Source organism: Bufo gargarizans, chromosome 7 (genome assembly GCF_014858855.1).
Source record: "Bufo gargarizans isolate SCDJY-AF-19 chromosome 7, ASM1485885v1, whole genome shotgun sequence".
NCBI lineage: Eukaryota > Metazoa > Chordata > Amphibia > Anura > Bufonidae > Bufo > Bufo gargarizans.
In genome coordinates, this window is record NC_058086.1 from 44,791,965 (window position 1) to 44,936,143 (window position 144,179).

Consider the following 144,179-nt stretch of genomic DNA (forward strand, 5'->3'; position numbering starts at 1 on the left):
TGCCCATGAGGTCAGGACTTCAGGCAGTCATTGCCAACAGAGGGTTTTCAACCAAGTATTAGAAATTAACATTTTATTTACAATTATTTAATTTGTCCAATTACTTTTGAGCCCCTGAAATGAAGGGATTGAGTTTAAAGTTTAAAAAATGCTTTAGTTTATGCAATCATTTTGTTCAACCGACTGAATTAAAGCTGAAAGTCTGAACTTCACCGGCGTCTGAATCCATTGTGGTGATGGACAGAACAGAGATTGGAAAAATGTTGTGTCTGTCCGAATACATATGGACCTAACTGTCTTTTTTTCAACCGTATTAACTATGGAACAAGATTTCCTTGGGAAGGGACCCCCGCGTGCAGCTTTGGATGTGATTGGAGTACAGCATATGATAAACAATACTAATTTCTCAACATTACAGATTTTTTTTTTCCAGCTACTTTTTGTCATTGTGCGACCAGGTTTCCATTACAGCCCCCCATCCCCCCCCCCTTCCCATAACATCTGGATTGTCAGCGGCACAGTCAAGACACAGTGGTTGTAACGGTAGGAACAAAAAAACAAAAAAAGTCCAGTTAAACAGTGGTTAAAATTGTAAAAAAATAAAATAAAAAAAATATGAAAAACCAAAAACAGCTAATAAAATTGGGCTGCAAATACTACAAAGCGAGACAAGTACTCGAGTCACAGCATTCATCCCCCCCGATGCACGTCACACGTCAGCCACTTATCTCTCTCCATACACAGATTGTACAGCAACGCGTTTCTTGTTTAGTAAATTTTCTCCACCCCCCCGGGGGGCAGGAAGGCTAAAATGTACCCCCAGCATCCGGGGTGCGTAGTGTTCACAGGATAGGAGCAGTCTTCTATCCATATCGAGAAATGTGGCGGAGCATTTGACTGCAGCGTCCGCCTCTCAAGGCCCAAAACGCGTCGGGCTACGTAAGAAGTCCATGACACTTAAATAAATAGTAGAAAAATAATCCTTTCCTTAAAAATCGAGATGCATTTTTCTTTAGGAAACTATTCACACTTAGTTTAGTCTCTTTTTTTTCCCATTATTTAAAATATTTTTTTTATAAAAAGAAATGTCTTCCTGTTTTTTTTATTTTTCTTTTTCCAGGTCGGTTCTAAAAACGTGACCCCCTTTAGTGTCGCAGCCGACGTCCCATCTTCCAAGGCAAGAAGTTGTAACCGGAGAGGTCCTGGAACGGTTTGCATTGTTTGGCGCCACGTTGTGGTCCGGTTACAGTCGTGGAGTTGTAAACGTACGCAGCGGATTTGGCGTTGTACGGGGTACACAACCTCCTCAGCGTCCATCAGCACTCCGCGTCTACAGAATGCACGGTGACCACCGCCTGCAGGTGATGGCTGTGGTGTAACGTCGGGTGGTGGAGTCTATAGTGGTGGTGGAACTTATGGCTCAACAGAGCAGCAGTCTGGGGCGGGGTGTCGGGTTCTAGGTCCTCGTCGTGGTTGCCCACGTCCACCCCGGCGGATAATGGGTCATTGTTACAGGGAGGGTTTTCGCTGTCTTCCTGCGGACTCATTGTACTGTAGCCTAAAGGGAACAGAAACATCATAAGGAAGAACCCCAACACATACAGGTGTCTCTTCTCATCTCATAAAGCGGTCGCTAGGATATCCCATCACTTTACGGTCGTAAGGGTAAGAACTCCGAGACCCTACAGTCCAAAGAATGAAGGGGAAGCAGCGTCTACTCAGCTGCACTTACCTCCAGCCTAAATGAGCGCCGTGGCCCCTTCATTGTTAGGATCAGTGGGCGGCCCCGAGGTCGGGCCCCCGCGTTACATAAAGGACTGGTATATGCTGGCGATATATCGTCACATTATGAGATGGGAGTAGACCTTGGAAGGGGGTTTCCATCTTTGGGGGCCTTTCGGGCACAACTCCCATACCCCCTCCAATATGGCCGGACCTGCAGAGGGCAGCATACTTACCTGCTCCCCTCCTGCTGGGCTCTGGCTCCTTTCCTCCCCCACATGTCAACACCCGGTCTGACAGCTGCTGCCACTCACAAGCGGCAGCGGTATCCTCCTTGCGTCAATGGGTCATGTGACCCAAGAAAAACGTGTCACCACTGCCGGCAGCGATTTACTGCAGCAGCCGTCAAATTGGAGGTTGACACACTGGGATCGGGGCGCTGGGGGAGTGAAGGGGCCGGAACCGAGTGGACGGGAGCAGGTACGTGTACTTTCCTCTGCAGGCCCAGCCACGTGGAAGGCCCCCAAAGATGGAGAACCCCTTTAATTATGATTCTGCACATTTTTTTAATTTTTTTTTTTATATAACTTTGTATTGAAATTACTCTGCTTGCTGTCAGTGAAGAGAAACATTCCTGTGTGCAATCTAAATACTTCTACAGCAGGGTTCAGCAACCTCCTGCACTCCAGCTGTTGTGAAACTACAATTCCCAGCATGCTCCATTCATTTCAGTGGGAGTTCTGAAAAGAGCAGAGTAATTCTACATGCTGGGAGTTGTAGTTTTACAACAACTGGAGTGCCAGAGGTTGCCTACCCCTGTTCTACAGAATGAATACTTCTCACAGATGAAGGTTTGCTACATTTGTATCTTTACACCTATACGCAAAAGGGATTATTGTATCTAAATTCCTCTGCTTGCTGTCAGTGAAGAGGAACGTACATAGTGAATACAGAGGATACAAAGCCCAGACTAATGTATAGTATATCGACCACACCAGCTCCCGAGACCCCCAACGCCGTTTCACAATCGTTCTGCTATACATTATCTGGGCTTTGTATTATTCACATTCCCTTTCAGTCCATGTTAGGCTCCTTTCACACTAGCGTTCGCTGGTCCGCTCGTGAGCTCCGTTTGAAGGGGCTCACGAGCGGACCCGAACGCAGCCGTCCAGCCCTGATGCAGTCTGAATGGAGCGGATCCGCTCAGACTGCATCAGTCTGGCGGCGTTCAGCCTCCGCTCCGCTCGCCTCCGCACGGACAGGCGGACAGCTGAACGCTGCTTGCAGCGTACGGGTGTCCGCCTGGCCGTGCGGAGGCGTGCGGATCCGTCCAGACTTACAATGTAAGTCAATGGGGACGGATCCGTTTGAAGATGCCACAATATGTCTCAATCTTCAAGCGGATCCGTCCCCCATTGACTTTACATTGAAAGTCTGGACGGATCCGTCCGAGGCTATTTTCACACTTAGCTTTTTTTAGCTAATATAATGCAGACGGATCCGATCGAACGCTAGTGTGAAAGTAGCCTTAATTGTTTCTTGCGAGACGCCTCGCTCGCTGGTTGTTACACATTGGAGCTCCCCGTTGTATGCGATTATGGTGTCTTTCCCTTTTTATTGTCTTGATTTAGTTCTAATAGAGATTCTGGATTCTGTCCTTCGTGGCATCCACCTGTCTATACAACCCCCCCCGTGGCATCCACCTGTCTATACAGCCCCCCCCCCGTGGCAGCCACCTGTCTATACAGCCCCCCCCCGTGGCAGCCACCTGTCTATACAGCCCCCCCCCCGTGGCATCCACCTGTCTATACAGCCCCCCGTGGCATCCACCTGTCTATACAGCCCCCCCGTGGCATCCACCTGTCTATACAGCCCCCCCGTGGCATCCACCTGTCTATACAGCCCCCCCCCCCGTGGCATCCACCTGTCTATACAGCCCCCCCCCCGTGGCATCCACCTGTCTATACAGCCCCCCCCCCGTGGCATCCACCTGTCTATACAGCCCCCCCCGTGGCATCCACCTGTCTATACAGCCCCCCCGTGGCATCCACCTGTCTATACAGCCCCCCCGTGGCATCCACCTGTCTATACAGCCCCCCCGTGGCATCCACCTGTCTATACAGCCCCCCCGTGGCATCCACCTGTCTATACAGCCCCCCCGTGGCATCCACCTGTCTATACAGCCCCCCCGTGGCATCCACCTGTCTATACAGCCCCCCCGTGGCATCCACCTGTCTATACAGCCCCCCCGTGGCATCCACCTGTCTATACAGCCCCCCCGTGGCATCCACCTGTCTATACAGCCCCCCCGTGGCATCCACCTGTCTATACAGCCCCCCCGTGGCATCCACCGCACAGATCCCTCTGTCCTGATACAGTTGGTTATAACGTATCCACATCGGAGTTAGTTTTGCTTTATCCAAATTAATAATGTTGACAGCTCCTAGAGCCGCTCAAGTTGTCATGCCCCTGGACCCCCCTTCCCCCCGCAGGGAGGACCCAAGAGGACCCCAAAGCCGCAGATGAGAAGTTTTGCGGCAGGAGCCTCCGGATGGCTCAGTACCTGCGCGGCCTCTTTCTAATTGGCCGCATTACATCTGCAGAATAGGAAGCCTCCGTTTTGGATGACGTCCAGTAATTGGGTACAAAAAGAGGAAGAGAAGAAAATTTGGTTACTGCGGCGTCTTTGCATCGGTTACATCAGTGTTTTGCATGATCTGACCCATTGTTTCGATGACTGTGTCTTTATAATGTTACTTCTTTCTTTTTCCCCCTGGACAGTTAACCCCTTAAACAGACCTACAAGGGGTTCTCTGGGTTCAGGGCTGAACCCGCTCCATTTCACTCCTTTAGGGCTCATGCATTCAACTGTATGTATTTTGCATTCCGGGAAAAGAAGAAAAACGGATTACATCCGTGTGACGTGTCTGTGTTGCATCGTTTTTTTTTGCGGATCCATTGTAGCAATGCCTGTCCTTGTCCATGTGAAGAGGTGCAGATTATAAACAAGCGCTTGAAGGGGTTATCCAAACTATAAAACATACACCCCCAATGCCTGGGCCCCTCATACAGATTATACCTACCCCGCTTCCCGACACCCATGTCGCTCTTGGTCCCTGCACGGCCGCTGCTGCAGCCTCCCTAGCGTCACCCGCTGCGGCCTGTTATTGGCTGTCTTCCCCAATCGCTGGATCGTTTTCATCTGTGCGACAGAGAGATGCAGCGGCAGCCGTGCGGGTATCAGGAGTAACGCGGGTAAGTATAATCTATATGAGGGGCCCGAGCATTGGGGGTTATGTTTTATAGTTTGGATAACCCCTTTAAAGAAAAATAAGTATAGGTGATGAGGTGACAGCGCAGTCCCATTCCCGCTGTCTAACCAACCTAGAGTGTGGCATCTTGGGGGTTAATGGTGTAGCAGTGCTGTAGCACCAGGGTCTTCCCTGTGGCCACAGATGTCTAGTAACTACATGGTCACAAGGATCTGCACCTGCGCCACCTGCTGGCAGAAGTTAGGTAGTGCAGTCACAGTACTTACAGCAGCTCAACATTTGTTTTCAATACATATCTGTCGTCACTCAGCTTTCCTAAGGACAGATATAACCAAGAAATGCCTGAACAGAATTTTTTGAGAGCCAGGCATCATCTGTAAACACTGCGCAGCTTTCTAATACATACTTCAAGGGGGTGGATGTTTAACTTTTTTATTTTTTTCATTCACTGACAGCAAGCAGAGATCTTATAGCATGGACCTAAACAGACGATTGATCTTTCAGCACAAGTAACAACTTTCTTCTTACCGTGATCACTTTCTGTTCCCGACCGTCCCCAGTAACGCCGTCGCCGCTCCGGGCTGTGCGCGTGCCTTTCGATCACTGCCGCTATGAACCTGGTGTTACTGACTGGAGGAGTAAACGCAGCATTAGGGTCACCGCGCACCTGTCTGAGGCTGGTGTAACAGGACGGTGTTACTCACTGATTCCGCGGTCCTCGTGGCTGTCGTCGTCTCGCTCGTCGCGGTCGTTTTCCAGATTGGACATACGCACGGACATCTCTATGGAGAGAGCGCAGGAGTGAGGTTAAAGGGGGGTTTTGCTTTTAGCGCTCAGCTCTGTCAGTCACTCAGTGCAGGGGTCGGCAACCTCCAAAAATCCAGCTGTTGTGAATGTTGTGAAGCTACTCCCAGCATACCCCATTCACTGCTATGGAAGAACAGCTGAGCAAGTGTGCCTGCTGAGAGTTGTAGTTTCACAGAAGCTGGCTGATCCCTGGAGGTCGCACATGCACTGTACTGATCCAGCGGAACTTGGGGACCTCTGTCTTAGTGATCACAGGGGGTCGTAGCAGTGGACCCTAAGTGATTAGCGACCTGGGGTGCGTCAGGTATGTCCTTACGGCGCCTCCGACGCAGACGTGAACCTAGTCTGAATGCTTCTGCACGCCAAATCTGCTGTAACGCCAGCTAAATCACCTGTTCTACAGTGGCGTAAAAATGCTGCGCTCTAGAACAAGATCCCTTAGGGGACTTTTTGCCACAGGTTTATCTGAGCCGAAATCGCCATCCATTTTTTTCAACTGGACGCCGTGCCGCAGTTCATGCGTCCAAGGGTTCTTCGCGTGCGGTTTTCCATACCGTGCCAAGAATCTACGTGTCCATTCTTGGAGCGTTTACCGCGGGAGCCTGCTCACGGTTTAACTCCATTTAGCGCAACCGCAGCATTCGTGTGAACCTACCCTTAATTCCTTTCTTAAAAAGGCGTATTTTGGTAATTAAAGGGGACTTCTACTTCCATGTATCAGAATTGCCTAAAAACGAATGGGCGGAGGTCCACCTGCTCCCTTCCCCTCACTACGGATCCCCAGTCCACGAGGTCGGGGGTCCGTTAGATGGAATATCCCTTTAACAGTTTGACCCTCTGCCCTCCCGGGGGTCGCTTACCTTGTGCTGCCAGTGGTGACATGTGCTGGTGGCTTCTGCGGTGAATCTGATGTCGGTAAGCGTAGACGGCGAGGACCAGCACCATTATACAACCCATTATACCTCCAGCTACCGGACCAACTGGGGCGCTCTTGATCATATTCAGTGTGATCACCTCGTCACCTGCGGGAAGGGGGGGGAAGGGACACGGCGTCACCGTGATCAGTTCAGTCATTCTGGAATTTTTTGTATTTTTTGTGGGCAGAAGGACACACTTTACAAAAACACCATTTGACGAGGGCTGTCTAAACAGTCGCAAAACTCCGAATATACACCCTTGAGAGCAGAACTCCTTACCAATAGACCCCAAATCGTCGGCATAAGGGCTCTTGGCTCCGACAATGCCTCCAAAACATTCCTTTTGGTGGGCACAATACGGGCGGTCCAGGTGGGACTTTCCATCGCTGTCCACCACACACCACTCACAGTCCAGCACCCCGAAGCAATAGCTGCAGAAAACAGAAGGGGGCGTTAGTTCTGCCGGTCGAGGGAATAAATGGTCAGCCAATGCTTTCAGCAGATTATAATCTTCTTTTTCCATTTAGTTCAGGACTCTGGATGCAGCTTGCAGTGTAAAGAATGGAGGCTTTGATTCTGGTTGTCATGACTACATTCAATGGTTACATTGTTTCTTTACGGATACATTTTCATTTAATAACATAATAACAATCAAGTTTTTGAAAATTAGTACATCCTATATTCTAGTGGCATACATATAGAATGGCTAACAGAGTGAAAACCCCCCATTCTTTACACTGCAGCCAGCTTTCAGGAGAAAACTAGCAATTTATATAAAATAAAATAAAAAAATAATAAAAAGGTTTTAGACCCCATTTAAAATATCTACACACATATACAATGAGTATATATTCTGTATAGAAATGATGGGAGTACCCGCTCTCCGTCCTCTGAGAACACCCGGTGTTGACGCACTGGGACAGGGCCTCCTGGAGGTTGGGATCCAGCACTGTGAACGTCATGGGCTCCTGATGGACCTCACAGCTCGGGTTCCTGGAGGGTAAAGCAATAGTCAGACATCACAATATACTATATACCCGCCTGCCTAGAGACGCTATAACCTCCAACTATCTAGACATTGACCAGTGATGGATGGGAGGACCTGCCCTCACAGCACCCACCCGCCAGCGTGACTTATGACGATTATTAACCCCTTCTGGTACTGAGGTATAATAAGAGCTGATATTTCTGAAATAACCCAAAACACGTTAAACTTCAGCCATAAACGATCGGCTCCACTCTCGGCCTCAGATTGGGGCGTCCTCTGCTGGATACTAGGGCTTAGGTAGTAGCTGCACCCCTTTATTGCTCCCTCTGTTGGCCTCAGACTTCTCAAAGGCCTCCATATGAGTGACTTGTAAACATTGCGTATCACCCCCTGCTGGTAACGATGAGTTATAGCATGAAGAGAGGGGAGGCCAAATATACAGATGAAGAATTCTGTCACTACTGCCGGTGTAGTCTGTTGTATCCAGCAAAACAGATCGGCTCTAGGTGTTACTATGGGGACAACTATTACTGCATTGTCTAGTTACAGGGGCTCTTACCTGCTTTCAGCATTTGTTAGATTGCCGGTACACTCGTCGACCTCCAGGGGGCACTCACAGGGACATTCACATTCGTTCTGCTCCATCCTAACAGCCATAAAAGAACATGGATGACGACCAACTCCTATTAGTTACACTTCTGCATGTGCACAAAATATATACACAAACAGATACATACAGAGAGAGTGTGTCAGGATGGAGTGAGAGAAAAAGAGAAAGGAAATGAGAGAGCGAAAGTGAGAGATTTTATTATACAGAAAAAAAAAAAAAAAAAAGAGCAGGAAAGAAAAAAGGGAAAAAAAGAGCAGGAAAGAAAAAAGGGAAAAAAAGAGCAGGAAAGAAGAGAAACAGAAGAGAGGGGAACGAAAAGAAAAAAGAAAGAAGAGCAGGGAAAGAAGCAACAAAAGAAAGAACTAAAAGAAAAAACTCATGAACAAAAGATATAGAGAAAGAAAGAAGAGGAATTTGAGAAAGAAAGAAAAAAGCGAGGAATTCGAGAAAAAGCAAAAAGAGGAATTCAAGAAAGAAAGAAAGAAAGAAAGAAAGAAAGAAAGATCTATAGAGAGATTAGGAGTAAGAAAGAAATGAGAGGGGAGAGAGAGAGAAGGAAGAGATAGTTCTCATTCACATCTCTGTAAGGCTACATTCACACGACCGTATGAGTTTTGCGGTCCGCCCAAAAAATGGATGACGTCTGTATGGCATCCGTTTTTTTTTTTTGCGGATCCATTGTAACAATGCCTATAGGACATGTTCAATTTTTATTGCGGGGCTACAGAACAGACAGCACACGGTGTGCTGTCGGCATTTTTTCGGACCCAATGAACTGAATGGGTCTGCATCCTGGCCGCAAAAAACTAAACAAAAACGGAAAGGACATGGAAACAAAATACGTTCGTGTGAATGTAGCCTGAGGGAAATGGAGCAGGCTGTCCCGGCACAGGCAGCCCTGCCAGATCTCCCAGAATCCGGCGTTGCTGGATCCTCTACTTCACCGCTGGATCCCCATTAACTGTATCGAGGTCTGGCAATGATCCGGCCGCCTCTCTGGCATAACTGCTGGTTTTCTGCCAGACGAAACGGTGCATGCAATGGTTTCCGGTCCAGCCGGCAGATCGCATTTGCACCGCATCAGGCAGCCGGATCTCCTTGATGGAGATATAAGCGAAGCCATAGTGAGAGCTTCGTAACAACAAGGACCCCTGTACACGGACCCTCACACAGGATGGACAGGCTATTAGTCCTAAAGCTTGTTAACAGTCACATCAGCCTAATTAACGCTGCATCAATGTCAGGATATAAGGGACCATTCACATGGGGCCATCGCAGCGCGGCAGAAAGGGCGCCATGCTAAAACCACGGCAGACGTCATGTACTCACCGCCCCGTGTGAATTTCCTCTAAGGTTATATTGGTCTAATTTATCTGATTATTATCAGCTACTTTATCCTCTTTATAAATCAAACGTATTATTGTTAGCAATTTATAAAACTGCATCAGAGTTTAGCGTCAGATTAGGGACTCCCGCTTGGGACTGGTAACAAGCAGAGAAGAAAAAAAAAATCTACCGAAATGTACTTTCCGCTTCTTAAAGGAGCTTTCCACTCGTGTAAAGAGCAATAATTGTGTAATTAAAAATTATTAAGTGAAGACTCCTGCTAGCTGTCAGTGAACGGAAATCCTTAGAATTTTCCATCCATCCAGACGCGACAATGCTCCAGGCTGATACACTTCATCTGCACTGACACAATGTTGCAAATCATCAAGACAGGAGAAAGGTATGGTGCCCCCTGATGTGTTGAGCTTGCAGAAAACTGATTGTAACAAACTCTCAGCTGTGAGAAGTATTAGGGCTGTACAGGTTTTCAGCCATTTACAGACAGCAAGCAGAGATCTCAAGATGGCAAAAAAAACAACAACTGAGACGCAAAGTATATCAAAAAGTTGCAGAGCTGTCCATTCTGCTAGGACGTTCCCTAATCAGAAGCCCCTTCCATAGGCATGACGGTCGCTCAGACTCGCGGGGAGCAGTGCGGTCTTCTTACCTGTGACAGTTCAAGCACAGTCTGTCCACCATGCTGCACGCACAGAAAGCCAGGGAATCACACGTCTCATTCACAACCCCCACAAAAGCATTGGTTCCAGGGATCCTGGTCAGGCGGTATTTGGAGCAGTGGCTGCCGTGGACCAGATTGGTCAGATCCCCCTAGAGAAACAAAGGCGATACGGACCGGCTGCATCAATATACTATATATGTATTACTGAATCTCTGTAGTCACAGGTCAGAACAGAAGAAGGGAATTTCATGCCCCGTCCTGCTCCCATAGATTACGTATATTGGGCAATTGTTAGTTATGCAACTTCCTAATAGGGGCATGAAGACAAACACTAAGGATATAAAGTGAGGGTCATTATTGGTGGTTCCCCAGCTGCTGTAAAACTACAACTCCTAACATGCTCTAATGCACCATGGGAGCACTTTGCTAGTACTACTCCCCTGTTCAAAGGGTAACGCTCAGTACACGTCATGCTCAGTACAGATCTACAGCCTCGGCAACTTTACCCGACTCATGTCGTAAAAAAATAGGGCAGGCGCTTCATAAACAGGGCGCTCAGTCTAGACACCACACTTTTCAATGTGCAGAGTATATAATAAACCCGACTGCCTGCAGCCACCACTAGGGGGAGCTCAGTGCATGGAAATTTTTACAGCATCTACTGAACTCAATGGTGGCTGGAAAAACCTCGATTCACTGAACTCCCCCTAGTGGCGGCTGCCGGAAAATGTTGTAAGGAAACAGGAGAAACCGCGCCAGGCCCCTCTGAGCCCCAGGTAGCAGCATAAGCTGCCTCTGTGGGCGACTACGTTACGGAAGGTAACCTTTATTACAAATGACACATTGCAATGAGCTGAATACTCTTTTGCTTCCTGGATGCTTTTGAACCCTTTTTGGAAACGAGACGTGCGCGTAGTCTAAAGATTTTAGAAGAAAAAAATAATAAAAAGTAGGTCAGGAGAGGAGACATAAGACGAGCCAGAGATGCTCATTATCCTGGAAATCCTCCGCTTCCTGCACCCCGGGGACTCACCACGAGGCTCGTGTTAAACTTGTAGAACCTCTGGACGGTTCGGTCGCTGAAGCTGTTGCAGAGATTTTTCTTGACAAAGTTGGGGTGGTTGAGGATGTCGTTTGCAACAAGAGGTTCCTGGAGGAAAAAATAATAAAACATGGGAGCTCTTGGGTTATCTGATTACAGCGCCCCGATTTGTCAGGGTAGGGGGGCCGTGGTACCTTATGAGTGATGTGCTGCTGCTCCACTGGAGCATGGCCTTTCGGATCAATGAGCGTTGGGTGCGCCACCAGGTAACCTCTGTCCTCCATGATGAAACACCTATCAAAGCAACGGCCGACAGTCAGAACATGGGGAGAAGGCATTCACCGCAGGTCAAGATTACTAATGGTGTCCTGTGTATGGGTGACTGAGCCCGGGGAATGCAGAGGCCCGAGGGGAAACCACGCAGCCGGCAGAAGACAAAAAATACAGGACTAGAAATGTGAGTCACAGTTTTCCGCAGTGAATCTGATGCTAAAGCTACTTTCACACTTGCGGCAGAGTGATCCGGCAAGCAGAAAAACGTATGCCAACTGGATCCTGATCAGTCAGAAAAATGCATTGAAATGCCGGATCCGTCTTACCAGTGTCAGCTGGAAAAACGGATCTGGCATTTTTTTTTTTTTGGTCTGCGCATGACTAATCCGGCATTCAGGCAAGTCTTCAGTTTTTTCGGCCGGAGATAAAGCCGTAGCACGCTGCGGTATTATCTCCGTCCTGATCAGTCAAAAAGACTGAACGGAAGACATCCTGATGCATCCTGGATGGATTACTCTCCATTCAGAATGCATGGGGATAAAACTGATCAGTTCTTTTCCGGTATAGACCCTCTAGGACGGAACTCAATGCCGGAAAAGAAAAACGCAAGTGTGAAAGTAGCCTAAATTCGTTGATTTACAGGCAGATTTCACCTCTACTTTACTGAAAGTTGCGAAACGGCAATAAAAATTGGGCTTCAGATGTAAAATTGTCACCACAGTTCGCGCCGCAGTCTTAGGGTCTACTCACACGTCCGCGGATCTGCAATACACCCGGCCGGCACCCCCATAGAACTGCCTATTCTTGTCCGCAAATAGAACATGTTCTATTATTTTCCGGAGCCGCGGACCGGAAGATAGGGGGGCGCTCTCCGGAAATGCGGATGCAGACAGCACACTGTGTGCTGTCCACATCCATTCCTACCCCACAGAGAATGAATTTGTCCGCACCTGTTCCGCAATTTGCGGAAGGGATGTGGACGTGTGAATGGACCCTTAGCCCGGCCGATTCTCAGTCTATTTGCTGGGTTGCAGCCGGATCTCCGCCAGTCCCCATTATAGTTAATGAGGCCGTTGGGCTTCCAGGAATGTAGGATCCAGACAGCTCCGGTAGGATGCTCCATGCCAGAACAGCCTGCCCGAGATGTCACGTGCTAGTGTGAACTGAGCCTAACCCGCTGCAGAGTTGGGATAAAATCCACTGCATTTTCATCCCGTACCCGAACCATCCCATATATATATATATATATATATATATATAAAAATAATCTGCAATTTCTTTATTTTTTTAAAATTTACATTTCATTTCCTCGCCATTTTCAGGATCTCTGTTTGCTGCCTGCGGATGGAAACTTTTACACTGACATCCGGTTCTGATCATACACAGCCTTGTGAGGTCATCAGGACAGGTTTTCAGTCCCAAACCATCAACAATGAAGGATCGTATTGAATCAATGACAGCAGCAGAGATCTTGAAATCCCACCAAAAAAGTTACAAAGTAATGAAAAAATTGCATCACTTTTCATCACACAATGACTTTTTTTTTTGCTGAAAGAGGAATACCCCTTTAGAGAATGATACATTTTAAGTGACATTTTCTTTTTTCTGACTTAATTTTTCTTTTTGTATCACTAATTATATATGTACAGCTGGTAGAAGTTATACATCTTCTTGTATATAGTGCTATGGAGCATGCTGGTATAACCTGGGCATCTCCTGTATATAATTATATATGTACAGCTGGTATAACCTGGGTATCTCCTATATATAATTATATATGTACAGCTGGTATAAGTTATACATCTTCTTGTATATAGTGATACGGACCACGCTGGTATAACCTGGGCATCTACTGTGTATAATTATATATGTACAGCTGGTATAAGATATACATCTTCTTGTATATAGTGATATGGAGCATGCTGGTATAACCTGGGCATCTCCTGTGTATAATTATATATGTACAGCTGGTATAACCTGGGCATCTCCTTGTATATAATTATATATGTACAGCTGGTATAAGTTATACATCTTCCTGAATATAGTGATATGGAGCATGCTGGTATAACCTGGGCATCTCCTGCATATAATTATACTGTATATCTACAGCTGGTACAACCTGGGCATCTCCTGTATATAATTATATATGTACAGCTGGTATAACCTGGGCATCTCCTGTATATAATTCTATATGTACAGCTGGTATAACCTGGGCATCTCCTGTATATAATTCTATATGTACAGCTGGTATAACCTGGGCATCTCCTGCATATAATTATATATGTACAGCTGGTATAAGTTATACATCTTCTTGTATATAGTGATATGGAGCATGCTGGTATAACCTGGGTATCCTCTGTATATAATTATATATGCACAGCTGGTATAACCTGGGCATCTCCTGTATATAATTCTATATGTACAGCTGGTATAACCTGGGCATCTCCTGCATATAATTATATATGTACAGCTGGTATAAGTTATACATCTTCTTGTATATAGTGATATGGAGCATGCTGGTATAACCTGGGTATCCCCTGTATATAATTATATATGTACAGCTGGTATAACCTGGGTATCTCCTGTATATAATTATATATGTACAGGTGGTATCAGTTATACATCATCTTGTATATAGTGATATGGAGCATGCTGGTATAACCTGGGCATCTCCTGTATATAATTATATATGTACAGCTGGTATAACCTGGGTATCTCCTGTATATAATTATACATGTACAGGTGGTATCAGTTATACATCATCTTGTATATAGTGATATGGAGCATGCTGGTATAACCTGGACAAGTGGGTGTCTCCTGTATAATACAGGCGAATACCTAGGTTATACCAGCATCATGGTCCATATAACTGCAAGATGTATAACGTATACCAGCTATACATATATAACTATGTATAGGAGAGGGGACGCCCAGGTTATACCATCATAGCCCATATCACTATATACAATGAGGGGCCATCGTTCTCGGCCGGTGTAGTGCTGCCGAGTGCATTCTCTTATTGCTGACGCTTTCCCTCCTCGTACATTTACCCTGAGCTGAAGGGAGAAGAAAAACACTGCACTCATTAGAGACTCCCTCTAGCCTCTAAGATGGCGCCGCCGCCTTCATGTTACCTCGCCCCGCTGCTGACTGCTCAGTCCTCCTCTTCCGGTCGGAAAAAGAAGGAGGCGGCAGCAGTAGCGCGGCCATATGGGGTAGGCGGTGCCCCGCTGAGCCGCACACAGAACGTCCTGTGGGACGTAGGAGAAATACATGTGGTCATTTTGCCAGCAGGGCGAGCGCTGAGCGGACTTTACAAACTTGCAGCAGGGGCACTATCATTGCTGCGCGGCCGTGCACCCGCGCAGCTTAGAGGGAACACTGGGAGCCAGCCAAAAACAATAAAAGCAAAATGTCTACAGATCATGAGAACAGACATTCAGGAGAGCAGAACTGAGGATACTGAAATATATACCGCCGACCACACCCAGGATAAAAAGCGGGAAGACCGCGGTTTGAGACGTTACCTTATTTTGTTGCCACCATCTTGATTGCACACTGGAATCAACTCCATCAGAACTTTATAAAAGTATCGCAGGGTAAAGTCAATGCCCATTACCGCGACTGTGTGACCGGACGAGACCTGGGAACTGAAGAATCCAAGATGGCCGATTTACTCATTCAGAAAGAACATGCCTGGATTAACAGTCCATGAATAATAAGAAGGTTACAATGACGCTATCACTTTAAGGGGCTCCAAACATTTCTAACTTGCTCCACCTACCAATACTCTGAATGCAGCCTGCAGTGTAAAGTATGGAGGTTTTGATTCATGGCTACGCTGTCAGTAACCATCGGTACTGTACTGGTAAATAGTTTTCATAACTCTTTCCCAACTGACATTCTGTCTAGCTGTATATGAGACTATAATAGAAGGCGTATATCCACGTGTAGGGCCACGGATACAAATCTCAAGTAAGTGCATGTTGGGGGTTGCAGTTGTTGGTGAGATATTTGCATGGCCGGAGAGAAAGCCATTTTCTACATCATTGTAACCTGTACATCAGCGACTCACTTGGAGGACTGGACGGTGTGACTTATGGTGACCACGTAGCCGGCGCCTCCCACGTCCAGGTACGGTCCAGTGAAGGTGATTAGCCCTGGATTGGCCAATGCATGAAGATACCTGAAGAAGAAAACCGTAATCTTTACAACCATTGCAGAAAGAGAAGGGGGATGACGTCTGCTAAAAGTAATGGCGCCTGTGGAGATGACATCTTATTGGGAAATGTATGGCGCCAACAAGTCTTCTATGAACACCAAACCCTGCCATGGGGTTGCCGCTTTGCTACAAGACTTTGCAACACAGTCTACATTTCAGGAGCCTGCAGTGTAAAGAATAGTGGTGTCCATTGTGGCTGCAAGTGGCAACTGAGCTCTAATGTAAATGATAGAACAGTCACAGTCTACGGCAGAGGTCTGCAACTGGTGAGACTCCAGCTGTGGCCGTCAGGGGATGCTGGGAGTTGTAGTTTTGCCACAGCTGAGATCCACGGCTCTAGGGGGGTGGTGGTTTGTGTGCAAGTGTTACGAAGGCAACCTACCTGCACTGGGTACCAAAAATATGGTGCGGCATAGACCAAGCCATCTGACCAATGTACAGTATCATCGCCAGGGCATTCTGCTTCATTGTAGCAATTTTTGTTTTGATAAAAGTAACACCTCCCGACATCAGAGATAGAACGGTATAAGTTCCCTCTTATCCGCCGCAGAAGTGCTGAGCGCCGGGGCTTACCATTGTCTCCTAGTGGGATCAAACGCTTTGTCCATGAGCGACCCGGGGTATATTCGCAGCACGCCATTGGGCGTTGCTATGTAACGGCGCACAATGTAACTGTTCAGACTGCTCATGTCCATCTGTCTCATCCATTCATCGGTGACGTGACTGGTAGCCATGACTTCATTTCTGACAGAAAACTGGAAGATAAAGACCAGCATGGCAGGGGAGCGTTAAAGACGGCCATGAAAGGATACTAATCTGCCGCGAGCTTGCGGATAAGCTGGACAGACAATTCTCACTTTTTTTTATTTTTTTTTTAAAAATAACTTTTTATCCAGATCCAACATCAGGAGACAAAATAAAGAAGCTTTAAGCAGATAAACTGGGAGAAATATATGAAAAAAGCTCTAAAGGTGCAAAAAATAATAATGGGAAAACGGTTTTTAAAGGGCTATTACCATCTTGGAAATTGGGGGCTAGTACTGAGCTCTGTTCTAAGTACAGGTGTGGGTCCCATATCCTATGTCCAAGATGGGCCAACCCCTTTAATATTGCCTGAGGCTGCACTACTGAGAGGATCTGACGACAACATGCGCCCTTCTGATTTCGGTCCGATTTCTGATGTAAAATGTAGCAATCGACCACAGCAACCAATCATGTTACTTCTTCATATTTTGCTGGAATTTCTTTGGCTGATTCTAGTTTTGATAGATCTCCCCTGTTGAATGGATCCAAATCTGCACATATACATGTGCAACCCCCCCAAAGCTCATATTGCAATACAGACTATATTAGTAAAGCTACACTACATGGACTTTATTTTCCACTTAGTTCCACTTTAAAGGACATTTGTATAATACAAATCAGTCTCCTTCCCACTCTGGCAGCTCACAGTATAATCCTTTGTTACTTCCCCTACAGAAGGAGTCTTCTCAGCTCTACTCCTGATAAGCAGGGCAGAAGGAAACTCCTAATGAGTCCTGCAGTGAACTGAGGATCATTATGCAGAGACCTGGCTGTGAGTAACTGAGCATGTGCGTCCACCAGTGATCACTTCATTAGGTGGTCATGCACTTTGCTATACACTGCGAACACCAGGTGACTGCATAATGGCACTGTTCAGACAGAGTGTGCCAACGGTTTCCTGCACCAACCTTGAGACCGGGGTTTGCAATCAGACGGGTGTTATCGCTCAGGTACGCCGTGTAGTGCTCCACCATGCGCTTCGTCTCCGGCTGACTCAGATGCTCATACGGAGAAGAGAAACTTCCGGCTGCCAACATGACAGTAGGGCTCTCTGTAAAATCAAGCGAGCGGATATTTAGCGGGTGGGACGCGTCTTATAGAAGGAGGGAGGGGCTAATCGGCCGCGATCATCCGCCTTACCGAGCGTGGCCAGCTGCTTGAAGTGAAGGCAGGCGGTGGGCTGGCCCAGGAGATCCAGGCGATGGTACAGGAGCTTACTGCTGGGGACCGTGTTCAGGTTCTTCAACTGTTTGACAGGGATCTCTGGTTGTATCACCACAATGCACAAGATAAAGGAGGTGTCCTGGACCTAAAGGGCAAAGGATTACTCAACATAAGATCAATGGAGTCTAGGAGCTGAACTCTCCCAGCATTCCCTTCCGGCTCAGCGTCTGCACTGAGCTCTCTACAGCGATATGCAGTCTAAGAAGTGTCTTCTTTAGGACAGAAACTGTACAGTTATCTAACGTGGGAGAAGTGACCCCCTCCACTGCATTACAGAAGCTAAGCTCTGAGAACAGAAGCAATTAGCAGAATTGTGAATGCCGCTGTGGAGAATAATACAGGATGTAACTCAGGATCAGTACAGGATAAGTAATGTAATGTATGTACACAGTGACTGCACTAGCAGAATATCAACCACAAAAGATATGACGGCAGCATCTCCAATCCAATAAGGCTTCATTCACACACGGCGCATGAGACCGTACACACGGTCCGGTTACCGGACCATGTGTACTGTCTCATGCACCATGCGTGAAAAAAGCCTTATTGGATTGGAGATGCTGCAGTCATATCTTTTGTGGTTGATATCGTCATTACCCCTATGGATCAGAGGAATTGGACTGGCTGATGCATCCCTGACATTCCATATCTGAAGGTATTGAGTGCTGCTTAAAATATATTTTATCCACTAGCAGAATAGTGAGTGCAGCTCTTGAGTATAATACAGGATGTAACTCAGGATCAGTAATGTAATGTATGTACACAGTGACTGCACTAGTAGAATAGTGAGTGCAGCTCTGGAGTATAATACAGGATGTAACTCAGGATCAGTAGAGGATAAGTAATGTAATGTATTGTATCTACACAGTGACTCCACCAGCAGAATAGTGAGTGCAGCTCTGGAGTATAATACAGGATGTAACTCAGGATCAGTACAGGATAAGTAATGTATGTACACAGTGACTGCACCAGCAGAATAGTGATTGCAGCTCTGGAGTATAATACAGGATGTAACTCAGGATCAGTACAGGATAAGTAATGTATGTACACAGTGACTCCACCAGCAGAATAGGGAGTGCAGCTCTGGAGTATAATACAGGATGTAACTCAGGATCAGTACAGGATAAGTAATGTATGTACACAGTGACTGCACCAGCAGAATAGTGATTGCAGCTCTGGAGTATAATACAGGATGTAACTCAGGATCAGTACAGGATAGTGCGCACAGGTCCTATAACCAGTCTACAGTATATTTTGCAGGTAGGAACATCTACACAGGGTCTCCAATGTGATATCTTCGTAAATTAGAAGAAGAAATATCTTGCTGCTGGAAACTCTGTGTTGCACATCACAGTGATTCCCGCCACATGCATTTATTACAATAAAGAGGATTAGGGTTCAGGCGGTTAGCAGGGTCTTACCATTTTCCAGGCATAGCTGACATTGTACGCCTCCTTCCCAGGGTCTCGCAGCTTGTTGACGTGCCAAGACAGGGAGGAATTCACAGGCACCGTAATAATCTGACTGCCCAGGGGGAGGCTGAGGAGGAAACAGACAACGATACGTCTCATGCAAACTAATACACGAGTCAGAGACCTAACAACATCCATCTGCAGCTCTGAGAACTGTCATCATCTGTCAGATCAACTGCTGCACCGCGTTGACAGGACGCACCGAGCAAAAGACAAGCCGTACTCCCTATTCCAGGCACGGGACACAGACGTGGGGATTAGGGAATCTCGCACTGTAGAAACCATAGCACACCAGAAACTACCCATCATACAACCATCAGAGAAGCTGGGCACGAAATAGAAAACATTACACTGCATGTCCTGATGCTCAATAATACCGCCAAGTGGCATCATGATAGTACTTATATTGTACATAGGAGCCGTATTATAGTAGTTATATTCTTGTACATAGGAGCAGTATTATAGTAGTTATATTCTTGTACATAGGAGCAGTATTATAATAGTTATATTCTTGCACATAGGGGCAGTATTATAGTAGTTATATTCTTGCACATAAGAGGCAGTATTATAGTAGTTATATTCTTGTACATAGGAGCAGTATTATAGTAGTTATATTCTTGTACATAGGAACAGTATTATAGTAGTTATATTCTTGTACATAGGAGCAGTATTATAGTAGTTATATTCTTGTACATAGGAGCAGTATTATAGTAGTTATATTCTTGTACATAGGAGCAGTATTATAGTAGTTATTTTCTTGTACATAGGAGGCAGTATTATAGTAGTTATATTCTTGTACATAGGAGCAGTATTATAGTAGTTATTTTCTTGTACATAGGAGGTAGTATTATAGTAGTTATATTCTTGTACATAGGAGGCAGTATTATAGTAGTTATATTCTTGTACATAGGAGCAGTATTATAGTAGTTTTATTCTTGTACATAGGAGGCAGTATTATAGTAGTTATATTCTTGTACATAGGAGCAGTATTATAGTAGTTATATTCTTGTACATAGGAGCAGTATTATAGTAGTTATATTCCTGTACATAGGAGCAGTATTATAGTAGTTATATTCCTGTACATAGGAGCAGTATTATAGTAGTTATATTCTTGTACATAGGAGGCAGTATTATAGTAGTTATATTCTTGTACATAGGAGGCAGTATTATAGTAGTTATATTCTTGTACATAGGAGCAGTATTATAGTAGTTATATTCCTGTACATAGGAGCAGCATTATAGTAGTTATATTCTAGTAGTTATATTCTTGCACATAGGGGCAGTATTATAGTAGTTATATTCTAGTAGTTATATCTTTGCACATAGGGGCAGTATTATAGCAGTTTCAGTGTATAGGAGGCCCTTTTGTGAACCCTTATCCTTCCTTATTACCTTTTGGTAGCTCAAGGGGATGACAAAGTGCATAGGACAAATCATCTTGAAGGTTGACCATGCCTGTGCTGACAACTAAATATTCAGAACACAAATGTTTATTATTTTTTATATGCTTCTGTTATTTCTGCATCTTTGGAGCTAAGGTCGCCTGCGATTGGAATTAACCTTGAAGCATTGCTTACTTGCAGCACTAAAACGTTGGCCATTTCTCTGCTCTCGATCAGATAAGAACACAAGGAGCTTTAGCAAAACTTTGTGCTGAGGCTTTGAAGCCGCCGACCTCCGTGTTTATTGACTCTCGCTCAGTCTCTACATGACACGGGCATATGGAGAATTTCTCACTCTTGGCCATCAAAGTAACTTCAGGGACATGTGAAATTGCTTCAGTTTTATGTTTGCCGAGGAGTAATGGAATATATTTGTCATATTTGCCTTTGTCAAGTTTGTGCCATAAGAAAATTCCATATAATCTGTCCAAAATTCACACCAAATACAATATGCACTTCTCATGGACGATCCCATACCATCTGCAGACTATATGACGTCTGGGATCTAAGGTAAGGGGGGCTGACCGCTATTCCTTCAGACTCCCCCATAGACACGCATGCTCAGATCAGCCAAGTGTGCATGGATTTTCAATGGGGAGAGGGAAAAAGCTGCTGCCAAACCCCTCTGCCATAGGCTTATCTTCTGCGGAAACAAAGCGTCCCACACGCCTGATCCTTCAGAAAGCAACCGGATCTGTAGGACTTCCATCTAGTGTATATGGGCCCACTAACCTGAAGTTTACAGACCCCAGACATGATCATCCAGCACACACTATACTGGGTACAACCTATTACCCCGCAGATTAAAGAGTTAAATTTACCTGAGAATATTCTGCCGAACCAATGAAAACTTGGGGATGTTCTCATAGTGGATAATATCGGTGTGCAGCGGAGGCTCCACCAGCAGGTACGGCCGGGTCAGCGAGGGGTGCATCAACGTGTAACCTTGCAGGGAAAAGGAAAAGTATTTCTAAGGACCTTTAAGTATTTGGGGATCTTTCACAATTCGCATTTTTAGATTAATCAGAAGGGGACACCAAAGAGCATTGGAAAGTGGAGAATATTCTCATTAATATATATTTACAATTGCCATTTGTGCAAATACGATTGGGAGCTTCTGCCATTTTGAATGGATGTTTAAAGGGGTTCTGCAGTTTTTTTAAATTGATGATCTATCCTCTGGATAGCTTATCAGCATCTGAACGGCGGGGGTCCGACACCCGGGACCCCCGCCGATCAGCTGTTTGAGAAGGCAGCGGCACTGGCAGTAGCGCTGCGGCCTTCTTGCTGTTTACCGCAGGCCCAGTGACGTCACGACTAGTATCAATGGCGTGGGCGCGGCTAAGCTCTGTTCACTTGAATGGAGCTTAGCCTCGCCCAGGCCATTGATACTAGTCGTGACGTCACTGGGCCTGTGGGAAACCGAGAGAAGGCTGCGGTGCTCCTGGTGATTGGCAGGGGTCCCGGGTGTCGGATCCCCGCCGATTAGATGCTGATGATCTATCCAGAGAATAGATCATCAGTTTAAAAAAAACTGCAGAACCCCTTTAAATAAGAACATATACAACAGATATAATGCCTGCCCGGTCCTGTCAAACAAAGTGCAGAGGGCGCAGCAGTTGCAGAGAGGGCAGAGCCTCTAGGTGTAATGGTAACGCCCCCGTTGCTCCTAGATTCTCATCTGCATACTATAAAGCATGGATGTCAAACTCATGGCCCTCCAGATGTTGCAAAACTACAACTCCCATCATTCCCTGATAGCTGTAGTATGCCCAGGCATGATGGGAGTTGTAGTTTTGCAACAGCTGGAGGGCCACGAGTTTGACATCCCTGCTATAAAGAATCACTTTTCTCAGCAATGCGGACACATATGAACATGGGACCAACACAGATGCCTTCAGCTGCCAAGCGCACATGTACCAGGTCAGCCGGTGTCATAGGTCCAAAACTGCTGACAGATGCCCTACATTCATATCCAGTCTGTCTTCTGCCTTTGGAGGGTTAGAGGTCCATTTTCCCCGCAGCGCCAGCTCTGGTGAAAAGGCAGGAGAGGCCATCAATATCAGATCAGCGGGGTGCCACTTTACGCAGTTGGGCACCTGTGCAAAAGCTGCGCCCCTCCACTGTTTACCTCGGTACGCCCACCTGCATGTCGCCTACTTAGTTGCAGCAGTGCGGGGTGATGCCGCAGCGCGGTGCTGGTCCGGTGCATAGGACGAAGCTGCAACACATTGGTAAATAGATGACATGCAGGCAGATTGATGGAGGACAACAATGAAAGTGCTGCTGGCCCTTTTAACAGTTTAAGTCAGACGCCGACCAATATGACACTGGTGGCCTATCCTGTAGACCCTTTTAATAGACGTGGTTCCCCATGTACAAACCATAAGACTGGAGAGTGGCGGTAAAGAGTTTCTCCCGCTGTGGAGGACCCAGCACATCCATGCATTACAGCCAGGGATGCTCAACCTGCGGCCCTCCAGCTGTTCCAAAACTACAAGTCCCAGCATCCCTGGACAGCTAACAGCTATCAGCCTACAGCAGGGCATGGTGGGAGTTGTAGTTTTACAACAGCTGGAGGGCCGCAGTTTGAGCATCCCTGCAATTACACAAACACTTCATTGACTACAATAGGAACGGTGTAATGCTTCCTTTCTCCAGAGGGGGCACTGCAGGGAAACCCGACCACTACATGTGATTTTTTTCCCCCCCTCCTCAACCAAATTGCTAATCGACCTGCTGCTGCAAACGAGCCAAGGTTCAACAAAAACACCCGGGCCTGACAGCTGTAAAAGTGGTCTTAGATTTGAGCGCAGAAAGTAACCACATGTTCCCGTACCGCTCCCAGCAATGACTGACTGCGCTCGCAGCCAAGGTTGTAAAATCCTATTTCATGTGCCAAGCCCCTTGGCACCACAGGCGCCGACTTGTTTATCTTGCAGGTTGGTCCAAGTGCTATTTGATCTCGAATCACTTAATATTTATCTGTTTCGTGGCCAAAATGTGCAGTTGGGAGGCGACGTCGGGACAGCCCGCCATTCTCTGCAGATCACGTCAGGTCTGGAAAGAGGCAGGACGCGGAGCCTCGCGAGCATTTACGACACCCTAGTGGTATTTGGAGTGGCACATCCTGCGCGGCGGATCACAAAGATACCTTTGTTATCGATGAGAAACGTATATGAGGCCAGAGAGTCTTGGTAGTAGGTAACGTCCTCGAGGATGTACGCGAGGTTCACGTCTACACCCACGATTCCCAAGAGAAGGTTCCCAAAATAACACGGCTTGCTGACGGTCATAATCAGACCTGAAACACAGAGAACGCAGGTGTGACATAGAACCGGAAGGGAAAAATGATGGCAATTATCGTACAATGAAGACCCAGAAATCCAAAAAGGAACTTTCCAGCTTTAAGTTCCATCATTTTGTAGCGGGAAGTTTAGCAAATTTCTAATTACCCTCTGCTTGCTGTCAGTAAATGGAATCATTATTCTTTACATTCGGTGGCTGAAAACACGTTCAGAGACAGTGTTCTACTTGGACACAACTGCAGGTTGTTACAATGTATCAGCGCAGATGATCGCTATCAGATCTGGAGTGACACTTTTTGCTACTCTTGTGCAGACCCGACATACTGGGAGAATCAAACTGGGGGGAGAGGAGTTCTCCTGGAAGAAGCCGCATATCTCCCGGGTGCTCTAGCCTCTATTAAATGACACCCATTCCTGTCTGTTCCTACACGTCTACCCGTTACTGGGTACAGACAACATGCGCTGCCCAGAGAAGGTGCCAACCGGGAGAGACGGGGGCCCGGTTTGATCCTTGCTATGGGGCCCTTACTTCTTTATGTACACCACTGGTGTATATGAAGAGTGTCTGGACTGAGGTATGTATATAGTGGGGTCTGGGGTTTGTATATGGGAGTGTATAGTCTGGGGTGTGTATATGAAGAGTGTGCGGACTGAGGTATGTATATAGGGGGGTTTGTATCCTGTGGGGTCCATATAAAAATGAAGGGACTGGGACTTGTAGAAAAGTGGTGCTGATCTAATTATGGGGGTTGTCTGGGGTTTGTATAATGGTCTGGTATCTGTATAACGTGGTTTGGTTGGTGTGGGATGTGTATCCAGTGGGGTCCATATAAAAGTGGGGGGTCTGGGACATGTAGACAAGAGGTGTTGGGTCTGATTATTGGGGGGGTCTGGGGTTTGTATAAAGGCTGGTCTGTACCCCTCCTTGGAATCTCATTTTCTAAAGCAGGTAGGTATGACTAATGGACTTCCTACACCAATACACTGCAACCACCGGCAGTTGTGTGAAAGACAGCATCTATAGGCATAAAAATATGTCTGATGCCAAGGCCATAATGAGTGACCATGACACAATTTCCTGGAAACCAGAATGAAAACTTCCATTCTTTACACTGCAGGTTGCATTCAGAAAACTGGGAAATGATGCCCAACCATTAAGAAAAATGAACATATATCTAGAAGTGCCATACTGCGATGTTTAGGACTTACCGTCGCCCATCTCGTCAGAGTACGGCAGGCTGAACACGGCCTCGTCAATCATGCGGTTAGGAAGGTTGGTGTAAAACCTCCCCACCGTCGTCTCCAGGTTGCTGAGCTGATTTAGGACCATCATGCTCCCCTTGGTAATGGGAAGTCCGCTCTTGTCCGAGAAGCCATATTTTGCTGAATTCTGCTCCGCTAGGTCACGGAGGAACGCCAACTCCTTCAGACCGGTCACTCCCTCTAACACGGAAAAAAAGCGTGAACTTGTCAGTAAAAAAAAAAAAAAAAAAAAGGGCAATGAAACGGGCACTGCACTGGGCCAAAGTGGGGCCTCCGACGCCTGTATTCTATCACACTCCGACTCCAGATCCTTCATAAATGGCCAATAATTTAATAACACATTTACTGTAGTAAAATGCAAAAATCAGGCCCTCTCACCATCATGTAAGTAATCAGAAGACTTGGATAGAACATAAATCATATTTATTGGGACACGATTTCTGAAATTCCTGAAATTTTTTAAATGCCTGTAAGTAAATCTGTAATGCAATGTTCATTTAATAACCAGAAGACAGTGTTATACACTGAATAATTGTCAGAAACCTATGAACTTGTCTTCAGAAAAACTTAGGCAAGCTCTATATGTACGTCCTGGAAATGCAGAGAATCGTGTGCAAGTTGCGCTTGCTAGGAAGAAAAAAAAAAGTATTGTCTGGGAATAAATAATTTTTCACAGGTCCCCGCTATGGAAAGTATCACTATCCACAGATCCGGTTCATTGAGCTGGCTCCGGTGTGTTCATCTTCTGGTCCAAGACTTGTTTACTTCCTCTCCGGCATGATCATCCACAAGAGACACACCACCACTGAAGCCGGACAAGAAGAAAGATACACAGGAGCCAGCGCACAGGACTGCAGCGTCAGTGAGCCGGTAAGTAGGAATCTTTCCATAGCAGAGGCAGGGTGTGGGTAGGTGAGAACTGATTATCTATCACCCCTAGAACACCCTGTTTATCACTGTTTATAGTATTAGGACAGAAGAGAAGACAGGAGAGGTGAGAACTGATTATCTATCACCTCTAGAACGCCCTGCTTGTCACTTTTTATAGTATAAGGACAGGAAAGAACACAGGAGAGGTGAGAACTGATTATCTATCACCACTAGAAAACCCTGCTTGTCACCGTTTATAGTATAAGGACAGAAGAGAACACAGAAGAGGCGAGAACTGATAATCACCACTAGAACACCCTGCATATCACTGTGTATAGTAAAAGTACGGGAGAAGACAGGAGAGGTGAGAACTGATTATCTTTCACCTCTAGAACGCCCTGCTTGTCACTGTTTATTGTATAAGGACAGGAAAGAACACAGGAGAGGAGAGAACTGATTTTCTATCACCTCTAGAACACCCTGCTTGTCGTGGTTTTTGTTGCTGGCTTTTCTAAATTCTTATGAAAGTTAATAAATTAATTACACAATCTTACTAACAGAAATGTGTTAAGCTGGAGTCTATATATATTTACTGAACCTGACTTCATGACTTCGACTCCACAGCTCTGTATAGACCACCGTTCTTGGAATCAGTAGCGCCCAAAAAGATAGACTTCCACCAATAAGATCATTTAGAGCATATCCAATCCATATATTGCAATATATAGCAAGATCTAAGCTTCCCTTTAACCCCTGGCACTGTAGGAGCACTGGCCTTCACCCCTCCACCACCACAGTAACAATGGCCGCGCAGTCTCACCGTTCATAATGGCATAAGTAAGGATCATGACCGAATTGTTCAGCGGACTGTTCTCTTCGTTAATGACTCTCAGTGTGGACTTCTTATCATCTTCGGAGGAATCCTTTGAGGTGATTCCAGCGGATAAATAGATAATCACCAAGTCAGTATCTGGGAAAGAAGAAGACAGAGAATGAGCCTCACAACGTGATCACACAGATTGGTGGATTTCTTAAATAACCCCAAAAAGAATAAAAACAAGATAGAAAAAAACAAAAAAAAAAACATCATTGCAAAATTGACACAATGTAACAGAACGTTTCGTTTCACCCGTGCTGTGCATTTATCCTAAACATCCACCAATCACAACAAAGCTTATATTTTCTAGAAAACCTCTGGCAAAATTAATTTTTTCAGTCCTTAAGTAATAGGGGATGAAAATGGGATAATAAAATGGTTGTCGGGATGCTGCTTTCAGTATAATTTGCGAAACGAAGTTGAAATGCAGGATGCTGCAAAAAATAGATCTGCCCTAAGAACAATAGAAGCGCTGCATGCAACATCCGTTCTGGTTGGTAACATGAGAGGGTGCAACAAGGGCTCCAAAACACAGATATACACTAAATACATATAATACAGACATATGCAAAAAATTAGGCCGATCACCACACCCGATAAGGATATGTAGGGGCAATGGTGATATGTAACACAGCCGGATATCACACAATATCTGTTTTATAGGCAGCCTACAAACAGTCCCGGCATTGTCTGTATTGTATAGTTGGCCTGTAACATGCACATTGCTTTATTGTGAGGTTTTATTACAAACCCAATGGGGAGCATCTGGAGTCACATAAATATAATGTATTTCAAGTAATAAACATCTGCTCCATTATTAGGAGAACGAGCGGTTTCGGGTTCATACATTAGGGACTAGTTTAGGGGTAATATCATATTGGTGAGTTTTGTAGCTGTGGTTTATATCTACCAGAAACCAGAGACTTTCCTCAGTGTCTCCAAAATCCGATTCTTACATAAACTATTTTCCCTTAAAGTAAAGGCAACATCACTGCGCAACTATTTTGAGAACAAATCATCTCACAAAACCAAGGAATATAACTACTATAATACTGCCTCCTATGTACAAGAATATAACTACTATAATACTGCCTCCTATGTACAAGAATATAACTACTATAATACTGCCTCCTATGTACAAGAATATAACTACTATAATACTGCTCCCTATGTACAAGAATATAACTACTATAATACTGCCTCCTATGTACAAAAATATAACTACTATAATACTGCCTCCTATGTACAAGAATATAACTACTATAATACTGCCTCCTATGTACAAGAATATAACTACTATAATACTGCCTCCTATGTACAAGAATATAACTACTATAATACTGCCTCCTATGTACAAGAATATAACTACTATAATACTGCCTCCTATGTACAAGAATATAACTACTATAATACTGCCTCCTATGTACAAGAATATAACTACTATAATACTGCTCCTATGTACAAGAATATAACTACTATAATATTCTTGTACATAGGAGGCAGTATTATAATAGTTATATTCTTGTACATAGGAGGCAGTATTATAGTAGTTATACTGCCTCCTATGTACAAGAATATAACTACTATAATACTGCCTCCTATGTACAAGAATATAACTACTATAATACTGCCTTCTATGTACAAGAATATAACTACTATAATACTGCCTCCTATGTACAAGAATATAACTACTATAATACTGCCTCCTATGTACAAGAATATAACTACTATAATACTGCCTCCTATGTACAAGAAAATAACTACTATAATACTGCCTCCTATGTACAAGAATATAACTACTATAATACTGCCTCCTATGTACAAGAATATAACTACTATAATACTGCCTCCTATGTACAAGAATATAACTACTATAATACTGCCTCCTATGTACAAGAATATAACTACTATAATACTGCTCCTATGTACAAGAATATAACTACTATAATACTGCCTCCTATGTACAAGAATATAACTACTATAATACTGCTCCTATGTACAAGAATATAACTTATAATACTGCTCCTATGTACAAGAATATAACTACTATAATACTGCTCCTATGTACAAGAATATAACTACTATAATACTGCTCCTATGTACAAGAATATAACTACTATAATACTGCCTATGTACAAAATATAACTACTATAATACTGCTCCTATGTACAAGAAATAACTACTATAATACTGCTCCTATGTACAAGAATATAACTACTATAATACTGCTCCTATGTACAAGAATATAACTACTATAATACTGCTCCTATGTACAAGAATATAACTACTATAATACTGCTCCTATGTACAAGAATATAACTACTATAATACTGCTCCTATGTACAAGAATATAACTACTATAATACTTGTACATGAATATATAATATATATTCTTGTACAAGAATATATATATATACTGCCTCCTATGTACAAGAATATAACTACTATAATACTGCCTCCTATGTACAAGAATATAACTACTATAATACTGCTCCTATGTACAAGAATATAACTGCTATAATACTGCTCCTATGTACAAGAATATAACTACTATAATACTGCTCCCTATGTACAAGAATATAACTACTATAATACTGCTCCCTATGTACAAGAATATAACTACTATAATACTGCTCCCTATGTACAAGAATATAACTACTATAATACTGCCTCCTATGTACAAGAATATAACTACTATAATACTGCCTATGTACAAGAATATAACTACTATAATACTGCCTCCTATGTACAAGAATATAACTACTATAATACTGCCTCCTATGTACAAGAATATAACTACTATAATACTGCCTCCTATGTACAAGAATATAACTACTATAATACTGCCTCCTATGTACAAGAATATAACTACTATAATACTGCTCCTATGTACAAGAATATAACTACTATAATATTCTTGTACATAGGAGGCAGTATTATAATAGTTATATTCTTGTACATAGGAGGCAGTATTATAGTAGTTATACTGCCTCCTATGTACAAGAATATAACTACTATAATACTGCCTCCTATGTACAAGAATATAACTACTATAATACTGCCTTCTATGTACAAGAATATAACTACTATAATACTGCCTCCTATGTGCAAGAATATAACTACTATAATACTGCCTCCTATGTACAAGAATATAACTACTATAATACTGCCTCCTATGTACAAGAATATAACTACTATAATACTGCTCCTGTGTACAAGAATATAACTACTATAATACTGCCTCCTATGTACAAGAATATAACTACTATAATACTGCCCCTATGTACAAGAATATAATTACTATAATACTGCTCCTATGTACAGGAATATAACTACTATAATACTGCTCCTATGTACAAGAATATAACTACTATAATACTGCCTCCTATGTACAAGAATATAACTACTATAATACTGCCTCCTATGTACAAGAATATAACTACTATAATACTGCCTCCTATGTACAAGAATATAACTACTATAATACTGCTCCTGTGTACAAGAATATAATTACTATAATACTGCCTCCTATGTACAAGAATATAACTACTATAATACTGCTCCTATGTACAGGAATATAACTACTATAATACTGCTCCTATGTACAAGAATATAACTACTATAATACTGCTCCTGTGTACAACAATATAACTACTATAATACTGCCTCCTATGTACAAGAATATAACTACTATAATACTGCTCCTATGTACAAGAATATAACTGCTATAATACTGCTCCTATGTACAAGAATATAACTACTATAATACTGCCTCCTATGTACAAGAATATAACTACTATAATACTGCTCCTATGTACACGAATATAACTACTATAATATTCTTGTACATAGGAGGCAGTATTATAATAGTTATATTCTTGTACATAGGAGGCAGTATTATAGTAGTTATACTGCCTATGTACAAGAATATAACTACTATAATACTGCCTCCTATGTACAAGAATATAACTACTATAATACTGCCTTCTATGTACAAGAATATAACTACTATAATACTGCCTCCTATGCCTCCTATGTGCAAGAATATAACTACTATAATACTGCCTCCTATGTACAAGAATATAACTACTATAATACTGCCTCCTATGTACAAGAATATAACTACTATAATACTGCTCCTGTGTACAAGAATATAACTACTATAATACTGCCTCCTATGTACAAGAATATAACTACTATAATACTGCCCCTATGTACAAGAATATAATTACTATAATACTGCTCCTATGTACAGGAATATAACTACTATAATACTGCTCCTATGTACAAGAATATAACTACTATAATACTGCCTCCTATGTACAAGAATATAACTACTATAATACTGCCTCCTATGTACAAGAATATAACTACTATAATACTGCCTCCTGTGTACAAGAATATAACTACTATAATACTGCTCCTATGTACAAGAATATAACTACTATAATACTGCCTCCTATGTACAAGAATATAACTACTATAATACTGCTCCTATGTACAAGAATATAACTACTATAATACTGCTCCTATGTACAAGAATATAACTACTATAATACTGCCTCCTATGTACAAGAATATAATTACTATAATACTGCCCCCTATGTACAAGAATATAACTACTATAATACTGCTCCTATGTACAGGAATATAACTACTATAATACTGCTCCTATGTACAAGAATATAACTACTATAATACTGCTCCTATGTACAAGAATATAACTACTATAATACTGCTCCTATGTACAGGAATATAACTACTATAATACTGCTCCTATGTACAAGAATATAACTACTATAATACTGCCTCCTATGTACAAGAATATAACTACTATAATACTGCCTACTATGTACAAGAATATAACTACTATAATACTGCTCCTGTGTACAACAATATAACTACTATAATACTGCCCCTATGTACAACAATATAACTACTATAATACTGCCCCTATGTACAAGAATATAATTACTATAATACTGCCTCCTATGTACAAGAATATAACTACTATAATACTGCTCATATGTAGAAGAATATGGCCGAATGCACACGGCCCTGTTCCGCTTCATGCCGCCGCACTACAGTAATACACTCGTATAGATCATACGAGTGTATTACTGTAGTGCAGCGGCAACATGAAGCGTACGGCGTCATAGCAACCAATGACGCCGTGCGCTCTTGCTGTCAGCAGGAACCCAGGCCGGCATATTACGGACCGTTCACGGCCGCGGAACAGGGCCGTGTGCATTCGGCCTATAACTACTATAATACTGCTCATATGTAGAAGAATATAACTGCTATATTACTGAGTAAGTACAAAAGTAAGGATTGATCAGCAGCCATCATCTGAGGCGAGTTATAAGTCACAGGAAAGTCTAAGGCTACTTTCACTCTCGCGTTTTGTGCGGATCAGTCTTGTAAATGCACAGACGGATGCGCACCAATAATGCGAAAGCTTGTATCCGTTAATAACGGATCCGTTTGCATTATTCATTCAAAAGAAAAGTCTAAGTCAAAACGGATCCGTCTTGACTTACATTGAAAGTCAATGGGGGACGAATCCATTTTCAATTGCACCATATTGTGTCACTGAAAACGGACCCGTCCCCATCGACTTAGGCTACTTTCACACTTGCGTTCGGGGTTCCGCTTGTGAGTTCCGTTTGAAGGCTCTCACAAGCGGCCCCCAAACGGATCCGTACAGCCCCAATGCATTCTGAGTGGCTAAGTATCCGCTCAGAATGCATTAGTATGGCTCCGTTTGGCCTCCGTTCTGCTCAGCAGGCGGACAATGTAAGTCAATGGGGACGGATTTGTTTGACGTTGACACAATATGGTGATCCGTCCCCCATTGACTTTCAATGTAAAGTCTGGACGGATCCGTCTGACTGCAAATTGGACTTAGACTTTTTTCTGAAATATAATGCAGACGGATCCGTTCTGAACGGATACCATTGTTTGCATTATAGAAGCGGATCCGTCTGTGCAGATACCAGACGGATCCGCTCCGAACGCAAGTGTGAAAGTAGCCTTACATTGTAAGTCTAGACGGATCCGTTAGGCTCAGCATCGTCAGATGGTCACAAAAACGCGGCAAGCTGTGTTTTAGTGACCATCTAAAAAACGTAACGGACACCAAACTGATGCATTTTGAACGGATCCTTATCCATTCAGAATGCATTGGGGCTTAACTGATCCGTTTCGGGCCGCTTGTGAGATCCCTGAAACAGATCTCACAAGCAGACCCAGAAACGCCAGTGTGAAAGTAGCCCAAGTCTCCAATGAGTGCGTCTGTCAATCAGAAAACGAAGTATGCAAAAGAAACGAAGGACCATATCAAAAAGCAGCAGATTCCCAAGGATATAAAATGTAACAAATTATAGCCACAGCCCTATGAGGGACCCCACATTCGTCTCTACATATGTGCACCCCTAATTCTCAATAGCACAAATAGAAAGGTATAATCCAGTGAAATGGCGCACATGATATCCAATACCAAAGACAAATAACAGACAACATAATAAAGGTGGCCGGACGTGCACATTGTCTGCCCCACGTGTATCACTGGTGGACAGCAGCTTCCTCAGGGGTCTTAAACTAAACACAATAGCTGAAGCAGTACACCGCTATATACATGCATAAATAATGAAAAAGTAACACACGTATAACACAGGAGGTGCGGGTCAAATGCAAGCAACTTAAATCAGGAAGTCAATCAGAATCCGAGGACCTACAAGCTTCCTATGACCGGACGCATCTTCTCTTCACAGGTGGAATCTTCTGCACGTTCTTGGGAAAAGTCATAACTCCGTGCAATTAATCCGTTTTAGATTTGCTAAAACTGACACTGAGTTTACAAACTGCAAATCCTGGCAATTACAGCTGCCCTCTACGAGGAGGGTAAATAGAGCCCGTCCGCCCGGCGCTGGCACAGGATGAAAGGCTGGCGCACTGCATTGTGTGAAGACGTTTTCTTCTGCAAACATTTGGATTCCTACCTGGTGCTCTCATTAAAGAGAGGCATTGTTATACAGGAGCGCAATAGGAGCCAAATAGGAACGTCAGCGTGGAGAAATCGGGAGGATTATAAAGAGTGAAAAATAAGAGAAAACAGATAATATTGTAATTCTTCCCTGCGTTCCTTCCCGTATGACGACAGGACGGAGCCGCCCACTGGACACTTCTCTCCATGCCGGCACATTATACTGGCAGCCAACCAGTTGTACAGGGTGAACCACGAAAAAGTAGTAGTATGACAAGATCACCCACAAGTCACAAATGATGCTACAAGTGGTCCCCGTTCAGGACTCTGCATCTTTGGGCAGGTCGGCTGATAACTGCTTGTGATCCTGCAGAAGAAACAATGTCCTGCTTTTTCCAACAGTCCGCACCTCATGGGACTCACTGCACGGGTTTATTACGGAGGAGCGAACTGTGTTATAACCGCCACGTTCCCCAGACTTGTCCACATGCGATTTTTATCTGTGGGGAAATTTAAACCTAAAAGTGTCCTCCAACAATCCACGTCCCCTGGAGGAACTCAAGGAGAACATCACAAACACCATCCGCAGCGTGACGAGCCATATCAGCCGACATAACCCGAACTGCCCAGAGAGGCAGAGACCTGAGCGGGGACCACGTTCTGCATCTTCTGCGACTTATGGGTAATTAAAAAATAAACAACCCACTTGCTCGTTCATCTTGTTATACTATCGCTGAAGGCGGGCAACTTTTTCGTGAGCCACCCAGTATGAGGCATTTAAGGTAGTATTCTGGTTAGATGAAGTTATCCGCCATCTCACAATAGGGTGTTAACTATTCTATCGGAGGGGGTCTGACTGCTGGCACCACCATCAAGGACGAGACCGGAATGCCTCTCCATTCATTCTCTATAGAACTGGAATATCTAGATGAGCGCTGTATGGCCATGCCCTTCAGTCCACGGAATGGAGCAGCAGTGGGCATGCTCAACCCACTGTTCCATTCATTTCGGGGTACGTTGTTCTGGGCCTCAGTGATCTAATAATTATCCTATGACTTCATCTAACTAGAACACCCCTGTAAGGGCATGGCCACAGGAGGCGGCGGACCCTGCCATTCTGCGACAAAACAGACACGTGTTACATGCGAATTTCATTGTCGATTTCACCTATGCATTGCAAAATTTGGGGGAAATCTGCTAAATAAATTACGGAAGAATTGAAATTTGTAACGCAAGTCAATTTCCAATGCAGATTTTTGGGGAAAGAATTTGCAAACATCTCATCCACTTTTGCCGGTAGTTTTCTCCCGCAATTCCACAGCGGAAAACCTAGAGCGTACCAGCAGCCATCTTTGAACACGCCCTAAGGGTCCATTCACACGTCAGTATGTGTTTTGCAGATCCACAAAACACAGACAGCGGCAATGTGCGTTTCCGCATTTTGCTGACCGCACATCGCCGGCACTCTCACAGAAAACGCCTTTTTTGTCCGCAATTGCGGACAAGAATAGGACATGTTCTATTTTTTGCGGAACACAAATGCAGACGGCACATTCCGGCCCCATTGAAAATGAATGGGTCCGCACCTGTTTGGCAAAATTGCGGAACGGATGCGGACCCATTTAGCGGACGTGTGAATGGACCCTAAATGTGGGAGCTTACAATAGGTCATCAATATGAGACTGGCGGGTGGGGGTCCTACTCACGGCACCCCCGCCCATCAGCTGTTTGAGGCGGCCACTGCTGCTTACCGAGCACAGCACCGTCCATTGTATGGTGGCTTTGCTTGGTATTGTAGTTCGACCCCATTGACTTGTATGGGGCTGATCTGCACCTAGGCCATGAAAGTGACATCACATGACCTAGGAAGAGGCCTAAGTGCTCACTGAGAGCCGGGGCCTCTCCATACAGCCACCACCTTCTGAAACCTACCATATTAGAATCACATACAAAAAGAATAAAGGAGCTACCAAGGATTTGCAAAACACAGATGCTTTCTTCCAAGAAGAGCGCCACACCTGCCCACAGGTAGTGTGCGGTACTGCAGCTCGGCTCCATTCATGTCCAGAAGCTGAGCTGCGACACCAGACACAATGACTGGACTGGAGTTGTGTTTGAAGAAAGCAGCCGTGTTTACTAGAACAGAAGTTTACTACCAAGAAGGGCTACTGGGGAGCATGCTGGGAGTTGTAGTTTCACAAGCGTCACATGTATGTCGGATAGTCTTACTTGGTTGGATTCTGGTGCCGTTATTGGTATTCCTTATCAGCTGGAACGCCTTCTGGAAGCCGAGGGCGTGCTGCGTGGGGCCGTCAGAGGACTTGACGCTGCCCACAAAGCTGGCCATCTCCCTCTTGGTCTCGCTGGTGGCCGGGGACAGGAACGTCTTGTAGCACTGGTCCAGGGAGCATGTTCTCACCACGTCGGCCACGGTCAGGACTGAAATCTGGAAGAGAGAAGATTCCCATGTGTCCAGGACGGAAAGCTGCGGCCGCACGGCTGACCTTGTGAAAACATTTGTCTGCACCGAGATTCCTCTTCACACCCAAGTGTCCAGAGGAGCATTCCCGGAGACTCTCCCGACTATTTCTAGGACAGATTGAGGCCGCAGATGTGCGCCGCGCTCTCTGCTCCGCTGCCAAGGACTGAAATTATCTCCAAACATTTTACTTGACTGCAATCCCAAAATCACTAAAACGCGTTTCCCATCTCCACGCTTCTGCCACTCAATTAGACTGAGCCTCGCGCAGGAATCTTCTGGGGAGGCTTCTGCACCCGCACGTCATTACTTACAGGTTCCACTAGGTGGTGCAGTGTGAATTCTGCTCAAAATGAGCCTCAGCTCATCTTCTTTCTTGGCTACACCCCACCGCTTTAACTGACAGGGCCTGGCTGTGAAGACAAACTTTCTCCTGACCCTGAAGTCAAGCGGCGGCGCCTCTAGAGCATGCACAGTACATGGCTGGAGATTGAATTCTGTAAAAGTTAAATCCTCTTACATCTAATGACCAGGCTAAGAAAGGGTTGAAGGTGGTGGTACACCTAAGGGCCACACAAACTCAATTCACCCCTCCCCCCATCAATGCACATGGTCATTAATTATTGGCCCTAATCAAAAATATCCCTCCTGCGTAACTCATTGTTCCCATTCACTGACAGCAAGCAGAGATCATGCCGTTAGAATACACTATTCTAGACAGTCACCTTATCGTGTTCGTCGATCGAGTTCAGGATGACGTGTGCGGCGTCCTTGGCGATCTGCAGCTGCGTCTCTGTGGTCGATGCCCCGTGGTCCAAGATGACGACGATGTGCTTGGACTGCGGCCTCACCGTGGAGACATAGATGGGTCTGACGAGAGAGGAAATCATGTCAGCAATTTATATACATTGCATTTTTGCAAACTGACAGTCAGCAGGCGATGAAGCCTAGAGAAGAAATGTCGCGAACAGAAGAGTCCACAGTCTGAGGAAACTAGCGGCGCCGCTTATCTTGGGTGGAAACAAGGGGAAAATGTAAAGAGCGCACTGTTTTATTATAGTAAAGAATAAAGAACTTTCCAAGGTGTTTCGCGCCAGACCTGAGCAGCATTTTGCCTCTGGTCATGATGCATCTATGTATGGAATATCCTCTGCAAAATGTGACACTACAGCAACTTCAACTAACTGCTTGCAACTCTGCAGTTAATGTTGCCAGATGGTGGTACTCCAGTAGATGCAAGCCTGAGAGTCACCGGATGTTTGCTATTCACGCCTGTTAAAATTCCTGAACATGTTAAACAACTTACTTTGTACAACAAACACACTAACAGGGATGCCCAACCTGCGGCCCTCCAGCTGTTGCAAAACTACAACTCCCAGTATGCTTGGACAGCCAACAGCTATTAGGGCAGGAGAGTTGCAGTTTTGCAACAGCTGGAGGGCCGCATCCCTGCACTAGAACATCTGCAACTTTGCTGTCATTTGTTAAAGTTGCCACATGGTGGTACTCCAGTAAATGTAAACTTGACGGTAACTGGATATTTGTCATTCTCTCCAGTTCCAATTTCTCAAGTGGGGCAACAAAATTACACTAGAACATCCGAGCTGCCTCCAACTTTGCAGTGACTCGATAAAGTCGCCAGACGGTGGGTAGTCCACTAAATGCACACCTGACAGTCGCTGGATATTTGCCATTCACTCTTGCTACCATTTTTTAAATTGTTCAACAAATTGCACTACATCTGAACTTCTTGCCACTTTGTTGTGACTCGTTAAAGTTGCCAGACGGTGGAACTAAACAGAATGGAATCTTGAAAGTCACTGGATACTTACTATTCCCTCCTGATAAAACTCCTCACCCTCAACTTTTGCAACAAACGACATTGCAGCATCTTAGCTGTTTGCACCTTTGCTGGAACTCGTAAAAGGTTGCCAGACGGTGCTCCACACAAACCGCACAGCATTTGCCATTAACTTAGAAGGAGGATGAGTGGAGTGAACACGACGCCAGGCGGCTTTATTCCGGAATCCCAATAAGCCACGCTGGAAACCACGACCATCTCCAGCACCCAAGAAGCAACCTTGTCATCGACTCAAACCTCAAGGTCTGCAGATGGTGGAGAACCGGCAGCGAGACGTCTTCAGCGATTGCTCTGAGCCTCTTAGACACGGCGCGGTGTTTGGATTAGCGGAACGGGGGATTCGCGGCTGCTCAGAGTTTTGGAGGGGGGACAGATTGTAAGCCTTAATGACATCTTGCTCGATTGCTCTTTGTGTAAACTGCTCGGGCTGCACTCAGGCCGGGGATCTCAGTGCGGATGAGGGGGGGGCCCCCCCGACAGGGACGGGATGAGGGGGGGGCCCCCCCGACAGGGACGGGATGAGGGGGGGGCCCCCCCGACAGGGACGGGATGAGGGGGGGGCCCCCCCGACAGGGACGGGATGAGGGGGGGCCCCCCCGACAGGGACGGGATGAGGGGGGGCCCCCCCGACAGGGACGGGATGAGGGGGGGCCCCCCCGACAGGGACGGGATGAGGGGGGGCCCCCCCGACAGGGACGGGATGAGGGGGGGCCCCCCCGACAGGGACGGGATGAGGGGGGGCCCCCCCGACAGGGACGGGATGAGGGGGGGCCCCCCCGACAGGGACGGGATGAGGGGGCAGAAGAGGAATGCGCTTAAGACTAATCTCAGATGCCTGGTTACATAAACAGACTGTCAAGTCATCTTCAGTATGGAGGCCATGTGGCGATGTGTCTGACCCCCAGAGGACTGGACCAGAGGCGCCTGTACGCAGCGAGGAGCCGGGCCGGTCCCACATCTATTACTGTCCACTGGTAACAGATCACCGTCTATAAAGGGAAACTCCAAAACTGCATATCATAATATTTGAGATCTCTGCTTGCATTCTGTGAATGGAACTGGCCTGAAAACCCATCCTGATCATGTCCACCAGATTCAGCTGCACGGCTGAGGAGAAAGCTCTGATACACTAACTGACCTGTAACAAACAGGAACATTTCTATTCACTGACAGTAAGCAGTGATCATGTAATTCGTATGGAACTGAAACACAATGTCTATTATTTTTCTTATGCAATCTAGCAGGAATACCTCTTTAAAGGGGTAGTCATCATATAACATCATGGCAAATATTAGACTGGGTAGGGGAGGGGGTTCAAACATCTGGGATCCCAAGAATGAGGCAGAAGCGCCGATTTAACCACAGTCACCCACTGTGCGGGGGGGATGGCATCTGTCCCCGTTTAAAGGGGTATTCTCATTTGAAACTATAAGGGTATGCCACAAATATCTGACAGATGCAAGTCCCACCTCTAGGAAGGGGTTCCGCCAGCCGCCGCGCCCCGTCCTGCTGACCACTGTAACCGCCCCGTGCTCCGCTGTTTCCTAAACTCCCATTCACCTCTATGGGATCATAGTGGGTTTGGAGGTTTCTGCAAACCTGACCACCTCTCGCACCTGGGGTAAGGTGGAACCAGGTCAGAGGACCTCTGTCCTAGGGACAGGTGAGGGTATCGGGGGCCCAACTTGCATCTATTAGACATGTAAGGATCCTACAATTGTTTGAGATGAGAATACCCCTTTAGCTGGATGCAGCTTCCTACCCCCCTGGGTGGCTGGGGCTCCGTTGTGCAGGGAAATTACAGAAGGGGACGCAGTGCTGCACCGGAACGGTCTTTCCTTTATTTTCAGGACCGACCCCCCCCCCTCATATCCTACCATGTGCAATCACATTCCTTTCTAATGAATTCTTCTGGCCGCATTGCAGAGACAAAATGCCAGGACAGAGGTTTGCGGATATCGCTGCTACCCACCTGCTGCGGTGCTCGTAATTCCCTTTGCATCTGAACTTGTGCGCTGGAAAAACCGTAAAAACTCCTTCTTCCGAGCTGAAATACTGCCATTTAATACCAGGGTTAGACTTCAGGTTGTCTGCGAGAACTGCAAGAGAAGCGGAGGGAGAAGAAGATGCAATTAAAAACGTGGGGCGAAAATGACGAGCCCCTGATCTAAAAAGGTACAAGGTGTAATACCGCGGGAAATGACCCCCTGACTGCAGGATACCAGGGGCCACAACCCCTCAGAGCTCAGCCACCGCTCTGCTTTTCCAAGAAACCCATATAAACGGAGGTGACTGTGTTCACAGGAGCGCAGAGTGTTTCAGCACAAAGATCATGAAGTAATAAAGGGAATGGGCGCACGGGGGAGATTACTGTGGACAGAGCGTGCAGCACAGAGTATTTCAGGAGAGCAGCGTACCGATCATGGGAACGGTCTAGGATACGCCATCACTTTATCATCAGCTCTGAGAGGTTGACAATGAAGAGGTGCATTGCTGGTTTTCCCTGCAGAGAGGACCCCCCAACGCCAAGGAAACTGCGGCCGCCCTGACTTTAATGGAGCTTTGCTGCAGTTCCCCCGGGTGGATGTGGCACCGCTGTGCGGGAAAAGACTATGAGGGGGCTGCAACACCATGGGGTCGGGAGGGGGGGGAACATATACTTAAATCACCCCTTTTCTGAATATGGTATAAAAGGGATGTTTCAGCGTTTTGCTTTCTATTGCATCAATCCCTATATCAGGGATCCGCAACCTTCGGCACTCCAGCTGTTGTGAAACTACAATTCCCAGCATGCTCCATTCATTTCTATGGGAGTTATGAGAAGAGCAGAGCAAGTGTACATGCTGGGAGTTGTAGTTTCACAACACATGGAGTGCCGAAGGTTGCCTACCCCTGCCCTAAGGAATGGAGTCTTGATGCACGGACACTTTATGATAATGTAACGGTTACGACACCTGCCGTCCGGATGAGCAGAGTTCCTCCACAAACTCCAGTCTATTGTCCGCAGGGCGCCATGGAGATGACGGATCAGTCCTCCCTTGTTACAATGTAACTTTCTCCTTCTCCTTGTATCAGCCTCAGAATGTTAACAGTATAGCAAACCGCTAACATCTCCCCTCCCCCGCCATCAAACAACACCGCAATATATGAAAATCAAATAACGGGGACGGCGCATGATCTCCAACTTCAGAATAATACACAACTGGACGCCGCTGCGCATTTCAGAACTTTTCATTTCCAGGCTTCCTTCCTCCAGTTAAACCATAAGATAATAAAAACGGAAACACAGTGGCAAGCAACACGGCCGCCATTCCTGACAGAAGGGTCGATGGAACCGAAATCAATCTGATCGCCGAGCACAAACACATGCGGTCTGTGCGATAGGAGGCGCGCCTACTGGGGGAACTCTAAAGTCATGGCACATCTCTAGCTTAGGGGGGTCCTGACTTCTGGGCATGGCGCTACTCTTGGAAGAAAGCTGCAATATCATTGTCATATACCATCACTTTACAGGTCTGAAAACACCCGCTGAACATAATTTACCACCTAGTGGTGCTTCCGCTGAACATAATTTACCGCCTAGTGGTGCTTCCGCTGAACATTAACATTGTAAGACAAATGTCTGTATTTAGAAGTGGTGTAGAATGTGAACAGGGTCTAAGAGGAGATTGGCGGCAGTGGAGGGGGCATCACTCCGCACCAAACTACAGGGGTCCCTCAGGATACAATGTCTCAGACTCAGATCCAACCACTCAAGGTCACTTCTCTGGTAAGATATCTGGATTAGTTACTAGGTAGCAGCTATTCCTGCTGGTATATGTAAGGACTTGTTTTATCTGTCTTAGTTATCTGCTTATTTTCCTTAAAGCTTCATTTTCTCTTATCTTGGATGACATTTTGGGGCTTTGGAACCGATGACTCAACTTACAACGGTTGTCCTGGAACCAATTAATATTGTAACTTGAGGGACCGCTGTATCTCCGGAACAAGCCCCTCTATAAAAATACAGGGAGGGCCTCGCTGACGCCCATCTAGATCCCCTGACGCAGACACACGGCCAGACATGCTCCGTCAGACGATCCCCTTCCTGGGAACAGCTCATAAACCTGTTTAATAGGACAACGCACAAAAAGCCGATATCCTAAAACAATGCGGTAAAGTGTGAAATGCAGAACAGGTAATTACACCGCTACACGAGATAGATATATATATATATATATATATAATGTGAGAACGCTATAAAGAGGTCTCCTACATCAGGAGCTCAGGCACTGGTCTCACAAACCTCAGATCAAACCTCTTTCTGGCTGTAAGGCAACTGGCTGCAGCAGGTGGTTAATCTCTCCCATGTCCTAGGTGTAGTGTTGTAGGATAAGTAATGTATGTACACAGTGACTGCACCAGCAGAATAGTGAGTGCAGCTCTGGAGTATAATACAGGATATAACTCAGGATCAGTACAGGATAAGTAATGTATGTACACAGTGACTGCACCAGCAGAATAGTGAGTGCAGCTCTGGGGTATAATACAGGATGTAACTCAGGATCAGTACAGGATAAGTAATGTAATGTATGTACACAGTGACTGCACCAACAGAATAGTGAGTGCAGCTCTGGAGTATAATACAGGATGTAACTCAGGATCAGTACAGGATAAGTAATGTATGTACACAGTGACTGCACCAGCAGGATAGTGAGTGCAGCTCTGGAGGATAATACAGGATGCAACTCAGGATCAGTACAGGATAAGTAATGTATGTACACAGTGACTGCACCAGCAGAATAGTGAGTGCAGCTCTGGAGGATAATACAGGATGTAACTCAGGATCAGTACAGGATAAGTAATGTATGCACACAGTGACTGCACCAGCAGAATAGTGAGTGCAGCTCTGGAGTATAATACAGGATGTGACTCAGGATAAGTAATGTATGTACACAGTGACTGCACCAGCAGAATAGTGAGTGCAGCTCTGGAGTATAATACAGGATGTAACTCAGGATCAGTACAGGATAAGTAATGTATGCACACAGTGACTGCACCAGCAGAATAGTGAGTGCAGCTCTGGAGTATAATACAGGATGTGACTCAGGATAAGTAATGTATGTACACAGTGACTGCACCAGCAGAATAGTGAGTGCAGCTCTGGAGTATAATACAGGATGTAACTCAGGATCAGTACAGGATAAGTAATGTATGTACACAGTGACTGCACCAGCAGGATAGTGAGTGCAGCTCTGGAGGATAATGCAGGATGCAACTCAGGATCAGTACAGGATAAGTAATGTATGTACACAGTGACTGCACCAGCAGAATAGTGAGTGCAGCTCTGGAGGATAATACAGGATGTAACTCAGGATCAGTACAGGATAAGTAATGTATGCACACAGTGACTGCACCAGCAGAATAGTGAGTGCAGCTCTGGAGTATAATACAGGATGTGACTCAGGATAAGTAATGTATGTACACAGTGACTGCACCAGCAGAATAGTGAGTGCAGCTCTGGAGGATAATACAGGATGTAACTCAGGATCAGTACAGGATAAGTAATGTATGCACACAGTGACTGCACCAGCAGAATAGTGAGTGCAGCTCTGGAGTATAATACAGGATGTGACTCAGGATAAGTAATGTATGTACACAGTGACTGCACCAGCAGAATAGTGAGTGCAGCTCTGGAGTATAATACAGGATGTAACTCAGGATCAGTAATGCATGTACACATATGTAATATATATGATGGTGCTCGGAGGGCACTTTAGGCTGTAAGTCTCTTGCGCTCGTCTGTCACCCCTTTCCTCCGTTTCTGACCGCCAGCATTACATATTGTTAATCTGACTTCTCTTCATTAAAGTCGCTCTGTAAACATCGTCCGTCACATGTATTTACAGTGGTGAAGTGTTTACAGCGGAGATGAGGCCACTTTCTATCAGACTGAGAGACAGATTGAAATCGTGAACTTTGGATCTCGCAGTTCTATTATAAACAGCCTGTAAGTGCCTGGAGCAGCTCCTCCGCCATGGAAATACGCGGCCTGTAATGGCTTCTAGTAAATTAACTTAATCCCAGCTCGTGTCCATAACAGCAGTGCATGGAGCCGGAGCCAAAATGTTAGAAAAAAAATGGGATATTTCTCAGCTAACACAAAGGAGAGGGATGATATGTGTATGATACGTAATATTATGGGTTTATAGCACCGGTTTGGAGGATATCTTGTTATTAGGGATGGTGGGCACCTACCTCAGAGCAGGGCATGAATGTTAAGGTACACAGGCACTTAAACTGCATTTGTGATACTGATCAAACAGCTATTCTCTGCCACCACTAGGGGGAGCTCACTGCATACAGATTTATATAGCTCCCATTAGATTCAACAGGAGTTATATAAATCTAAATAGTTAGCTCCCCCTAGTGGCGGCTGTCAGAATTCTATCCTTTATCAAGTCAGAAAAACATTTTTTTAGATTTATAAAACTACCCTTCCAGCACTCCTAATCCTTATCCGTATTGCCAGCAGGTATTTTTTAGTGTTAAAGGGCTTGTCTACAGATATTGATCCTCAAGAAAGGTCATGAACAACAGGTTGGCGGGGTCCATCGCCCAGCACTCCCACGAGCCGCTGGTTTGGACAGCTGCAGCGCTGAAAATGATACTGTGTACGGAGCGGAAGCTTGAAAGCTGCAGAAATCTCTTCACCAGGACTGTACAGACACCGAGCCGCTGAAACCGCAGGAAAAAACTACAGCCGAGTCACCACTCACCTGAGTTGAGGTCTCTGCCGGGGTTGAACGCTCTACTGTTGACCGTCGTGGACAGTCGGTCACAACTGATCGTTTTCGAGACATTAGTGTTAAAATTCCCGTCAAAACTACAAATGAGAAAATAAAAACATGGAGTTAAAAGACCAGACGCAGCGCTCCCTGCAGGTGCACATTTTATAGGAGAAACCGGTTTGTCGTTCCATCTTTTAAGTTCAATTCTTATAAAATTCTTCACATTTTACCCTCATTAAATTCAATAGGGAAAACATGGTGCGGAAAATCCATTAAGTGAAAACCCGAACTGTGGCGCCGATACATTGGTTTTCTTTAAAAGCAGCTGTAAATACATTTTTATGTAAAAGCATGTTATATACATATTCAAAAAGTGGACGGGAAGAAAAGTTTCAATTATTATTATTATATTTTTTTTTACTATGAGAACCAAAAAAATATAATATTATAAAATGCAATCACCACTAGGGGGAGCTTGTGAGCGTACTGCATGGCAGTTATAATAACGTATGCAGTGAGCTCCCCCTAGTGGTAGCTGCAGACAGACCACATTTGATCAGGGGATTTGGAGCTCTGTGACTATATTAAATTGTCGCCCACGAGTTTAATAAATTGAACTGCAGAAAATGTTATAAACTACTACAAACAGCCAATACTCACCTGTTACATCTCCCCCCCCCCCCCCCACCGATCCAGGGCCGATGCCTCGGTGGTCCCTGTTGGTCTTAGTGTACAAAGTGTTGACATGAGCAGCGATGCCAGTATACTGCAGGCGACCAGGGAGGCCAGTCACTGCCTGCAAGCGCTTACATGGCGGTAAGAAAATGCGGATCTGTTTTTTTGCGGACAGTTCAGCATGTCTGCAAAAAAAAACGGATTGCATTCCGTTTTTTTGTTGACCCATAGACTTCATGTTTCATTTGTTTTACCGAGCCGTGCAATGAAAGAAAAAGGGCCCCATAGAAGTGAATAGGACAGCATCTAATCTGCATTTTTGCGGACAGCATACGGCCGTCTGAATGAGCCCCAAGTCATCAATATTTTACTCCTAGAAAAACCCCTTTCAGGAATATAATTGTATGCAGAATTCACAGGATTTTACATCCTCGACTCCCTCCAATATGACAGCATGTGACAGATTTTGCATCACTTTTTATTCTCATATTTGGGGTAAAACTTATTTTCTGAGAAGATACATTATCTATTGGTATAACAGTGCAGCGTGGCGTTTACTGGGCAGCATTTCACGCATCACCCTCCCTCCGCCATCTCCTTCTCACCGCAATACCAGAGAAGGATCCAATATCTTAATAAACGACTGCAATGGTGCAAATCATGGGCCAAAAAATAAATAAAAAATAACCTGCCAGATCTAGTCTATAGATCTATCAGGGGTGCAATAGGCGCTAGCAGCAGATAGTCTATACATCTATCCGAATCAGGGGAGCAATAGGCGCTAGCAGCAGATAGTCTATACATCTATCCGAATCAGGGGAGCAATAGGCGCTAGCAGCAGATAGTCTATAGATCTATCCGAATCAGGGGAGCAATAGGCGCTAGCAGCAGATAGTCTATACATCTATCCGAATCAGGGGAGCAATAGGCGCTAGCAGCAGATAGTCTATAGATCTATCCGAATCAGGGGAGCAATAGGCGCTAGCAGCAGATAGTCTTCATTATTTGAGGAAGCTACAAAACAATCGGCAGTTCTAACCCAGGATGGTCGCAGCATGACAAAAACCACACACAGGGAGAGCGGGCTTGTAGTACAAAACGCAGCCGAGCACCGCGATCAATTAGATGGCCAGGAAAGGAGAATGAATGGTTTTTGACAGGCCTGGTGTAGACACAATGTAAACCACACACTGACTGGAAAACAAGGAAATCTTCCGGCTTCAAAGCCTGCAAAAACAGCAGGGCTCTTCCCCAAAGAGTTAAAAAAATAAAAAATTTGCACAAGGTGGACTGCAGGAAACATACAAACAAAATGAGACGGCGCAGAAATCTGGGGCCTTAAAAAACAAGCGCAGAAGGAGGAAGAAGAAAAAATAAAAAAACACATTTATTTGACTGTAATTGGTTTCTTCGCCGACTTTCGGGAGATCAAAAAGCCGCCTGAAATTCATTTTCAAGGGAAGTTGCATTTAGAAAAAAAAAGAAAAAAAAAAAAAAAAAAGAGAGGAAAGTAATGGAAGAGAGAGAGAGAGAGAGAGAGAGAGAGAGAGAGCGTGCCTTCTGGATTCACTTTAATGAAAAAACTGATCGAAACTGCCTCCCAAGGGAGAAAACAGCGCGGCGACTCCCACTTTGATCTGCTCCCCACGGAGTTATCCGCTCCCCCTCTGTAGCTTGCAAGATGCTCGCTTGATTGACAGGTGCTCTGATGTGCTGCACGCTTTGAACTTCAGACACTCAATTCCCATCAGACTGCAGTCATTTTTATTCTTCCTCAACAGGATTTACAAGCTGGAGATCAGCAGTGGAGAGGATAAAGTGAGGTTTGCAGGAGCTTTGAATCTTACATCAAGCCCGGACCCACTTCAACCTCAGGCCGGCACTGAAATGGCTTTAATTCACAGGGAAAAGCGCATACTTCATTTTTGGGGAAAAATTAAAAATAGATATAAATAAGGAGGATGGGAAAGGGCAAACAAACCGGGCCAAAGACTGAACGCAAGCAAAGGGTGTGCTGGCTACAATGTCGATACAATGTTGCAAATTGTATCCATCTCTTCTGTTCCTCCATACTGAGGCTTCTGGGGAAGGCTTTGGGATCCTTGGCGTCTGCTGATATTCTTAGGCTCCTTTCAGAGTGATCCGGCAAGCAGTACCGTCAGGCAATCTGCAGGCAAACGGACAGCATTTGTAGACTGATCCGGATCCGTCTTACAAATGCATTGCAAGAACGGATCAGTCTCTCCATATGTCATCCAGAGAAACGGATCCGTTATATACTTTTTTTCACATTTTTACCGGTCTGCGCATGAACGAATCCGGCATTGCGGTATTTTTAATGCCGGATCTGGCACTAATACATTTCAATGTATCCAACATTCTGGCAACTGATCCACAATTCTGGATGGAGATAATACCGCAGCATGCTGTGGAATTTCCTCCGTCCAAAACGCCGTTCAGTGACTGAACTAAAGACATCCTGAAATACTTTTGTAATCGCACGTAATTAAAATTCATTGTAATCTATCTGTACAGCGCCACCTGCTGTTTGCTCTTTTTCTAATTTCTCTGTCCTGCTTACTGAGATGGAAGCGCATGCTCAGTTCTATTCTTCAACTGCCACCAGATGCAGTAGAAAGGACACGCTCCCTAAGTTGCCAGCCTGAAATATATCTAGCAGAGCAATTGGGGCAATGAATGGGGAGATCTCTGGATCCATGTGAGCTACAGGGCTGGCTCCAAGTTTGTTAGAAAGAGATTGTCGTGTACTATACATTAATTGTGGGACACCATAGTTCAAAATTGTGCCAGAATTTAGTGCAAAATTCTGGCACATAGTAAACCAAACAATAGGAAGTATAAACTTAGTGTGAAGATGCACTCAGTGCGATAAATATGGAGTATCTTTAGACAGTCCAGTCTAAATATTAGTAAATCTGCCCCAATGTGTGGAATGATGGAGCTCAATGAATATACAGTATGCAGTTGGCTCCCTCTGCAGAGGAATTATTTAAAGGGGTTACCCAGCTGCAGCCAATAGGTGGCGTCTGTGGTCCTGTGTTGTTGGCGTGATGTCATCGCTGCAGTTGGGTAAACAAAGCCCGGTGAGGATAGCGGGCGGCAGCACTGGATCTACTAGTGACCTACAGATGCCTTTTTTTTATTTATTTTTTACTTGCAGCCCTCCAGCTGTTGTAAAACTACAGCTCCCACCATGCCCTGCTGTATGCCGATAGCTTTAGGATGTCCGAGCATGCTGGGAGTTGTAGTTTTGCAACAGCTGGAGGGCCGCAGGTTGGGCATCCCTGCTTTAGGCCATTTATTAGCATTGTCCTGGTTCTTGCAGAAACCCCTTTAAGTTGAGAGCAAGATATTAAAGGGGATTTGTCCCGCGTTAAACAATTACCTCCCTATCCTCATGATGGGGGATAAGCGTTAAGGTCCGACTGTTGGGGCCCCCTCTGATCACTGGAATGGCAGTCACTTCATTCATCTCTATGGGACGCCGGAGATACCTGAGCACTTGCACATAACTAATCTTTCCTCTTGTAACTCTCCAAAGCGTCAGTAAAACAACTGAATGCAAGTAAAGAAGTAATGCAGGAACAAAGTGGCCCCTATGACCTCTGTGATTCATCAAAAACCTCGGGTCAACTTTTTCTAAATTTCCTGACACTGTGCCGTGCAACCTAGGAAGAGACGTCAGGAAAGAGGCCGAACAGACCAGGTGGTCCAAGTGTTTCTCATCTGCCATCAGCCTGGATCATTCTCATCAGCCACGGCGAGGGCAGACATATTGTTTAGATTAGCGAGAAGGTTCATACCGAGGTAACGCAGATCACTCAGCTTTAGAGATTTATCTAGAAACTTGAACTCTCCCTCTGATAAACCGTATAAAAACAAGAAAGAAGAAAAAGGATAAGAAAGAGAACTTTCCAGGGAGGAAGGGTAAAGCATGGGCTGCATGCATCTGGGCACATGACATCTCTTCTGGAAACCCGAGGAGTCAATGATGCCCAAAATTTTGATTTCTGGATAATGGGTCCATAATAGAGAGACTCCTAAGAAATCGGTGCCATAAAGTAGCAGTATCTGCAGACCAAGCCTTGGACATAAAGTATAAAGACATGGGCTCCTGGTGCGCCTGCAGTTGGCAATGACGTACAATCATTTCAGTGGGGCCCCTGTAATGACCCCAGAAATAAAAGCCAAACTGAAGGAAGGTAAGAGGTTAGATTGAGGTTTACATTTACAGCTAGATAGGGTTGCATTCCCATAGATTACTTATTATTTTTAAAGGGCTTTTCAAGGCTTTTAATATTGATGACCTGTCCTCGGCATAGGTCATCAATATCAGATTGGCCGGGGTCCGACACCCAGCGCCCCCCGTTCATCCAGCTGGGTGCTGGGGTTAGCCAATATCAGACAGCAAAAGGTACAAGCATCCCTAGTGTCACCCACGATGCTAGGGAGGCTCATTCCCGTCGCGGCCTGCTATTAGTTAACCCTCCACCACCACCCGACGTTTTCATCAGCGCAACATGGAGATGCAGCGGCGGCCGTGCGGGTGGCAGAAGACGTCGGGGAGCCAGGTATGTACAAACTCTGTGAGGGGCCCGGGCATATGGGAAGGCATTATAGGGGTTGGATAACCCCTTTAATACAAGGCACTTCCTAATGTCTTGAGATTGTCCATATTGCCTCCTTTGCTGGCTGGATTCCTTTTTCCATCACCTTATACACTGCTCGTTTCCATGGTTATGACCACCCTGTAATCCAGCAGCAGTGGCCGTGCTTGTACAGTATAGGACAAAGAGTTGGCCTGTGCGCACTCCAGTGATCTAGGCTGCCTGAGAGGCCAGTACTTTTTCCCATAGCGTGTAAGCACGGCCACTGCTGCTGGACTGCAAGGTGGTTGTAACCCTTGGATACGAGCAGTCTATAATGTGATGGAAAAATGAATCAAGAAAGCAAAGGAGGCAACATGGAGAATCACAGTACATTAGTAAGTGCCTTGTATTAACATGATAAATGCCATTTGAAGTGAGAAAACCCCTTTAAGGGTCAAATAACCAGTAATTAACTGCCTCTTTTAAGAAAATGTCGCTCAGGAATGTGCCTTGAATATGTCTTAACAATACTACCCATGGCCATACATAGAGAAACATTCAGACACCGCAGAACTATAGATAATATATCAATGCAAACTACAGAAAGCAGTGGGGCACACAATGGCAGCACGAGCCGACACATCAGGGTGTATAGACAGACAGGGCTAACCATTTGTTCATTTCAGTAGGAGAAAATGCTAAAAAAAAATTACAAGGATGCTACTTACTCCATCATGGACGGTGGGATGGTGCAGCAGTCCTGGATGGCAGTGAGTGGGGAGGTGAGATGGGCAGTGTATGACGCTTCCACCACCTGTTTATTCCGCGTCACAACATCCAAGTACCGATTAAACTTCTCCCGAATCTTCTTAGCCAACTGGTAAGACAGAAAAACAGTGTCATAGGACAAAACACGACAAATATAATACTCCTTCCTATGTACAAGAATATAACTACTATAATACTGCTCCTGTGTACAAGAATATAACTACTATAATACTGCCTCCTATGTACAAGAATTTAACTACTATAATACTGCTCCTATGTACAAGAATATAACTACTATAATACTGCCCTTATGTACAAGAATATAACTGCTATAATACTGCCCTTATGTACAAGAATATAACTACTATAATACTGCCCTTATGTACAAGAATATAACTACTATAATACTGCCCTTATGTACAAGAATATAACTACTATAATACTGCTCCTATGTACAAGAATATAACTACTATAATACTGCCCTTATGTACAAGAATATAACTACTATAATACTGCCCCTATGTACAAGAATATAACTACTATAAAACTGTTCCTATGTACAAGAATATAACTACTATAATGCTGCCTCCTATGTAAAAGAATATAACTACTATAATACTGCCTCCTATGTACAAGAATATAACTACTATAATACTGCCTCCTATGTAAAAGAATATAACTACTATAATACTGCCTCCTATGTACAAGAATATAACTACTATAATACTGCTCCTATATACAAGAATATAACTACTATAATACTGCCTCCTATGTACAAGAATATAACTACTATAATACTGCCTCCTATGTACAAGAATATAACTACTATAATGCTGCTCCTATGTACAAGAATATAACTACTATAATACTGCTCCTATGTACAAGAATATAACTACTATAATACTGCTCCTATATACAAGAATATAACTACTATAATACTGCCCCCTATGTACAAGAATATAACTACTATAATACTGCTCCTATGTACAAGAATATAACTACTATAATACTGCTCCTATGTACAAGAATATAACTACTATAATACTGCCTCCTATGTATAAGAATATAACTACTATAATACTGCTCCTATATACAAGAATATAACTACTATAATACTGCTCCTATGTACAAGAATATAACTACTATAATACTGCTCCTATATACAAGAATATAACTACTATAATACTGCCCCCTATGTACAAGAATATAACTACTATAATACTGCTCCTATGTACAAGAATATACCTACTATAATACTGCTCCTATGTACAAGAATATAACTACTATAATACTGCCCCCTATGTACAAGAATATAACTACTATAATACTGCCTCCTATGTACAAGAATATAACTACTATAATACTTCTCCTATGTACAAGAATATAACTACTATAATGCTGCTCCTATGTACAAGAATATAACTACTATAATACTGCTCCTATGTACAAGAATATAACTACTATAATACTGCCCCTATGTACAAGAATATAACTACTATAATACTACCTCCTATGTACAAGACTATAACTACTATAATACTGCCTCCTATGTACAAGAATATAACTACTATAATACTGCTCCTATATACAAGAATATAACTAATACTGCTCCTATGTACAAGAATATAACTACTATAATACTACATCCTATGTATAAGAATATAACTACTATAATACTGCTCCTATGTACAAGAATATAACTACTATAATACTGCTCCTATGTACAAGAATATAACTACTATAATACTGCTCCTATGTACAAGAATATAACTACTATAATACTGCTCCTATGTACAGGAATATAACTACTATAATACGGCTCCTGTATACAGAGGAATACACATGTGTACAGGTAGAAGTTTCTACCATATCCATCCCTATTCCCACAGTCCCGGGGTCTCTGGTGTAAACCACGATTAGAGATCCCACCCCTTCCCAGTTAATAATCCCCCACTGGATTGCTGAGAATTTATAGTAACAAATGAATTCTTTGACTGTTATTTACAGAACATGTGGGGCAGGAAAGTTTTATGTTGTGTGAATGAATAATGAGCGATCGCTTTGCAAATCCCAAATTCATTTGCATGAAAATCTTAGTGAAGCGGACGTCTCGGAGGAGTGAAACAATACCCCGACATAGAGAAGCCATAAATCTTTACCCGGTTCGGAGCAGTGACTGATTACATCCGTGCAGAATTGCTAATTTCATTATAATCTCCAGTGCAGAGGGCGCAGCAGTTGGAGAGCAGAGCCTCTAGATGTAAGGCCTCATTCACTCGACCGTTCAGTTTTTTTTGCGGTACGCAAACCACGGATCCGCAAAAAACGGAAGCCCCCCGTGTGCCTTCCACAATTTGCGAAACGGAACAGGCGACCCATTGTAGACATGCCTATTCTTGTCTGCAAAACAGAGAAGAATACGACATGTTATATATTTTTTTGCTTTGCGGGGCTACGGAACGGAGTGCTGTCCGCATCTTGAAGTGAATGGGTCCGCACCCGAGCTGCAAAAACTGCGGCTCGGATGCGGAACCAAAACAACGGTCGTGTGCATGAGGCCTAATAGTAACGCCCCCGTTGCTTCGAGGCGCTCGTTGGCATATATTAAAACATATTTCTCAGCAATGCGGGCACATAAGAACATGGGACCAACACAGATGCCTTCAGCTGCCAAGTGCAGCCGGTGTCATGGTAGGAATAAGTGGCAAAAATAGAGTGCGCCGCTGATCCGATGGAAATCAATACAATTCCACAGGTCAAAATCCAACTGGACAACTGTGCTGTGCCCAACAGTGAAGCGGTTCTTGGAGGACCCCGCTAAGAACTTCACCACGTAAAGACAAGGTCATATGACACGCCGCCACCCAAGAAACAAGCTACTGTGCGCTACAGGATTATTCCAAATTTACAATCAATGCATTTCATTTACCAATTTTTTTGCAAAAAATTAAAGGAGTCATCCATTTTTTTTCTTAGAAAGGTCCCTCAGTGATCAGCTGTGGTCAGTGGGCAATTTGGCAACAAATGATCAAATTCCTTGCAGCGCCACCACAGGGGAATATGGGGTATGACATGGTCTGGTCCTCCAGTGCAAAACGGTCATTTTTTTAAATTTATTTGCTAGTTTATTAGAGCTCGGCCCGTATACCTGAGTTAGTCTGTCAACGATTGTCAAAAGATCTGTAATTGCCTTATAATAACAGCTTTCATTAATGTCCTCTGTCCCTTTCCACTGCTCCCTTAAAAGACAGTTGCTAGGGCTCATCTGTCTCCGGCTAGGAAGACAGAGGGTCGGTCCTTCATACTGCATGTCTGCATTAGGCTTTAGAGTGAGGAGGCGTGTCTCTCAGTAAACCAATCTGATTGGCTGGCAGGGAGCTGCTGGCTACAGCAAGTGTGTATGCGACCTGAGGGAAAGCAGTTTTGGCCTCAGAGAACTGGCAGAGGAGCCAATTTGAGGCGTAATGTAGGATTCAAAACAGCCATAACTAAAAGGAAAAACTCAAGAAAAACTGTGGTAAGTGAAGAAACTAAAGTTTGCTTCATGCATAATGCTGCTGCAGTAACATATGCTAAATTTATTTTTATTTTTTTAATGAAAATATGACAGTTATCCTTTAACAGGGGCGGATTAACCATAGACCTTACAAGGAAATTTCCCGGTGGGCCGATGCCCAGGGGGCCGCCTGAGCCCCCCTCCCAGCCGACCAGTGGGAGTTTTGGGGGCAGTATTTTGTGAAGGACTGTGGTATTTGGCTCTGTTGGGGCGGTATAATGTGCAGCAATATGGTATTGCTGGCCCTGCCTTCCATCAAGGGGCCACTTTTAGTATTTTTTCCAGGACCACCAAGTTCCCAGTCTGCCCCTGCCCCTGAATGAGGGTCCTCGGCTCTAGTAACACAGAATTCCCTAGTTGGGTTCCTTGCAAAATGGGTTTCCTCCACCAGTACACCCCAGTAATGATCTGTCCGGTCACCTGTCCACCAAAGACTGAATGGTGCAGTTTATTGCTGCGTGTCCCTTTAATAAGTTTCCTAGAACTATCGGACAGACTGCCGGATGTCGCCCCGGCGGCGGCACTGCTGTGGCGTCAACAGCCGCTTGCAATGTTGCCATAGTGACAGGACAAGCCACCATTGTTCCAGATTGTAATAGAAACTTGTGGCAATGATGAGGCATGCCGCCGCCTCTGCCCTGCAAGGTTAGGAGGTCCATGGCTGCAGCCTGGGAGCCGCCCGTGTGGCCCTAACTAGAAGACTGCGGCAGCAGACGGCAGGAAACTAATATTGGTTGTGGGGGCCTATGGGGAGGCGGGGAGCGGCGATGCAATGGCGTTAAATATGTAAATATGTTTTGTAAGTGGATTTTATTTTTCTCTTACAAGGGAACCTCAAACGGCCCTTTGAATATCAACTCCTTTTGTGTTTTCAATGGGAGGCGTTCTTTTTCATCCGGCCTATCTGTTCCTTTTATCTGGCTTAATTTTCCCCAGGCGTCCTTTTTGTTTATCGGCGCAGATCCCCCGAGCCGCTCCGTAGCGTCGCTCCCTTAAACTCTGCATCTCAAAAGAAGCCCCTTTCAGATGAAAAAAATGACATCTCAAAAGGCAAAAAGGATTTCAATCTTATCAAGAGCGGATTGTGACTATGAATCCACAGCTGGCGAAAAAAGCTGGGAAGGGGGGGGGGGGGGACAGAGGAAATCTCCAGAATAGGGGACGACAACTGTTGACTACAACTCCCAGCATGCATCAACAGGGATCTGGGGGGGGGGGGGGGTGATCCCAGTAATAAAGTTTATATTCCAAAATGGTTTCTGTTGTAACATTTTCCAGTTCACTAAAGACGGACAGCAGTGTAAAGAATGGTAGCATTTTCCTTCCCCCTCTGCAGCATCTGTAAAGCCATTGTATTTCTCATGTCTTAAAAGCTGAATTTTGACTTTAGCTTTAGCCCAGAAGGGAAATGGAAAAAAAATTTAATAAAATAAAAATGTTAAAATGACTGCAAAAAATTACAAACTTAAAACCGCTGTTGCCCATAGCAACCAATTAGTGTTACTTTTTTCTCCACTGACTGGCATTGACAGCGTTTCCCTGGGACATATTCATCCGTGTGTCTCCCCCTTCACCACTGCTCATCTGTGCTATGATGGGCGGAGTCACATGACCTACTTCCGGTTTTGCCTACACCTCCCAAAACCCTTTGCATGCACTCTATTTGTATGCCTCCCCCCCGCCACTCATCCCCATCACTATTTCCCTAGTCATTCTCCTTCTCCCTCTGTTACCTGTAAACATAGTCCCCATCGAGATCCCCAACGAGTCCAATCCCTTCAGCAACTTTAAAGATAGTCCCATGTAAACTTCAAGTTAGATGCCTTCCACCTCTGGCAGCTGTAAATACAATCCCCAGTAAATTATGTAGTGAGTCTCCTCCTCTCATGGTAGCTGTAAAGCTACTCCCCAATAACTTCCCTGGTTAGTCTCCCTCTTCTGACAACTTTGAAGATAGTCCCCAGTAATTTCAAAGTCACATACCACCCCCCCTCTGGCAGCTGTAAATACAAACACAAGTAAATTGACTAGCGAGTCTCCTCCTCTCTATGGTAGCCCCCATTATAGGTTCCCTAGTCTGTCTCCTTCACCCTCTGTTAACTAGAAATATAATCCCAATCAAGTTTTCTTCTCGCAAATCTACAACCCCTTTGGAATCTTTAAAGATAGTCCCTGGTAAATTCCAAGTCAGACACGTACCATCTTGGGCAGCTGTAAATACAAAAATACAATCCCCAATAAGTTGCCTAGTGAGTACCCCCCCTTCCCCCTCTCCTGCAGAAGTAGTAAAGATAGTCCCCAGTAATTTCACAGTCAGATACATTTCTCTTCTGGCAGCCCCAAGCATACTCCCTATTAAGTTTCCTAGTCAGTCTCCTTCCCCCTCTGGCAGCTATAAAAAGGCTCCTAGTACTTTTGACTGTGGACAAATGATGAATGTAATCATGGAGTCTGGAGTAACAAAAAAAAGACAGTACTTTCATGCTTAGTCTTCACAGCTTTGGTGTATACTGCCATGCTACTACAGAGGTTCTGCTCCTTCCCTGACAGACTGCAGGAAATCAATTTGATCACAACATGGAGGACAGGAATAAAAACCCAGCAGTGGAGCGGGAGGGAGGGTAGCGACTGAGCATGTGTGTCCAGCAACACTCAGCTAAGTGGACGGACCTGCACATGCTATACAATCTGACCACCAGGTGGCGCCGTACTATGCTAGCTCTCCACTAGATCTTTTTTTAATGGCAAATTCTGTTCATTTTTCCATGATATGCACAATAAATGCAACTAGGACATACAACCCCTTCAGGGAAAGTTCCCCAGGGAAACCGCCCTCTGTGGTGAATGCTTAATGGCAACCGTTGATGAGGAACAAACAGGTTAAGAGACTCCCATAAATAACCTCCGGAGGGTGGGTGTAAAGCCCTAAAGATATCAACACTCCGACCCTAATCCTATAGTGAAGCGGAAACTAATTTAAATTAAATTGTAAGAATACAGGAGCAGATTTTGGCACGTGATAAATCAGAGCATTCACAAAACAGAGGGCGAGCTCAGTCACCGCCACGGCTGCCGTCCACGTACGCCGCATCGATACATTTCCTCCATCAAGGGGGGTCGTCCGAAAAACCTCTGAGAAGAAAGTTCTGTTGTCAAGGAAACCACAGATCGGACAGGCGACCCTTCCAACCTCGTGCATGCTCTGGAGATAAGCGGCGCCTGTCCGCCGCCTATGTTTCCTTTACGGAAATAACCATGGCTAAGCGAAAAAGGTACAAATGAGAAGAATCATGGTTTATAGAGGGGCAGGAGGCACTGACAAGAATCTGCCAAAATGTAACCAAAATGTAGCCGCGGTGCAAAAGAATGCAATTATGTTCCACTTGTAAAAGTAAACAAGTGTCGAGTGGCCTCAGTGTCCCAGGATCATCCAGATGTGGGGGGGAGAGAACGAGTCATTTCTTTTCCTCACCATTTTTTAAAAATCTCTGCTGGCTGTCAGTGAATGCAAACATTCTTTTTTATTTCCAGATACAGAAAACCCCAGATTGATAGTTTCCAGCTATACGGGTGCACGGCTTGCTGCCGTGTTCTGAAGCGCAACAAATCTACATACGATCAGGATGAGACGCAGCCAAAAGCTGCGCTCACACGAAGCTAAACCGCAAACTGGTGCGGATTTCTAGCAAAGTGCACGGCTATGCTCACACAGTGGAGTTAAAAGGTTCCTATACCGACGACCTATCCTCAGCACAAGTCATCAATGCCGGATCGAAAGTGAGGGCCCTTGCCGATCAGCTGTCTGAGGAGGGTGCGGCCCTCTGGCGAGTGCTCTGTCTTCCGTACAGCTAGGCAAGGACAGCGCCGTCCATTGGATAGAGGCTGTGCATGGTATTGCAACTAAGCCCCATTCACGCGAAAGGGAATCAGCCACCAGATATATGGTTATAAATCCATCTTACATGCGAGACGCGCGCTAGTCAGTACATTGTAACAATCTCGGCCCTCTTTGTTGAGAAATAAGCTTTTTTATTTTATGCTAATTAGCCCCTGGGTGCAATGAGGGTGGTGCTGTTGCGCCCCGACCACTTTGACTGACAGGGCCAGGCAATAAAAGACGCTGCGCCGGGCCACAAAGTCTCGAGGCTGCGCCGGGCCACAAAGTCTCGAGGCTGCGCCGGGCCACAAAGTCTCGAGGCTGCGCCGGGCCACAAAGTCTCGAGGCTGCGCCGGGCCACAAAGTCTCGAGGCTGCGCCGGGCCACAAAGTCTCGAGGCTGCGCCGGGCCACAAAGTCTCGAGGCTGCGCCGGGCCACAAAGTCTCGAGGCTGCGCCGGGCCACAAAGTCTCGAGGCTGCGCCGGGCCACAAAGTCTCGAGGCTGCGCCGGGCCACAAAGTCTCGAGGCTGCGCCGGGCCACAAAGTCTCGAGGCTGCGCCGGGCCACAAAGTCTCGAGGCTGCGCCGGGCCACAAAGTCTCGAGGCTGCGCCGGGCCACAAAGTCTCGAGGCTGCGCCGGGCCACAAAGTCTCGAGGCTGCGCCGGGCCACAAAGTCTCGAGGCTGCGCCGGGCCACAAAGTCTCGAGGCTGCGCCGGGCCACAAAGTCTCGAGGCTGCGCCTGGCCATAAAGTCTCGAGGCTGCGCCTGGCCATAAAGTCTCGAGGCTGCGCATTTAGCGCACGCACTGTATGTGACTGGAGATTACGGATGAGCATACCTTTACAGGTTCGGTGTTCGGGTGGTGTAGGAATTCCGTTATGGATTTCGGTATAACGGAATGCAAAATGGAAGCCTCCCTAAGAGGAATTCCATTTTGATCTGTCATACATAATAGAAGTCTATTCTACATACGATCAGGATGAGACGCAGCCAAAAGCTGCGCTCACACGAAGCTAAACCGCAAACTGGTGCGGATTTCTAGCAAAGTGCACGGCTATGCTCACACAGTGGAGTTAAAAGGTTCCTATACCGACGACCTATCCTCAGCACAAGTCATCAATGCCGGATCGAAAGTGAGGGCCCTTGCCGATCAGCTGTCTGAGGAGGGTGCGGCCCTCTGGCGAGTGCTCTGGCTTCCGTACAGCTAGGCAAGGACAGCGCCGTCCATTGGATAGAGGCTGTGCATGGTATTGCAACTAAGCCCCATTCACGCGAAAGGGAATCAGCCACCAGATATATGGTTATAAATCCATCTTACATGCGAGACGCGCGCTAGTCAGTACATTGTAACAATCTCGGCCCTCTTTGTTGAGAAATAAGCTTTTTTATTTTATGCTAATTAGCCCCTGGGTGCAATGAGGGTGGTGCTGTTGCGCCCCGACCACTTTGACTGACAGGGCCAGGCAATAAAAGACGCTGCGCCGGGCCACAAAGTCTCGAGGCTGCGCCGGGCCACAAAGTCTCGAGGCTGCGCCGGGCCACAAAGTCTCGAGGCTGCGCCGGGCCACAAAGTCTCGAGGCTGCGCCGGGCCACAAAGTCTCGAGGCTGCGCCGGGCCACAAAGTCTCGAGGCTAGTGATGGGTCAAAATCTGTGCGTGGATCTGTGTCATGTGCAACTGCAAATCCACAAAAAGTAAATCCAAGGGTCAGCTGTGGATTTCCGCCACGGATTCCGGAGCAGATTTTTCTGATGGAAAAATCTGCCAGAAAAAAAAGTACCCTCTGGCGCTTCTGGTAGATAAATATCTGTGTGCATTTATTATTATTTTTTAAGCATGTGAATGGGGTACAAAATAGCAGACTCACTATCACTGACTGTAGAAAGCAAGGGGCTCTGATGAGCGGCGGAATCTGCGTCTAAATCCTCATCAAATCCTGAACGTGTGAACACAGCCTTAGGTCACAATCACACAGCCAAAATGCACATCAGTAAAAGCTGCCGCCGCGTATTTGTCGTGACTTTTGCAGCAGAAACCTGAGGCAGACCCTGGGTCCCTGATTTGCACGCCATCTTTCAAGTGAATGGGTCCGCATACAGCGCTGCCCCGGCCTCTGCTGCAATCTTTCAAATTTTGAACTTCATGTTTCTTTAAGAGAACGCCCGCTCTTGTGCAACTTAATGCAGCAAGTTAGTAAAACTTACTGAGGCCTGACGGCTTTACACACTGCTCTGCAGCCATTAAACAGCCCCAAATGACAAACCTCGCCCTCCCTGTTTACTCCCCATCTGGCCAGAACAACCCCCGCTCTGGCCTTTCACTGCACTGAAAGATGGTCCTGCCATTTCTGGTGATGTCATCGGGCTCAGTTTACACAGTCTTACATTACGGGGCCTTGCTCAGGGAAACGAGAGTTTTTAGGACAAGTGCATTAACCCTTTCAGACGCACGGCAGCTCATTGGGCTCAAATTCTTGAGGTCAAGGGTCAAACTTTTCAGTAACAGGATCTTTCACAGCCTGGAGGAATGCCAACCGCGGATTGTAGATGAGCGTTTATTTATACACCCGCCAACTGCTCCAGCACAGAGACGGGGTGAAAACGTCAATATACACATTACTATAAAAAATACGTAACGAAACTTCCATAGAAAGAGAAAACAAATGAAAACAAAATTGCAATGTTATCAAGAAAGTTCATTTCTATTTCTGAAATCCATCCCCAGATTCCAGCTGCCCTGAAAGTATACCGCCAGTCCCATTATCTGCAAACATCTAGGTCACTTAACATACAAAAACTGATGATCTTGTACATAGGAGCAGTATTATAGTAGTTATACTCTTGTACATAGGAGGCAGTATTATAGTAGTTATATTCTTGTACATAGGAGCAGTATTATAGTAGTTATATTCTTGTACATAGGAGGCAGTATTATAGTAGTTATATTCCTGTACACAGGAGCAGTATTATAGTAGTTATATTCTTGTACATAGGAGCAGTATTATAGTAGTTATATTCTTGTACATAGGAGCAGTATTATAGTAGTTATATTCTTGTACATAGGAGCAGTATTATAGTAGTTATATGCTTGTACATAGGAGCAGTATTATAGTAGTTATATGCTTGTACATAGGAGCAGTATTATAGTAGTTATATGCTTGTACATAGGAGGCAGTATTATAGTAGTTATATTCTTGTACATAGGAGGCAGTATTATAGTAGTTATATTCTTGTACATAGGAGGCAGTATTATAGTAGTTATGTTCTTGTACATAGGAGCAGTATTATGGTAGTCATGTTCTTGTACATATGAGCAGTATTATAGTAGTTATATCCTTGTACATAGGAGGTAGTATTATAGTAGTTATATTCTTGTACATAGGAGCAGTATTATAGTAGTTATATCCTTGTACATAGGAGGTAGTATTATAGTAGTTATATTCTTGCACATAGGAGCAGTATTATAGTAGTTATATTCTTGCACATAGGAGCAGTATTATAGTAGTTATATTCTTGTACATAGGAGCAGTATTATAGTAGTTATATTCTTGTACATATGAACAGTATTATAGTAGTTATATTCTTGTACATATGAACAGTATTATAGTAGTTATATTCTTGTACATATGAACAGTATTATAGTAGTTATATTCTTGTACATATGAGCAGTATTATAGTAGTTATATCCTTGTACATAGGAGCAGTATTATAGTAGTTATATTCTTGTACATAGGAGCAGTATTATAGTAGTTATATTCGTGTACATAGGAGCAGTATTATAGTAGTTATATTCTTGTACATAGGAGCAGTATTATAGTAGTTATATTCTTGTACATAGGAGCAGTATTATAGTAGTTATATTCTTGTACATAGGAGCAGTATTATAGTAGTTATATTCTTGTACATAGGAGCAGTATTATAGTAGTTATATTCTTGTACATAGGAGGCAGTATTATAGTAGTTATATTCTTGTACATAGGAGCAGTATTATAGTAGTTATATTCTTGTACATAAGAGCAGTATTATAGTAGTAATATTCTTGTACATAGGAGGCAGTATTATAGTAGTTATATTCTTGTACATAGGAGCAGTATTATAGGAGTTATATTCAGGTGCCAGATACTGATGAACATCCATTCCCGTGGCTATGATTCATGAATAGGGCGGAGGCTTAGTATTTTAAATCTACAAAAATAAAGCTTGTACTAGGTGGCAGTCACAAGGTTTCTTTCAGTTCAATGTTGGCAAACAGCCTATCAGAGACGCCATATATCAGATGGGCCGACCAGCACCTCTTTATGTACACCTTAAAGGGAACCTTTCACCTGCAAAACGCATATTAAACCGACCACAGTACCTTACAGTATCCCCCAGTGTGTTGCTAATCATGTTTTTCTTTCCTCTTTGTGTTTCTTCATACTTGTTAAAATCACAGTTTTAAGGTCGGTTGGCGCTGTCTCCGAGTCAGGCTTGAAGTCAAGGGGGCAGCGGCCTCCGTGCTTCGAGTAAAGCTAAGCCCGCCCCTTACCCCTCCTCTCTACAATTAGATGGACATGCTGCCGGGATCACGCTCTTCTAGCGCATGCGCGGTACGCTGCCTGTCCGGCGCATCCGCAGTCAGCAAAATGCAGGCAGGTGAGTGAGGATCGCGCTTTAACAGGCAGCATACCGCGCATGCGCTAGAAGAGCACGATCCTGGCATCACGGCAGCACGACCATCTAATTGTAGAGAGGAGGGGGACAGCTTTAAGTGGATGACAGGTTCCCTTTAAGGCTACTTGCACATGCTGCCTGAATTCTCAGGATGCGGCACTGCCGGATGCAAATGGAATGCCCACCGGCCCTGTTAAGTATAATGGGGTCAGGCGGAGATCCAGACTCATTCCGGCAAAAATGCTGAGAATCGTCAGTTTGTGTGCGGCCGAGTCGCTGCATTCTCTGCGCCGCAGATGTGAAAGTAGTACTGGCACCCCACGTGTTCTTACATATGAGCAGACGAGTACAATGCAAAAACAAAAACGCAGGAAAAGCCAAAAGTCTGAGCGAAGCCAGGCTGAGAACTTACCTGTTGGACTTCCGTTTCACCATTTGAGATCTTCTCGGTATAGACGAATGAATTGAATATTCTCTGCAAACAAAATGACAAAAATAAAAAAACAAAGTTGTGAGAAACTGGGATGAAACAAATCAGCAAAAAATTAAAGTGTTAGGAACAGATCCAATGCATCCAGCCCAAGGATCAGCAACCGTCAGCACTCCAGCTGATGTGAAACTACAACTCCCAACATGCACACTTACTCAGTTTATATAAAACTTCCATAGAAATGAAAGGAGGATTCTGGGAGTTGTATTTTCTGAACAGCTGGAGTGCAAGAAGTTGCTGATCCAGTCCCTAAAAAACCACTACAACTCCCAATATGCTCTGCAACATCTGCTTAATAAGAGACGTTCCCCGATAGATGACATTCTGCTGTGATGAGACCAAAGCTTCCAACAAGGTGTGAAACTCCCGCCCCCCCCCCCCCCCCTTAAACCATTTTGTAAATCCAATGGATTCAATTTCCCCCCTTTCCACAACCGTCCCTTTCTCGGTTTCTCTGTGGCTGGGAATTGGAGAATTTAAGAAATGTGAACTTGCAGATCTAAAGGCAGCAATAAATCTCTTCCGTTTAGCGGCTCCTAGGGAATAGAAGCAGCCAAAAAAATAAATAAAAAAAAGGATTCAGGCTTTGTAAGGGTAGATAGATGGTTACCATGAGCCAGCAAGTGTCTGCTCAGATATAACAGTGGAAGAGCGCCCCCTCTGGCCACCATTACAATATAAGAGAGACTACAGGGGGCCTCCTCCTGCATTGCTGATGGATCTTGGCGTACCCTTATTTATTTTATGCACTTATATAGCGCTACTATATTCCGCAGCGCTTTACAGACATTAGCCTCCAACTGTCCCCAGGAGCTCACAATCTAAGGTCCCTATCGGTATGTCTTTGGCGTACCCTTCAGAAACATGGCAATAGTGAAAGGCGACTTTCCAAGACCCAAGTTTGGAACGCCATTTTAGTTGCTCAAATTGGCATAAAAAAAGTTACATGTTACCATTTATGTTTAAAAAATATATATATAATCCTGCAACGACCTGCCTGGAAAGCCGAAGTGCCCCCCCCCCCCCCCAATGTCTCTCAGTTGGGGTTGCTCCTGCTGACTAGTGCTCTTTAAACTACTCAGACTGGTTGCTATGGGAGTTACCATTAGAATATTCTCAAATGAAAAAAAAAAAAAAAAAAAAAAAAAAAAAAAAAAAGGATACCGAATGTTCCACAATTTGGCCTAAATATAAAAAAAAAAAAAGTCTTCAATGCTAACAATTGACTTCCTGCGCTAACCCCGAGAGCATTATTTCACCAGCACGCGCCCGCATCGCCCTCGCCAGCAAACACTTTGAACTTTCCCTTTCTGGTTTTCATTAAAATCAGTGCAGCAGAGGTTTAAAAAAAAAAAAAAAAAACACCTATTAGCAAATCTGCCATTTTCACAGACAACCAAAAAACCCGTAAATCCACATTAAATTAGGACTGTACCATTCGGTAAAAAAGGTATAGTCACCCGGCGGTTTGCAGATAACGTCTTCCGATTCTTCCCTGAGGCTATGAAATAATTGCTAGCAAAATGCCAGAAATATAACTTGCTGCATCCAACTCCCCCCCCCCCCCCCCCTCTTATTTACTGAGCGTCGTAGAAAAAAATAAATGGCAGAGCGGATTCGCCATTTCCATCCAGATACGAGACAAGAAGCTACATTCAAAAACAACCCAACACGTACGGATCTCCTGCAGTAGCATCAATACAATAGAACCTATACGCCATGTTTAGATGTCAGACGGGTCGTGGATTCTTCCTACCCACACGCAGCAGACCTTGAAACCTGCGGCACCGTCTTTCCTGTTAAAAAGGTTACAATCTCCGCAGACAACGTAAAAACTGGATTTGTCGTTGGATTTGCTGAAAATCTCCGCTGCGCATAGTTGTAGCTCTGGATGACGGCAGCAGCAGAAATGATCAGATTGTAGCAAATCTCATCTACTCCGCGCCGATAGCGACCCCGTGGTAGCGACCAGTTTAAATCCACAGCAGGTCGGTCCTTTTCACCAATCTCAGTGAAAATCCGCATGAAATCCAAGTGGAGGTTTTTTTTTGTTTTTTTTTGCAGAATTTGCACCCAATCTTTGCCAAAATCTGTCCCCTAAAAAACGCTCATCTTTCCATCCCCCGTCCCACCTAATGAGCCATGTGACCGCGATGTAGCTGGAACCTGGAGACAACGCAACATTTTTTTGCAGCTCACACGTGGACAGATTCATTCCTATAGGTCCGCGAAAAATGCGGACAGCACATGGATGTCGCCCGTGTTGCTGTGCACATCCAACATGTCCTATTCTTGTCCGTTTCAACGTGGCGGTGTGCACACAGGCCGCATCCGTATTTGGCAGACGGCCCAATAGTTGAGTGGATGCACCTTAAGCGCGGAGACGCGTGACGCAGCCGCCACCGTGGCAAGATCAGTTTTTTTACTCATCACATGGAAGGGGACCACCTAAAGCCGCGGCCCAGGCTGAACCGGCTGATAACCGAGAACTAGAACAATCAGCTGAACTGACGAGCCGGATAAGGCGCAAAATACATAAGAAACGGCGCAAAAGTCAACTTTGTTCTGCGCGGTCGTAAGGACAAGGAGGGGTGGGGGACGTGGCGAATTCCTGGGACCCACCCGAGGATAAATTCAAAGAGAATGTCAGTGAATGGAGCGATAGAGAAAGTAATCACATGAAGATCATAAGAAGCCGAGGATTATAACTCCAATCATTCTCACACTGTGGCATTCATCGCATACGCTAGGACGGAAGGGAAACAAGAGCAAGTAACGACTCCGCCCAGGCCTCGCCACAAAGAGGTTCTGCAGTAGCAGTGGAATCCCTAACCTACTAGGACGCCTTCATGCATGCTGGGACTTGTAGTGAAAGATAGAGGGGGCAGTTTTGTGGGATTTGTCCTCGCTGGGTGTCCGGCCGCGTGCCAGGCGCAGATGCAAGCGATCAGACCTCCCACGTGAAAAAACCTTCATAGCTAAAACAAAAAAAATCCTTGCGTGACAACCAATATGGGCGTCACTTTATTCCCCACAGAGGTAGTCAGCCCCGCCGTGTATATAACGAGCCTGGGAAATCTGGGAGGCCAGGCCCGTGGGACCAGTAATTGGGGCCATATTGGTTGGCATAAGCTGCAGTTTGAGAGTTTTTGGCGACAACCCCTCCGATTGTGGCTGCAATACGAGTTGTCACCCAGCTTTCACGGGAGCTGACGTCAGGAGGCAGCCGATCCGGTGAAGTATAGAGAGATGGGGAAAAATGTTCGAAAACAGGTCAGGAAATCGTTAAAGTCGGGGGGACCCCAACCAAGGCTCCCTCCACAATCAGCCATCTGAAAAATTGCCAGAAAGCAATCAGTGAAGCTGAAGGTTAGGACCGAGGCGAAGGGCCAGAAAAATCGGTACCACATGTTGGAGGCCGAGGATCTGGCTGTGTAATCTGACTACAGCTCAGCCCCCGACACCGCCAGCAGCGCCCGCCCGTACAAAAGCCGTAAAAGAAAACAGATGGCTGCAGTGCCCGGGGCCCCTGGCCACAGCATTGGAGCCTTCACTGCTGGGGACCCTGCCCAAAAGTATAAGCCGGGGAGGACGGGCCCTGCCAATGGCCACGGGCACAAAGTACCATCATTTCAAGGGAAAGGAAAACAGAACATTCTTTTCACCGGATCAATGTAAAGTAGCTGTGACATCGTTACATTGTATCAGTGCAGGTCACATGGTATCAGTCTGTCCTGTCCAGCTCAGAGGTGATACAACAGTAACAAACCCTCAGCTGTGAGAAGGATTAGGCCTGTACAGACCTCCGGATGAGAACAAGAATGGTGCCATTAATTGACAGCAAGTAGAGATTTTGAAAATGGTGAGGAACTGACAAAGTATAGTAGAAAGGACTTTTTACAAAGTAGAACTGGTCGGAAAACGGATACATTATATTATGCTTAGAGCAGGGCCTGGGGGCGGAGCATGACACAAAAGAGCTGTCATGACCCCGTTTTTTATTATTATTATTTTTTTTTATAGTTTTGAACTGGGTTTGGCCTCTGCTTACACAAAACCTACAGAATCCTTTAAATGAAGCCAAAAACGTACAGGTGACTCCACTCACACAACATGAGAAGAGCGTCTGGACGTCCAATAGAAATCTGCCGCATCGGAAGAGAATTCACTGCACGTGCTCAGAATCCTCTCGCTGCAGACGGCGGCCTCATTTACATTACAATGACCGGCGGAGGAGCTCAGTGTACGGAGCGTGTACCAGGCGGACAAGACAGAAACCACACACTGGTCTCTGGATATCACAAGACCTATACAAATGGACTCAACTCCAATCAGACTTCTCATTTATAGTCATCATCTTATCGATAGGAGCAGCATTATAGTAGTTATATTCTTGTACATAGGATCAGTATTATAGTAGTTATATTCTTGTACATAGGAGGCAGTATTATAGTAGTTATATTCTTGTACATAGGGTGCAGTATTATAGTAGTTATATTCTTGTACATAAGAGGCAGTATTATAGTAGTTATATTCTTGTACATAAGAGGCAGTATTATAGTAGTTATATTCTTGTACATAAGAGGCAGTATTATAGTAGTTATATTCTTGTACATAGGAGGCAGTATTATAGTAGTTCTATTCTTGTACATAGAGGAAGTATTATAGTAGTTATATTCTTGTACATAGGAGGCAGTATTATAGTAGTTATATTCTTGTACATAGGAGGCAGTATTATAGTAGTTATAGTCTTGTACTATAGGGGCAGTATTATAGTAGTTATATTCTTGTACATAGGAGGCAGTATTATAGTAGTTATATTCTTGTACATAGGAGGCAGTATTATAGTAGTTCTATTCTTGTACATAGGAGGAAGTATTTAGTAGTTATATTCTTGTACATAGGAGCAGTATTATAGTAGTTATATTCTTGTACATAGGAGCAGTATTATAATAGTTATAGTCTTGTACATAGGGGGCAGTATTATAGTAGTTATATTCTTGTACATAGGGGGCAGTATTATAGCAGTTATATTCTTGTACATAGGAGCAGTATTATAGTAGTTATATTCTTGTACATAGGAGCAGTATTATAGTAGTTATATTCTTGTACATATGAGATAGTATTATAGTAGTTATATTCTTGTACATAGGGGGCAGTATTATGGTAGTTATATAGGAGGCAGTATTATAGTAGTTATATTCTTGCACATATGAAGCTGTATTATAATAATTATATTCTTGTACATAATAGGCAGTATCCTCCACACCGCAGCTGTCTCACATCTGGTCTTGAGAAATGAACTGTAAGTGGTTTTCTTTTATTACGGTCGGCGCAGCCGTACAATGTCATACATGTGTAGCAATATTCAGCACAATTTAATGTTTATTTTCAACTTTTATTAAAGAGCTTTTTTCCGTTACTACAAAATACCAATTCACACAAGACCAATTAGGCCATTCTAACTTCCAGGACATGAGGCCTTTGCAAAACCTTGATTGGTAATGTGAAAATATTATTAAAGATTTTTTTTGCCCTGGGACACAAATTCCAGATTACATACTAGTTTTTATATCACATATAAAAAGCTGAATATATTTTGAATGACAAGTTTTGCTTTTTTTTAACCTGGTAGTAAGTGTTCTGCAACAGTCTGTAGAATCCATTGTTTTGCACACCCTATACAGTAGAATTCCATTAAACCGCCATTTGATCATCTAGAACATGTTGCGCTTTTCTGATAAGTCCCTGTACCGTGCCATCAATCAGCCTTCTCACGAGGACGTCTGCTTGTTCAGTTGAGGAGAGATGAGTGGCGTTTCATGGCGTCACACTGTGCGCATCTCAGATTTTTAATTAAAATGGCGTAAGTCGCTCCCTCCCTCCGCTGCGCTGGGGATCAGGAGATCATTATGAAACAATTGATATTGCTATTATGTGATTAACAAGACTTCACACACAGAAAGGCGCGACGTAATTATCAGGAGCTGGAACACAAAACGCGTGGCGGAACGATAGTCTCCGAATTTATATGCCATTGTGACTGTAAATGTGCGCAAAATAACTCAACTGGCTTCCCATTTACATGAATTAATATTTAGAGGAGTCTGCAGGGTCCCCAAGTATCGACATTAATCAGTACCAGAGGAAAATGAGGAAAGTTGTCCGCGGCAAACAGATTCCAGCTCTGAAGAAAACAAATGCATCAATCTGACTGGTCGCCACGGCCGACTTCTGCACGGTGCCCTGCGCCGATTCGGGTGGCCTTCTCCAAATGTCTTTTAGACGGGAAGACTTATCATTGCCTTTTCTAAAAGACTTTGTTCAATTCCTCAGAATTTTCAAGATCTGTGCTTGCTGTCAATGAATTGGAACGTTCAGACCTAATATTTCTGAGGGTTAGGGTCTGCCATCACTGAATCCAGTCTAGACAATCCTCTGAGCAAAACATAGCAGCAGCACAAATGTTTCATCACAATGTATCAGAGCAGGTAAAATGTATCAATCCATAGTAAAGAGTGTTGTGTGGACAGGACACAAACGTAACAGTCCTAGTAAAAGAGGACCTGTCCCCTTCTCCTGGCATGTCTGTTATAGTGACTACCTGCATCACCCATAGAACTATGTTGTGCCATTCCTCTATTATTCCTGCTAGAAGTTTATGACTGAATTGCCAGCAGTCTGCGATGAAGGTCCAGCTGGAGGTCACCAGTTGCACAGTCTGACACTGGTATATATTGGTAGGCAATTCTGCATTAGGGGCTACAATCTATGGGGCCTCCTGCATGAACGCTCAGGTAAGGGTACTTTCACACTAGCGGTTTTATTTTCCGGTATTGAGTTCCGTCCTAGGGGCTCAATACTGGAAAAAAATTTATCAGTTTTATCCCCATGCATTCTGAATGGAGAGCAATCCGTTCAGGATGCATCAGTTCAGTCACTGTACGGTTTAGGGACAGAGAAAATACCGCAGCATGAGGCGGTATTTTCTCTGTCCAAACTCCTGGAACACTTGCTGGAATGCCGGCATTATTTTCCGTTAAAATGCATTAATGCCCTAAGTGGTCCGGAAAAATGGATCCGGTTTTGCGGTCTGCACATGCGCAGAGCTTTAAAATTGTGAAAAAGATAAATACCGGATACATATTTTCGGATGACAACTAGAGAGACGGATCCGGTATTGCAATGGTATCCGTTTGCATGCAGATTGCCGGATCTGGCAGGCCGTTCCGGCGACAGAACTGCCTGCCGGAATCCAGCGACGCTAGTGTGAAAGTCCCCTAAGAAGAAGCCCTGCAATCTTCTTCCATGCACTATCAAATGAGCTGAGGCTCCCGAGAGATCCCTTTGAAGAAGTGTCCATTATGCCAAAGACATGGGAGAAAGTGGACAAGAAACTATTAGAGCTTCATTTAAAATAACCCAAGCGCACCCTGAAAGACTTCATTTTAAGGGCACGCTGGATTTGGCATGCAGTTCTTTGCTCCAGTGCCCCCAGCAACTGTCTGGGTCCCAATTTCTGCAACCATATTGTATATAATGTGCCTATGCAAACCTATGTGTCTCCATGGTTACAGACTGCAAACAAACCCTCTGTGTAGTCTGATCTTCCAGACCAGGCATGCTCAACCTGCGGCCCTCCAGCTGTTGTAAAACTACAACTCCCACCATGCTCTGCTGTAGGCTGTTCGGGCATGCTGGGAGTTGTAGTTTTGCAACAGCTGGAGGGCCGCAGGTTGAGCATGCCTGTTCCAGACCATTTCTGCTACTGTCTGAAGGAGAGCAGATTTTTTAACAGAAAAATCCACCGTGTCCACATACCCTAAGGCTCTGTCCACACCAAATCTGATGTATGTTGGCGCCCAGTGCACCCCACTGAGTAATATCAAGTGCACTGTGCTTATGCATCATTTCCAGCAGGCTGCATTATCTTCCTTTTCAACTATGATGGAATTTCTGCAGAAAGCTGCCATCAGAGCCTCTGCTGCAAATGTGAACAGCGCTGTACACGACTGCAGGATCACACGGCACTCGTCTTGCAATTATTATTATACCTATGGCTCTGCATAGGAGCTGTATACACAAAACGGCAGGGGATATGATGTCAACACTATTTGCACAGTTACTTTAGTGTTTTTTTTTGTTTTGTTTTTTTTCTCAGATGTGCTGGAGCGATGGCAAACGGTTGCAAAAGTCTACACGACCTTCAAAGCTTCTTTCCAAGACATGCCAGGTTTCAAAACAGGAAAGACAGAAATCAGGGAGCGTTCCTTTAACTCCTGAAGCCGCCGTGAAGTATGGAAAACATTTGGTGGCCCTGGTCCCTTGAAAGGAGCACATTCTCCAGCGGCCATTACCTTCCCTTCAGCGAGTGGGAAGCTCGCAGGAAACAGGACACCCAATTACCAGAGTTTACCAATGGCTATAAACACAGGGCGGCCAATTACTGGGGCCGTTAACCATTTCCCTGCTGCAAGGAGAAACTGTAAAATCTCATCATCAACTTCTCAGCACAGACAGAAAGGGTCTGTTCATAGCAAGTTTGGGAAAAGTAGGAAAAGGTTTTAAATAATTTTTAGGGAGCACTAATTGAAGTCTATGGGGCTCCGCTTTACCTAGGACCTCGCAAAACTGTAGGAGAATTAAAGCATTAAAGGGGTTGTCCAGGTTTTTGGCCATTTAACTTTCACTAGCAGCCCGCTCTATGTGTTGAAAAAAAAAAAAATTCCGCTTCATTCCTGCTCCCGGCCTGTAAACTTCTGGACACGGGGTCTCACGTCCTACTGCAACCAATGGCTGGCCTCAGCGGTGATGCTTCCCTGAGCGCCATGCCACTGCAGGTGGATGTCACCGCTGGGGCCAGCCATTGGCGGCAGCGGCACATGAGAACCCCATCCATCCAGGACGGAGCAGCGAGGAGCAGGAGAGTATGTTTTGTATTTTTTTGTCGTCCACAGGTAGAGCATGCTGCGAGCAAAAGTTAAAAATCTCCATAAGGCCTCCTGCACACGACCGTAGGTGTCCCGTTGCCGGATTGCGGACCGCATTTGCGGATACGCAATACACGGACGCCGTTCCGTGGGCATTCCGCAATACGGATACACGGAACGGAAACCCACAGAAGTCATACGGAGTGTTCTATTATCTTTTTGCAGAACGGGCGGATGGCGGACCTATTAAAGTGAATGGGTCCACGATCCACTGCGGCTGCCCCGCGGTCGGTGCTTGTGCATCGCGGCCCACAATTTGCACGGCCACGGGGCACACACAGGAGGCCTAAAGCTGGAAAACCTATTTAAGGAGAACCCACAGATTTTGTCTGGACCAGCCAACCACCTAAGGGTGCATTCACACAACCGTATCCATTTTGCGGTCCGCAAATTGTGGATTTGCAAAATAAGGATGTGGTCGGTGCGCATCCCGCGCTTTTTGGGAGCCCCATTGAAAAAAAAAAAATGCCCATTCTTGTCCACAAAAAGGACAGAAATGAGACAAGTTCTATCATTTGCAGCTCAGTAGAACGGATGCAGATGAAACACACTGAGGACCATCCATGTGTTGTCTGCATTTTTTGCGGCCCCATTGAAATTAATGGGTCCACATTCGAACCCAAAATATGGTCATGATTGTAAATGCACTCTTAGGCCTCATGCACACGACCGTATGTATTCTGCAGTCCGCAAAAAAAGGATCTGCAAAAAAAGCTGTATTTTGCGGAACAGCTGACCCCTAATAGAACAGTACTATCCATAGGACACGGAACGGACTGCACACAAAGTAACTTCCGTTCTTTTTTTGCGGACCCATTGAAATGAATAGTTCTGCATATGGTCCACAAAAAAAACAAAAAAAAACAAAAAAACGGAACGGACACAGAAAGAAAATACGTTTGTGTGCATGAGCCCTTATGTGTATGGGTGTTTTCCGATTGGGCGGAGGTGTGTAGCAGCAACTTACCCCCCTCTCTCCCTTCACAACACATGCATGCACACTCGGCCAGGCCCTGTGAGCGCGTACAGGGCTCCTTGCGTACAGCTCAGTACATAAGACCTAAAGCAGCCATGTAGTCTGAGCACGACGTGAACAGAGACGGACTCTGCGCGCCAGTAGCGTCTGTACATAAATCATTCAACGCTCGGGGAAGTATCAGCCGGCAATTAGCAGCAAATCATTAAAAGCGAGCGAGGCCGTCATCCACAGGGAGAATTTCAATCCAGAAGCAGCAAAACGTGAGAAAAATCAAAAATAATATTTTTCATTATTCAACCTGCACATGGTTTATTCCAGGCATGCCCAACCTGCGGCCCTCCAGCTGTTGCAAAACTACTACTCCCAGCATGCATGGGTAGCCTACAGCTATTAGGGCATGCCCGGAGTTGTAGTTTTGCAACAGCTGGAGGGCCGCAGGTTGACCATCCCTGGTTTATTCAATCCCAAAAATATTCTGAAGGTCGACTTTTGGCTTCAGCTGACCGTAGGTTTAGCCGAGTCGGCATAAACATTACGCAAATGATCATCTGCGACGCCCTGCCATCTGGCAAGTGAATGGTGGCATAGGGTATTGTGTGATACCTATGAAGTTGGTGTTGAGCACGGGCCATGCCAGGGCTAGGGGCATCATATCACACATGCATTTAATGTCTCGGTCATTACAACCTCGTACGCGCAGCGATTAATCACTACAATCCGGCATTCTTCTTCAGCCTGGACTTGTATTAGCAAGTGAACCCGGACGGACGAAGCTTCTCAAGGAAAGAAAAACAATGGTTTCAACCCAAAAGTCCCAAGTCCAGGCTCATAAAGCTGCAAACTCTTGAAGGGATCGTCCTCAAAAGCTGCAGTAATACAAGGAATTTTCCTAGACTCTCGCCATGGTATAAAGTCTAGGGCATACAGCGCCATACCCCAACGGCATCCAATTCCCAGCATGCAACTGTGTAAAAAAAAAAATGCTACTTTATTGATCCTATCCCATCTCATGTCTTTAAAAAACTCTCAAAAAATTTGCCAAATGTCCCAAGAGATTAGCCTCTCTGCTGCTGTAAGGCAACTGGGTGCAGCAGGAGCTCTCCCCCACCGCTTTGTCTGCTTTAGGAAAGCAGATATTATGGGCCTGGATCAAAAATGGTAGGGATCAGGAGGAAAGTCACCCCTGTGTTGTCTGCAAGAAAGTCAGGCTACTTTCACACCGGCAGGGTTCAGCAAAAACACTTCCGTTACTAATAATAGAACCGTCTGCGTCCGTTATAAACGGATCCGGTTGTATTATCTGTAACCTAGCCAAGACGGATCCGTCATGAACTCCATTGAAAGTCAATGGGGGACGGATCCGTTTTCTATTGTGTCAGAGAAAACTGATCCGTCCCCATTGACTTGCATTGTGGGTCATGACGGATTCGTTTTGCTCCGCATCCCAGGACGTGATGCTGCGGTTTGCTCTCCGGTAGGAGAACGGAACGGAATACATTTTGGAGCGATCCGTTCAGTTACGTTTTGTCCCCACTGACAATGAACGGGGACAAAACGGAAGCAGTTTTTTTTCCGGTATTGACACCCTATGACGGATCTCAATACCAGAAAATAGAAACGTAAGTGTGAAAGAAGCCTCACGAGGATCAGCAGAAGTTCGATCTTCTGTATTCTGTGTGCACAGTGGTCCAGGGACGGAGGCTGTAATGATGTGCTATCAGGGCTCGGCGGCTCCGGTTGGGGGGGGTTTATAAGTTTGGTCTCAACAAAAGCCTCTCGAGGCAAGCGGTTTCAATTAAACTGTTCCAGGAGGCCTCAGGACAGGGAGACAGTCTGTGACTGATTACCAGCCCTTCCCCCACCTCACAACCAGCAGAGCGCTCCTGCCATTGTGAAGACCCCTCCACAAGACTGGCCGGGAATGTGCAGACCGCCGTCTAGCCGGGAGCACGCGCTCACGGAGCTCGGAATGGGCTTCCGAATATAGAGATGACCCCCAGGAAAGTATGTAATCTCCCCCAGGACCAATGTATTTATAAGGCTCTGTTCACATCTGCATCGGATTCGTAGTGTGAAATCGCCCTTTATGGCAGGCATCCTCAAACTGCGGCCCTCCAGCTGTTGCAAAACTACAACTCCCAGCATGCCCGATCAGCCTACAGCAGGGCATTGTAGCAGTGGTAGTTTAAGGCCTCCAGAACACTACAGTATCTGGTTTTACGGATGCGGTCCGTGTGCATCCCGCAATTTTCAAGGGACCCGCTGTAAAAAAATAAATAAAATAAAAAAGCCTATTCTTGTCCGCAAAACCCAAGAGGAATAGAACAGGTTCTATCATTTGCGGCATGGCTGCATGGATTCGGACATCTACGCGATGTGTATATGGTTGTGCGCATGAGGCCTAAGGGTGCAGCCACTCCTGGCGTGTCTGCTGCGGATTTTCTGCGGCATGGCGCAGCAGCAAAATGCTCATCAAATGGTGCAGATTTTGTTGCAGACTTCTTTGATAAAAAAATCTATCCTTAAAAAAAAAAAAAAAATTCCAAAGTGTGACGGGCTCCGACGCTACTAAACTGGTATAGAACGCCGAGACAGTTAAAGGTATCGCAGTTTTCTAGATTTAGATCCGTCAGAGCTGCCCTAATAACCAGGGTACGGGTAGCGTCCAGTTGTCAAAAAAAAAAAAAAAAAAAAAAAAAAAAAGATTTTGAATTGTTATTTTACGGGGAGTGCAAAAATTAAGTAAAATAAACATTTCGGGGGATCTGAGAGGTCCTCACCAGGGTGGAGGCATGAGGCGCGCTGTGCCCCCCGCGGCTAACCCTAGCACAGTGAATTCCCAGGCTGCTCTGTGGATGATCCTTCTCCTCTGCTGAATAAAAACAACATGTCGCATGTCATCAGCCGCGGCGAGGCGTCCATATGGTTTGTGGCTGCTCCCATCAGCTGCGCCTCCGCTCTCATAACGCCAGGAGGCATTTCAAGGCCTAGAGAGCGAGGCCGGGCGCCCCGAGCCCAGGCAAGGATTGGCATGTTGGTTTCATTCTCACACAAGGACCCGTCACCCGGACCACCTGCATTCCCACAGTGTCAAATTGCAGACATCAATTTTACATGATCCCCTCTGACCGGCTTCCAGCGGCTGGTAATGTCCCCCCCCCCCAAACCGGCGAATACCAGAAGAGCCGTGAGCCAAATACAACCCACACCGAAAATCATCGACATAGAAAAAAAACAACACTAGAAATACACACTGAACCGGAAAATCTGATAATCCGGAAAATATGATCGTCCGACACAGGAATGCAATGTGGAAGACGACGAGACAATGAAGGAATAAAGTGACAGCAGCAGGTCGGACTCTTTATCCTGTCGGATCTCTATCAGGCTTTCTATGGCCTTCCACTAATCCGGAAGACGGCAAAGCAAAGGATTTTAACCATCTATAGACAGTCAAGGTGGGATTATAAAAAATGTCTGCTACAACGGCAGAGAGCCTGGCAAATATGGCCCTGTCAATCCCCAACAAAGACTCCTTCCACCTTGCGCCCCCCCCCCCCCCGCCGACAAGGGCGCCTTCCACCTTGGGCCCCCCTTCCCCGACAAAGGCGCCTTCCACCTTGGCCGCCCCTCTGACAAGGGCGCCTTCCACCTTGTCCCCCCCCCCCTCCGAAAAGGGCGCCTTCCACCTTGTCCCCCCCCCCCCCTCCGAAAAGGGCGCCTTCCACCTTGTCCCCCCCCCCCTCCGAAAAGGGCGCCTTCCACCTTGTCCCCCCCCCTCCAAAAAGGGCGCCTTCCACCTTGTCCCCCCCCCCTCCGAAAAGGGCGCCTTCCACCTTGTCCCCCCCCCTCCGAAAAGGGCGCCTTCCACCTTGTCCCCCCCCCCCTCCGAAAAGGGCGCCTTCCACCTTGTCCCCCCCCCCCTCCGAAAAGGGCGCCTTCCACCTTGTCCCCCCCCCCTCCGAAAAGGGCGCCTTCCACCTTGTCCCCCCCTCTCGAAAAGGGCGCCTTCCACCTTGTCACCACCCCCCTCGAAAAGGGCGCCTTCCACCTTGTCACCACCCCCCTCGAAAAGGGCGCCTTCCACCTTGTCACCACCCCCCTCGAAAAGGGCGCCTTCCACCTTGTCCCGTCCCCTCGAAAAGGGCGCCTTCCACCTTGTCCCGTCCCCCCCTCGAAAAGGGCGCCTTCCACCTTGTCCCATCCCCCGTCCGAAAAGGGCGCCTTCCACCTTGTCCCATCCCCCGTCCGAAAAGGGCGCCTTCCACCTTGTCCCATCCCCCGTCCGAAAAGGGCGCCTTCCACCTTGTCCCGTCCCCCGTCCGAAAAGGGCGCCTTCCACCTTGTCCCGTCCCCCGTCCGAAAAGGGCACCTTCCACCTTGTCCCGTCCCCCGTCCGAAAAGGGCGCCTTCCACCTTGTCCCGTCCCCCGTCCGAAAAGGGCACCTTCCACCTTGTCCCGTCCCCCGTCCGAAAAGGGCGCCTTCCACCTTGTCCCCACCTCTCCGAAAAGGGCACCTTCCACCTTGGACCCCCGACAAGGGCTTAATTCTACCTTGGCCACCCCCCGACAAGGGAACCTTTCCAACATGGTCTCCCACCTTGACAAGGGCACATTTCCAACAGCCCCCCCCCCCCCCGACAAGGGAACCATTCCAACATGGTCTCCTACCCCTGACAAGCTGCACCTTTCCGCCCTGCCCCCCTCCCCTTACACCCTGGCCACGCTGCCTGCCCCAGCGGCCCCAACATGACACCTGCCATGCACAAGAGACTTTTATTTAGGAACGTCACATGACAAGCTAAAATCTCAGAGGGCTTTTTCTCATCCACGGCCTCCATGACCACCCCCACCGCTCCATGACCACCGGGTATTTAATGCAGGTGAACAACGCCCGTCACGGGCAATTTAGAAGTGTTCACAAAAGGCAGCGATCTTTATCTGAGGGAGATGTGTGCGCTCGCTGGCAAGCAAACACTGAAAAACCTCCTTCAAAGCGATCGGAAGAATGCAGCTGATTAAATCCATAGAGCCGCGTCCAAAGGGAATTTTTTTTTTTTGCAAACGCCTCAGTTGAAATACCTTGAGCCGACAGCTTCCCCCCCCCCATTACTTAATGCAGAAATAACTCGCTATCGGGTTACGCGGTAAATACGCCTTGATTAGACGGTATTAGATGTCCTCGCCACGTTCTATCTGCAGCTGCACAATAGACAGACTACAGCTGTTTTTGTCCATTTTTCACATTTAAAAAAAAAAAGCCTCATGCCGCATAAGACGACGGCCCAATTAGTTGTCAGCTATCAAAAGCCGGAGCCGGGCTTTCATCTTCAGCTGAGAAGGCTACAAGTGGGCAAGTGTCATGGAAACGTAACCTCGGGAAAACTTCCTGCTGCATTCACTGAAAGTAAAAAAAAAATAAAAATTTTTAAGCATTTTTAAATAAAAAAAAAAAGACAATTCTGATTTTATCAGCTGAGAACAGATGACTTTGGTATTGTGCTCTCTGAATGCAACAAAAGGGACGCAATGAAATGAGTCCGTTTCATATTTTTAATTGCAAACACCTGGTGTCTTAAAAAAAAAAAAAAAAAAAAAAAAAAAAAAGAAGAAGAAGGGCGGGTATTAAGGTAGTACCGGGTGGAAAAAAACAAAAACAACTGTGTGCTTTGTGGTAACCCCCGAATGCTGTGCAACATTACAAACCTCTTAGCAACTGGTCGCAATGAAAAAAAAATATTTTTTTTTTTCCCTGCAATGGAAGAAGACTTCTGATTGGTTGCAAAGGGCAACTGTAATAAATGAGGCTGGGTGACACAAATTTGCCATGGTCTGCGTGTAACCACCATGGCCCAGTGTAAAGGAAGAGGCAAGAGATGTGCGTCAGGTATGGTATAAATAGTGCCAAATTATACTAAGCAGCGTCTGCGATCTTTATAAAAAAAAAAAAAAACTAATTCTAATAATTGGCTTCAGGATCAGACTACATACAGCGCTTGATTGTAGTCTGTAGCCATGGAAACGCACACAAAAGTCTTTCTAATCATTCACTATTCGCAAAGTTGAATTATTTATTTAGTTATTTTTTAATTTTGGAACAATTTAAAACGTGATTATAATAAGTATACACACCCTCTAAATCAGGCATGCTCAACCTGCGGCCCTCCAGCTGTTGTAAAACTACAACTCCCACAATGCCCTGTTGTAGGCTGTTCGGGCATGCTGGGAGTTGTAGTTTTGCAACAGTTGGAGGGCCGCAGGTTGAGCATCCCTGCTCTAGATTAACACATTTTAAACGGCCGGATAGAGCCCATATTCCCACAGCTGCTGAAATGTAGTCGTTCCACATTCCTCATGTAAGAATGAAGGATGGTGGGGGGGGGGAATATTGGAGGAATGTGCCCTGTATCCGTCACAGGAGAAAAGAGGCCTCGTCATATAGAAAATATATATGATATCTTCACCCAGCGGCCGCCATATTCCATCCTGCCCTCTATGCGGAGAGGAGTTGGTTCCTGCAGCCACAAAGTTCACCTCAACTAAACCCTCCCCAGCAGCAACTCGGAGAACGATCAAAAATATAAATAATTTGCTATTCAACGCAAGACAATGAGAAGGAAGAGCATGGCAGCAGGAGAGGAGATAGTATGATACTTCCGTCTGTGCATTGGATATAGATGTTACATTTTAGCAAATACTAAACATGCTAAACTTCTAATGGAAACAGTCAGCAAGCTTGTTGTCACAGGCGAGGCTACGTTCACATTAGCGTTTTTTGCGGATCTGTCATGGATCTGCAAAAACGCTTCCATTACCATAATAAAACCGCCTGCATCCGTCATGAACGGATCCGGTTGTATTATGTCCTATATACCCATGATGGATCAGTCGAACTCCATTGAAAGCCAATAGGGGGACGGATCCATTCTCTATTGTGTCAGAGAAAACAGATCCGTCTTGCTCCGCACCACATCGCGGACAGAAAAACCCTGCTTGCAGCGTTAGGGCTCATTCACACACACACACACACACACACGACTGTGCCGTGTTTTACGGATGCCGCCCGTGTGCCTTCCGCAATTTGCGGAATGGAACAGGCGCCCCATTACAGAAATGCCTATTCTTGTTCGCAAAACGGACAACAATAGGACATGCTTTATCATTTTTGCAGGGCCTCGGAACGGAGCAACGGATGCAGACACAACACGGAGTGCTGTCCGCATCTTTTGCGGCCCCATCGAAGTAAATGGGTCCGCACCCGAGCGCCGCAAAAAAAGCACCTCGGATGCAGAACCAAACCACAGTCATCATGTGCATGAGCCCTTATTCTGGCCACGATGGGAGCGCAACCAAACGGAACAGAATGCATTTTGGTGCGTTCCGTTTCGTTCACTTCAGTTTTGTCCCTATTGACAATGAATGGAGACAAAACTATAGCGGAAGAAAACGCTTTAGAGACCCTTTGACGAAACTCAATACCGGAATTGAAAACGCTAATGTGAAAGCAGCCTTATCCGACAATACAGTGTCCGGTGGGCAAAAGTTTTGCTGCTTTTTTTTATTTATTTTTTGCAGCAATTTTCATTAATTCTAAATTGTTATGAAAAGAGATCAGATGAATTGCAATTAATTACAAAGTACTTCCTTGCCGTGAAAACTAACGATCACAAAACCACCATTTCCACCGCATTTCAGCCACAATGTGACCTGTCAACATCCTTTCCCTGATCTTCTCGTTGGCTCAGGAGAAAGTGTTAACAAGGACAAGGCAGCTGATATCACTATCATGCTGATTAAATTAGGGCACATCCACGCAGCTGCGATGCGGCCACACTGCGTTTGAGTACTGCGCTGTCAAAAGGGCTGCAGCGGGTTCTAATGAAATTTTTGGAGAGAAGTGGCTTCTTTGCTGCCCTTCTTGACACCAGGCCATCTTCCAAAAGTCTTGGCCTCACTGTGCGTGCAGATGCGCTCACACCTGCCTGCTGCCATTCCTGAGCAAGCTCTGCACTGGGGGCACTCCGATCCCGCAGCTGAATCCTCTTTAGGAGACGATCCTGGCGCTTGCTGGACTTTCTTGGACGCCCTGAAGCCTTCTTAACAAGAATTGAACCTCCTTCCTTGAAGTTCTTGATGATCCTATAAATTGTTGATTGAGGTGCCATCTTAGTAGCCACAATATCCTTGCCTGTGAAGCCATTTTTATGCAACGCGATGATGGCTGCACGCGTTTCTTTGCAGGTCACCATGGTTAACAATGGAAGAACAATGATTTCAAGCCTCACCCTCCTTTTAACAGGTCAAGTCTGCAATTTTAACCCAATCAGCCTGACATAATGATCTCCAGCCTTGTGCTCGTCAATATTCTCACCTGAGTTAACAAGAGGATTTTTTGGGATTAAGTTAATTTTCATGGCAAAGAAGGACTATGCAATTCATCTGATCACTCTTCATAACATTCTGGAGTATATGCAAATTGCCATTATAAAAACTTAAGCAGCAACTATTCCAATTTCCAATATTTATGTAATTCTCAAAACCTTTGGCCACAACTGTACACAGTGACTACATCAGCAGAATAGTGAGTGCAGCTCTGGAGTATAATACAGGATGTAACTCAGGATCAGTACAGGATAAGTATTGTATGTACACAGTGACTGCACCAGCAGAATAGTGAGTGCAGCTCTGGAGTATAATACAGGATGTAACTCAGGATCAGTACAGGATAAGTAATGTATGTACACAGTGACTGCACCAGCAGAATAGTGAGTGCAGCTCTGGAGTATAATACAGGATGTGACTCACAATCAGTACAGGATAAGTAATGTAATGTACACAGTGACTGCACCAGCAGAATAGTGAGTGCAGCTCTGGAGTGTGTTAGGATAATGATTCCAGGATGAAACTAGAAGAATGAAATAAACTTTTTTAATCTCTTTGAATGCAGTCTATATAAGTTGAGATCACTTTAGCCCGCTGACTCTGAATGCCCGGGGCATATTCGCTCATGGTCACACCCCACAAGCGGTGACTGCACTCAGGACTGGAAGCCTTTGTTGCACCCATCAGATAATAAGGAGGTGCCAGCCGGGTAATTGCACCTTTCAGACTGTCCAGTACCTGCCAGCAAACCCCAAACTGAGCCCTGGAGCTAATCAATGTGGGAGAGTGGGCGAGGTGGACTGTCCCTCTAAGGACTGTCTGATACCATCAGGGAGACGGAGGGAAGCGCATCTACTATTCCGATTCAAGTGGCCAGTTGGTCTCAGCTATTAGATAACTGACTGCCAAAAGCTACGGGTCTAACTGGTTTTCCAGATAATCAGCCATTATTAGACTGCTGAACAAACGGATCCACCATGTTGGATCCGGTACCTGGGTCTGTTGCACCGTGTCAGTGATCTAACGCATAGGCAAAAAGGAATAAATAGGAGGGCGTGAATATTTATGCAAAAGCCTGGAGAGGCCAAACTATTTTGTTACAACTTATTGTTCCCTGGATTAAACAGAGGTTTCAATTGTCTTGGAGCACGTGATCAAATTCCTGGCACATTCACTTCCTTGTCTGGGTACATGCCAGATGAGTGGGAGTACCAGGTTATTGGGTGCTTTTTCACCCCCCCCCAAAAAATAAATAAAAGTTCTTGCATACAAACTATGTTCTCCTATCATTTCCTGCACCAGTGGAGTTCACAATCCAATTTCCCTAGTTCCAGCCAACTGGCAAACTTCATGTAAAGGAATCGGGTCAGTGACTGCAAGGCGTTAATGTGAACCGGAACCAAACAATATGGCTGCCATATGCCACTTGGGGGTTATCGTCCTGGGGGGGGGGGGGGGCTTTTAAAGGGGTAGTCGCATCACAACTAATAGGGTATGTATCGATATCCTTCGGGTACCTGTCCCCATACAAAATATTTCACAGTGCCAAAATCTGCATGAGTTACAAGCAGATTTGTTGCGGATTTTACCCTACGCGTTGCAAATCTGCACCATAAATTGACACCAAGTAAAATTTCATGCACTTTGCAGCTACTGAGGATTTCGCGGCAGAAAACCCTCAGCATTTCGGTCGTGCAGTAGTCTATTTCTGCAGTGGATTTCCGCCGCAGACTTGGAAGAGAACGAATCTGCAGCAAATTCCGCATGTGGACTTATTGCATTTCTTTTTTGTCTTGGATTGGATGCAGAATTCACCCCGTGCATTGCTGAGCATTCAAAATGTTTGCAGGGCATGCAGGAGATCTGCTAAACTCTCAGCCACTTTACTGCAAACGCTGCGGATCTCAGAAAGGCTGCAGCGGGCACGTGCTGTATGGCGTGATCGCCAGACCAGTATGAAGCCGGACTTGCATGAGACACCCTGCACACTCAGAAACTAGTAACGGGCTGACTTTTTGAAAGGGGGGGGGTGGCCTTTTTTTTTTTTGCAACTGAGAAAAAGTCGGGACAGTCTGGTCGCCCACTGGGTGATGGGTTTCCGAGCGCGGCATCGACCTGCTTGCTCATGCAAAGCCTCAGCTGGTGGAGTGGAGAATGAAAAGTGGAGCTCTTGTATAGCGGCCAATAACAATGTCGTGTGCATTCCCAAGTCGCCTCTTCTGCCCCCACAAGCGGCCCAGCTCCCACCATTATCCTCCATTCAGCCCCGAAACGTATAGGTTCCCTTCGTCACACACAAGTGAGAGCTCCAGAGCCGCACAATGGCTCCCCGGCTCTTTCACAGGAACAAAGCATTCTTTCATTTGGACAACATGCCTATTAAACGCAACCTAATAAAGTGCACAACATCCAATTGGGGAAGGGGGGGGGGGGTATTCAGTGCAAACCGGCTCGTAGTATCTACCGTCTGGAGAGGAGGGGGCTACGGCGGAAACTGTGCTCCTTTTTGTACTTTAGAGGCCTTCGATGCATCTTCTTGTAGCAAATGCACAAGTCCTTGAGTCTTCCAATTGGGTGCTTATATCTGCTCACGGGAAAGCTGGGTGACAACCCTCCTTTTCCCAGACTGCAGACACATCCCACTCCGCCACACCGATGCATTAGGCAGCAGACTCGCCATTCAGGGGTGCAAAAGGTGGGCACCGGTGATTTTCAGGCCCTAAATGTCATTACTTTGCAATTTATTTTGTGTGCGACTTGTACTCCCTACTGGGCACAAAATGAAGCGCTGGGGTCCATTGAGAACAGCCCTTTACTGGGATTTCAAAATCTGGGTGCAATTTAAGACCAGGGTCCTGTGACCAGAGTAGAAGCGTTACGTCTATTACCAAAATTACCCTTTTGGTGAAAAAAAAATTAAAATTAAAATCTCAGGGAATTCCTATGTATAAGAATGAGAGGGCGTGAATATTTATGCAAACAACTGCTACACACCCAAAATTCCTTTTTTTTTTTTTGTCTTTGCAGGGGCAGACTAAACAGGGGCCACAATGTGATCAGAAGCCGACCATCGCTCAGGTCTAAGCGCGGCCCCGGGCTCTGATGTGGTCACCATTCTACGCGATTGCGAGGCGAGCCCTTTAATCATTGTGCAAAACCAAATAACCTGTCTCTACTACAAAAGCGGTGAGAACAAGCAGAGCCCCCCCATCGAGGACGAAGAGGGAAACACACCCGGCCCAGGATCAGGTATAATTAGGAGTGAAGGAAACCTACGCCATGATGACAACACATCTGGAGGACATTTGTCTGGAGAATGCGCGGTCGGCCATGTTGAGCGCGGCTTATGGGACGCATTACGTGACTGTTCACGATACGTTTACCCCTGAGAGGGGCTCTGCTAGTACAGAGGGGGAGCCATGTAGGTATATAAAAATATATATATATTCTTAAACTTCTACTCCCTGTAGACAGGGCAGAGCCTGCCGACAAGCAAAAAGGAAACAGCATAAATAAGGGGGAACTCCACCTCATTGCTGCCATTAAAGGGCATCTGTCAGCAGTTTTCTACCCATGACACCGGCTGACCTGTTCCATGTGCACTTGGCAGCTGAAGACATCTGTGTTGGTCCCATGTTCATATGTGCCTGCATTGCTGAGAAAAGTTAAGTTTTAATATATGCAAATGAGCCTCTAGGAGCAACGGGGGCGTTACCATTACACCTAGAGGCTCCACTTTTACTGCAACTGCCGCGTCCTCTGCACTTTGATTGACAGGACCAGGCAGGGGTGATGACGTTTGACATTTTTATAGACCTCTTCTTATCTCTAGGGCTAGCCTGCATTTTGCAAAGTAAATGGGGAACGCCACCTTTATTTCTGCCATTAACATCTACAGGGCTAACTCAAGCTTTATATATTTAAAAGGGAACTCCATTTTTATTCCTGGAATGCCGTCAATCATACCTCATGTCTATAGCGCTAGCTCGAACTTTGCATATTTAAAAGGGAACTCCACCTTTATTTCTGACATGTCGCAGTTAACATCTCTCATGTCTATAGGGCTTGCCCAAATGTTGCAGATTTAAAAGGGGAACCCTACCTTTATTTCTGACACGTGGCCATTAACATCTCTCATGTCTATAGGGCTAGCCAAAAAGGTGCACATTTAAAGGGGAACTCCACCTCTACTTCTGGCACGCCGCCATTAACATATCTGATGCTCACAGGGCTGGCCTGGAGATTGCATAATTAAAGGGAGGCTTGTTTCCCTGGAGATAAGCGGCACCAGTGGGGGCATTCAGCCGCTTATCCCCTTTCATGTTCCTTTTTTTACTTGCGGGATATTAATAGGTGTTTATTTTACCGGAGTTTATGAACCGGACCCAGTGATCTTTCCAAGCGTTCGGTTGATCCGGTTTGTCACCTTTATCAGTCTTGTGTGACTGACACATTTGGATTTTGGGGCTGGTAATTCCCCCTGACGAGCTAGGATTTCTGAGCGGAGAACGGAGTGAAGGAGGACAGATAATTACCCGCCATTCCACCTTGCCGCAGCGGCGCTGGCGCAACTTTTATCTACACAGGACAGCTGCACGCCAGCGTTTGAAGTGAAAATGTCACTCTCAGCTAATGCAGCCCGGCTTACATCACTAATGATGGCTCCCACTTTGAAGACAGGGCTCAAAGCCTAATTAAAAATTCTAATTCCGTCTCCTAAGCGTCGCTCGTTTGAACTGCCTTTCCACTTGGAGCCCATTCAAAAAAAAAAAAAATATATATATATATATATATATATATATATATATATATATATATATATATATATATATAAAAAATGTATATATTTTAATTTTTTAATATTTTTTTGGTAATTTTTTTTTGGGTTGCTGCATGAAACATAAAAATGTCCGAACGGACTTAGAAAATAAATAAATAAAACAGCCGACCGTCTTTTGCTTTCACAGGGTCCCTCCGGAGAGTGTTGTGTTTGGAGCGCGCCCAGCAGACAAGAGCGCTGCCGAGCAGGAATCGCACTGGATTATTAATAGGATGCCGACTATCTGCACGAGAAACTGCCCTAGGACATGGCCGGGCACAATCACCGGCGAATCGGCCGGTAGGAAATACCACGCCGCGGTCTGCAATGATGGGAGGCACACATATAGACAGTTCTTGAAGTTTCCACATACAAAAAACACAGATACATATGTGCATTTTATCATACAAATGCCAGACAACACTAAGACTATGCTATCACTCAGTTCCAATTAATGCTGCCATATACTAATACCTTCATACGGTATTCAAATAATGCTGCCATATGTCTAAATAACACCGCAAGACAGTAAGCAAATACTGCAATATACTCCCTAAATACTATCATACAGTATTGAAATACTTCCATATACTGTCCAAATAACACAGCCATATACTCTCTAAGTACCACCATATACTTTAAATACCGCCATGCAGTACCCAAATACTGCCATATACTCGCTAAATACTGCCATATAGTATCCAAATATTGCCATATTCTCCATATAATACCGCCATACAGTATCCGAATACATATACATCATATAATCTCTAAATAATACTGCCATACAGTATCTAAACAATACTGCCATCAACTGTCTAAATAATACATCCACACAGTATCCAAATACTGCCATATAGAGCCCACACAACACCCCAATTTAATGGGCAAAAAATAAAACTGCCATTCAGTGTCCAAAGAATACCTGTATAAATGCCTGCAGGGTTTTAGGCGCTTAAAGTGTAATATAAACATTACGAGACGCCCCTAATCTCCGGATCAACTCGCATGTTTAGTTCATCCACTCCATTTCCACAACCAGTGTCAATCGCATTTACATAAACCAACCCAGTGCCGTCCCTGCAAACTGGTGCTCAGCTCCAAACTGGTGAATCTGATGCTGCACAAGATGGCGGCCCCCACAGCAGCGCGTGACGAGGTCCCTTCAATGTGGCCCCATGCTGTTAAAATCCTCTTTTGGGTCAGCTTCCACCAATCCACTAGGATCCCCTCATCTGCGCTGACTTGCTGTCAGTGAATGGTAACCTTGTCTACATCCAGAAGCTGAAAATACTTCTCACAGGGTTGTCTTGCAGAGGACCAGATGCATCAGCAGCACAGATTGATTTGTTACAGTGTATCAGTGCAGGTAAAATGTATCAGCCTGGAGTCCAGATGGTTGTGCTCACAGAGCGCTGTCTAAACTGGATAAAACTGTAACAAACCCCAAGCTGTGAGAAGTGTTGGGTCTTTTCACAGCCTTGAGATGTCACAAAATCCACAACATTTGACCGCGACCCAGGAATGCAGCCAAAAAGTGTCCCAACTGTTGAGACGTTTCCATTGACCAACGATTTGTCTCTCCAGCTACCACCTGGACCAGTCAACCTACGACGGGTCCAAAGCAGATCACACACTGTATCCAATGAGCCGACAATGCACATACTAAATATTTACAAACAAGAAACTGTTACATTGTATCAGCCTCACATTGATGTATCCACAACATTCCAAATATAAAAAAGGGAAGGTTTCCCACTTCTACAGTAATTCCATCTATACCGCAGAGTTCAGGATAAGGTGGGAAGGGGGGAATATTTTTGTTTGCCGGACAAAGGCAGATCGCAGGGGGGCGGTCAGCACAAGGGGGGGCGTGAAGAGGCTGAAAAGCTGACCAAAGATAAAAGGCCATTTGGGGACGACACCCTGCTGGCTGCATAGAAATGCAAGTCTACTAATCTCCACAGCCTTTAAAACTTCATTGACCTCAGTTTTCTACACAGTCCCTTTTATTCCATGGTGTGAGTAAATACGATATTATTGTGATGCCTGAGGATAGGGATGACGTACCGCCACAAGGCGCTGATATTATGTCATACAATGCAGGCTGATTAGAACTAGCCGTGTGAGCATTTCTATAGATCTTTTGGAAAGACTGGTGGAAATGTGCTCTCTAGCGAGCTGATATCTGTCATCTATATTAGAGAGGAGCTCATTTCAGGTTATGTAATTCGTTCACGCTTTGTTTACTGGTAAGGCTACTTTCACACTAGCGTTCGATCGGATCCGTTCTGAACGGATCCGATCATAATAATGCAGACGGAGGCTCCGTTCAGAACGGATCCGTCTGCATTATTTTGGCATATAAAAGCTAAGTGTGAAAATAGCCTCGGACGGATCCGTCCAGACTTTCAATGTAAAGTCAATGGGGGACGGATCCGCTTGAAGATTGAGCCATATTGTGGCATCTTCAAACGGATCCGTCCCCATTGACTTACATTGTAAGTCTGGACGGATCCGCACGCCTCCGCACGGCCAGGCGGACACCCGAACGCTGCAAGCAGCGTTCAGCTGTCCGCCTGTCCGTGCGGAGGCGAGCGGAGCGGAGGCTGAACGCCGCCAGACTGATGCAGTCTGAGCGGATCCGCATCCATTCAGACTGCATCAGGGCTGGACGGAAGCGTTCGGGTCCGCTCGTGAGCCCCTTCAAACGGAGCTCACGAGCGGACCGACGAACGCTAGTGTGAAAGTAGCCTAAAAGGTGAATTGCGTTATGGATTCCGTTACCACGGACCATAAACAAAATGGCTTTAGAGGCATTCTGTTATTTATTCCGTCATAATAGACGTTCTATGGGCTGCATAACGGATCCGTCCTGTTTCCGTTATGCAGGAGAGGACTCAGGATCAGGAGAGGACGCCCCTGCATAGCGGAAACGGGACGGATCCGTTTTGCAGCCCATAGACTTCTATTATGACGGAATGAATAACGGAATGCCTCTAAAGGCATTTTGTTTATGGTCCGTGGTAACGGAATCCATAACGCAATTTACCTTTTACCAGTAAACGAAGTGTGAATGAATTTCAAAATATGAAATTCGTTCATCTCTAATCTATATCTTTATTCATGTGACGTGATAGATATTGAGATAGAGAGAAGATACAGTAAGATATGACACAGAAACCAAGAGAGATAGAGATATGAGATAGAGAGGCAAGATGCAGAGAGATGATATCAGATGCAAGATACATATAGAAATATGATGTACAAGATACAGATAAGGTACGTAGAGAGCGAGATACCAAATATAGAGACCGATGGATGCAGTGTCGGACTGGGGTACCTAGGGCCCACCAGTAAAATTCATTTTGGGGGCCCACCGTATGGATACATTCAAATATAATAAATAATCTATCAGGTTTTTTATATGAACATAGACTGGTGGAGGTACATTGTATATATGTATGTAGTGCAGTAGGTCTAATGTGCTATGTGCCACTTCTGCAGGGGGTGGGAGACTAGGGGCCCACTTTGCCCAGGGGCCCACCGGGGGATTCCCCTGTACCCCTGTGGGCCAGTCCGAGCCTAAATGGATGAGATACATAGAAAGTTGAGATACACTGCAGGATGAGGTAGAGGACAGATCTGTCTGATACATGTCTCTATAGGACCAGTAAGGTGACGGAGCACAGCTGATAACAGGTGATGGGCAGATATGCGCCTGACATCTATTTATCCCCAGTGGCGGTCTGTAACCAGTAAAGCTGGAGGACTTGTCCCCCCCTCAGGGTGGGCTTCAGGTGAAGTATCCTGGCCGTGCACCTTCCTGACTTCCCCTCAAGCAAGTTCTGGACTATCAGATGGACTCCGACTTCCCGTCACGGGGACTATTTTTCTCCTGTCAGATTTCCAGGAACTGGAGACATCAGATAAGATTCAGACACAGATTCAGAACGTGCAATAAATGGTGCAAAAAGAGTAAAAGATTTCATTTTTACAGTTGGGATGACAAAAATACTTCGGACCCTTTCCCATTACGGATAGCAACGTGTCCCACACCAATACACCTCACTCTACAGATGTCGGGGTGTGCAAGTGAAAAGTCGGAAACCACCCATCTGTATTCAAGATGGCGGCAGAGGGGCCGGTACCAAACTTCTAGATATGGCCACCGGCCTGATATACAGCAGGGATATCGACGTCGGTGTAACACACGCGTGTCCTCCCGCCACGGAGGCGATGGGCGCACCACAGATAAATATTCATCTAGACACACAATGCCAAGACCTATATAAAGGTAAGCGGCGTCGGCGGCTGCAGAACCCGCGCTCTAGACCGTAAAACCCAAGGTTATTTCTTGGCTGCGGCGCGCTCCATTGATCTCCGAATCTCTTTCACTTCCCTCCGTATCCGCCTCGTGCGATGCGTTGCAGATACCGTGTAATATGGAGCAGACGGGGGAAAGAAACAGAATATTTCATCAGGTCAGACAAGCACAGCCCAAAAGCGTCGGCAACCTGGATCCAGAGATGAATGCTAAGCCGGGGATGCGTGTGGGGGAGGGGGAGGCGCGCAGCTTTTATTTTTGCCCTTTTCTTCCAAATAATATTAGATATAGGAAAAGTAAGAACGCCAAAATCACAGAGAACTGATGTACAGGAGGCTGCACAGGACACATGGAAGGGGCTCCTCACATCACGCCATGGCCCTATGCTACATGTATCACTGACAGACGAGTGGTTTTTGCCCGTTTTCGGCAGGTTTTTTTTGTCCTCCGTACTGGTAAAGACCAGTAGACTTTGCTTTGTTTCTTTTTAGGTCTATGGACAATGCACCCCTTGGTTACACCAATACAAGTGGAAACATTGCAGCCTTCGGTCGGCGGTTTACCCAGCACAAAACGAAATGTGAACAGCCCCCAATCGCAGACCTGCAGGGATCTGTCACTACAACTCTCAGCATGCAGAACCCGTGCAACAACATTCATCATGGCCCCAATACCTGCAACATGTGGCTTTCTGGCTGCTGTGTTACAATTCCCAGCTGTCACTACAACTCCCAGCATGCCCACATCCAGCTCTCCAGCTGCTGTATCACAACTCCTAGCATGCTCAGGCAACTATAACCTGTGGATCTACAGCTGCTGTAATTACGCCCTGGCAAACCACAATAGAGCAGCTGGAGAGCCACAGGTTATGGCCGTCTGGGCATGCTGGGAGTTGTAGTGATGAAGGAGCTGGCGAGACCCAGGTCATAGCTGTGGTTGTTTTGGTATGCTGGGAGTTGTAGTGATGAAGGAGCTGGCGAGACCCAGGTCATAGCTGTGGTTGTTTTGGTATGCTGGGAGTTGATCTCTGCATGCCCTGGCAACCCCAACCTGTGGCTCGTCAGCTGCTGTGTCACTACGACTCCCAGCATGTTCAATCACTATAATCTAGATTTTCCCGGTTGCTGCATGACTATAACTCCCAGCATTCTAGGGCAACCTAGAAGTCTGGAGAGCCGCAGTAGTGATAATAACGATCGCAGATATAACGACACAAAGCACAAAAAATCCAGTATCCACATCAAGAATGCTGGATATTATATACATGATGTAGACAGCGATCTGCAAGATGTTCTGCAGCAGCTGCATCATAGGGCGCTCACAACATTAATGTCCGGCAAACGGAAGCGACCAAAATCCCAGGCATCACAAGGGTTAACAATACCAACCAATAAAAATATACAATCTGCTCACGTGACCAGTGCAATAAATCAGCGATATTTCATATCTATGGGGGTCATTCGCAAAAGCAGCCGTCCCCCCAATCATGTGACACTGCGTCTATGAAACGGAAACGATCGGACCGATTTCCACGATTACTTAGGCTCATTAACTCACACAGAACATTCCCATCAGACTGCCACGTATAGCGCCATTTGACGACCGTCACCTGTAGCTGAGCCACACTGCAACTTTAGGGCACCTGCACACGGGTGAACTCGCAGAAAATCCGTTCAAATTTCTGCTTGTTTCTGCACCCAAACCGCACCAAAAAACGCAATGTCTAATAGCGCTTTTTGGATTTGATGCGGTTTTGCTGCAGAACTTGCCCTGGTGTGTACGAGGATTGTCCGATCTCATACACCCTGCAGGGGAAAAAACGTGCGGCGTGACAACGCTGATGAAAATAAACAAAGCCGCCTCCTTGTGTTGTCAGATTTGCAAATACACAATGAAACAGCCGCCAGCATCCGATGTCACAGACGCGGCGATCATCATGACTAGGGCTCCGGATCAGACAGAAAATCATGGCAGATATGGGGGAGCCTGTAAATAAGTGCCCCCCCCCCCTTATTTACAACAGAAGATACAATGTATCAATTACAGCAGGTGAAAAATACATTGCATCGGTGTTCTAGACAGAAGCTATACAGCGCCCCCCTGTAGACACGTCCCCAGTATATGCCGCCTCTATACACCCTGTGCACCCACATGTAGAACCCAGGGTCCTATCCCCATATCAACTCTGCACCTCCATACACAGTATGTTCCCCCCTTTACAGCTGGTGCCCCTCCATACACAGTCAGGGCTCACACCAAATACCCCCATACAAACTCTGCGCCACCATTTTATATCCCTGCATCCTTATATACAGCCAGTGTCTCAAATACACTATACCTTCACCCCAAACACCACCTGTGCCCCCCATTTATACTCCTGCACCCCCATATACAACCGGTAAGCCACTGCCCCACCACATCCACTCTAAGCCTTTAGCCACAATACCTTCTGTGCCACCTTCACACTGCTCCCCCATACACACTGCTCCCCCTAACTCCCCCCCATTCCCACTGCTCCCCCCATACACACTGCTCCCCCTCACACACTGCTCCCCCTCACACACTGCTCCCCCTCACACACTGCTCCCCCTCACTCCCCCCCCATACACACTGCTCCCCCTCACTCCCCCCCATACACACTGCTCCCCCTCACTCCCCCCCCATACACACTGCTCCCCCTCACTCCCCCCCCATACACACTGCTCCCCCTCACTCCCCCCCCCATACACACTGCTCCCCCTCACTCCCCCCCCATACACACTGCTCCCCCTCACTCCCCCCCCCATACACACTGCTCCCCCTCACTCCCCCCCCCATACACACTGCTCCCCCTCACTCCCCCCCCATACACACTGCTCCCCTCACTCCCCCCCATACACACTGCTCCCCCTCACTCCCCCCCATACACACTGCTCCCCCTCACTCCCCCCCCCATACACACTGCTCCCCCTCACTCCCCCCCCCATACACACTGCTCCCCCTCACTCCCCCCCCATACACACTGCTCCCCCTCACTCCCCCCCCATACACACTGCTCCCCCTCACTCCCCCCCCCCATACACACTGCTCCCCCTCACTCCCCCCCCCATACACACTGCTCCCCCTCACTCCCCCCCCCCCATACACACACTGCTCCCCCTCACTCCCCCCCCCCATACACACACTGCTCCCCCTCACTCCCCCCCCCATACACACACTGCTCCCCCTCACTCCCCCCCCCATACACACACTGCTCCCCCTCACTCCCCCCCCCCCCCCCATACACTGCTCCCCCTCACTCCCCCCCCCCCCCATACACACACTGCTCCCCCTCACTCCCCCCCCCCCCCCCATACACACACTGCTCCCCCTCACTCCCCCCCCCCCCCATACACACACTGCTCCCCCTCACTCCCCCCCCCCCCCATACACACACTGCTCCCCCTCACTCCCCCCCCCCCCCCCCCATACACACACTGCTCCCCCTCACTCCCCCCCCCCCCCCATACACACACTGCTCCCCCTCACTCCCCCCCCCCCCCCCATACACACACTGCTCCCCCTCACTCCCCCCCATGCACACTGCTCCCCCCCTTACTCCCCGCACCCCCGGCGCCCCCTCACCTGCATGGTGCGGACCCCCAGCTCCTCGGCCGCCAGCCTCCTCATGTGAACCGCCAGCAGCTGCGCCTCGTCCAGGATGGAGACGTCGGGCTCCGGCCGGGCAGGTGTCCAGAGCACGGCGGCCGCAGAGCAGAGGACGAGCAGGCAGCCAGCGCCCCCCGGCCCCATCCTCCGAGCTCCCGGGGCTGCTCCGAAACTTCTCCGCGCTCTCAGCACAAAGTTCCCAGCGGCGGCGGCCAGAGACCGGGGAAGGACATCCGAGCCTCGGCGGCTCCGGGGACCGCGCTCTACAGCGGGGAGTCACAGGCGGGGATCCCGGGAGCCTCGTACAGTCCAGATCTACCGGAGTCCCGGAGAAAGTGAGAGCCGAGGCGGAGGAGGGGGCGGGGAAATCACGGCCCGACACTGAGGAGGAGGACGGAGCCGGGAGGAAGGCTGCCCCCTGGCGGAGGAACAGGCGCCTGCAGCCCGGACATGGAGCGGTGGAAAAGAGGGGAGCACAGGGGGAAGGAAAAGAGGGGAGCACAGGGAGGGAGGAAAAGAGGGGAGCACAGGGAGGGAGGAAAAGAGGGGAGCACAGGGGGGGGAGGAAAAGAGGGGAGCACAGGGGGGGGGGGGGAGGAGAGCACGGGGGAGGAAAAGAGGAGAGCACGGGGGAGGAAAAGAGGGGAGCAGGGGGGGGGAGGAAAAGAGGGGAGCAGGGGGGGGGGAGGAAAAGAGGGGAGCAGGGGGGGGGAGGAAAAGAGGGGAGCAGGGGGGGGGAGGAAAAGAGGGGAGCAGGGGGGGGAGGAAAAGAGGGGAGCAGGGGGGGGGAGGAAAAGAGGGGAGCAGGGGGGGGAGGAAAAGAGGGGAGCAGGGGGGGGGAGGAAAAGAGGGGAGCAGGGGGGGGAGGAAAAGAGGGGAGCAGGGGGGGGAGGAAAGAGGGGAGCAGGGGGGGGAGGAAAAGAGGGGAGCAGGGGGGGGAGGAAAAGAGGGGAGCAGGGGGGGGGGAGGAAAAGAGGGGAGCAGGGGGGGGGGGAGGAAAAGAGGGGAGCAGGGGGGGGGGAGGAAAAGAGGGGAGCAGGGGGGGGAGGAAAAGAGGGGAGCACAGGGAGGGAGGAAAAGAGGGGAGCACAGGGAGGGAGGAAAGAGGGGAGCACAGGGAGGGAGGAAAAGAGGGGAGCACAGGGGGGGAGGAAAAGAGGGGAGCACAGGGGGGGGGAGGGGAGCACAGGGGGGGGGAAAGAGGGGAGCACAGGGGGGGGGGAAAGAGGGGAGCACAGGGGGGAGGAAAAGAGGGGAGCACAGGGGGGGGGAGGAGAGCACGGGGGAGGAAAAGAGGAGAGCACGGGGGAGGAAAAGAGGAGAGCACGGGGGAGGAAAAGAGGGGAGCAGGGGGGGGGAGGAAAAGAGGGGAGCAGGGGGGGGGAGGAAAAGAGGGGAGCAGGGGGGGGAGGAAAAGAGGGGAGCAGGGGGGGGGAGGAAAAGAGGGGAGCGGGGGGGGAGGAAAAGAGGGGAGCGGGGGGGGGAGGAAAAGAGGGGAGCACGGGGAGGGAGGAAAAGAGGGGAGCACGGGGAGGGAGGAAAAGAGGGGAGCACAGGGGGGAGCAAAAGAGGGGAGCACGGGGAGGGAGGAAAAGAGGGGAGCACAGGGGGGGGAGGAAAAGAGGGGAGCACAGGGGGGGAGGAAAAGAGGGGAGCACAGGGGGGAGGAAAAGAGGGGAGCACAGGGGGGAGGAAAAGAGGGGAGCACAGGGGGGAAGGAAAAGAGGGGAGCACAGAGGGGAGGAGCAGGGCACACTGATGGTAATAAGGGGGTACAGTTATAGTAATAAGGGGGTACAGGGCACAGTGATGGTAATAAGGGGGTACAGGGCACACTGATGGTAATAAGCGGGTACAGGGCACACTGATGGTAATAAGGGGGTACAGTGATAGTAGTAAGGGGGTACAGGGCACACTGATGGTAATAGGCGGGTACAGGGCACACTGATGGTAATAGGCAGGTACAGGGCACACTGATGGTAATAAGGGGGTACAGTGATAGTAATAAGGGGGTACAGGGCACACTGATGGTAATAAGCGGGTACAGGGCACACTGATGGTAATAAGGGGGTACAGTGATAGTAATAAGGGGGTACAGGGCACACTGATGGTAATAAGCGGGTACAGGGCACACTGATGGTAATAAGCGGGTACAGGGCACACTGATGGTAATAAGCGGGTACAGGGCACACTGATGGTAATAAGCGGGTACAGGGCACACTGATGGTAATAAGTGGGTACAGGGCACACTGATGGTAATAGGCGGGTACAGGGCACACTGATGGTAATAAGGGGGTACAGGGCACACTGATGGTAATAAGCGGGTACAGGGCACACTGATGGTAATAGGCGGGTACAGGGCACACTGATGGTAATAGGCGGGTACAGGGCACACTGATGGTAATAAGGGGGTACAGGGCACACTGATGGTAATAAGCGGGTACAGGGCACACTGATGGTAATAGGCGGGTACAGGGCACACTGATGGTAATAAGGGGGTACAGGGCACACTGATGGTAATAAGGGGGTACAGGGCACACTGATGGTAATAGGCGGGTACAGGGCACAGTGATGGTAATAGGTGGGTACAGGGCACACTGATGGTAATAAGTGGGTACAGGGCACACTGATGGTAATAAGTGGGTACAGGGCACACTGATGGTAATAAGGGGGTACACTGATGGTAATAAGCAGGTACAGGGCACACTGATGGTAATAAGAGGGTATAGTGATGGTAATAAGCGGGTACAGGGCACACTGATGGTAATAAGAGGGTATAGTGATGGTAATAAGCGGGTACAGGGCACAGTGAGGATCAGAGGGGCAGTAATAAAGTACAAGTGGCACAGAGGGGCCTTGGTGATGTGAGGGGTACCCACCGCCCTATAGCGCCCCCCGCTCCTCCTCACGCTGTTGGCAGAGATCACACTTTACACCTGAACCTCCGGCGCCTCTCAGGATTTCCCAGACCTCGCTACGGAGGAGGTCAGGCTGGGTCCTACCTGTACACGCCACAACCTTCTCATGTTCATGGTGTTTGCATTTCCCACTGTTCTCAGGGCCTCTGCTTGCTGTCAGTGAATGGAAATATTCTTGTTAACACCCGGAGGCTGAATACCTGTGATCGCACGCTACCGTGTGATTATCTGATGTGGCCACGACATGGCAGAGCATCACATGTGGCCAGATTTCCCCTTTACTGGGTGACTATACCAAAAATGTTCCCTAATTTTATGGAATCCATCACCATAGAAGGCTGGAGGGATGCATTCACTTCCAACCCGCTTTGGACTAGGTTCTTAAAGGGGTTATCCAACCCCCCAAATGCCCGGGCCCCTCACACAGATTGTACTTACCCTGCTTCCATATTGTCACCCGCAGTGCTAGGGAGGCTCATTCCCGTCACGGCCTGCTATTGGCTGAATCCCCCAATTCCCAGCAATCCCCCCGTCGCCGGGTAGTGAGGTACATTATATGTGTAAGGGGCCTCGGTATTTTAAAGTATTTCGGTAGCAGTCTTTTTTCTGATACAGAGCTCCAAATTCTCTGCATTGACAGAGTAAAATGATGAAACTCTGTCTTCCTGCAGCCACCACTAGAGGGAGCTCAGTACACACTGTATTATTATTGAGCTCAATGCATTAAGGCTATGCAGCAGGCTCCATCTAGTGGTCACTGCAGGCAACCACAGTCCATTTTATTATGTACTGTGTGTACGTAGAGGATTTGGAGCAATGTGTCAGATACTGTATTGGTTTCCGACATTATGATATTCGATGAGAATGGGGAGCTCTGGAGAATTCCTTGAAAGAGGAGGCCCTTCATTAACATAGGATGGGGGGGAGCATGATGATATTGTGGTCCGCCAGTGTTGAGCTTTTTAAGACTCCACGTGCAACAAAGCAGAATTTTCAGGATGTAATGATCCATGATTGGGCTCCAGGCTCAGACATGTCCGATGGAGTGAACGTTTATGCAGCTGCAAAGTGAATCTTCTCAAGCAGTAAATATGAGGTCAGATAGACGATCCTTCCTGACAAGTCGCTGCTTCATCTAGAAAATCATACAAATAACCCCTGTGAGCACGAAGAAGCTGCAGAGCTGATACTATCAGTACCAGGACAGCTGACACTAAGACGCCTGGGTATCTATATTCTCACTTCTCCCCGCTCTCCTCGTTGATTCCAGTTTCCATAGAGTAATATGATAAGATTCCCATTTCCTGACATCACCACTAGGGGGAGCTGAGTGAATACAAATTTATATAGAGATTCCATTGGGGGACATTTATCAAAAATGGTGTAATGTGCTCCAAAAAAATTCTGACATTACAAATCAAAAGTGGTGATTTATTTCAGCTCATACATCAAAAGGCACACGCCACTTTTAAATGTGACTTTTAAAAAAAATATATAAACTTGATTATCTGCCTATTTCTCTCGATTTGTGACATAGTAACACCAATAGCACTAAAATGTGACCTTTTTTAAGCCAAAATGCGCCATTTCAGGCAACCCCCTGCCAGACCGCACTTGCAACATTTGAAACATATTTTCAACATTTCCAGTGGTAAATTGCTACTTTTGTCTTACACTGGGGACGTTTTTGGTATTGTTTTCTTTTTGTTGAATGTCAATTTACTTACAAAACATTATTTCGATTTTTTTTTGATTTTTTTTTGGGCTTCCACTAGGGGGAACACAGTGCAAAAGAGGGTTTTACACCTTCCACTGAGTGCAATGGTAACTTAATTTTTATATAGGTTCTTATATAAAAGGCAGTTTTATTTAAAATTCTCAATTTTTCAGCTTAGATAAAAGGAGAATTATCAGCAGGCCATGCAGCCTGAGGGTAAATGTGTTATATGCTGCACAGTGAAGGTGATACTGGTCAGCCTAGCCTAACTGATGGTGAGCTGACAATGTGGACTCTTTACAGCAGCTGAAAACCAAGATGTCTCTGAGATATCTTCTCAGGGCTTTACATCTCTTGTGGCGACATCTGGTGGCCAGTATCAGCACTGCAGCGTGGTATCTTTAGTCACAAAATCGTGATGAAAAAATGTTCCAGGAAAAATTACAAAAGTATAACTTTTTCACCAAGAAATGTTTCTTGTATGCTAGTTTTCAATGGCAATGTCCCTTTAAGGTAATTCCATGATTTTTGGTGGTATTAATGTGGGCACCATAGACATCTCATTGCATGGCATGAAGGTTAAAACCTATTCTAAATAAAGACTCTAAGGTCACTCTGCAGATCACTGTACTCCATATACACAGGTACCTGAATCTGATTCCTAATGGGTTTGTGCCTAGAAACAGTAAACAATCTGAAAAAGCTGAACTGCAGTGTAAAGCATAGATGAAGGAAAACAGACTCTATAAGACAGAAAGTAACTGGATTTCTGACCACCTCACACTCCAAATGACAGTGCAGACAAGCTGGAGTCACTGATCCTATCTGTGTCCTGATGGAGTAGAGGGTAGAAGAAGCCAAGACTGAAGACAACATATAGCAGGTCCCCAGCCAGCTGTAATGAAGCTCATATATAAATGTAAACATTTCAGCGCGATGATTATAACCACATGAAGTGGGTGTAACTGAACATAAAGTCATAGCGACTGCAGGCTCCGCGTGTGAATGAAGCTCTGTGTATAGAAGACAAGTCACTGTCTACTTCATAGGGAGTGTCTGATGAGTGAGGCGTTCGTAGCTGGAGGCCATGATCCTCACAACACTCGTTCTGCTATTCCAATCTAGATATTCATCAGAGCGATGTACTTTGCAATTATCTACAGTATTATACTCCAGAGCTTCACTCACTATATTTCTGGTGGAGTCACTATGTACATTACATTACATATTCTGTACTGATCCTGAGTTACATCCTGTATTATACTCCAGAGCTGCACTCAGTATTCTGCTGGTGCAGTCACTGTGTACATACATTACTAATCCTGTACTGATCCTGAGTTACATCCTGTATTATACTCCAGAGCTGCACTCACTATTCTGCTGGTGCAGTCACTGTGTACATACATTACTTATCCTGTACTGATCCTGAGTTACATCCTGTATTATACTCCAGAGCTGCACTCACTATTCTACTGGTGCAGTCACTGTGTACATACATTACTTATCCTGTACTGATCCTGAGTTACATCCTGTATTATACTCCAGAGCTGCACTCACTATTCTACTGGTGCAGTCACTGTGTACATACATTACTTATCCTGTACTGATCCTGAGTTACATCCTGTATTATACTCCAGAGCTGCACTCACTATTCTGCTGGTGCAGTCACTGTGTACATACATTACTTATCCTGTACTGATCCTGAGTTACATCCTGTATTATACTCCAGAGCTGCACTCACTGTTCTGCTGGTGGAGTCATTGTGTATATACATTACTTATCCTGTACTGATCCTGAGTTACATCCTGTATTATACTCCAGAGCTGCACTCACTATTCTGCTGGTGCAGTCACTGTGTACATACATTACTTATCCTGTACTGATCCTGCGTTACATCCTGTATTATACTCCAGAGCTGCCCTCACTATTCTGCTGGTGCAGTCACTGTGTACATGCATTACTTATCCTCTACTGATCCTGAGTTACATCCTGCATTATACTCCAGAGCTGCACTCACTATTCTGCTGGTGCAGTCATTGTGTACATGCATTACATTACTTATCCTCTACTGATCCTGAGTTACATCCTGCATTATACTCCAGAACTGCACTCACTATTCTGCTGGTGCAGTCACTGTGTACATACATTACTTGTCCTGTACTGATCCTGAGTTACATCCTGTATTATACTCCAGAGCTGCACTCACTATTCTGCTGGTGCAGTCACTGTGTACATACATTACATTACTTATCCTGTACTGACACTGAGTTACATCCTGTATTATACTCCAGAGCTGCACTCACTATTCTGCTGGTGCAGTCACTGTGTACATACATTACATTACTTATCCTGTACTGATCCTGAGTTACATCCTGTATTATACTCCAGAGCTGCACTCACTATTCTGCTGGTGCAGTCACTGTGTACATACATTACTTATCCTGTACTGATCCTGAGTTACATCCTGTATTATACTCCAGAGCTGCACTCACTATTCTGCTGGTGCAGTCACTGTGTACATACATTACATTACTTATCCTGTACTGATCCTGAGTTACATTTGGCATTGTATTCCAGAGCATAATTTGCAATTTATCAGGCTGAAATCTTCCAGCATCCCCTGCTTATTCAGTATCTGCAGAGATTTGATCACAACAACAGAATTGTGAGTGCAGCTCTGGAGTGTGATAGAGGGTTTGGCTCCTTTGTTCCACTGCTGCTAGTTGTTTGGAAAGCTGCATCATGAAGGGTGGTCCGTCAGGTCTACACATCGAGTTGCCGGATCAGTTGATGCCATTCAGGATCCTGGGAAAGCTGGGTTACAATAAATGTCAAACAAACAAATTGTCGGTAATTGTAGGTAAAAACGCTGAAACTGCAAACAAATCATGAAAACCGAGTCTGTAATAAACAAGAGAAGAAAGCGGCAGCCGCGCTGGATGGAATCAATGGCTGGCAGATACGGCACCAGGGAGCGGCGGTGTATTCAGCTGGGGCGCTATCTGTGATAGACAGAAAACTATGGAGCGCAGGCGGCAGAGAAGTGAAGCCGGGGACAGCTCCTGCCACATGACAGCGCTAATGACGGCTTCTAACGGAGGAAATAATTAATGAATGCAGCCCAGGTATTAAATTTATATCCAACGCGGTCTGTCGGGACTCGCTGAGCAACCGCCAATGAAACTTTGTTGCGTTGTCGCCGCTTTCATCAGCGCTGGAAAAATAATCTTGATTTGCATTGTCAGTTTTATGGTGACATTTTGTGTAGAACAAACCTGAAGCCTCCGCAATAATAAATTCACCGCGTACAGCGAGGAACAGACGGAAACTTCTAGAGAATAAATTACTTATCGCTCCATGTATAACTGATACCAGCTGTACATATATAGTTATATACAGGAGATGCCCAGGTTATACCAGCTGTACATATATAATTATATACAGGAGATGCCCAGGTTATACCAGCTGTACATATATAATTATATACAGGAGATGCCCAGGTTATACCAGCTGTACATATATAATTATATACAGGACATGCCCAGGTTATACCAGCATGCTCCATATCACTATATACAAGAAGATGTATAACTTATACCAGCTGTACATGTATAATTATATACAGGAGATGCCCAGGTTATACCAGCGTGGTCCATATCACTATATACAAGAAGATATATAACTTATACCAGCTGTACATATATAATTATATACAGGAGATGCCCGGGTTATACCAGCATGCTCCATATCACTATATACAAGAAGATGTATAACTTATACCGGCTGTACATATATAATTATATACAGGAGATGCCCAGGTTATACCAGCATGCTCCATATCACTATATACAAGAAGATGTATAACTTATACCGGCTGTACATATATAATTATATACAGGACATGCCCAGGTTATACCAGCATGGTCCATATCACTGTATACAAGAAGATGTATAACTTATACCGGCTGTAGATATATAATTATACACAGGAGATACCCAGGTTATACCAGCATGGTCCATATCACTATATACAAGAAGATGTATAACTTATACCGGCTGTACATATATAATTATATACAGGAGATGCCCAGGTTATACCAGCTGTACATATATAATTATATACAGGAGATGCCCAGGTTATACCAGCATGCTCCATATCACTATATACAGGAAGATGTATAACTTATACTTATACCAGCCATACATATATAATTATATACAGGAGATGCCCAGGTTATACCAGCATGCTCCATATTACTATATACAAGAAGATGTATAACTTATACCGGCTGTACATATATAATTATATACAGGAGATACCCAGGTTATACCAGCATGGTCCATATCACTATATACAAGAAGATGTATAACTTATACCAGCTGTACATATATAATTATATACAGGCGATGTCCAGGTTATACCAGCTGTACATATATAATTATATACAGGAGATGCCCAGGTTATACCAGCATGCTCCATATTACTATATACAAGAAGATGTATAACTTATACCAGCTGTACATATATCATTATATACAGGAGATACCCAGGTTATACCAGCATGGTCCATATCACTACATACAAGAAGATGTATAACTTATACCAGCTGTACATATATAATTCTATACAGGAGATGCCCAGGTTATAGCAGCATGCTCCATATCACTATATACAAGAAGATGTATAACTTATACCAGCTGCACATATATAATTATATACAGGAGATGCCCAGGTTATACCAGCGTGGTCCATATCACTATATACAAGAAGATGTATAACTTATACCAGCTGTACATATATCATTATATACAGGAGATGCCCAGGTTATACCAGCTGTACATATATAATTATATACAGGAGATGCCCAGGTTATACCAGCGTGGTCCATATCACTATATACAAGAAGATGTATAACTTATACCAGCTGTACATATATAATTCTATACAGGAGATGCCCAGGTTATAGCAGCATGGTCGGTAGGTACAACTTGATTAGTACAGTGCATGGTATACAGCTTTGGTAATGATTGCACTAGTATGCATGTACTACAACTCTTATCATCACCACATGGCTGCAGTAAGTATTCGGCAGCTGTATGAACCATGAAAGTTGGCTTTTGTGTCCCGGCCGCAGACAATACACATTCTTTATCAGAGGATTTGCATATATTATAGCGGTGCCGCCTCATTTCCCCCCCTTTGTTTTCTTTCTGTAAATCTGGAAGAAATCCTGCAGACTGGATATCATCGGGTCCCGTAGATAATAAACCTTATAACGGTTCAGAATCAAACTCTCTGCTCCTGAATTTGGGGAATCATTTGCATTCATCGCCCGTTGTGTTTTCAATGAGCAATTACACCTATCATTGCGTCCTCAAAATCGTCCTCCCCTCCCCCCGCTCTGTAACAACTGAATATCGTTTAACCGAACCTGATCCTGCTTTCCTGCTGGGGAGATGCCAGGAGATCCCATCATCAGGTCATTTAGCTGCAATTTTATAAACACTTCGTCAGTCTTTCCCTACGTTGCACAATGACGGGTCCATGATGAGAGTTGTAGTTAGCCAGAGAATAAAGAGCCACCCCCCACCCCACTGTCTATAGGCGTGCAATAATTTCTTATACATCACTAGAACTCAACACCAGAGCATGGAGAAGTGGGTGCCCCAGTGCAAAAATATAACTATATAACTATCACCACTAGGGGGAGCTCACACCATACATCAGGTACATTGAAGCCAATGATCACACAGTCTGCAGTGAGCTCCCTCTAGTGGTGGCTGCAGGGAGAAAGAATTCTGTCTCCGCTGTCTCCTTGGAATCTGTGAGCAGTTTACGTGCACTGGGCAGACAGTCATGTGACCTAAGGGCCACGCCCTGACTATAAAGATGGCTGAACACGGGGTGGTCCCTAACAGTATCATCATAGACCAGTCCCATCACTGGTAACTGGAAACCTCCAAAATAATAGAGCAATCCAAAAACACAGAAGTGAGAATGGAGAACGGCTCGGTGCACGTGGCTCCAGTTATGGTGGACTTCACCCGCCTTGAATTACGTGGACAGTCAATAATCTGAATCAGCTGTGGCCGGGACGCAACCTGCGGAAATCCTCTGATCGCCCCATCGGCCTGAGATGTGAGAGCCCCTTTAAGACAAGTCCATCTTTCTGCTTCATGATTGTAATGTAAATACAGAATTTCCAAGAAATGTACAAAAAGGGAAAAATCTCCAATCCAGCAACATATGATAGAAATTACACTGTTCTTGTAAAAGGAATTTTGTTATTTTCGTGCGGCTAAGATTCCACTCAAAAATAAATAATGAGAACTAAAAAAAAGTCTTACAATGTGAAAAACAAGAAGAAGGTAACACAGAGAAGATGTGCGGCCCCTCATTACTGACAACTATTAGAGACATGTGTGACACTGACCCCTAACATTGGAAATAATTATAAACCACTCGAAGCAAAAGCCTTTACCAAGTCATTGTGTACCTCCTTATTATACTCCAGAGCTGCACTCACTATTCTGCTGGTGGAGTCACTGTGTACATACATTACATTACTTATCCTGTACTGATCCTGAGTTACATCCTGTATTATCCTCCAGAGCTGCACTCACTATTCTGCTGGTGCAGTCACTGTGTACATATATTACATTACTTATCCTGTACTGATCCTGAGTTACATCCTGTATTATACTCCAGAGCTGCACTCACTATTCTGCTGGTGCAGTCACTGTGTACATACATTACTTATCCTGTACTGATCCTGAGGTACATCCTGTATTATACTCCAGAGCTGCACTCACTATTCTGCTGGTGCAGTCACTGTGTACATATATTACATTACTTATCATGTACTGATCCTGAGGTACATCCTGTATTATACTCCAGAGCTGCACTCACTATTCTGCTGGTGCAGTCAATGTGTACATTACATTACTTATCCTGTACTGACCCTGAGTTACATCCTGTATTATACTCCAGAGCTGCACTCATTATTCTGCTGGTGCAGTCACTGTGTACATTACATTACTTATCCTGTACTGATCCTGAGTTACATCCTGTATTATCCTCCAGAGCTGCACTCACTATTCTGCTGGTGCAGTCACTGTGTACATATATTACATTACTTATCCTGTACTGATCCTGAGTTACATCCTGTATTATACTCCAGAGCTGCACTCACTATTCTGCTGGTGCAGTCACTGTGTACATACATTACTTATCCTGTACTGATCCTGAGGTACATCCTGTATTATACTCCAGAGCTGCACTCACTATTCTGCTGGTGGAGTCACTGTGTACATATATTACATTACTTATCATGTACTGATCCTGAGGTACATCCTGTATTATACTCCAGAGCTGCACTCACTATTCTGCTGGTGCAGTCACTGTGTACATACATTACTTATCCTGTACTGATCCTGAGGTACATCCTGTATTATACTCCAGAGCTGCACTCACTATTCTGCTGGTACAGTCACTGTGTACATACATTACCTATCCTGTACTGATCCTGAGTTACATCCTGTATTATACTCCAGAGCTGGACTCACTATTCTGCTGGTGCAGTCACTGTGTATGTACTGCTTGTTCAGTCTCTGCATAGTGTTTCTGGTGATTTGTGTCGGATACAGTTTTAGGGTTCTGCGGTATCAGTCCGATCTTCTTCCCTTATTGCTTCCTCCACCCATTTTAATAGTGATATGATCACTGGAATTAATCCAGAAAGTTATTTTCTGTCTGGCGTTCATACTTTTTGCGCCCTCTTGCCACTTTGCTCCTCAGTCTGACTTTATAAACTTCTGTCAGACGCAGAGAAATCCACACAACCCGATGGGAATGTGACTGAGGCCTTATGACAGCGCAGGGAATTTCACAGGCTCTTAACATGTCAAGACAGATCCGGCTGTTATCTGCAGGTTGTTGACACTGGACTGAGTAGCGAGGGGCACAGTCCTCCAAGCAGAGCCAGCGAGGGGCACAGTCCTCCAAGCAGAGCCAGCGAGGGGCACAGTCCTCCAAGCAGAGCCAGCGAGGGGCACAGTCCTCCAAGCAGAGCCAGCGAGGGGCACAGTCCTCCAAGCAGAGCCAGCGAGGGGCACAGTCCTCCAAGCAGAGCCAGCGAGGGGCACAGTCCTCCAAGCAGAGCCAGCGAGGGGCACAGTCCTCCAAGCAGAGCCAGCGAGGGGCACAGTCCTCCAAGCAGAGCCAGCGAGGGGCACAGTCCTCCAAGCAGAGCCAGCGAGGGGCACAGTCCTCCAAGCAGAGCCAGCGAGCGGCACAGTCCTCCATGCAGAGCCAGCGAGGGGCACAGTCCTCCAAGCAGAGCCAGCGAGGGGCACAGTCCTCCAAGCAGAGCCAGCGAGCGGCACAGTCCTCCAAGCAGAGCCAGCGAGGGGCACAGTCCTTCAAGCAGAGCCAGCGAGGGGCACAGTCCTCCAAGCAGAGCCAGCGAGGGGCACAGTCCTCCAAGCAGAGCCAGCGAGGGCACAGTCCTCCAAGCAGGGCCGGATCCACCAAGGTCAATGAGTTAATGATCAGACTTTGTAGTCCACATATTCCTGTCTCCGCACCAGTCAGCAGGGCACGCTCCCTATTGATTGGGGCTTCTGTAATACGTCCTATCAAAGCTGCATCTAGATATGCGACCCTGCGGCAGCCAAGTGCAGCCCTGTGTGACCGCCCAGATCAGAGCCATACGAGGGGAACGCCCTGGACCGTTATTTAATGGACGGTTCTATACATAACTGATATTGCCACAAGTGACGCAGGAAATATTACTTCTAACCTAATCTGACGTGTTCAAGAGTAACTTTAGTTAAATGCCTTTATGTTTATGGTGAATTTAAGTCTCATGATACCTGAGCATGGAACAAAGGTTTTAGGCCTCTTGCACACGAGCATATGCCCTCCGAGACATACGGTCCGTTAGTGCACGTGAGCGCACAGCATCATAGGTTACACCATAATATGATATGAGTGCAGGACAATAGTCCCACGGGCGGCCCAATGCGCAAAGCATTATAGTAACCTATGATGCTGTGCGCTCCCGTGCACATGATGTATACCGCTCCGAGACATACGGTCGTGTGCAAGAGGCCTTATTCATATTCTGTTTCTCCTGGGTGGAGCTTTGCCCTGTGCTCATTGTCGCCCTCTGCTGTGTACTGTAAGAATTGTCTCTGTTCAGGTCCTCTTGGCAATTTGCCTGAAATGGGTTTATAAAGAGTCAATAAGTGCAGGACTTTTTTGGGTTTACTTTTGCGCAATTTTATCTCGTCTCATACTGCAGAGCTGCACTCACTATTCTGCTGGTGCAGTCACTGTGTACATACATTACATTACTTATCCTGTACTGATACTGAGTTACATCCTGTATTATACTCCAGAGCTGCACTCACTATTCTGCTGGTGCAGTCACTGTGTACATACATTACATTACTTATCCTGTACTGATACTGAGTTACATTCTGTATTATACTCCAGAGCTGCACTCACTATTCTGCTGGTGCAGTCACTGTGTACATACATTACTTATCCTGTACTGATCCTCCTGAGTTACATCCTGTATTATACTCCAGAGCTGCACTCACTATTCTGCTGGTGGAGTCACTGTGTACATACATTACTTATCCTATACTGATCCTGAGTTACATCCTGTATTATACCCCAGAGCTGCACTCACTATAGTGCTGGTGCAGTCACTGTGTACATACATTACTTATCCTGTACTAATCCTGAGTTACATCCTGTATTATACTCCAGAGCTGCACTCACTATTCTGCTGGTGGAGTCACTGTGTACATACATTACTTATCCTATACTGATCCTGAGTTACATCCTGTATTATACTCCAGAGCTGCACTCACTATTTTGCTGGTGCAGTCACTGTGTACATACATTACTTATCCTGTACTGATCCTGAGTTACATCCTGTATTATACTCCAGAGCTGAACTCCCTATTCTGCTGGTGCAGTCACTGTGTACATACATTACTTATCCTGTACTGATCCTGAGTTACATCCTGTATTATACCCCAGAGCTGCACTCACTATTCTGCTGGTGCAGTCACTGTGTACATACATTACTTATCCTGTACTGATCCTGAGTTACATCCTGTATTATCCTCCAGAGCTGCGCTCACTATTTTGCTAGTGCAGTCACTGTGTACATACATTACTTACCCTGTACTGATCCTGAGTTACATCCTGTATTATCCTCCAGAGCTGCACTCACTATTCTGCTGGTGGAGTCACTGTGTATATACATTACTTATCCTGTACTGATCCTGAGTTACATCCTGTATTATCCTCCAGAGCTGCGCTCACTATTTTGCTAGTGCAGTCACTGTGTACATACATTACTTACCCTGTACTGATCCTGAGTTACATCCTGTATTATCCTCCAGAGCTGCACTCACTATTCTGCTGGTGGAGTCACTGTGTATATACATTACATTACTTATCCTGTACTGATCCTGTATTAGACTCCAGAGCTGTATTTAAAATTTTGCAGAAGTAAAAGCTGAAATGTCACTGATACCCTGTTTGTTCAGTGTTAGGCTATATTCACACGATAGTGAAAAAAAATGGCCTTTTCTGGCCGCCATTAAAAATTTCCTCCAGGTTCTCCGGTTTACTCCCACACTCAAAAAACATACTGATAGGGAACTTAGATTGTGAGCCCCAGTGATGATAATGTCTGTAAATCGCTGTGGAATATGTCAGCGCTCTATAAGCTCATAAAATAAATAAAAATTAAATGAATTTGGCTATTTATTTTTTATTAAATCCCAATAACTCCTGCAGTATACATAATGTCCCCATAGTTGTCCTCAGCTGTAATAATGTGTTATGTTTTGTTTTCTTTTTAAGCAAAAAAAATATAAATTAATTTAAATTTTTCTCTGTATAGGACGCACCTGCCCATAAGATGCACCTAGGTTTTAGAGGAGGAGAATAAGAAAAAAAATATTTTTCATTAGACCTCAGATCAGAGCTACAGTCAGACCCCCAATATTATAAATATTAAGACCCCCAATCAGCCCTCGAATCAGACCCTAATGTTAATAAGACCTCAGATCAGACCCCAATGTGAATGAACCCCATTCAGACCTCAGATAAGAGCCCTAATATGAATTAGACCCCCCACTCTCAGTCAAACCTCAGATCAGACCCTCAATGTTAATAAGACCTCAGATCAGATCGGGAATGACCCCCATACACACCTCAGATCAGACCCCAATGGGAATGACCCCCAGACCTCAGATCAGAACCCCAATGGGAATGACCCCCAGACCTCAGATCAGAACCCCAATGGGAATGACCCCCAGACCTCAGATCAGAACCCCATGCTCAGAGCAAAAAATAAAATAAAAAATCAACTTACCTCTTCAGCTCCAGACACCTTCGCCGCTCCCGTCATCCAGCTCTTCTTCTTCTTCCTGCGGTGTGCAGTGCTGTGATCCCATGTGCAGCTCGCGAGGTTGCACAGTGCCGATGCACTCACCCTTTGCTGCAGAGCCGCAGAGGACCAGGAGGAGGTGAGTACAGAGCCTGGGGAGCGCTGCATTTACCGCTTCCCGATCCTCCTGTACTATTGAGCACTCATTAGTATTCGCCCCATAAGACGCACTAACATTTCCCCCCACTTTTGGGGGGAAGGGGGGCGGGTGCGTCTTATAGGGCGAAAAAGATGATCCTCACCTCATCCAGTTTCACACACAGAGGCAGTCGCTTCTCTTTTGATGCTGAAGGACCTGCGCTCACCTGTGATGATGTCACCATGTGCTCCCAGGTCCTTCTGCTTTAAGAGAGGAGCGGCTGCCTCTGCGTGTGCAAGTGGATGAGGTGAGTAATTTATTTTTTATTTATGTTAACCCCTAAAAAGCCATTTTTCACTAGTGTACCCATAGTGCACAGCTGTAAGACGGATGCACTCCTGTTTAAACGGCCGTACGCTATGTGAATAGCCCTAACGACTTTCTTGTACAAAAATGCCATTTTCCCCCCTGTCTTGATTGTAGCCTTAGGGTGGAGTTCACATGACCGCCGCACAGACGTGTATCCGCCCCACTACGCAGCCTCATGGTAACGCGGCTTGTCGGACTAATAACACAAGACACTGAATGTTCTGCTTTTATTTTCTGATGATTGAATCAGCGGCAGCACATCTGACACATTCCAGATCATAAGAACCTAATTGTGGAGATCTGGTTTTGGGCGAAGGAAGTCATGTGACCGCGGTCTTGGAAGATGATGTGAGTTTTTCATTCTACATTTATTTCCAGAACAGAGCAATTTAATTACTTTGCATTTTTTCATTTAAAAGTATAGACACATCTAAAATGCTCTGCAGTAGAAGATCGAGCAGTTTCTATGGAATATGGACATCTGGGCAAAGAAAAAACCACTATCCCCAACATCCAATGATGCTATAATTACAGTAAATATATGTGAAAAGGGCCTCTTACTATTAACTCCATTACGTTGTTCTTCAATATATAAAAATTTGACTCACTTTTCTCAACTTTTATGTAACAGATGCCAGATCAGACCCATGAAATTCATTCAGACCATAGACCAGAACCCTAAATTCATTAAGAGCATAGACCAGACCCCTAAATTCAAACCATAGACCAGACCCCAAAATTCATTCAGACCATAGACCAGACCCCAAAATTCATTCAGACCATAGACCAGACCCTCTAAATTCAGACCATAGACCAGACCCCAAAATTATTCAGACCATAGACCAGACCCCCTAAAATCAGACCATAGACCAGACTCCTAAATTCATTCAGACCATAGACCAGACCCCAAAATTCATTCAGACCATAGACCAGACTCCTAAATTCATTCAGACCATAGACCAGACCCCAAAATTCATTCAGACCATAGACCAGACCCTCTAAATTCATTCAGACCATAGACCAGACCCCAAAATTCATTCAGACCATAGACCAGACCCCTAAAATCAGACCATAGACCAGACCCCTAAATTCATTCAGACCATAGACCAGACCCCAATATTCATTCAGACCATAGACCAGACCCTCTAAATTCATTCAGACCATAGACCAGACCCCAAAATTCATTCAGACCATAGACCAGACCCCTAAAATCAGACCATAGACCAGACCCCTAAATTCATTCAGACCATAGACCAGACCCCTAAATTCATTCAGACCATAGACCAGACCCCACAATTCATTCAGACTATAGACCGGACCCTAAAATTTATTCAGACCATAGACCAGACCCCTAAATTTATTCAGACCATAGACCAGACCCCTAAAATCAGACCATAGACCAGGCCCCTAAATTCAATCAGACCATAGACCAGACCCCTAAATTTTTTCAGACCATAGACCAGACCCCTAAATTTATTCAGACCATAGACCAGACCCCTAAAATCAGACCATAGACCAGACCCCTAAATTCATTCAGACCCCAGACCAGACCCCTTAAAGGGCATCTGTCAGCAGTTCTGTACCTATGACACTGGCTGACCTGTTCCATGTGCACTTGGCAGCTGAAGGCATCTGTGTTGGTCCCATGTTTATATGTGGCCGCATTGCTGAGAAAAATAATGTTATAATATATGCAAATTAACCAATAGGCGCATCGGGGGCGTTGCCGTTACACCTGGAGGCTCAGGTCTACCACGCCCTCTGCACTTTGATTGACAGGACCAGGCAGTGATGACGTTTATCATAAATATTAAATGTTTTTTGATGTGACAAATAACCTGTCAGGTTGAGCTGTAAGGTCAAGTACTTGGATTATACGTGGGCACTCTTCACGTATACTCATATAAACCTATGGGGAGGTGGAGACAGAATAAAAAAACTGCAGCCAAAAACACATTGCTAGACTGTGTGGGACGATCAGTGACTGCTGTCTGATGTCACCATCTAGTGGTAGAATGTGGAATGACCACTCTTTCTTAAAAGAGCTGGCTCAGGTTTGGGGAAGTAAAATTTGTGACCCATGGAGGTTGGAATCATACAAATAAACATTGTGTTGATGATCTGCAGCAGGTTTTATTTAGTCATATAGCGCTTACATATTCTGCAGCGCTGTACAGACATTAACGTCCCCCAAATCGGTCCCCGTCCCCACTGGAGCAATCTAACTTCATGGGGAAAACATACAAATTTCAAATTACAGATGTTGCCCTTGGTTGGATTTGAACCCAGAACTTCAGGTCTGCAAGACATCAGTGCTAATCATATGGAGCAGGACATGACATAGATACTCAACTTTCTTTATTATACTCCGGAGCTGCACTCACAGTTCTGCTGCTTCCTATGGAAAACAGTCAGCAACTGGTTATCAAATATATCCCCTACTTAGTTCTATCCCCCTAATTGGGCAATGTAAGAGGGATTGGGGGTTAATACTTTTAAGGATGGAACCGCCCATCAATCAGTCTTCCAGTAGCTCAGCGCTGAGGGTATTTGTCCAGGCCACCAAATTGTCCACTTCATCCTCCAGTGGTTCTGCCTCCCGGGCAGATGATGCCGGCGTGTTGTCTGTGTGATGCCTCTTCTGGAAACTACTCTCAGCATCAGCTTTCATATCTACAATGGATGCCAAAATGTGACCCTCTAAGGACAAGAAATAAAATATATATAAGGAAGAGTACACCTCAGGGACCCCACTGTCCCCCCATAACATCGGCAGCAGAGGGGCAGCTAAAGCAGCTCTACACCATGAGACCACAGCAAACAGCTCCTCATAGCTGAGCTTCCTGAGGCCTTGTGCATGATATAGGTGGAGTTAACAAACCATCCCCCCCCCCCCCCATAGAACTTCTATTATGATTATTTTTTTTTTTTACAGAAAGTCCTGTACAGTTTGTGCCAGTTTTGCAGATGGAATAATGTTAAATAAATAAATGAATAGAAATTAAAATATAATTATTATAAATTTGCCAGATGTGAATCTCAATCTAAGCAAAACTATATGACTATTGGATATGAAAATCACCTCTGCCCTCCAGTGGTCATTGAGGAGTATAACATGTACATAGATATAATGTAACATTTATAAAGTATACATGTATTATATTTTCTTTCCCGTTGCCTGTTTTGTAGCATTTTCTTGCTCTGAGTCAGTTCTTGTCCCCAAATAATCTAAAAATCTAATTTCCCTCAAATGGATAGGAATAAAAGGGTGAGGAACAAGAAAAAAATCCAATGCGGATAAAGAGAAATGTTAAGGAAGCAGTAAATGACAAAAATAGCGCATTTAAATCACTAAAAAAGGAGGTTAGCGAGGAAGCGTTAAAAAACTATAAGGAAAAAAACTAACTGTATATGTATAAAGCAAATAAAAGCAGCCAATATTTTTCTCTCTACTGTATTCACTGAGGAAACTAAATTGTCAGATGCAATGCAGAATGTAAGAGTAAGGCTACATGCACACGACCGTTCCATTTTTTGCAGTCCTAAAAAAAACGGAAGCCGCCCGTGTGCCTTCCGCGGAACGGAACGGGCGGCCGTCAATATAAATGCCTATTCTTGTCCGCAAAACACGGACAAGAATAGGACATGTTATATTTTTTTATCGGGGCCGCGGAACTGAGCAACGGATGCGGACAGCACACGCAGTGCTGTCCGCAACTTTTGCGGCCCCATTGAAGTGAATGGGTCTTCATCCGAGCCGCCAAAACGGCAACTCGGATGCGGACCCAAACAACGGCTGTGTGCATGAGGCCTAAATTCCCCATTAAAAGTGCCCTGTCTGAACCAGGAAGAAGTACAGCAGCGTCTTAAAAAGATTAAAATAGACAAATCGCCGGTACCAGATGGCATACACCACTGTATCCTAAGAGAATTAAGTAATGTCATAGACAGACAATTATTTCTGATATTTAAGGACTCCATATTGACAGGGAGTGTTCCACAGGATTGGCGCATAGCAAATGTGGTGCCAATATTCAAAAAGGGTCCAAAAACAGAGCCCGGAAACTATAGGCCGGTAAGTTTAACATCTGACGTGGGTAAACTGTTTGAAGGTTTTCTAAGAGATGCTATCTTGGAGTAACACAATGAAAATAACTAAGGGGAGATCTAATAACTATGTATAAATATGGATGTATTTCTGGAGTGTAATAATATTACAGGATATAGTTACTAGATACAGGTTGTTGATCCGGGGAGTTATTCTGATGCCTGATTGGAGTCGGGAAATAATTTCCCCCCCCCTTAAATTAGGAAAATTGCCTTCTACCTCCCTTCCCCCCCCCCCCCCTTCCTCTGGATCAGCATGCAGGATAACAGACTGAACTGGATGGAAGGAGGGCTTCTTTCAGCTTAACAATCTATGTTACTATGATATGGAGGATCATTGCTGAAACATATTGAAGAGACAATCTTATCCTGTTCTTAGGACCTCCAATAATACAGCCATACCGTGTATCCAGCACCTGACACCTCATACCTGTCAATCTGCACAGCGTACATCCCCCAGCATGCTCCGCTCTGCTCGTCCGGTCACTAAGGAGTCCATGAATAAAGATGCTGTATCTGCAAATACAAAATACATCATCTATTCCTGTAGAATATCACATGGGCTGCAGGGACCTGGGCATCTGCTTTGTAACACCCCGTACTTACACTTTATTTCCATTCCTCATCTCTTCCAATTCTTTAGTTGATGTTCTTGATTCTGTTATAAAGAAGTGAGATCAGAAAATCTAGGAATCCATACCACAAATACGGAAAATAAAGTTATATTCCTGTACATAGGAGGCAGATATCACGACAGGTAGGTAAGCAGGGAAATAACCAAACATGGGAAAACCACCAGAACAAACGACTAGTCCCAAAAGCTAGGGAGAAAAGAGTCACCTCCTAGCGGTCCCTAAAAGCTTTCCCTAAACTGCTGTGCCCATGTGCATACCCTTAGGGTGGACATGCACATGCCCTTGTGCTTAAACCTAAACACCCTGGGCAAACCCTAAGCAGCAGGGAAAAGGGAAGAGGCAACCTGCTTCTTCAAATCAGGAGGAAGTAAGCGTCTTCCTAGAGGCCTAGATAAAACACACAAAGGGAAATGAAGGAGAGGACTTATCTTGAGAAGGAGCTGGAGCAGACGATCCACCACAAATCAAGAGCTCCCAGGAAAGAACTATAACCCGCACAGGCAACTGGGGGAAAGAGGGATAAAAAGCCTCACTAACAATGAAACCCAGTACACCTGAGGGAAGGTGGATCCAGCTCAAACCCAAATCAAAACAAACAAAGTAGTCAGACATGTGCAGCCAGTCTGACAGACCTCCGCACATTCACAGGGCAAGGCGTGACAGCAGTATTATAATATTTATATTCTTGTACATAGGAGTTGTATTATAGTAGTTATATTCCTGTACATAGGAGCAGTATTATAGTAGTTATATTCTTGTACATAGGAGCAGTATTATAGTAGTTATATTCTTGTACATAGGAGCAGTATTATAGCAGTTATATTCTTGTACATAGGAGCAGTATTATAGTAGTTATATTCTTGTATATAGGAGGCAGTATTATAGTAGTTATATTCTTGTACATAGGAGCAGTATTATAGTAGTTATATTCTTGTACATAGGAGCAGTATTATAGTAGTTATATTCTTGTACATAGGAGCAGTATTATAGTAGTTATATTCTTGTACATAGGAGCAGTATTATAGTAGTTATATTCTTAACCATATTTCTTTTTATTGAAAGAGAGCAAAAGATCAGGGCCGAGACCCATACATGACAGTACAGTGGTGATGACAAATCTCCAAATGCTCATCTGGCATATACATCATGCATAGACAATACAAGCAATCTTGCCATAGTCAATAAGAAACACCAAATAAAAATGTACAAAGGGAAGAAGGGAAGGGACAATCAGGAGGGAGGAAAGGGAGGAGGGGGGGGAAACGAGGAAGTGAGATAACTTCTGCTCTATCATGTAAAATTTCTATGAACTTTCCATGGGGACCACAATTTTAAGAAGCGAGCACGTGAGTTAGTCTCCCAATGCGCAAGCTCCTCGAAACGGTAAATCTGGTCCACCTTGTCCGTCCACATATGGAGAGTCGGTGGGGAGTCATTCTTCCACAAAAAGGGAATAAGTAACTTAGCTGCTGTAAGCAGCATCGTGGGGAGGTCATGTTTAGAGGGAGTCAGAGAGCTGTTAGGGCACCATAAGAGCACCAGTTTAGCATCTATCGAAACCTTAGTGTTGCATATTTGATTAACCTCTGTCTCAATTGATTTCCAAAACGGTTGAATCTTGTGACAAAACCACCAAATATGCGACAAAGACCCAATACCTGTACCACATCTCCAACACGATTCAGGGACCTCAGGGTTTAATTTATGCAAGAACTCGGGTGTTTTGTACCATCTACTGAGAAGCTTAAAGGAATTCTCCTGAATCCTCACACAACGACTGAAGCCGTGCGAGTGGGCCAGGATGGACGCCTTCTCCGGCTCCGTAAGAGACATGGAGAGCTCCCGCTCCCAAGAGACCACATAATGTAGCTCTGGGGGTAATGAAGAAAGTATTTCTTTATACATCTGGGATAACGGTCTAAGGGGAGGTTTAGTAGCCAAAACCTTCTTTTCAAGCCAGGAGGGGGAACTATTACCTGCAAAGGGCCCAGTACACTTTTTAATGTCTCGTTTAAAATCTGCTAAGTGGAAAAAAGGCGCAGCTTTAACCTCAGGGAGGTCCACCACTGAATCCCAGTTCAAACTGCCATCCGGGAGAAGGACATCCCGCAGAGGAATGTCAGCGAGCTTAGACCAAATCCCGGAGGGGTTTAACACAGAGGGGTGGATGTGGCTTTGTAACAAGTTAAGTGGCATACTAGGGTTAGGAAAATTAAAAATGCGAGACAGGACCATTTTGGACCATTCAACCAGCATACCCTTCCAAACCGGAGAGGAGTAGTAGTGATTGGCCGAAAGAGGCCTAATGCCCCACAAAGTAAGTAGTTCTTGGTTCGTGAACAGTACCTTTTCAAGGCGGGAGCAAAGAGAACCAGAATGACGAGTCATGATAGCCACACATCTACAGAGCTGTACTGCATTATAATATAATTTCACATCTGGCATCCCAAAACCACCAAACCTTCTGTCCCTTGTGAGAACCGAATAAGCTATACGCGGAGATTTCCCATTCCACAGGAAGCGTGTGAATATCCTCCGTATTTCTGTAAAATATGAGTTTGGCAACCAAATAGGGAGCACCTGCAGCATATAGTAGTTATATTCTTGTACATAGGAGCAGTATTATAGTAGTTATATTCTTGTATATAGGAGCAGTATTATAGTAGTTATATTCTTGTACATAGGAGCAGTATTATAGTAGTTATATTCTTGTACATAGGAGCAGTATTATAGTAGTTATATTCTTGTACATAGGAGGCAGTATTATAGTAGTTATATTCTTGTACATAGGAGCAGTATTATAGTAGTTATATTCTTGTACATAGAAGCAGTATTATAGTAGTTATATTCCTGTATATAGGAGCAGTATTATAGTAGTTATATTCTTGTACATAGGAGCAGTATTATAGTAGTTATATTCTTGTACATAGGAGCAGTATTATAGTAGTTATATTCTTGTACATAGGAGCAGTATTATAGCAGTTATATTCTTGTACATAGGAGCAGTATTACAGTAGTTATATTCTTGTACATAGGAGCAGTATTATAGCAGTTATATTCTTGTACATAAGAGCAGTATTATAGTAGTTATATTCTAGTACATAGGAGCAGTATTATAGTAGTTATATTCCTGTACATAGGAGGCAGTATTATAGTAGTTATATTCTTGTACATAGGAGGCAGTATTATAGTAGTTATATTCTTGTACATAGGAGGCAGTATTATAGTAGTTATATTCCTGTACATAGGGGCAGTATTATAGTAGTTATATTCTTGTACATAGGAGGCAGTATTATAGTAGTTATATTCTTGTACATAGGAGCAGTATTATAGTAGTTATATTCTAGTACATAGGAGCAGTATTATAGTAGTTATATTCTTGTACATAGGAGCAGTATTATAGTAGTTATATTCTTGTACATAGGAGCAGTATTATAGTAGTTATATTCCTGTACATAGGAGGCAGTATTATAGTAGTTATATTCTTGTACATAGAAGGCAGTATTATAGTAGTTATATTCTTGTACATAGAAGGCAGTATTATAGTAGTTATATTCTTGTACATAAGAGCAGTATTATAGTAGTTATATTATTGTGCATAAGAGCAGTATTATAGTAGTTATATTCTTGTACATAGGAGCAGTATTATAGTAGTTATATTCTTGTACATAGGAGCAGTATTATAGTAGTTATATTCTTGTACATAGGAGCAGTATTATAGTAGTTATATTCTTGTACATAGGAGGCAGTATTATAGTAGTTATATTCTTGTACATAGAAGGCAGTATTATAGTAGTTATATTCTTGTACATAGAAGGCAGTATTATAGTAGTTATATTCTTGTACATAAGAGCAGTATTATAGTAGTTATATTCTTGTGCATAAGAGCAGTATTATAGTAGTTATATTCTTGCATATAGGAGGCAGTATTATAGTAGATATATTCTTGTACATAGGAGGCAGTATTATAGTAGTTATATTCTTGTACATATGAGCAGTATTATAGTAGTTATATTCTTGTACATAGGAGCAGTATTATAGTAGTTATATTCTTGTACATAGAAGCAGTATTATAGTAGTTATATTCCTGTATATAGGAGCAGTATTATAGTAGTTATATTCTTGTACATAGGAGCAGTATTATAGTAGTTATATTCTTGTACATAGGAGCAGTATTATAGTAGTTATATTCTTGTACATAGGAGCAGTATTATAGCAGTTATATTCTTGTACATAGGAGCAGTATTACAGTAGTTATATTCTTGTACATAGGAGCAGTATTATAGCAGTTATATTCTTGTACATAAGAGCAGTATTATAGTAGTTATATTCTAGTACATAGGAGCAGTATTATAGTAGTTATATTCCTGTACATAGGAGGCAGTATTATAGTAGTTATATTCTTGTACATAGGAGGCAGTATTATAGTAGTTATATTCCTGTACATAGGGGCAGTATTATAGTAGTTATATTCTTGTACATAGGAGGCAGTATTATAGTAGTTATATTCTTGTACATAGGAGCAGTATTATAGTAGTTATATTCTAGTACATAGGAGCAGTATTATAGTAGTTATATTCTTGTACATAGGAGCAGTATTATAGTAGTTATATTCTTGTACATAGGAGCAGTATTATAGTAGTTATATTCCTGTACATAGGAGGCAGTATTATAGTAGTTATATTCTTGTACATAGAAGGCAGTATTATAGTAGTTATATTCTTGTACATAGAAGGCAGTATTATAGTAGTTATATTCTTGTACATAAGAGCAGTATTATAGTAGTTATATTCTTGTGCATAAGAGCAGTATTATAGTAGTTATATTCTTGTACATAGGAGCAGTATTATAGTAGTTATATTCTTGTACATAGGAGCAGTATTATAGTAGTTATATTCTTGTACATAGGAGCAGTATTATAGTAGTTATATTCTTGTACATAGGAGGCAGTATTATAGTAGTTATATTCTTGTACATAGAAGGCAGTATTATAGTAGTTATATTCTTGTACATAGAAGGCAGTATTATAGTAGTTATATTCTTGTACATAAGAGCAGTATTATAGTAGTTATATTCTTGTGCATAAGAGCAGTATTATAGTAGTTATATTCTTGCATATAGGAGGCAGTATTATAGTAGATATATTCTTGTACATAGGAGGCAGTATTATAGTAGTTATATTCTTGTACATATGAGCAGTATTATAGTAGTTATATTCTTGTACATAGGAGGCAGTATTATAGTAGTTATATTCTTGTACATAGAAGGCAGTATTATAGTAGTTATATTCTTGTACATATGAGCAGTATTATAGTAGATATATTCTTGTACATAGGAGGCAGTATTATAGTAGTTATATTCTTGTACATAGGAGGCAGTATTATAGTAGTTATATTCCTGTACATAGGAGCAGTATTATAGTAGTTATATTCTTGTACATAGGAGCAGTATTATAGTAGTTATATTCTTGTACATATTTAGCAGTATTATAGTAGTTTTATGACAATGTTTTCTCTGAAGTATTCCTTGTGGCTTACTTTTATGCTTTACACTCTGGTCTGTCTTTGATGTGGCAATTTCACTCCACGTCTTGTGGTAATTCTCAAAGGAGACAGATTTTATCTTCCTGAAATAAGTATTACAGTAAACACAAATGATCAAAACCGGCTTAGATAATTTAATGCAATAAGAGTGATGGGAAATTGGAAATCCTTTTTATGGAAAGCATAATTATTTTATCAAAACTGGAAAAACACCAATATGCTATCATATTTGTATGGACATCCTGTTACATTGTTTATTGTGTGGCTGTTGCTGGAGCCTAATTATAATTCACAGCATAATAAGATGGGGCGCCCCACCGCCTAGTGTAAGAATACTAAAACAGCATTATAAGTAGCAAAAATCATAGGCACCATTTATTAAAAACACATAATATAGCAAAAAGTTGGCATATTACTATTCCTCACAAATAGGTTCAATGTTCTTGCACCTGATTGGGCCCCCCAAACCTCTGGGCCCTATAGCAAGTGCTATGGCTATAGTTATGCCTTTGACTGCAAATATCTGACTTACCAATAAGGCCTCATGCACACGACCGTTGTGTGCATCCGCGGCCGTTGTTCCGTTTTCCGTTTTTTTCCGCGGACCCATTGACTTTCAATGGGTCCGTGGAAAAATCGGAAAATGCACCGTTTGGCATCCTCGTCCGTGATCCGTGTTTCCAGTCCATGAAAAAAATATGACCTGTCCTATTTTTTTCACGGACAACGGTTCACGGACCCATTCAAGTCAATGGGTCCGTGAAAAATCACGGATGCACACAAGATTGTCATCCGCGTCCGTGATCCGTGTCCGTTTTTTCCTATCATTTCAAAGGCAAACTTGACTTAGATTTTTTTTTCATTTTTAATGTCTGTGGATCCTCCAAAAATCAAGGAAGACCCACAGAAGAAAAAACGGACACGGATCACGGAGCAACGGAAATCGTTTTTGCGGACTAAACCTAGTTCAGCATTTTTCATTCAATAATAATCTAGGCTTTCTGATGAGAGCTCAGATTTGGTGGGCATCTGACTTCCCCATGCCAGTTCATAGCTGGCATAGATTTAAGTTTATGATGCACGGACTGACGAGCGATGCGCCAAATTTATTATTAGGCCTTTGTAACTAAGCTGGGAATGTATCAAACCCTGCAGGCAGGAATTCTGGCAAAGAATAGCATTTAGCGACATTTGGGGTTAAGGCCGCATGCACATAAACGTTTTTTTTTCCGTTTACGTAACGTTTTTTGCGTTCCATATCTGGACCGTATATGGAACCATTAATTTCAATGGGTCGGCAAAAAAACGGAATGTACTCCATATGCATTCCGTTTCCGTATTTCTGTTCCGTTCAAAGATAGAACATGTCCTATTATTGTCCGCATAACGGACAAGGATAGGACTGTTCTATTAGGGTCTAGATGTTCCATTCAGCAAAAAAAAAAACAGAATGCACACGGATGTCATCTGTATTTTTTGCGTATCCGATTTTTGCAGACCGCGAAATACAGAAAAAGCCATACGGTCGTGTGCAAGAGGCCTAACTGTCTCAAAATCACACCAGCTCTCTTCATCAGCTGCGCTCCAGATTTATCAAGTTGCAAGTTTTAAAAAGTTGGAAAAAAAGTTAAAAACTAACTCCAGTGGGGAAGGGGGGTGCGGGAAAACGGACATATGTAACACTTATGTATGCATTGAAGTCAGGCCCATTTCCTCTAAACTGCGCTCCCTTGTTGGGTGGGACAGAAAACATGTCTGCGCGTATGCAACTTTTCTGGCAAATTTTTGGCACATGTTCAATAGTAAATCTGACGTTTTTTGTGCAAATACCTGCTTACATCTCAGTTTCCTAGAGCCCTGGTTCTCAGTGCTTTGCGAATTCTCAAGTTTCAGTGGATCTTTGCTTTAAAAGCTCAAAGGTAGTTTCCATATAAGCTGGTTTAGCGATCACTTTGGTGACCTCCATTCTTTACACTGCATTCGGGTCTGTTCACACTTGTTTGTTGGCGAAACACATCAAAACAGATCCCAATTCATTCATTTTTACAATGGACATCACTTGATGCTTCCAAATGCCGAAATTGAGCTTTGCCTGGCAGTATTTTGGCAGAGTTACATGGGCACTATATGACAGTATTATTTGTATACTATATGCATTTACTATTGAGGCATTGTATGGCGGTATTATTTTGGCTTTAGGTAAAATGTGCTTATATATCTGTGTTTTAGAATAAATATATATTGAAATTGAGAGATCAAATGTCTAAACACGGCCTGCTCATTGCCTATAATGAATAACAGCTTTGTTCCCCTTCAGTCTGCGCTGGAAATAAGATGCTACCCCAAATTTGCAATAAAGAGAATTTTTTTAAATTATTGTTATTAATTTTAGAGTGTGAATCGAATCAGAAAATCACATTTCCCTCTATTAAAATTAGATTAACATGTTTCTAGCACCTCATCTTGGTGCAGTATGTGCAGACTTGCAATGCTGGGGCACAGCCACCAGGAGGCAGTGTCAGAGAGCTGGTGGTCAGGACTGTGCAGGGCACACTGCAGACAGGGTTTTGTTTATTTGGAGAGTGCATGCTCTGGGGCGGAGGCGCGCAGCTTCTGGACCAGGAGACACTGCGCTCTGTGAGGATATATTCAATAGAAGAATTCAGACTGGGGATTTCCTGTAAATCAAGAAAATGATTCCTGCCACTGCAGAATACATGGCCACATTCACAGGCTGCGTATTACTGCCAAATACCTGGACATAAAGGGGACCTCCTGATCCCCATTTAAAAGTTATGGGCGGACCGCGGTGGGCCCTGTTATGGGTTCACCGTGGTTGGCCCTGTTATGGGTGCACTGTGGCGGACTCTGCTATGGGTGCACTGTGGCGGACTCTGCTATGGGTGCACTGTGGCGGACTCTGCTATGGGTGCACTGTGACGGACTCTGCTATGGGTGCACTGTGGCGGACTCTGCTATGGGTGCACTCTGGCGGACTCTGCTATGGGTGCACTGTGGTGGACTCTGCTATGGGTGCACTGTGGCAGGCCCTGCTATGGGTGCACTGTGGCGGACTCTCTTATGGGTGCACTGTGGCGGACTCTGCTATGGGTGCACTGTGGCAGGCCCTGCTATGGGTGCACTGTGGCGGACTCTCTTATGGGTGCACTGTGACGGACTCTGCTATGGGTGCACTGTGGCAGGCCCTGCTATGGGTGCACTGTGACGGACTCTGCTATGGGTGCACTGTGGCAGGCCCTGCTATGGGTGCACTGTGGCGGACTCTCTTATGGGTGCACTGTGACGGACTCTGCTATGGGTGCACTGTGGCAGGCCCTGCTATGGGTGCACTGTGGCAGGCCCTGCTATGGGTGCACTGTGGCGGATTCTGCTATGGGTGCACTGTGGCAGGCCCTGCTATGGGTGCACTGTGTCAAGGCCTGCTATGGGTGCACTGTGGCGGACTCTGCTATGGGTGCACTGTTGTGGGCCCTGCTATGGGTCACTCTGGCGGACTCTGCTACGGGTGCACTCTGGCGGACTCTGCTACGGGTGCACCCTGGCGGACTCTGCTACGGGTGCACCCTGGCGGACTCTGCTACGGGTGCACTCTGGCGGACTCTGCTACGGGTGCACTCTGGCGGACTCTGCTACGGGTGCACTCTGGCGGACTCTGCTACGGGTGCACTCTGGCGGACTCTGCTACGGGTGCACTCTGGCGGACTCTGCTATGGGTGCACTCTGGCGGACATTGCTCACTGACAGGGGGTATAAAGGTGCTTATGCGCCAATCTCTCTCAGTCCTTTTACTACAGGATGAAATTAAATGCTGAAACAAACACAATATAAGAAAATCAGGTCCGTCAACAGCAGCTGGCCGACGATCTCCAGTCAAGAGCACAGTAGAAAAACTGAAACATTGTGGAAAAAATTGTGCAAAATGACTGAAAACTGAAAACTATGTCACCGAGATAAATGACCTGGGTCGTACAATTCATGATAACCAATGAGAAGATATTACAAACCTGGGTGCGGGGGTGCAGAGCGGGGGCGGGGTCCTTCGCATCACGTTGCTGCGTTGTATTGAGCCATCTGCAATTTACCAAGAAGTCGTCGTGAGACAATTTAAACGTGGAGCAATGACCATGACGGACTGCAGCACTGCGGAATATGTCGGCGCTATATAAATAAAATTTGAATCGCCTCGTCCACACACTTCCGTTTTTCACGCATTTTCCACAGACAGCACACGTGCCCATTGATTTGAATGTGTCTGTTCACACATCGGTATTTTTTTTACGTGACGCGGACCAAACACGCCTGTTGATGTCCATGGGTCCGTAAAAAAAAAATCAGTTTTTTCGTGGAAGATGGATAGGAAAAGCTCTTGAAATTAATTTTCAGCTGAGCAACGTCTGTGGATTATGGATGACGCACGGAGGGAAAAAAAAAACGGACACACGAACCATCAATGGATCCTTCACGGATTAAATAAGGACGCTTTTTTTCACGTTGGTAATGCCGATATGGAAATGTGAGGGAGGCCTAAGCCCTGTCCTCTGTGATGAGCGCCACCTGCCTCCCGCCCGGCACACACCGCGATAAAGGCTTTTTATAGATCCTTTTTTTGGGAACAGAACCTGAAAGTAAAGTAATCAGCAATGGGAGCGCGGCCAGACGATCTAGTCTTACAGGAAAGTTCTACACTCAGCTCTAATCTCAGGGCGGAAGGTAGTATTACTTGTACTCATTGGGGACTTTGTGCAAAAGCCATTTGCAAATCTTTTGGTGCCAGATGACGTCTCCCTGTGAGATCACCGGCTTGGGTTGCCAGAAGAAGCAATGCGCTGCATGAAGCCTCGCGTAGAGAGAAGAATCTACCTCTGGTATGTACAAGCGTCAATATTTCACAACTTTTATTTTTACTTCCCCTCCCCCGATCAGCGCAGAAATGTCTGCAGTCACCCCAAAAATTGTGTTTATAGTCAAGCTATCTTTCCAGTAAAATAGTTTAAAGGGAACTGGTGTCTGATCTGCAGATAGCATGTTATAGAGCAGGAGGAGCTGAGCAGATTATATATAAAGAGAACCTGTCACTGTGTAATCTGCAGGCAGCGTGTTATAGAGCAGGAGAAGCTGAGCAGATTATATATAGAGAACCTGTCACCGTGTAATCTGTAGGCAGCGTGTTATAGAGCAGTAGGAGCTGAGCTGATTATATATAGAGAACCTGTCACCATGTAATCTGCAGGCAGCGTGTTATAGAGCAGGAGGAGCTGAGCAGATTATATATAGAGAACCTGTCACCATGTAATCTGCAGGCAGCGTGTTATAGAGCAGGAGGAGCTGAGCAGATTATATATAAAGAGAACCTGTCACTATGTAATCTGCAGGCAGTGTGTTATAGAGCAGGAGGAGCTGAGCAGATTATATATAAGAGAACCTGTCACCATGTAATCTGCAGGCAGCGTGTTATAGAGCAGGAGGAGCTGAGCAGATTATATATAGAGAACCTGTCACCATGTAATCTGCAGGCAGCGTGTTATAGAGCAGGAGGAGCTGAGCAGATTATATATAGAGAACCTGTCACCATGTAATCTGCAGGCAGCGTGTTATAGAGCAGGAGGAGCTGAGCAGATTATATATAAAGAGAACCTGTCACCATGTAATCTGCAGGCAGCGTGTTATAGAGCAGGAGGAGCTGAGCAGATTATATATAGAGAACCTGTCACCATGTAATCTGCAGGCAGCGTGTTATAGAGCAGGAGGAGCTGAGCAGATTATATATAGAGAACCTGTCACCGTGTAATCTGCAGGCAGCGTGTTATAGAGCAGGAGGAGCTGAGCAGATTATATATAGAGAACCTGTCACCGTGTAATCTGCAGGCAGCGTGTTATAGAGCAGGAGGAGCTGAGCAGATTATATATACAGAGAACCTGTCACCATGTAATCTGCAGGCAGCGTGTTATAGAGCAGGAGGAGCTGAGCAGATTATATATACAGAGAACCTGTCACCGTGTAATCTGCAGGCAGCGTGTTATAGAGCAGGAGGAGCTGAGCAGATTATATATAAAGAGAACCTGTCACCGTGTAATCTGCAGGCAGTGTGTTATAGAGCAGGAGGAGCTGAGCAGATTATATATACAGAGAACCTGTCACCATGTAATCTGCAGGCAGCGTGTTATAGAGCAGGAGGAGCTGAGCAGATTATATATACAGAGAACCTGTCACCGTGTAATCTGCAGGCAGCGTGTTATAGAGCAGGAGGAGCTGAGCAGATTATATATAAGAGAACCTGTCACCATGTAATCTGCAGGCAGCGTGTTATAGAGCAGGAGGAGCTGAGCAGATTATATATAAGAGAACCTGTCACCATGTAATCTGCAGGCAGCGTGTTATAGAGCAGGAGGAGCTGAGCAGATTATATATAAGAGAACCTGTCACCATGTAATCTGCAGGCAGCGTGTTATAGAGCAGGAGGAGCTGAGCAGATTATATATACAGAGAACCTGTCACCATGTAATCTGCAGGCAGCGTGTTATAGAGCAGGAGGAGCTGAGCAGATTATATATAAGAGTAACCTGTCACCATGTAATCTGCAGGCAGCGTGTTATAGAGCAGGAGGAGCGGAGCAGATTATATATAAGAGAACCTGTCACCGTGTAATCTGCAGGCAGCGTGTTATAGAGCAGGAGGAGCTGAGCAGATTATATATAAGAGAACCTGTCACCGTGTAATCTGCAGGCAGCGTGTTATAGAGCAGGAGGAGCTGAGCAGATTATATATACAGAGAACCTGTCACCAGTGTAATCTGCAGGCAGCGTGTTATAGAGCAGGAGGAGCTGAGCAGATTATATATACAGAGAACCTGTCACCATGTAATCTGCAGGCAGCGTGTTATAGAGCAGGAGGAGCTGAGCAGATTATATATAAGAGAACCTGTCACCATGTAATCTGCAGGCAGCGTGTTATAGAGCAGGAGGAGCTGAGCAGATTATATATAAAGAGAACCTGTCACCATGTAATCTGCAGGCAGCGTGTTATAGAGCAGGAGGAGCTGAGCAGATTATATATACAGAGAACCTGTCACCATGTAATCTGCAGGCAGCGTGTTATAGAGCAGGAGGAGCTGAGCAGATTATATATAAAGAGAACCTGTCACCATGTAATCTGCAGGCAGCGTGTTATAGAGCAGGAGGAGCTGAGCAGATTATATATACAGAGAACCTGTCACCGTGTAATCTGCAGGCAGCGTGTTATAGAGCAGGAGGAGCTGAGCAGATTATATATACAGAGAACCTGTCACCATGTAATCTGCAGGCAGCGTGTTATAGAGCAGGAGGAGCTGAGCAGATTATATATACAGAGAACCTGTCACCGTGTAATCTGCAGGCAGCGTGTTATAGAGCAGGAGGAGCTGAGCAGATTATATATACAGAGAACCTGTCACCGTGTAATCTGCAGGCAGCGTGTTATAGAGCAGGAGGAGCTGAGCAGATTATATATACAGAGAACCTGTCACCGTGTAATCTGCAGGCAGCGTGTTATAGAGCAGGAGGAGCTGAGCAGATTATATATACAGAGAACCTGTCACCGTGTAATCTGCAGGCAGCGTGTTATAGAGCAGGAGGAGCTGAGCAGATTATATATACAGAGAACCTGTCACCAGTGTAATCTGCAGGCAGCGTGTTATAGAGCAGGAGGAGCTGAGCAGATTATATATAAAGAGAACCTGTCACCATGTAATCTGCAGGCAGCGTGTTATAGAGCAGGAGGAGCTGAGCAGATTATATATACAGAGAACCTGTCACCGTGTAATCTGCAGGCAGCGTGTTATAGAGCAGGAGGAGCTGAGCAGATTATATATACAGAGAACCTGTCACCGTGTAATCTGCAGGCAGCGTGTTATAGAGCAGGAGGAGCTGAGCAGATTATATATACAGAGAACCTGTCACCGTGTAATCTGCAGGCAGCGTGTTATAGAGCAGGAGGAGCTGAGCAGATTATATATACAGAGAACCTGTCACCATGTAATCTGCAGGCAGCGTGTTATAGAGCAGGAGGAGCTGAGCAGATTATATATACAGAGAACCTGTCACCGTGTAATCTGCAGGCAGCGTGTTATAGAGCAGGAGGAGCTGAGCAGATTATATATACAGAGAACCTGTCACCATGTAATCTGCAGGCAGCGTGTTATAGAGCAGGAGGAGCTGAGCAGATTATATATACAGAGAACCTGTCACCATGTAATCTGCAGGCAGCGTGTTATAGAGCAGGAGGAGCTGAGCAGATTATATATAAGAGAACCTGTCACCATGTAATCTGCAGGCAGCGTGTTATAGAGCAGGAGGAGCTGAGCAGATTATATATACAGAGAACCTGTCACCATGTAATCTGCAGGCAGCGTGTTATAGAGCAGGAGGAGCTGAGCAGATTATATATAAGAGAACCTGTCACCGTGTAATCTGCAGGCAGCGTGTTATAGAGCAGGAGGAGCTGAGCAGATTATATATAAGAGAACCTGTCACCAGTGTAATCTGCAGGCAGCGTGTTATAGAGCAGGAGGAGCTGAGCAGATTATATATACAGAGAACCTGTCACCGTGTAATCTGCAGGCAGCGTGTTATAGAGCAGGAGGAGCTGAGCAGATTATATATACAGAGAACCTGTCACCAGTGTAATCTGCAGGCAGCGTGTTATAGAGCAGGAGGAGCTGAGCAGATTATATATACAGAGAACCTGTCACCATGTAATCTGCAGGCAGCGTGTTATAGAGCAGGAGGAGCTGAGCAGATTATATATACAGAGAACCTGTCACCAGTGTAATCTGCAGGCAGCGTGTTATAGAGCAGGAGGAGCTGAGCAGATTATATATACAGAGAACCTGTCACCATGTAATCTGCAGGCAGCGTGTTATAGAGCAGGAGGAGCTGAGCAGATTATATATACAGAGAACCTGTCACCGTGTAATCTGCAGGCAGCGTGTTATAGAGCAGGAGGAGCTGAGCAGATTATATATACAGAGAACCTGTCACCGTGTAATCTGCAGGCAGCGTGTTATAGAGCAGGAGGAGCTGAGCAGATTATATATACAGAGAACCTGTCACCAGTGTAATCTGCAGGCAGCGTGTTATAGAGCAGGAGGAGCTGAGCAGATTATATATACAGAGAACCTGTCACCGTGTAATCTGCAGGCAGCGTGTTATAGAGCAGGAGGAGCTGAGCAGATTATATATACAGAGAACCTGTCACCAGTGTAATCTGCAGGCAGCGTGTTATAGAGCAGGAGGAGCTGAGCAGATTATATATACAGAGAACCTGTCACCAGTGTAATCTGCAGGCAGCGTGTTATAGAGCAGGAGGAGCTGAGCAGATTATATATACAGAGAACCTGTCACCGTGTAATCTGCAGGCAGCGTGTTATAGAGCAGGAGGAGCTGAGCAGATTATATATAAGAGAACCTGTCACCATGTAATCTGCAGGCAGCGTGTTATAGAGCAGGAGGAGCTGAGCAGATTATATATACAGAGAACCTGTCACCATGTAATCTGCAGGCAGCGTGTTATAGAGCAGGAGGAGCTGAGCAGATTATATATACAGAGAACCTGTCACCAGTGTAATCTGCAGGCAGCGTGTTATAGAGCAGGAGGAGCTGAGCAGATTATATATACAGAGAACCTGTCACCGTGTAATCTGCAGGCAGCGTGTTATAGAGCAGGAGGAGCTGAGCAGATTATATATACAGAGAACCTGTCACCATGTAATCTGCAGGCAGCGTGTTATAGAGCAGGAGGAGCTGAGCAGATTATATATACAGAGAACCTGTCACCATGTAATCTGCAGGCAGCGTGTTATAGAGCAGGAGGAGCTGAGCAGATTATATATACAGAGAACCTGTCACCAGTGTAATCTGCAGGCAGCGTGTTATAGAGCAGGAGGAGCTGAGCAGATTATATATACAGAGAACCTGTCACCGTGTAATCTGCAGGCAGCGTGTTATAGAGCAGGAGGAGCTGAGCAGATTATATATACAGAGAACCTGTCACCATGTAATCTGCAGGCAGCGTGTTATAGAGCAGGAGGAGCTGAGCAGATTATATATACAGAGAACCTGTCACCGTGTAATCTGCAGGCAGCGTGTTATAGAGCAGGAGGAGCTGAGCAGATTATATATACAGAGAACCTGTCACCGTGTAATCTGCAGGCAGCGTGTTATAGAGCAGGAGGAGCTGAGCAGATTATATATACAGAGAACCTGTCACCGTGTAATCTGCAGGCAGCGTGTTATAGAGCAGGAGGAGCTGAGCAGATTATATATACAGAGAACCTGTCACCGTGTAATCTGCAGGCAGCGTGTTATAGAGCAGGAGGAGCTGAGCAGATTATATATACAGAGAACCTGTCACCGTGTAATCTGCAGGCAGCGTGTTATAGAGCAGGAGGAGCTGAGCAGATTATATATACAGAGAACCTGTCACCATGTAATCTGCAGGCAGCGTGTTATAGAGCAGGAGGAGCTGAGCAGATTATATATACAGAGAACCTGTCACCGTGTAATCTGCAGGCAGCGTGTTATAGAGCAGGAGGAGCTGAGCAGATTATATATAAAGAGAACCTGTCACAGTGTAATCTGCAGGCAGCGTGTTATAGAGCAGGAGGAGCTGAGCAGATTATATATAGAGAACCTGTCACCGTGTAATCTGCAGGCAGTGTGTTATAGAGCAGGAGGAGCTGAGCAGATTATATATACAGAGAACCTGTCACCATGTAATCTGCAGGCAGTGTGTTATAGAGCAGGAGGAGCTGAGCAGATTATATATAAAGAGAACCCGTCACCATGTAATCTGCAGGCAGCGTGTTATAGAGCAGGAGGAGCTGAGCAGAATATATATAGAGAGAACCTGTCACCATGTAATCTGCAGGCAGTGTGTTATAGAGCAGGAGGAGCTGAGCAGATTGATGTAGAGTTTTATGGAAAAGATTCAGTTAAGCTTGGATTTTATACATTTAAATTCCTGCTCATTCTGGACTTTGGAGTCAGGGAGGCGGTCCTATCAGTGATTGACAGCTATGTCTGCATACACGGTCATAAAGGGAAGGCTGTCAATCACTGATCCTGTATCATACTCCAGAGCTGCACTCACTATTCTGCTGGTGCAGTCACTGTGTACATACATTACATTACTTATCCTGTACTGATCCTGAGTTACATCCTTTTTTATACTCCAGAGCTGCACTCACTATTCTGCTGGTGCAGTCACTGTGTACATACAATACTTATCCTGTACTGATCCTGAGTTACATTCTGTATTATACTCCAGAGCTGCACTCACTATTCTGCTGGTGCAGTCACTGTGTATATACATTGCTGATCCTGTACTGATCCTGAGTTACATTCTGTATTATACTCCAGAGCTGCACTCACTATTCTGCTGGTGCAGTCACTGTGTATATACATTACTTATCCTGTACTGATCCTGAGTTACATCCTTTTTTATACTCCAGAGCTGCACTCACTATTCTGCTGGTGCAGTCACTGTATACATACATTACTTATCCTGTACTGATCCTGAGTTACATCCTTTTTTATACTCCAGAGCTGCACTCACTATTCTGCTGGTGCAGTCACTGTGTACATACAATACTTATCCTGTACTGATCCTGAGTTACATTCTGTATTATACTCCAGAGCTGCACTCACTATTCTGCTGGTGCAGTCACTGTGTATATACATTGCTGATCCTGTACTGATCCTGAGTTACATTCTGTATTATACTCCAGAGCTGCACTCACTATTCTGCTGGTGCAGTCACTGTGTATATACATTACTTATCCTGTACTGATCCTGAGTTACATCCTGTATTATACTCCAGAGCTGCACTCACTATTCTGCTGGTGCAGTCACTGTGTACATACATTACTTATCCTGTACTGATCCTGAGTTTTACATCAGACACGGAGGCTTCATATTGCTTTCTCTTCCTTTACTGATCACCATAGCAGCAAGGAGAAACAAAAAACAAATGCAAATGGTCACCATAGTAACCCATACGTCCCACCCCTACAGCCCCAATATAAGGCTGCGTCCAAGGTGGTACTTCCTCTTTCTTGCTGCTCACCAGATAAGTAACATGTTCATTTTATCTGCTAGCTGTTTCTGTTCTCCCTAAGGGTTTATTTCGCTTTAGAGTATATTCCCCTGGTTATTTTCTCCCCTGGGGTTTGTTTTGTTTCCTCCCTTTAGGTGGATTAGTGTTTGTGCAGCGGGATACCTTGTTATCCTGCATTCTTGTCCCAGGGGCTTATCCCTGTCAGGGCAACCTTGCCTTCCTCAGTATTCCCGGGTCCTAATTGCGCGCTGCGTTTTTCCCTGGGACCCTTCCCTCTGGGGGTCCGTTTGGTTCCTCCCTCTCCCCCTTCTCCCTTCGGGAGTTTTTGCTTGGGGGTCCCATTGTGCTTTGCAGTCGCCGCTGGCCTTACCGCCATCTTCTGCCTCCTCGGCGGTGGGCCACGCCCCCTCTTTGCGCGCGTCTGCTGCCCGGCTCGGCGGCCTTCTCCCCACTATTCGCGCTCTTTTGGCTGGCTGGAGCGAGATCTCGCGAGATCCGGCGGCCATCTTGGTTCCCGTTCCCGCGAGATCTCGCTTCCTCCGGTTCCTGCGTGCCTGCTGCCGGTCTCCTGTGCTGCGCTCCGCTCCCCTCGCTCCTGGGGTGATTAACCCCTCGTTCTCCTAGCGCTGTACGCATAGTTCCTCAGGCTCTCCTCACAGTCTTCTTCCTGCAGGTACCCTGTTCCCTGTGCTGGACCAATATGGACCCCTCTGCCCAGTCCCCCCCCTCCCCCCTCCCTGGGAATGCTAGTCTCCCTGACTCGGACACACAGGCGCAGCTCATCCAGCGCTCTGTGTCTAATGCGATTTTACAGGCTAGGGGTTCCATGTCCACTGTCTTATCACAGACCATCTCCCAGGCCCTGTCTGCACACCCCCTAGCTGGGGCCAGACTTGCTTCCCCTGAGATTGCGCAGCATTCTTTTGCTGCTGAACCTCCTGTTGGACAGGAGACAATGACCGGTGTGTTGATGACCACCCCAGACGACGCGCTGAGGTCGCGTAAGAGAGCTTGTCCCCGCCAGGCTGATAAATCGCGGGTGTGGAAACACGCTAGAGCCCAAGCGGATGCCGTCTCTGACTCGGATCTGGGTTCGGGCCCGGAGGATCCGGCAGAGGCTACTGATTTTTCAGAGGAGGATGACTCCCCTCTGGGGTCCGACCCTATTGCCACTCCCCCTGCGGTGCCTTTAACTAAGGATTCCTCCTCTGCCTCTGCTGACCATTTCCCTTTGGATTCCTCCGGGGCTCCCATGTTTGATCCTGAGGCCCTCCACCACCCTAGATCGGCGGAGTGGCTCCCCGATACACAAATTAGCAGTTACCTGGAGCATTGGGCCCGCCGTCCTCTGTCCAAGGAGGCGCGCAGTAAGTTGCGGGCCGAGTGCCCTCGGCCCATTATTCCCCATAAGGTCTGCGACACGCCCGTTGTGGATCCAAAGATGACCCAATTTTTGTCCAAGTCTGGGTGGAATGCCAAGAAGGGCTTAGACTCAGCCCTTAGAGGATGCCAGGACAAGCTCCTGGACATTTTCGGTCCACTGGCAAAAATTATGGAATTGGCGGAGTCCGCCAGACAGGAGGGTTCCCACATTGACCCTGAGGAGCTCACGGGCTGGGCCCAGCGGGCGATTTGCATCGCCGGGGGAACCAATGCATCCCTGTCAGTGGAAAGGCGCAAGGCCATCCTGCTTAGGATAGACCCCAAGCTCATAAATCTTGCCCAGACGGAGACGGGCAAAGAGGCGGAAGGCCTGCTTTTTGGGGACTCCTTTATAAAGGACCTCAGCCGCTTCGTCGGCACTTTTTCCGCTCTGGACAAGGCGCAGGCTACTATGCGCAAAGTCTTCCAGGGCCGGGTCTCTCACAGGGCCGGCAGCAACAGGGGCCGTCTGTCCGGCCGCTCCAGCACCCGAGGCAGGGGTGTATCCAGAGGCTCCTTCTCCCAGCGAGCTGCATTTCAAGACCAGCGGTCTCCCCAGACGTTCTTCCCATCCAGAGGGGGACAATGGCGCTCCCGTTCCTTCCGAGGAAACACGGCTCCCCGCAAGTCATCCGGTAAGTCAGACCCCGGACGGGGATTCTTCGGTACTTTATGTAGGGGGCAGGCTTCGGCATTTTTTACACGCTTGGGAACTAATTACATCAGACCCGTGGGTTCTGACGACGGTCAGAGGCTTCTCCATAGAGCTCATAGACACCCCTTGCTCAGTGCAACACCCACCGTCCTCTCTTCGGAGGGGATCGGACTCCGCCCGGGTGGACGAGGAGCTCTCTTCCCTCTTCCTCAAGAGGGCCATAGAGAGAGCTCACGGCCACTCAAGGGGGGTAATAAGCAACATTTTCTTGGTCCAGAAAAAAGGGGGTCAGATGCGTCCCGTCATCAATCTCCGGGCCCTAAACAGCATCGTGCGGTACCGTCACTTCAAGATGGAGGGAATCCATCTACTTCGGGACCTTCTCTCCCCCAGGGATTGGCTCGTGAAGCTGGATCTGAAGGACGCGTACCTTACGGTCTCGGTGGCCCCCCACTCCAGGGATCTCCTTCGCTTCCTATGGAAAGACGAGGTCTGGAGATTCACATGCCTTCCATTCGGCTTGTCGTCGGCTCCGTGGTGTTTCACCAAACTCCTGCGTCCGGTCATGGCCTGGTTGAGGAGTCGCGGAGTACGCCTCATAATATACCTGGACGACATCCTCCTGATGCATCAATCCAGGTCGACACTGCTGCAGCACCTTCGATGGACGGCGGATCTCCTAGAGTCGCTCGGCTTCCTACTCAACTTGGAGAAGTCCTGGCTCACTCCCTCCCAGAGGTTGGACTTCCTAGGCTTCACAGTGGACTCGATCTCAGAATCCCTCAGCCTGCCAGGGGACAAGTTACGGTCCGTTCGCAAGGAACTGCGACGGGCGTTGACCAGTGCCCACCTGTCCCTGCGTCACCTAGCCCGCATCATCGGCCTGCTGGCATCCTCCATACAGGCGGTCTTCCCGGCACCGTTGCATTACCGGGCCCTACAGCGCTTGAAGATTGCGCACCTCCGCTCGGGGGCCTCCTTTGCAGACATGGTGGAATTGGATTCGGAGGCCAGAGAAGAGATCCGTTGGTGGATCGCCAATCTGGAGGCTTGGAACGGCAGGGCGATTTTTGGTTTCCAGCCGGAATTCACCATCGAATCGGATGCGAGCCTCCAGGGCTGGGGAGCGCACTGCAACGGGGTCTCCACCGGAGGTCCTTGGTCGCATGTCGAGACTCACTTGCACATCAATGCCCTGGAGTTGCTGGCCGGCTCCTTGGCCGTCAAGAGTTTTACCAACGGTATGGCCAATGCATGTATCCGGCTCCGGATGGACAATATTTCAGCGGTTCGCTATATCAACCGTTTGGGCGGAACCCAGTCTGCTACTCTAGCGGGATTGGCGAAGGACTTTTGGGCGTACTGTCTCTCCAGGGACATCATGGTGCAGGCCGAGTACCTACCGGGACTTCACAACGTGCGGGCGGATTGGAGTTCCCGCCATCTTACGGACGGCAGCGACTGGCAGTTGGACCCGTCGATTTTCTCGGCGGTGTCATCCAGATGGGGACCCTTTTCCGTGGACTTGTTCGCCTCCCGGCTCAACGCTCACCTCCCTCGGTTCTACAGTTGGCGCCCGGATCCGGAGGCATTGGCGGCGGACGCGTTTCTGCAGGACTGGTCCTCCGACCTTCTCTATGCTTTTCCCCCATTCATGATGATTCCTCGGATGCTTCTCCAAGTGCGTCGCCATCGGGCGGAGTTGGTGGCGATAGTCCCGTTCTGGGACTCCCAGGTGTGGTTCCCGTCTCTCCTAGAGCTTCTAGTGGACATTCCAGTCCTTCTACCGAACCCGACCTCTCTCCTGCGCTGCCCTCAGGGGACTCCCCACCCTCTGCTCCTGGACGGATCCCTACGTTTGATGGCCTGCCGGCTCTCAGGACTCCAGGAGCGGTCGACGGAGTTTCGGAGGCAACTAGGCGCCTCTTGGACGACGCTTGGGCTCCCGGCACCCGAAAATCTTATCGGGCGGCCTGGCGAACTTGGGCTGGCTGGTGCCTGGAACGGGACCTGGATCCCGTTTCAGCTCCTGTAGCTCAGTTGCTTCAATTCCTCACCTCTCTCTTTGAAGAGGGAAAGGCTTACAGAACGATCAATCTTTTTCGTTCGGCGATTTCTTCGTCACATCTAGGATTTGACGGCGTTCCGGCAGGACAGCATCCTTCCGTTTCGCGCCTCCTCCGAGGCGCGCGGCTGTCTCGGCCTCCCCGGCCGAGGTTTTCTTCCACTTGGGATGTTTCCCTGGTGCTTACCTTTTTGTCCTCTTGGCCTACCAATACTGACCTTTCCTTACGTCAGCTTTCCGCAAAGTTGCTCACTCTCTTTTGCTTAATTTCTTGTAAGAGAGTTTCTGATGTGCGGGCTCTGGACCACGACGCCAGGTCCTTTACCCCGGAGGGCGTGTCTTTTAACATTTCGAGACGCACGAAGACGAACATCCGGGTCGTTTCGTACCCCAGCTTTCCTGCTTCCCCGGCCTTGTGCCCGGTAGCTTGTTTAAAGGAATACGAGGCCAGGACTCGTCCTTACAGGTCTCCGGTTGTGCCGCAGTTGTTTCTCTCCATCCGTCACCCGTTCGGTCCGGTGACTAGCCCCACTTTGGCCCGTTGGTTGAAATGGGTTATGGCTCTGGCCGGTGTGGACACTTCGGTGTTTACAGCTCATTCGGCGCGCGGTGCGGCGTCTACCTCTTTGGCGGTCTCGGGAGCTCGCCTGGAGGACATCCTGAGATTGGCGGACTGGTCGAGTGCCTCCACTTTCCGTGAGTATTATTTCCGTCCTCCTCCTCATTTGTTTGATCCCTTGGTTAACCAGCTTTGAACTAGCAATATGAAGCCTCCGTGTCTGATGTAAAACTAACTGATTTTCCTAGTCTACGACGTAAAGTCATAGTTTTATTAAGACACGGAGGCGAATATTGCCCTCCCTTCCCTCCCCTGGGCTCTGGTAGTGTGGGGGGAGTGTTTGGCCTGTTAGCTCTACTTTAGTTGGTAGGCCTATTTTGTACTGTTATACATTGAGAATGTTAAGTTGTTCGCCATTAGGTGCTCATACTTGTTTGTATGCTTTACACCGGCCTGGACCTCTGGTGTCCGCTGGATATGGGTTTGGCTTGGCCATGCTCTCGCTTTATCGGAGTTTGCTTCTCTTGTTCTTTCAGGTTGAGTCTTCCTGCCCTGGAATGTTCCTGTTCTGGACGATGTTTTCCTCCAGCTCCTGCTTCTACCACGTTGGATTTGCTGAGAGTCTTGGATGATGGTTTCCAGTCCTTCCCCTGAAGTGGATCCTGTCGCTGGAAAGTTCCTGCTTGGATTCCGTGGGTCTCTTTGGCGCGGATCGTTCTTTGAGTGTTCCGGAGTTGTTCGTTCATCGGTTATTATGGACTGGTTCGCAGAGAAAGAGGAAGTACCACCTTGGACGCAGCCTTATATTGGGGCTGTAGGGGTGGGACGTATGGGTTACTATGGTGACCATTTGCATTTGTTTTTTGTTTCTCCTTGCTGCTATGGTGATCAGTAAAGGAAGAGAAAGCAATATTCGCCTCCGTGTCTTAATAAAACTATGACTTTACGTCGTAGACTAGGAAAATCAGTTAGTTACATCCTGTATTATACTCCAGAGCTGCACTCACTATTCTGCTGGTGCAGTCACTGTGTATATACATTGCTGATCCTGTACTGATCCTGAGTGTGCAGTCTGCGCAAACAGGTTACATGTTGGGTGACGCTCTGCAAGATTCCCAAATAACGGTGACATACATTGGTCAATTGCGTCATAGTTGCCTTAATACCAATGCTGTATCACAAGCCTTCGGTGCCAGGCCATCTTTGGTGTCCCCTTTAGTAGGTGTGACAGATGCATCTTGTGGGACCACATAGGTCTCCCTCCTCTGGGCCTGTGTGCGGACACTGAATAAACTGGGCTTTTTTTATATATTTTATTTTTATTTTAAGCCTGCAGAAGTGTGAATACAGCTCTGGATTAACGTTCACCCAAGGCAATGTTTGTGCAGTTTTTCCAAGTGGTGCTTTATTGGAGCCTACCATGACAGTCTGGCTTCACCAAACATAGAAGTCTGTTTGCAAATGGCATGGACTTACCTTCAATCATTCTGCTGGTCTTCACACAGTTGAGAACCATCTGCCTGTACAGATCTGCTTTATTCAGCACCAGGTTGGTTGCCTCCAGGTTGACTGCATTTTCCAGTACTGGATTGGAAAGCATTGCCTGCATCATAGGGGTATTCAGAACATAGGACATAGCTATACACATATGATCAGTGCAGACCGGACATTAATACGTGGACATTTCCAGTACCTGGATCACCAGTGAGATGTACGTCATGGTGTAGGCTGGATTCCATTCTGCTGGGTTATCCAAAAAATCAATGCAAGGTTTCCCGGACGTTTGATCAACTGTAAGAGATAAAGGAGCATATACAGTAATAGCAATGGAACATTGGAAATGATTTCTGTATCTGGCTTGTCAGCTTTGCTCTATGCACTGGAACTGGATGAGCAGAGTCATCTCATTATTATTACTAGGATGGTAACACTATACTCTGTACGCAGCTCCCCTGTCACTACCTGCGCTCTGGGGGAGGGGATGCGCTTCATCACTATGACATTTCTCTGTCCATTGAATTCTATTCATTGAGGCTGCCATAAAATGTAGACACCAAATGAAAATTGAGAATAACTGCAATGCACTTCGAGGTTGCACCAACCCCCTTGTACCTGACAAAAGGACTGATACAGCCCCAAAACATGTTCTGGCTAGGTTGGACCATGGATATTGGGACATTGAGGTGCCAAAATCACTTGGAGACCCTGAACAAAGGATACTCATCGCTGACACTCGGGATACAGGATAATGACACTGACACTTTTAGTACAGGATAATGACACTGACACTTGGGGTACAGGATAATGACGCTGACACTCGGGGTACAGGATAATGACACTGACACTCGGGGTACAGGATAATGATGCTGACACTTGGGGTACAGGATAATGACACTGACACTTGGGGTACAGGATAATGACACTGACACTCGGGGTACAGGACAATGACACTGACACTTGGGGTACAGGATAATGACACTGACTCTCGGGGTACGGGATAATGACACTGACACTCGGGGTACGGGATAATGACACTGACACTCGGGGGACGGGATAATGACACTGACACTCGGGGTACAGGATAATGACACTGACACTTGGGGTACAGGATAATGACACTGACACTCGGGGTACAGGATAATGACACTGACACTCGGGGTACAGGATAATGACACTGACACTTGGGGTACAGGATAATGACACTGACACTTGGGGTACAGGATAATGACGCTGACACTCGGGGTACAGAATAATGATACTGACACTGACACTCGGGGTACAGGATAATGACACTGACACTCGGGGTACAGAATAATGATACTGACACTTGGGGTACAGGATAATGACACTGACACTTGGGGTACAGGATAATGACACTGACACTTGGGGTACAGGATAATGACACTGACACTTGATAACGTGCCCGTTATCGCCACTTATCATACACTGAGAGGACAGAATCCTTCTCCCAAAAGGTCTTGGTTTATCGATCTGGCAGATCACCACGCACTGAGGCTGAGATGTCAGCACTGGTTAACGTTGTGTCCTGGTGGTTGGGAGAACAACAAGGAATGACAGCAAGAGGTGCACAGAGGAGAACCTCTGCATGGACGGATCGTCTGATTAGAAGAATGGCCCATAGTGATCCACTCTGTACTGACAGTGAAATTTGATGCAAAATCCCAAGCCTAGGGCGGAAGACAGTGTTAACACACACCATCAGAAGGTGTCTGCATGACATTAGGCTATGAGCCAGATGTCCAGCTACAGGTGCTCCACTGACCTCACGCCACAGCTTTTAAAGGCTATCATGCTGCACAGCAAGCCGGCAATGTAGTCTGGAATGGAGGTCTGTCCTCTTCAACGATGAGTCACACTTTTGTCCCGGATGCAATGATATTCGGACATTGGTCTGGAGACCACGTGGGCAACACCATGAAGAGGCCTTCACAAGGGAACATCACATAGGTTCTACTCCCGGGATTTGGAATGATGTGGCATAATGTACAGTAGCCGGACCTAGTCTTCATTTTAGGTACACTAACAGCTCAGCGTTACATTGATTTGGTCGTGCATCCAGTGGTGCAGCCATTTCTCCAGATTACCAGGAGCTTTTGTTCAACAGGACAATGCCAGACTACATGTTGATCGTGCTACTGTGAGCAGCCTGTGTGGCCTAAACGTGCTACCATGGCCTGCAGTATCTCTTAACTAGTCTCCCATCGAGGACATCTGGGATGTCATTGGTCAGCAATTGCAAAGGGAGCTGCCAGCAGCAGATCTTGATGATTTGTGTGCTCAAGTGCACTCAGCGTGGCAGAACATTCCTCAGACAACTTTTGATAACCTCATTAATGAGAGTCAAGGAGTATTAGTGCATGTTTGTCTTCACGTTCTGCTCATACTCCATACTGTATAAAGTCGAAATGTTTTGAATATTTTGTTCTAATTTTGTATCATTTGCTTATCATTAACATTTCTATTCATCCTGTGATGTCCATCATTCCAAGACTTTTCCTTCTTGGTGTTGTAATTGTATTGTTAAGAAGTGTACATACTAAAACCTTCCATGAACAAATGGGGCAGCCCCAAGGCTCAGGACTGATAGGCCTATTGATGGAGTAGAGTCCTCCCCCGATGTACATGGTTCCTACAGGACTATAGGGCTGTGTCTTAATGGCCTCGTTGCCAATGTCAGTCAAGCCCGTCTTGCCCTTGGTTTGCACAGATTACTTACAGATTCTGCTGCCTGGCACAATCTCGGCTGGCCTCACATGTTTTTCATAAGACATATAAAGAAAAGTTTCATAAATCTCTATACTTAGTTCATTCAGAAAACCTCCAAGATTTCAGCCCTCAGACCTCTAATACAGCATTATGTGCGTTTCGGCTTTTGTTTTACCTCTCTGAAGTCCACATGATCACTCATCAATCCCCAGACCATATGGCACCAAAGGATAAAGAAAAACAGTCACAAAGCTAGCCGGGGTCCATAGGGCATTTGGCTCAAAAATAGTCAGACAGATGCCTAGCCATATATATAATGCCCATTTATCATTTCACTCAGCTTCAGGTTCCTTATTTGTTCTTTCCACTGTATGCCACAATCAGTACAATCTTTGATGGCCACAATCCTGAACCCTTCAATCCTGATGAACTGGAGTAAGTTTTTCCTTTACTACTAAACATACAAAGCCCCAAGGAAGCCTTTTGAGATGCATTCTCTTCCACGTCTCTTGCTTCTTGGTCTTAGGACAGGATCCTCAAAAAACCTAGCGTGGCCACTGAGGTAAATACTTCACATACTTGTGTGAACACAAAACCCATTCACGACCACCAGTGTCATGAAAATTACCGACCCATCGCTTTATTGAACACAGATATCAGCATCCTGACTGAGCTCCTGAGTATCGTATTACAGAAAACCCTTCTTGTCCTTGGTGAGCCAGACCCAGCCGGACCTTGGCGCAATTCTATACCATTCAGTAAACATCCTTACAGAAAATATGAAGTTTCCGGTTACTTGGCTTTGTACTTTATGGTTTTAGATGTTAAGAACAACTTCACAGTCCAGTCATTAGACTATTTTATATATTTTTTATCCTCATGTCTTATGTCTATCATAAATTTGGAGAGAAGTAAAAATTCGAGAAGTAGAAATAATGGAATTGTTTTCTGATTTGACTTTGCCGATTCACAAACTAGTTCATAGGCCAAAATGTTTGGAGATCATATATCCTGATCATAGCTTTTGTTTTCACAAATGGGTAAATTTCTACATGCTTGGATGGGTCACTTGTCCTGAAATGTGTGGTACAATCTGAGACATACAATTTTACCCCTAGAATATCACCCTAGTAGCAGTGAATTTGCCATGGTCCCTCTTCATTTCTATTGGAGTCAATTTTCCTATGGGTGGATCTCAAGTTGTTCAGTCATCTTGTAGCCATAATCTTAAGATCTTCTACATCAGTGTTCTCTAACCTGGACGACTGAATGGTTTTCTGAGGATGGAAATCAAGTTTTTATTGTCCTGTCTTAACCTCTTAAG

The 144,179-nt window shown here is 45.7% G+C and overlaps 3 protein-coding genes across 3 annotated transcripts; 1 reads left to right on the forward strand and 2 right to left on the reverse strand.

Annotated features, from left to right (window-relative positions):
- Nucleotides 1–201: 201 nt before the first annotated feature.
- On the reverse strand, nucleotides 202–95,293 carry CACHD1 (cache domain containing 1). Its single transcript, XM_044301043.1, has 27 exons — nucleotides 94,947–95,293; nucleotides 63,768–63,830; nucleotides 51,227–51,375; nucleotides 45,202–45,308; nucleotides 40,416–40,542; nucleotides 37,308–37,452; nucleotides 36,333–36,549; nucleotides 27,062–27,211; nucleotides 25,318–25,551; nucleotides 23,955–24,104; nucleotides 21,622–21,745; nucleotides 19,308–19,425; nucleotides 17,803–17,971; nucleotides 17,571–17,713; nucleotides 16,432–16,613; nucleotides 15,712–15,822; nucleotides 15,164–15,286; nucleotides 11,558–11,657; nucleotides 11,355–11,471; nucleotides 10,310–10,470; nucleotides 8,266–8,352; nucleotides 7,595–7,711; nucleotides 6,998–7,149; nucleotides 6,662–6,823; nucleotides 5,699–5,776; nucleotides 5,523–5,624; nucleotides 202–1,558 (listed from the first exon to the last, which is right to left on the reverse strand). The coding sequence occupies exons 1-27, from the start codon at nucleotides 95,112–95,114 to the stop codon at nucleotides 1,317–1,319; spliced, it is 3,798 nt and encodes a 1,265-aa protein (XP_044156978.1). The 5' UTR covers nucleotides 95,115–95,293; the 3' UTR covers nucleotides 202–1,316.
- Nucleotides 95,294–105,603: 10,310 nt separating this feature from the next.
- Nucleotides 105,604–112,255, forward strand: LOC122944145 (octapeptide-repeat protein T2-like). The gene is made up of 3 exons (XM_044302375.1): nucleotides 105,604–105,639; nucleotides 107,561–108,147; nucleotides 112,162–112,255. The coding sequence occupies exons 1-3, from the start codon at nucleotides 105,604–105,606 to the stop codon at nucleotides 112,253–112,255; spliced, it is 717 nt and encodes a 238-aa protein (XP_044158310.1).
- A 1,509-nt stretch (nucleotides 112,256–113,764) lies between these two features.
- Nucleotides 113,765–140,852, reverse strand: LOC122944146 (ubiquitin-conjugating enzyme E2 U-like). Its single transcript, XM_044302376.1, has 8 exons — nucleotides 140,825–140,852; nucleotides 140,322–140,419; nucleotides 140,105–140,231; nucleotides 125,841–125,907; nucleotides 121,810–121,898; nucleotides 116,244–116,295; nucleotides 116,068–116,153; nucleotides 113,765–114,230 (listed from the first exon to the last, which is right to left on the reverse strand). The coding sequence occupies exons 1-8, from the start codon at nucleotides 140,850–140,852 to the stop codon at nucleotides 114,049–114,051; spliced, it is 729 nt and encodes a 242-aa protein (XP_044158311.1). The 3' UTR covers nucleotides 113,765–114,048.
- Nucleotides 140,853–144,179: the final 3,327 nt, after the last annotated feature.

Coding starts and splice junctions, on each gene's coding strand:
- LOC122944145 (XM_044302375.1), top strand. CDS start 105,604: ATGGAGAACGGCTCGGTGCACGTGGCTCCAGTTATG. Junction 105,640..107,560: donor TGCACGTGGCTCCAGTTATG/GTGGACTTCACC, acceptor TGGACTGAGTAG/CGAGGGGCACAGTCCTCCAA. Junction 108,148..112,161: donor GGATCCACCAAGGTCAATGA/GTTAATGATCAG, acceptor TTTATGTAACAG/ATGCCAGATCAGACCCATGA.
- LOC122944146 (XM_044302376.1), bottom strand. CDS start 140,852: ATGAGTATCCTTTGTTCAGGGTCTCCAA. Junction 116,296..121,809: donor CCAGAGTGTAAAGCATAAAA/GTAAGCCACAAG, acceptor TCTTTATAACAG/AATCAAGAACATCAACTAAA. Junction 116,154..116,243: donor ATGAGGAATGGAAATAAAGT/GTAAGTACGGGG, acceptor TTGTATTTGCAG/ATACAGCATCTTTATTCATG.
- CACHD1 (XM_044301043.1), bottom strand. CDS start 95,114: ATGGGGCCGGGGGGCGCTGGCTGCCTGCTCGTCCTCTGCTCTGCGGCC. Junction 16,614..17,570: donor TTGCAAACCCCGGTCTCAAG/GTTGGTGCAGGA, acceptor TTTATCTTCCAG/TTTTCTGTCAGAAATGAAGT. Junction 5,777..6,661: donor GTCACCACTGGCAGCACAAG/GTAAGCGACCCC, acceptor CTCTCTCCATAG/AGATGTCCGTGCGTATGTCC.